Source organism: Xenopus laevis, chromosome 1L (assembly GCF_017654675.1).
Source record: "Xenopus laevis strain J_2021 chromosome 1L, Xenopus_laevis_v10.1, whole genome shotgun sequence".
Classification (NCBI taxonomy): Eukaryota; Metazoa; Chordata; class Amphibia; order Anura; family Pipidae; genus Xenopus; species Xenopus laevis.
This window is the reverse complement of record NC_054371.1, coordinates 121,481,604-121,625,782: the sequence shown is the minus strand read 5'-3', so window position 1 is coordinate 121,625,782 and position 144,179 is coordinate 121,481,604. Positions and strand designations below refer to the sequence as shown.

The 144,179-nt window shown below is 38.1% G+C and overlaps 3 protein-coding genes across 6 annotated transcripts; 2 read left to right on the top strand and 1 right to left on the bottom strand.

Moving 5' to 3' along the window:
• The first annotated feature begins 30,705 nt into the window (after positions 1-30,705).
• insr.L (insulin receptor L homeolog) lies at positions 30,706-96,752 on the top strand. Of its 2 annotated transcripts, XM_041568984.1 has the most exons (22): positions 30,888-31,022; positions 50,735-50,889; positions 67,155-67,706; positions 76,642-76,963; positions 77,918-78,066; positions 80,067-80,211; positions 80,591-80,805; positions 83,013-83,139; positions 84,446-84,693; positions 84,822-84,989; positions 85,378-85,576; positions 85,986-86,260; positions 86,590-86,732; positions 86,824-86,983; positions 87,691-87,784; positions 88,488-88,555; positions 89,666-89,895; positions 90,335-90,445; positions 90,711-90,870; positions 91,157-91,286; positions 91,529-91,663; positions 93,755-96,752. In XM_041568984.1, the coding sequence occupies exons 3-22, from the start codon at positions 67,166-67,168 to the stop codon at positions 94,080-94,082; spliced, it is 3,948 nt and encodes a 1,315-aa protein (XP_041424918.1). In that variant the 5' UTR covers positions 30,888-31,022; positions 50,735-50,889; positions 67,155-67,165; the 3' UTR covers positions 94,083-96,752.
• An 11,318-nt stretch (positions 96,753-108,070) lies between these two features.
• On the top strand, positions 108,071-116,743 carry LOC108696815 (speedy protein 1-B-like). 2 transcript variants are annotated; one of them, XM_041562967.1, is made up of 8 exons: positions 108,071-108,842; positions 109,564-109,650; positions 110,768-111,435; positions 111,560-111,618; positions 112,304-112,389; positions 114,240-114,408; positions 115,951-116,133; positions 116,620-116,743. In XM_041562967.1, the coding sequence occupies exons 3-8, from the start codon at positions 111,333-111,335 to the stop codon at positions 116,662-116,664; spliced, it is 645 nt and encodes a 214-aa protein (XP_041418901.1). In that variant the 5' UTR covers positions 108,071-108,842; positions 109,564-109,650; positions 110,768-111,332; the 3' UTR covers positions 116,665-116,743. The 2 variants fall into 2 exon arrangements, with proteins under 2 accessions (XP_041418901.1, XP_041418905.1); XM_041562971.1 differs by lacking the exon at positions 108,071-108,842 and having other exon boundaries at positions 109,264-109,650.
• Positions 116,744-121,309: 4,566 nt separating this feature from the next.
• On the bottom strand, positions 121,310-134,248 carry babam1.L (BRISC and BRCA1 A complex member 1 L homeolog). 2 transcript variants are annotated; one of them, XM_018245845.2, is made up of 9 exons: positions 134,066-134,248; positions 130,777-131,104; positions 129,800-129,858; positions 128,100-128,220; positions 127,228-127,306; positions 126,292-126,316; positions 122,878-123,007; positions 122,560-122,640; positions 121,310-121,635 (listed from the first exon to the last, which is right to left on the bottom strand). In XM_018245845.2, the coding sequence occupies exons 2-9, from the start codon at positions 131,062-131,064 to the stop codon at positions 121,432-121,434; spliced, it is 987 nt and encodes a 328-aa protein (XP_018101334.1). In that variant the 5' UTR covers positions 131,065-131,104; positions 134,066-134,248; the 3' UTR covers positions 121,310-121,431. The 2 variants fall into 2 exon arrangements, with proteins under 2 accessions (XP_018101334.1, NP_001086385.1); NM_001092916.1 differs by having other exon boundaries at positions 130,777-131,149; positions 134,066-134,157.
• Positions 134,249-144,179: the final 9,931 nt, after the last annotated feature.

The window sequence follows — 144,179 nt, the reverse complement described above, 5'->3', positions numbered from 1 at the left end:
TGTTGTAGTACAGGCAAGTTAATAATCTGTAGGATAATTAGACAGGAACAAGGCTTATCTATGGATGTCATAGATGTCTTTGTGATGTCAAAGGTGTAAACAGAAACCACAAGCATTGAACATGATTGAAATTAACCTATACCATTGTCTGTTGTAAAATCTATATATAAATATTTTTTAAATTCTGTAGTTATTTAATGTCGTATTAAATATAATTTCCGAACAGAGAACGCTTTGCAATTTACCAAGAAGTGAACTGTAGAATTCACAATTGACGAATCATTTGAAACAGAAAAGGCGTGACTTTTAATGAGCAGCCCTAACATGGTGTAAACAAGAGATTATATTGTACTTGCCCGCATATTCATCGGCAGGCTTAAAATGACAATAACTAAATATGTCTGAGATGTTTTTCTCCCCAAATAAGATTTAAATTGATGCGCCCTCTATTTGGTGTTCTAGCAGTGTTATGTCGTCAATAACGTGGCCTCGCTAATGAATGGGAATAAAATGTACGTGTGTAAAATGATAATAATGCCTCATAGCTGGTACTTGTATAAGATCAACAGGTCCCACTTCCCCCACTCGTTTGCCACTAGCATCACAACCCATATTTTTTTTAGTAATTTTCCACACAATTAGACAAGGACACTGTCTTTTTTTCCTTTTCTCTCTTTTTCTATACTCAGCTGCTTCTCCTCCCACCCCCACTCTCCCCCTATGCCTCTTGCTTTGTTTCTGAGTAGGCCGAAGATTTCTATCAGTGAGGGAGATGGCAGTTTGCGTCACTAATGCAGGAGACGTGTGATACATGTCCAAGGGATGCAAAAACAGGCCGGCTGGAAAACAATCTGCTTAGAACAGATCAGTGGATATTAATTGTGCATTCAGAAGAAACTACAGAAGGCATCTGAGGTGAATAAGAGAATATCTGAGGTCCCTTCTGCAGGCATGGCTGACTTTACTTAGTGGGGCCAGGAACAAACAGACTTTGGAGGCCACATTTTCTGTACAATGTAGATGGGGCATCACCAGTTGTTAAAATAGAACTGGAACATAAATTGAAAAATAATCTCCCATCATGTTATGCAATATTTGGGCAATTCTGTTTACATACAGTGTGGGATCTCTTATCTGGAAACTTGTTCCTGAATGTCCAGAATGCTCCAAATTACAGAACGGCCATCTCCCATAGACTCCATTTCAAGAAAATAATTGGTAAAAAAAAAATGGTAGTAACACAATCCTATTGGGTTTATTTACTGTTTAAATGTTTTTTTTTAAGGTACGGTATTCCAAATTACAGAAAGACCCCATTCAAAGAGCCCTAGGTTCAAAGGATTACAGATATTAGAATATCTATATACTTGTGTGTATATATATATCTATATCTATATATATATATATATATATATATATATATATATATATATATATATATATATATATATATATATACAGTATATATATAGGTATATTTAGTCTAATAAATAACAAAAAGCACAGCACTCACAGGTCTTCTAATAGAAAGTAAACTCTGTGGAATACATCAGTGCACTGAGACCTTTGTTAAGGTATGAGCAGCAGAACAAGAAAGAGTAGCAGAACAAGAAAAATCCGCACAGGAATGCCAGACTAAAGGGTAGAACTTAGCTTTATTCCTGAAGCCAGTATCCACCAGTATGACCGATACAGGTAGAGAATTCCACAACTTCATAGCTCTCACTGTAAAAATCCTTTCCGAACATTTAGATGAATCCTTCTTTTTTTCTAATCGGAATGGATGCCCTTGTGTCTGCTGGAAGGACATACGGCTGAATAGCATTAAAGAAATTATGATATGATCCCCTTATATATTTATATATAGTTATCATATCCCCCTTTAACAGACAACGAAAGCTCCAGTCAATGGGGGTCCCAAATGTTAGTGCACCCCCAAGGATTGTAATGACTTTCCTGATACCCCGGCCGGTACTCCTATTACCAGAAAACTGCAGCAGCCCACGGCGCTTGTGAACGACCTTCTTCCAATCTTCTTCTTTCTTTAGAATCCAGTGGCCCACACATGAGCAGAAGAGGGAAAAAGCCTGATTTTTTGTTAAAGTCTGGCTTTTAACTCTACTGCTCATGTGTGCCCATGCAAAGAAAGACGGGAAGAAGAGGATCACTTGCTCTCTAGTGGCTCAGGCTGGTGTTTTCTTCTAACGGGAGCACCGGCCTGGGGGTGCAGAAAGACCAGCTTGGCTAGTCCCAAATGTTGGGGCACCGCCAAGGATTGTAATGACTTACCCGATACCCCGGCCTGTGCTCCTATTACCAGAAAACTGCACCAGCGCAGGGTGCTTGCGAATGATCTTCTTCCACTCCTCTTCTTTCTTTAGAATCCAGCGGCCCTCACATGTGCAGAAGAGTGAAAAGGCAAGATTTTTTGTTAAATCTACTGCTCATGTGTGCCCACGCAAAGTAAATAACCATAATGGTGGGAAATGAGACCCCAATGATCTTTTCCGCTGTCCTCACCACCCGCTGCAGGATCTTGTGATCCGATACAGAACAGTTTCCCTACCAGGTAGTGATGCAGCTGCATAAAATGCTTTCAATAGATCCTCTGTAAAAGATAGTGAGGATAGATGGTGGAAGATGGCCTTTTTTCAGCTTTTTCAGAAAGTAGAAACGTTGCTGTGCCTTCTACTCTAGCACACAGGGCTCCCAGGACTCTTAGCCATTGTTAAATATTATAATTACAAATATGAGGGATCATTTGTGATTGGAACTCCCAGTGCTAGGCAGAAATACCAGAGCAGAACTGTAAAAATGGTGTTCAGTAACTTGCCCCTATTTCTGAGAAGACACAGATGGTGGCAGCAGAAGTGACAGATATTTGTGATTACATTAGCTACAACATATAAGAACAACAAATAGGGTCAGTAAGCAGCAGAGAAGAGCTGGGTAAAGTCTGGTGGAAACAATAAGTGGTTGTTGCATCACTGTCTCAGAGCCATGTGGGTCTCGGTAAATATGCTTTGTTTGCACAAATCCTTTCCTAGTCTGTAATTTAGCATCTTCCATAGCCTTCTGCAGAAATTTCCATATCATAAAACATGATGAACATCAGTAATCTGAATGAATAAAACTGGCACGGCCACCAGGCCTTTATGTTGACTCTTCTAAAATGTAATGTAATGTGTAATTTGTGTGGGGCAGTGGGGAAGCCCTAAGCCGTCATTTCCTGTTCAATGGTTCCGGGGGGAGTTTATATTGTCTGATCCTTTTCCTTGACCCATGCCTGTCCCTGAGTTTGCTAATATGCTGCCTCTACTAACCACTGCCTTTTACTGACCATTCTTCGGATCCTGATTTTGTACCACGCCACTGTTTGGTGTTGACTACAGCCTGTGACCTTTATTGTGCTTCTGCTTCCTGATTTGGTACTGCATTGCCTGTTTGGTATTGATCCGGACTGTTCCACGACTACGCTGCCTGCTCCTCTATTCCCTTCTGTACACATTCGGTTCCTGCTCCTCACAAAGTGAAAGGTGGCTGTTATAGGCAGAAGAGTGAGCCGTGACCGGAACCTTGGTGTTAATTCTGGGTTTGGGATACCATAGTAACAATGTGTTCCTATTGTTTTGGGGACACATATTCCATAGTGCTATATTTAATGAAAAGTGGCACCAAAACTATTGGCTGGGATTTTCATACTGCAGTTTGCCTATCAAAGGTGATAGAGCTGAGTGGATGGCTATTACTTTCCTGTAACACTGCACAAATAAACATCAGGTTCTGCTAATGAACATGCATGGTATTGATGGTTTTGCGGGGTATGAGTATGGTAATTTTAGAGACTGGTACACATACACAAAAACAAAACTTGGTCTGTTTTTGGGGTATCATATACAGAATAAAGAACTACTTCTTCACATACAGGTTTTTCAACAGAAGCCTAGTGGCACCCTTCTACTGATTTTTTTAGTCCCTTAAGGTGGCCATACACGTAGAGATCCGTTCGTTTGCCAGTTTCGCCAAACGAGTGGATCTCTCCTCAATATGCCCACATTGAGGTGGGTGATATGAGGCTGATCCGATCGTAGGCCCGTGTACGGCCAGCTTTAGTCTGTATAAAAGTCTTGTTCATGACATAATCGTATTTATTAGAATCCACATGCCTGTAAATCAATTGTGTTTGCACAATAAAATGAAAAAATATATTATAAAGGTTAAAACATTGCAAAATAGGGGCACTATGTACTAACAAAGCTTTTGAAAAGAAAAACATCTGCTCTATGTTTGCCAATTCACTGTACATTCCTCCCTTTGGCTATTATTAAATAGAGTGACATCTATACAGGTTTCTAGATGTGTATATAGGTAGAGAGCAAAATAGACAATCTGCCTGAGAATATCTCAAGAATGCAAATGACTGTTTCTGTTATTATGAGAGTTGCTAACAGGAAAACCTGCAGGGGCCAGTTTAACAGGCACTACCGGAGCTCCCCTATTGGTGTGTGCTAAAGGTCATCACAATACGAAATTACTGTTTCCTCTTGTCCTGGGAATATTGTGGAATTTACTTATGTGATGCCATCAGGTCACTTTTATATAGAAGTGAAAGCATAATTGAATATTAATTCTATGAAAGGTGGAAATAATTTTACACTGCATAATAAATAAGACCCATAGTATTCTGTTGTAGACCACATTCCTTTGTACACCAGATGGCTTGCTTAAGTGATAGATGGGCCCCCTGCCATAAAAACCCAAACCTCCATGTCCCAGATGACTACTGATGCATAAGGGATTGTGATTTTGCCTCTTCCCAGTACAGATTTTTTAAGAAATACCTAATTTATTGTGCCAATAGGGCTCCGATTGGTCCTAGGTACATCTGTAGCAACATCCCTGTGGACTATTAACATTTATACAGTTGGTGCATCAGCAAAAGTTAATCTTCAATATGATTGTAAATATATCTGTGCACAAAATGCTTCCTTATGGCTACTCCATGTCCATGGTCCCTCAGCAAGTAGAATTGACAGGTTACATATTTGTAAGCAAACATCTGGTTTGTATGGGTTGCTGAATCTGTGACTATTATATTACCCCCATACCAGTGGCATTTCTAGATGCTACTGGGCCCCACAGGAAATTCAATTTAGGGCCCCAAAACATTGGTAAGCTGAAATATTCTATTAAGATATATTCAAATTGCCTTGGCTTCCTACACTCATTTGCCGTCTTTGCATTTAACCATTCTTTTGCAGCAAGGATATGTGCTTTTTTTACCTAACAACACAACTTTCATGACTAATACATAATACAGTCTCTATGTACAATCGCATTCCAACCCATAAAGAGGACAAATGAACCAGTTTAACCTAAACATAATTGTACCTGCATTATATTAGGTTGCACCTTAGTGTGTCATCAGCTTTTTGTTTTCAGCTACAACTATAATTTGCCTTGAAGGTCCGGAAATGTTTCTCAAATCAAAGTATGTAGCAAATATGTAGGCTGTTTCTTGAAGAATTCTACCACGATGGTGAAGCTTCTTCTAGTTGGCATAAAAGGAAATTAAAGCATTGCATAGCATTGAATTTAATAAGACATTCATCTCATAATGGTGGAACAAAATAGCCTATGTTCATTTTGACTTTTCTATAAAATCTTTGCACATTGTCCTGACATTTGTTCTTCCAATAAGTAAGAGCAAGATGCTACTTTATGTAGTGGCAGCAATAAGGAACCTTCAGTCATTCGTTGTCCAATGAATATGATCAGAATGGAGCCATTAAGGGAACCTTGTAAAGACTGAGTTTCTGGTCATAAGACATTTAAGCAGGAACTGAGGCACAGTTGTGATGAAAGCATTAATCAGCCCCCAAAAAGTATAAGCTGTCATTAGGGCAACTATGCTGCATTTTCTTTTTTTTCTTGCTCAAAAATCTGCACCCATGTGGTGGTACATGCAAAATGTTCACATATGGAGATCTACAGTGCCCTCCATAATATTTGGGACAAAGACACCTTTACTTTAATTTACCCCTCTGCTTCTCAGTGTAAAATTTTAAATCAAACAATTCAGATGTGATCAAAGTGCACATTCCAGACTTTAAAGATTTCAGTTTCACCATGTAGAAATCACAACACTTTTTATACACAGTCCCTCTCATTTCAGGGCACCATAATGTTTGGGACAAAGTAATGGTAGGTATATTAAAGCAGTCATGTTTAGTACTTTATTGCATATCGCTTGCATGAAATGACTGTTTGAAGTCTGTGATTCATAGACATCACCAGTTGCTGAGTATCTTCTCTGGTGTTGCTCTGCCAAGCCTCTACTGCAGTCATCTTCATCTCCTGCTTGTTCCGGGGGCTTGTCCCTTTAAGTTTCCGCTTCAGCTTATAGAAGGCATGCCTAATCTATTTTAAATCAGATGACTGGCTTGGCCATTCAAGAATTTACAATTTTTTAAATCTTTTTAGCAACACCTGTGATGCTTTAGCAGAATGTTTGGGATCATTATCTTCTTGCATTATGAATCGCCGTCCAATGACTTTGGAGGCATTTACTGGAATTTGAGCAGATAAGATGTTTCTATACACCTCAGCAGCTGCATCATCAATAGTGATGAGTGAATCTGCCCTATTTAATTTTGCCAAAAAATTTGCAAATCCACCCAAAAAAATTGCAAAATGTATTTGTTTCGTGACAAATGGAGCAAACTACATTAGAGTCTATGGGTGTTTTTTTGTGGCACCTTACTACATTAGGCTATAACTCCCATGTTTCCATTTCTTAAAAACATGTCTGTGATGTTTTACATAACCTCAGGTCGACTGATAATGGTCATCTACTATTACACTGTGTAAATTACCATCTATAGTTTATATATTACTACTAGCTTACTAACACAGACACAACTAATAATAAATCTGGCCACCAACCAACAGATAATATCTGGGTGCTTTGTATCCCACATTAAAATGAATAAAACACATATATATATATATATATATATATATATATATATATATATATATATATATATATATATATATATATATATATGTGTGTGTGTGTGTGTGTATGTCCTTATATACACAGTGGAATGGCTCGGATCCCTTTGGTTGATGTGGAAGGAGATAAAATGACATTTGTCATGCATCTACTTTTTTTGCCACACAAAGCAAAACAAGCCATGTGTCGAATTTTCCAACAGTTTTGCAAACATTTTTGCAGGGAAACCTGGAAGTTAGCGGCGAATCTGTACGTGCCGAATCTGTACATTCCAAAATAACTGTGCCAATACATGTGGCAGCCATAACACTCCCAAGTCATAACACCCACACCACCGTGTTTAACAGATGAGCTGGTATACTATGGATCTTGGGCAGTTTCTTTTCGTCTCCACACTTTCCTCTTGCCATCACTCTGATACAGCTTAATCTTGGACCCGTCTGTCCATAACACCTTTCTCCAGAATTCTGCAGGCTCTTTTAAGTACTTTTTTACAAACTGTAATCTGGCCATCCTGTTTTTATGGCTAACTAGAGGTTTGCATCTTGTTCATGAAGTCTTCTGTGGATAGTAATCTGTGACAAAGACACACCTGCCTCCATAGTAAGGATTCTTTTCCATAGTGAGGATTCTTCCAGGGCTGGATTTGAGGAAGTGGAGCCCAAGGCCTGCATCAGACTCACATGCACCCCCTCCCGTGGCGGCATGGTCCTAGCGCCAGCACCTTAAACACTGAACCCCCTGTGCGTACACGAGCACGCTCTCAAGAACTGGAGCACCCAGTATTCCTTAGGATGCGGCTGGGCTACACCTATAATTTTGCTGTCCTAGACCCGGCCTCCAGTCGTCAGCAGTGGAGGTCTTACCAGTCCCTTTACAATTACAGAGCTCACCAGTGAATTCTTTCTTCTTAATGATATTCCAGACAATTGATTTTGGTAATCCTAATGTTTGACGATGTGTCTAATTTTGTTTTATTTTTCAGCTTCATAATACAGTAACCTCCTTGAGTGTTATTGCCACAGCTTTTCACCACATGTTTAACAATAGCAACAAACTCCAATGGTATAAGCAAGCCTAGGGGGCAAATTCACTAACTTGTGGAAATTCACCAGCGCCGGCTTCACTCACATCGCAACACTTCGCCAGTTGTAGATTCTCCAGGACAACGCTAATTCACTTAAATCCGAAATTGCGTCCAGGGTGCCGAACTCTGGCGAAGTTGTGCTAGCATTACTGTGCCAAGCAAAACGAAGTTGCGCTAGCGTTGGCTAATTTGCATATGGTGGGAAGTTAAAATTCAATGGACGTATATGTTGCAGCAAATACATTACACTACACAAGCCTGGAAAACCTTAATAAAATAAAATTTTGCCCTACACATGATCCCAGTGTATAGTTTATGTGCCATATGTTAGGAAATGTATGGGGTAGCCCGGGTACGCAAAAAAAAATTATGTGGGCTTTTGCAGCCTATCACCCTGAAAACGTAAAAGACGCCTGCGTTTTTTGGCACTTCGCCTGGTCTGAGCTGGCGAAGGCAAGTCTGGCGGAACAGGTAACGTTGAGTAGAAGGCGCATCTTAGTGAATTTGCAAAGTAACGCCGCCTGGTGTAAGAGTGCAAAGTAGCGCTAGAGTCTCTCCTTCGCTATTGAAGTTATGCCTGCGTCCATTAGTAAATCGGTGAAGTCCCAAAATGACGTCACGCTGGCGAATTTTTGCTAACGTTAGTCACTTCTCCCTTTAGTGAATTTCCCCTAGGTAACTTATCCCTGCACTAATGAAGCAATCCAACACACCTGAGTAATCACAAACAATGTGAAGCCAATTGACCTAAACATTATGGTGCCGTCAAATGAGAAGGCCTGTGCATAAAAAGTGTTGTAATTTCTACATGGTGAAACTGAAATGTATGTAAAATAACGTTAAATTGAAGTCTGGAATGTGCACTTTGATCACATTGATTAAAAAATTTACATTGAGGGGCAGACGGACAATTTAAAGAAAAATGTGTCTTTGTCAACAACTATATGGAGGGCACTAACATAGTAACATAGTAAGATTGTTACTAGGTTGAAAAAAGACACACATCCATCAAGTTCAACCTTTCAACTATTTTAACCTGCCTAACTGCCAGTTGATCCAGAGGAAGGCAAAAAAAAAAACCATTTGATGCCTCTACAATTTGCCTCAGAGGGGGAAAAAATTCCTTCCTGACAAAATGGCATTCGGACCAGTCCCTGGACCAACTTGTACTATGAGCTATCTCCCATAACCCTGTATTCCCTCACTTGCTAAAAAGCCATCCAACCCCTTCTTAAAGCTATCTAATGTATCAGCCTGTACCACTGATTCAGGGAGAGAATTCCACATCTTCACAGTTCTCACTGCAAACCCCCCCTCCGAACCTCCTTTTTTCTAATCAGAATGGGTTAGAGAGATTATTATATGATCCCCTAAACCTTATATATTTATACATAGTTATCTATCACCCATTAAGCGCCTCTTCTCCAGTGTGAACATCCCCAATGTGGCCAGTCTTTCCTCATAGGTAAGATTTTCAATACCTTTCACCAGCTTAGTTGCCCTTCTCTGTACCCTCTCTAATACAATAATGTCCTGTTTGAGTGATGGAGACCAGAACTGTCCGTCATATTCTAGATGGGGCCTTACAAGTGCTCTATACAGTGGAAGAATGACCCCCTCCTCCTGTGACTCTATGCCCCTTTTAATACAGCTCAAGACCTTATTTGCCCTTGATGCTGCTGACTGGCATTGCTTGCTACAGCAAAGTTTATCATCTACAAGGACTCCAAGGTCCTTTTCCATTATGGATTTGCCTAGTGCAGTCCCATTAAGGGTATAAGTGACTTGGATATTTTTACATCCCAGATGCATGACTTTACATTTATTAGCATTGAATCTCATTTGCCAATTAGCTGCCCAGTTTGCCAGTTTGTCAAGATCCTGTTGCAAGGATGCCACATCCTGGATTGAATTAATTGGGCTGAATAGTTTTGTGTCATTTGCAAACACTGATACACTACATTACCCTTCCCTAGTGGCCCCCATAGATGCAAAGATTTTTCTTTGATGAACGACCGATTTTAGTGCAATCCAACAATCCATCAAATAATCGTGAGGTTAGTGGGAATCGATGCATCTAACGATTTTTCATCCGACATCGGTCAGAAAATTGATTGGCCAGGTTAGAAATTTCACAGTGAAATCTATTTATTGTCCAATTGTTTGCAGCGCCAAGCAGGCAGCTACCCTCAGTTTTTCTGGCTTCAACTAGACAACATAGCTTGAAATGGTCTTTTTAGTTGATGGACAAATCGTACATTTAAACAATCGTTTCAAGATAAGCTTGATCTAATAATGAAAATATCTTTGAAAAATCCTTACATCTATGGCCAGCTAGCTTAAATCGTTAATGAACAAGTTAAATAAAAGTGGACCCAATACCAAGCCCTGAGGGACCCCACTAAGAACCTTACTCCAAGTAGAGAATGTACAATTAACAACCACCCTCTGTACCCGATCCTGTAGTCAGTTTCCCAACCATGTGCAAACGCCTTCATTAAGCCCAACTGACCTTTGTTTAGAAAGCAGTCATTTGTTGGGGCACGGTATAAATGCTTTGGCAAAATCCAAATAGATCACATCTACTGCTCCCCCACTGTCCAGCATCTTACTTACCTCATCATAAAAAGCAATCAAATTTGTCTGACATGACCTATCCTTCATAAATTTTAAGCATAAAGCAAATTCAAACTTGTGAAGTCACTCACCAAGATAGAAACATGGCCCAGGTGCTCCAGCCCCAGGCCCTCAGCTCAGGGGAGCGGACAATCCATATACAAAGCGTAAATGTTGGTGCAGGGCACACTGGTAACTCACGTATTGATCGGACTAAAATTTGTAGATAAAAAATGAATACTTTATTTATATAATCATCTCTCGCCTGACACGTTTCGTGTCACTTGGACATTTAATCATAGGCTTCATAAAAGCCATGCTGATTGCTGCTTATAATGTCATTCACTAGGACAAAATTTTGAATGTGATCCATTAACAAGCTTTCAAATAATTTGCCCACCACAGATGTCAAGCTTACTGGCCTATAATTGCCAGGCTGAGATCGTAATCCCTTTTTAAATATTAGAATGACATCAGCTTTCCTCCAATCCATAGGTACTATACCAATTGAAAGTGAATCTGAGGAAATCAGAAATAGGGGCTGCTCTAAAACTGAACTAAGCTCTCTTAGAACCTGGGGGTATATGCCATCTGGCCCTGGCACCTTGTTTACATTAATTTTTTATTAAAGCTTTATGAATCATATTCTGAGTCAGCCACTGACTAGATTGAGCTGAGCCAACAGTGCAGCTATTTTGTATACGCTGAAGAAAAGAACGTTTTTAGCACATTTGCCTTTTCTGTATCTGTTACAACCATACTGGTACCATTATTTTAAGGAACAACACTCTCAACCTGCATCTTTTTACTATTAATATACTTACTTTTGGGGTTAGACTTAACCTCAGCCACAATACAGTCTTCATTTCCCATCTTTGCCTTCCAGATTGATGTTTTACATTTATTATAGTGTTTATATTAATTAAATGCAGCTTCTGACCTCTTCATTCATATTGACTTCTTTACTTCTATATTAAGCCACATAGGGTGATTCTTAATGCTTCACTTTTACTCCTTAAGGGAATAAATTGAGAACAGTAACAATTTAATATAATTTTAAATGACAACCATTTCTGTTATGTGTTTTTAGCTGAAAACATAATGCCCCAATCATGTTTTTTTTTGTCTCAGTGTATAATTGTTTTTTGCACCAGGAAGTAAATGACAGTCACACCTGGGTCACTATTACCCAGGGGTTCAATGACTTGCACATTTGCTATAAGTTCTGGGTCATTAGAGAACACTAGATCCAGTAGTGCATTTTTCTGATTGGCTCCTCAACAACTTGTGCCATAAGATTGTCATGCAACAAGTTTATAAACTTGTTCCCATTAACTGACCTGGCAGTACTGTTGCTCCAGTCAATATCTGGGTAATTAAAATCCCTTATTATCATTACTTTGCCCAAACTAGCAGGCTTTTCCATTTGCATCAGGAGCTTAGCCCCTCCTCCTCACTTACATTAGGGCAGTGATCCCCAACCAGTAGCTCGTGAGCAACATGTTGCTCTCCAACCCCTTGGATGTTGCTCTCAGTGTCCTCAAAGCAGGAGCTTATTTTTGAATTCCAGGCTTGGAAGCAAGTTTTAATTGCATAAAAACTAAGTATAGTACCAAGTAGAGCCTTCTGTAGGCTGCCATTCCACATAGGTGCTACCAAATAGCCAAGCACAGCACTTATTTAGCACCCAAGGGACTTGTTCATGCTTGTGTTGCTCCTCAACTCTTTTTACATTTGAATGTGGCTCATGGGTAAAAAAGGTTGGGGACCCCTGCATTAGGGGGTCTATATCACACTCCTACAATTTGCTGGACTCTTTACAATCAATGAAGAACTTCACCCATAAGACTTCCGCCCCCTCATTTTCTAACATCACCTCCTCCTTTGTATTAGCTAACTGATGTACCTGAACACACATGCAAGCCTCCTTGCATTCTACTACATCAAAGTCAGCATCTGGCACTAGATCTATTAAGATGACAATTTCCAATTTGTCCATGAGAATCTACATGGACACCATGCATTTGGGGGGCATGTAGCAGAATTTGCTAACTGCCCCAAATCATTTTCTGATGAAAGTATATTTTTGGCACACTCAGCTACAGAGAAGATCCCAGAAAGAGGAGTAGAAAAGCAGCCAACTATGTAAAGTAAATGACACCTTGTGCAACTTAAAAAACTTAGTTTGCATTTATGCACAGTGTGGAATGTAGTAAAAGAGAAGTTACAAATGGTCAAATATTCACTTTTGTGCTTAAATAGGGAAGTGTAATCAAATGGTTAATTCCCCTTCCATCCCCTTAACAACAGGAATAATTTGCATAGATACAGAGATAAAGCTTAGCAAGGTAAAAAAAACCACAACACCACTGAATTTGTTAATTTAGGAACAATTCATATTTAGCAAAGGAATTCTGCCCAACACTAGTTCAGAGCCGCCATTATATACTTTTCAGGGGACCAGAAAAAAATTGTGTAAAATCTGGAAAATGCATTATGCTTTATATATTGGTGAAACTACAAAAAACAATGGTGCAAAATGAGGGAAAACTTAAAATTGTATGTAAAATTGAGGTTTTACTTTACTTGAAAGGGTGAAACTTTGGCATGAATAAAGAAACTGATGTACTTCATTGAAAATTTGGTGCACAGAATAGTGCAGAAAAAAGTGCAAGGTAGCCTGTTACATAATGAGTGACCTGGCTCCCTTGAACTTTGCGTCTCCTGACATTGCTTTTTTTTGTTTTATGAATGATCCCAGGGGACCCTCAAATATTGGAAATGTAGTTTCAAGGGGCTGTTCCAGATACACTTGTGTGACTACAATTGGTTGTTAATGCATTTTGCAAACACATTTGAAATGGCCTAGATGTTCCACCAGATTAATAAAATCTGAATCTGGCTTTACTTGTAAAAATGCTGTGTGAAGGTGATTATGAGATTTGAAACCTTTAGAAATAACGCAAGAAAGTACCATCTAAAATAGGGGCATTGGATACTAAAAATACCTGGCCCACAAGTGTATTATTTAGCATATGTATACTGTATGTATGGAGCATACTTTTTTCTTTTGTTAGTGAATCTGTCCCATTTCGCTTCACCAAAAAATTAGCGTCACTTTTTTTGAGGATCATATTTTGTTGCACGACCAAAATTTTGGTTGCTCGTAATTTTTGTAGCAATCTACATTAGAGTCTATGGGTGTTTTTCAGTCGCCACTGCTCTTTACTTCATTTTAATCAAAGCCAGCACCCCAACGCTACCAGGCAGCGGCACTTAGCGGCACTGAGCCACTTTACTTACAGAATTGAAGTTGCATGAACAATTAGCTATGACTGTTCAGTTGTATTGACTATACACTCGGGAGTACAATATATTAAAAAAGGTACAATTTCACCCTGGGACGCAATGCTGTATATAAGGAGACACTTATTATTACATGGCGTAATATATACGGAGACGAATACAAAGTAATAATTGACACTGCATTTTGTTAAGCAAGTTTATTTGTTTATTGATATGACTATTTCATTATGTTTATTTACATGTCAATGTGGCATTGTAGCTTTCTGTAATATGTTTTCATGTACTGTAATAATTCTCCTCTGTGTAGGAGAACACACGCATTTTATAAAGAAAAATTGTAATGTCTTGTCAATATTGATTGATAATAAAAAAAAGTTTTGAAAAAAAAAAAAAAAGGTACAATTTCCCTCAAAAATCCTTCTGTTTTTGCAGAATACCAGAATATCAGTTAGGGGTAATAGTAAAGTGAAATAGCTATCACAAAGGGTCTTTCAAATCATTTCAGAACCAAGTAACTACTAAAATAGTGCTATATTAAATTATACATATTAAATTATATTAATAACATAAATCTGCATGTATGCATTCATATTCCCCATATATATTACTACATATATAAGCAAAACAAAAATTATAGTGATTGTGCTTGCATGGATTGGTCAGGGAAAACTGAAATAAATGATGGTGTAAAGGACAGGTTAGAACCGTTCAGTTAAAAACAAGCTGAAACGTATTCTGTATAATCTATCACCCGCTGCTGAATTGCAAAGGTAATTCATTTCAAGTTTCTCAGATGAGTAACTATCAAAAGCCCAAAGGCATGGTATAAAGATGCCAAGTGATCAAAGAATTCTGTATATTTCTCTTTTAGCTATGTGTTTGCCTCATGATTTCCCAACAAACAAATTAATCAACAGTTTGCAATGTATGAAGTCCCAGAGCAACTGTATGTGTGAATGTGTATATATACAGTACATATATATAAATATATATATTTATATATATATATAGATATATATATTTTTATTAACATACATAGAAGAGGCACGCTATTAATATGAGGTGCTCGAAAACCGTTATAATTACAAGCCTGGCACGCTGCAGGACATTTTTTGAAGACGCAATAGCCAATATTTCAGTCCTGATGCTGTTTAAGTCCTACAGTGTGAGAAGCCTTTTGTTCTATGCATGTGCCAGAGAAAGAGTCAAACACAAACATGCTTGATCAAATGCCTGGCAGTCTTCTCAATGAAGCCGTCCCTCACCCCCCCCCCCGCGTCTTTAATGTCCTGTGATGGGGGAGATTGGGGGGGAGCTGCATCTCTAGTGCAGAGAATGCAATTGCACTCACTGCACTTGAGATTAATTCTTTGTCTTAAAAAATGGAATTTAAGCTCTTACCATTACCAGGGGTGCCATTTTGCTGCTCCTAGTGAAATGATAGGATTTCAGTAACATTTTACTTCTTTAATTTATGTTCCATTACAATAGACAACGATTTTCATATCACTTCACACTTATTTAACCAATAGGTTGGTAAAGAGGCACAGTAAACAAGATAATTGGGGACTCAATGCATTACAAGTAATTCTCCTTTTGGGTGATAATATTTTCCCCAACAAAATATGTGGGCTACACTCCGGTTGGGGGTAACAGTAGTTGTTTTTTTTTTTATTGTCCCCCATGTGCCAGGGCCATGTTGTGCAGAGCACATGCACATAATGAGTTTCTGAAATCATGCGCATGAGCATAATGAACAAGTTGCGGCAATCACTCATTATGCGCATGCGTGTGCCCCAAAATGGCCACTCAAACCGGGAGCTCCCTCCCGGTGCAAGTGTCCAATCGCTGGCGGGGAGCAATTTATAAAAAAAAAAAAAAAGAACCCTATTGTTACTCCCAACTGGAGTACGGGCTCTATTTGCCCGCACCTTTGGTTGGGGAATATATGTTCGCCTAACAGGTGCCCTTTAAACCTCAGCTATATAAATCAACAGCTATCCCCTAATTCAGCACTTGCCGCTTAGATTCCAGTAATTGGTTGGCTACAGATCATATTAACCTTTCAACCTAAGCTAATTTTATTATGGTTATACTGCTATATCCCTATAATGGAAATAGTTCTCAATAATCCTAATGGATGGGTATGGGCCACTTTAAATATGACAAAAATTTAGAGATCCCTGCGTAGTTTTTTACCAAGCTGGTGTTGATAATTTTGTGAGCCCCTTATATGCTTAGCATCCACAAACATGCTACTTATAGAGTGAATAATGTACCTTCTATTGTAAAATATAAGAAGTTCCATGACTATATATTATAATTATCTTATTTAACTACTAGATGGCAAAAGAAAGCATTGAGTTTCTATTTGCATACTCAGCTGGAGATATCATAGTCCAGAAGGATGTAGTTTACAGCTCTTGGAATGTATTCTTTGGCTGTATTGATGCAGGAAATAATCCATCTAGCAACGGATGCCTTTGATTCTTATTGCCCTTTGTTTGTCCTTGTTTGAGAAAGAATAGGTTGTCAGATTTTCTGAAATCTTTTGACTTCTTTAGGTAAAAAGAGAGTTCTTTTTACCCCCATGCTAGGAATTTTTACATTTACACTTTTTACATAACTTGAGTTTTAGAAAAAGTGATGGGAAAATAATAACTTCTTGCTTTTTTGTTTCAGTGTCTGGTACTTGTCAAACCATTGTCCTATCTGGGGAAAAACATTGAAGGTGGGGTTGCTTAATGGACAGATTTTGATTAAATTTAATTCATCTTATGGTGGTAAAAAAAAACCCCCTGTAACGTAACTAGAGGGGGGCGGGCCCTGGAAAGGGATGTGCAGCCGGGCCCCCCGCCCCCCTCCGTATGCTTTTTTTCTGCCTGCAATTCCGCAGGAGTCAGTGGCGAGTGAGCTGCCGGGGGGGCCTGAGGGGGTGTGGGCCCTGGCTCAATCGCACCCCCTGCTCACCCGGTAGTTATGCCACTGCAGAAACCTAATTGTTCATGAAAGAAGCATTAAAAAACTAGAATTCATGATAGCCAGCCAGACGTAAATGGATATACAGGTATGGACCCCATTATCCAGTAACCCTTTATTCAGAAAGCTCCGTATTATGGGAAGGCTATCTCCAGTAGAGTCCATTTTAATCAAATCATTCAAATTTTTAAAAATGTTTCCTTTATATCTGTAATAATAATACAGTAGCTGGTACTTGATCCTAAGATTTAATTAATCCTTATCGGATACAAAATATTCCTATTGGGTTTAATTAATGTTTAAATGATTTTTAGTAGACTTAAGGTATGGAGATCCAAATTATGGAAAGATCCCTTATTAGGATGATAGGTCCCATACAAAATCAATAATAGTTTTACAAAAGCTAAAGTCATCATATAATTGCCCAATTTTATGTTATTCTTTATTTATTAACACAGGATGTAATAGTTTTGTGTTAATTTCTTTTTGTGGTAATTAATGTTTTATTGGATTTTAACAAGTAAAAGATAGAGGCATACAACATAGTATGGGATAGAATAATAATAAAGTAGGTAGAGAAATCAAAGCTGTTATCAAAAGTTTTATTACAATATCTCAAAATATAACAGAAAGCAAATTGTTTCTTAACATTATACAATTTGGTAAAAGAACATCAAGCCTATGATAACAATGGCATAGATATACAACTAAGTTAGTTTTGTGATAACTATAGGTTTATATAGTATATATATATATATATATATATGTGTAAATGCCACTCATCCCATGGCTCACTGAAACTTGTTTGCTAGAACAAATAAAGTGCCTCCGTTGCCACGTAATTTTTTTAATCACTTTCTCTGCCACTGTTAAATAAGGCAATATATCAACAGACACATATTAAATTTTAATAATCCTTTCAATAATTAATCGTTTCCTCCCAGACAGACATTCTGTTTATAAGCTACTGGTAAACTGTTCCTGTTCGTGAATGTATTAGGAAGCTCCATTGTGGCAAGGGCTCTTATGAATGATGAACATTTTTTTTAAGACAGCTGCTTAAGCATGTTGGCATACTATATAAAAGATTATGAATAAATAAGTGGCTTATACTAACTGTGTTCTATTGCTAGTAGCTAGATGTATATAGCAAGGAATTGCCCTGCCACAGAATCATTAGATGTACAGCCTGTGTGAGATTGAGATCTAGAGGTTCATTCAGAGCCATTTCTTCCCCCAATTAATATTGCTGAATAGATGCCTTATCGTTCATCAACAGCATTTATTAAAAAACTGTTCTGTAAGTTCAGTTTCCATTAGTTATTACAATTTCTTTAAATAAAAATGTTATTCGTTGGCTATTGAGTAAATTTTAAATCCTACACAATTCTCACAATCAACATTTCCTGAATGATATTAGCTTTTGCAACTAGGGTGGCCCCATACAGTTTCAGGTTGACCAAATGACCCCATAAATCTGTTTGATAGGTCATTACCCAAACCTGTTTTGAGCTTTCAATTGTGATGCAATCATTCAAAACATTCAAGTAGCGGGGCCCACATGCAGATGCTCATACAATTCAATCAGAAACTGCCAAATTGTAAAGGTGGCCATATACATAACAATTATGATCTTTCTTGGAAAAGATATTTCCAAGAAAGATAGTTTGTTTCAATACACATGTGTAGAGCTGATATACAGTAACAGTGGCCGATGTTTTCCATCCAGCCCGATCGACGAGCCGACCGATATCAAAGTCTTCTGCCGATATCGGTCGGCTCTTTTCCCACCATACACACACCAAATATCTTAAGAAAAATACCACATTGTCTGTGCATCTATGGTGCCTTAATTCCAGATCAACTATATACTATAAGATGTGGAATATGTTTCTGTTTAACAAGCTCAAAGTTATCTGTTATTAAACCACTAATCCTGGTAGAGATAGGGTCTACCTTTAGATTTTCTTTTTCAAAAAAACTTGAGCTACACAGCTTCAGAAAATCTTTTTAAAATGGGAAGTTGTTTTCAATATGTCTATTATATAGAAGGCATTTTCTTGTTTTGGTTCCAGGTATAAGGTACCCCTTTTGTAATTTTATGGCTTGGTCTCAGTTAAAATTTTCTTCTGGTTGATTATGGTTTTACTTATGAAACCTTTTTTTTCTTGTGGAAGGAAATGACTCTTACCACATGATATGTGATAAAGTGATAGATCTTCCCCAAATTATTTAGGCTGAAAGGGAACAAGAGTACTTTACTAGTTTATAAGCTTAAGTTCCACATTTTTAGATCTTAAATACAAATATTATTTATCTGCAACTGGACATGCCATAGTAGAAACTTTAAAGGAGAAAGGCTGGATTCCCCTTGTTTAACTTTTAAGTACCTGTATCCAACAACACAGGAGAGGGTATCCAGTAGACTGAATCAGTGTCGGACTGGCCCACCGGGATACCAGGAAAAATCCCGGTGGGCCCAGGTGTCAGGGGGCCCTTGTGCTGCTAAAGATTTGGTCAATTTCATGGTCATTTCCTATTTCTTTGAGAACAAAGGTGCTAAATAGATGGAATAATAGATTATAGTATGTAAAGAATAGAGACTAGGGGGTCAATTTATCAAAGAGTGAAGTTCCGCCACTAGAGTGAAATTCCGCAGCTCTCCATTCATTTCTATGGGATTTTGAAAGGCGTATTTATCAATGGGTGAAAGTAATATTTCACCCTTTGATAAATACGCCTTTAAAAACACCATAGAAATGAATGGGAAGTAGCGGAATTTCACTCTAGTGGCGGAACTTCACTATTAACTTCACTCTTTGATAAATATACCCCTAGGAGAATAGAGGTTGAGCGAGGAGAAGAATAATAATAGTACTGAGAGTGCGCCCTGGACTATGGTTCTTTGGTGGGCCCCTGGTCTAAGATTTTTGGGTGGGCCCCTGGTGTCCCAGTCCGACACTGGACTGATTGGACATCTACAGCAACTGTTGACTCTGACACTCATTATTTAAATGAATGTCAGAATAAAATATATCATTTATTTCTTTTGTATTGTGATTGACATTAGAGTATGTAAATACAGTTGAACCCCATTTTATGTTTTTCAGGGGACCAGGAATAAATTATGTAAAATCTGGGAAAATTTAAAATCGTGGAAATGTGTTAAAGTAAATTTTTTTTCAAGTAGTGAAAGGATATAAGCACAGAAGTCTGCTTTACTTTCAGATACAATATTTACTTTGTTAATAACAAGGTTTAATCATTGCAGTGTTAATGTTATACTATGGGGGGCATGTGCACATACACAACCTAAAGAAATATGTGATTGGTGCAGGACTGTATAAGGGGCAGACTAATAGGAATTGACCATTTACAGGCAGAACAATGGCAAAATATACATCTGGTTACTATTTTGAACCCCTTTATTTCACAAATAATAACATTCACAAATTTTGATGTAAAATCCGGGAAAACATTACTGAAAATCAGGGAAATGCACCCTTTGAAATGCATTATAAATTGGTGGGACCACAAATAAAAAATGTAAATCTTAATGTACCTAAAAAAAAAGAAACCAATAACATTTAGGGGCAGATTTATTAAGCATTGAGTTCTGTTTTCCACAAAAAATTGAGTTTTCGTGGTTATATTTTGGTCAAAAAATATTATATCTGATTAAAAAAAACCTCAAGATTAAAAAAAAAATGAGATGTATTTTACCACGACCCTGGAAATAGCTTGAATCTAAAATACACCATCTAGAACATGTCAAGGTCATGTAGAAGCCAATGGCAGAGGTCCCTTGAACAATTTGAAAGGTTAATAGTCTTCATGATGTTTGAGTTTTTTTGCAGAGGGTTTTGCCGAAAACTCCATCAATTCGAGAACTCATTCTCAAACTCAATTTGATTTTTTGGGTTGTTAACCCGAACTCACTGATTCAAGTTTTTTCCATTCAAATTTTTTCTTAAATAAGAAATCATTTGAGTTGTGGGTTTAAGGTATAAAGAATTCGACCTTGGATAAATAAATACTGTTTGTTAGTTTATAAAAAGTTATAACCAGTTTTGGCTGAAACTACAGCATTACAGCTGGCTTCTTCTACAGCGTTACAGAAGTCAGAACCAGCAGAGCAGAGAATATAAACAGCCAAACAGACTCTGCAGTGAACTACAAATCATTTAAAAATTATTTTCCAAACCATTTAAAAATTATTTTCCAAACCATTGGAATTTTTAAATAAATATAATGTACTGTATGCTTGGAAGTTGCACAAAATTAGATTTTTCTCCCATTATGCATTTTTAGGTGGAGAACGTCTTTATTATTGTATACACCTTTAGATGATGATTTGAGGCTTTATGTAATGCAAATCAATCTGTTTTTATATACTGTATGTATATGAATAGCTCTATGGATTAGATTTTTCTGGTTTTATCCTGCCTTTATTTATGTTATCTTCTCTGTTTGTCTTGTGAAATTAAACACCTCACTCCAGTGTTTTTATATGACACAACTGATAAATCAATATTTCCCAGGAAAAATTTGTAAAAAGTATTTATAACTGAAATTATATTATATTTCTGCTACGCTATTTCTATTCACAATTTTTTACACGTTGTTTTCAGACAGACCTTTATTTTGAGTCCCTTTATAGTAAATTGCAAAAGTGTTTTCTTTTGTCTGGAGGAAATATGAAGACATTAATGGAGAAAACTATCAACCTGTATATAGTGCAACATGTATCTGGTGATATAAACTCAATATCTCTAACTGTCCAAATTTCCACCTTGCACATATGCAGTAATCCTATTCTTTTTTCATGGTAAAAAAAAAGAAAATCACTATTGACAAAGGAAGATTTCCAAAACAAAACAAAATTTCCAAAGAATTAAATTTTGATTGTTTGTGGTGTGTATTATTGAGAGACAGAATGGCACAGATATCTCAAATTGACTTCAATATTACACCCAGTTTGCCTTCCACGTGACATGCATTAGTAGCTCATTTTGCTTGAATAATTTGTTTAATTTGTTTTCATTTGTTTTAGACTCTCCAAGGCAATTTTATTCACTGTGTATATTTAATTTTGATCAATTCATTATTTTATTTTTTGAGTTAAAATTTTTTTTTTTTAGTTCCCCTCTTTGCCCTGTTTAAATAAAGAAATGACAAAAAAACAATAAACAAAAAGCATGTTTCTCACAAGCCCTATTAATTGCACTCATGTTTAACATGGGGGTATAATACTCTAATAGGATACACAACGCTTTTCAATTTTACAATGTAAAAATGTGCACTTAGGAAGGACAATCATTATAACATACATATGTTCATGTAAATATAAAGAGATTATGTGAGATTATATGCAATGTTGTAAGACAATATAGGAAGTCTTATATAGGATAATTCTGTTCTGGCCCTCTTATAGTGTACTATGTTAACCACTGACTGCTTGCTGGATTAAATAGGTCTTGCAAACAGATAATAAACAAGAGAGTTGTATATCAAAAAGTAATGTAATTCAAAAACCACAGGGGCTAAAAATGGAAGACCAACTGCAAGTTATCTTAGAAAAGCATTGCCTACTTCATACCAAATGTAATAATAAGCTAAAATACCCCTTTAAATATGATGTTATTGTGTTTAAAAAGTAGTGGTTGCCAGATGGAACTTTAGCTGGACATGCACTAAGAAATATAGGTGGTTAATTCAGTTAAAACTGTTATGCCTGGATTTAAAATTCATTCTCATTCATTATGGAGCAAAAGTCTGCTGATCTCTATGAAGGTAATGGAACAAGGGGACATCACTTGGTTCAGACTAACTGGCACAAGAAAAAGATAATACTTTCCTCAATGATTTCAGTAATAAAAAATGAAATGGTTTTTGAGGTAACAAAAATGTCACACCTTAGATTGTTTAGTGATAGTCAGGTGAACCTACCTTCTGGTACCTCAAGATATGGCATTGTATCCTCCGCAGTGTGTTGCCACATTGTACTTGGTAAAAATGGATACACAGCTCTGCAGAAACCTACTGTAGCATATTAATGGTGCAAAAATTCAGATGTTTCCACAGGAGGGGGTTTCAGTGCGTAATACTTTGGATAATAAGAAGTGGTAGACCTTCAGCTGAGTCTCTCAGATATCACTATTGATACACTAGGCTTTTTTATTGTGACTGGTTTGCACACCGATCTGTCACTTCACATTACAATCTGGTTTGCTTGGTCACTAGGCTCTAGCTTCCTAACAGGGGAAAAAGCCCAGGAATCTAAGTTCAAAAAAAGTTCAGCCATGTACATTTGTGCCTTGCTGCATATGGAGCAAATTGACCCATGCCCGACTGATACTTTACCAAACAACTACTTCTTGGTTTGAAAAACAAGCATTCTGTCTTTTTTGCCGCTGGAGGGCTCTAGTTTAAAGACGTCTATAGATTTAACTTTAGTTAAATTTGTAAAAGCAAGAACTATGGTAGTTCCCTCATTTATAAATAAAGACAAATATGCAGATAGCCTTTATCATTAGTAGAATAACCTATGCCCATATGTCAAAGTGAAAGCACAAAAAAAGAAGTGTTCATTTTCAGTAACCACCGAAACACACTTGTTTCAGTGGTTGAATTTACGCCATGATCACTTAATTTCCCCAATTTTTTTATGGTCACCAATCGTAATATTTGTTTTTAGAATGGAAATTCGTTACTTTTCTACGTAAACAGTTGAGTTCTGTCCTTGATTTTATCTCCAGAGTGAGACTAAGTTCATGTTGTTTTCTCTGTGTGTTCTAGTTTCACGGGCACTCTTGGCGGCAGTGTTTTTTTTTGCCACGGCCAGTACTGGAACCTGCTCTATCAGTGTCTTGTTCCTTAGGGAACCTTCGTAGATATCCTCTGGACCAACGTCAAATGACTGGAAAATAAAGATATTTCTTTTGAACCAGGCTGAATTCAGAGATAAGCAAATGATGTGCCAGAAACATTAAAAAACAAACAATCAAAGCCTTTATGTATATTAAAATATCTTTAACTGTTATCAAGTTTTTCTAAAAAATAATCCTGTGGGGGCAGAGTTACTATTTTATTGCAATGTTTTTCATTCCCTAGGTGTGTATTCTGCAGTGTACACAAACCTTGATATCTCTTTGAGAGAACAAAAGCAAAAGAAAGCCTTCCGAATGTTTGAATGGAAAAAGCTTATGCCCTGAAGCTTGTTTGTCACTGCGATTTTTTTGTATTGTTTTATTTACCTCTTTTCCTTTCTGCAGACAGCCTTTACATGTTTTATTGCTGTAGTTCAGGTATGGGACCTATTATCAAGACCCCCGTTATCCACACAGCTCAGCAAAACAGCAATATTACTTGTCATAGTGTTCTATTTAAATACACAAAGGCTATTTTCTTTATTGATTTTTCATCTCTGTATTAATAAAACAGTACTTTGTACCTAATAATAACTAGGCTAGCATAAATTCATGTTAACGGGAAACAATTCTACTGGGTTTATAATGTTCTAATGTTTTTAAGAACCTAAAAGAATGGTGCTCCAATTTATAGAAATACTACTTATCCAGAAAAACCCAGGTCCTAAGCATTCAGGGTAACAGATACCATATCTGTAGGAGTCTGTTAGAGTATATAAAGAGCTTTTTTGTTTTGTGTTATGCTAATATTCAGGATATTCAAAAAAAAAAATTTGTTTTACAAGACCATATCAGGATAAATGAAAGCATTATGGTGGCAGCCCTGGCTTGAAGTCAACATTTTTAAAATGCTTGAAGTCTCATGAGCTAAAGTTAGATTTATGTGTACATGTGTGCGAATATATAGATAAAAGATTTGCTGGGATATCATTTTAGGGATTGAACTTGATGGATAGTTGTCTTTTTTCAAACAAAAGTAACTATTTAAGTTGAATGAATGAACTTTGTTTCATACAGAGCAGTATTTTATACATACAATATGATGCTGCTTATATTGAACTTATATTGCAGTTAACAGCTGGTTCTTCTGTTGTGAACAATAACATCTCCTAATGAACTAAATGTTCTAGTCCTTCCCATGTCAAACCCGATTACACACACACACACACACACGTGCATAAGATTAAAGCAATTGCATTAGGCATTAATGCCCCAGTACAATGCACCGTAAAATATGGCAATTTAAAATAAGATGCAGTTATCATTGCAGTATTGCACTCACCTTACTTGTTGTAAGGTGCTTGTGTTATATTGTATGTGGTGTGTATGTCTACCTCATCTCCGAGTATTAAACTGCAGTGTGGGCATGCTTTCTGTTTTGGTCAAACTTTCAGCCCACACACACTGTAAAGATTTCTGTGTATAAGATACCGAGTAACCACATCACAGATTTTTGAAGAATTTCAAGGCAGTTTTGTAAATTAAAAATGTACGCTATGTGCACTATAATTCCAGATCTATTAGATATGCTAGTGTAGGATATTGTGTGTAGTATCAAATAGATTATCATTCATATGAGGGATATATGATGAGGGGTTAGTTGTGAGAACTGATGTGTTTTAGTATGACAATGCGCTTCAGTTGAAACGGCAGCACCTGTTGGAGAGGAAGGAAGGAAAAAAAACAAAGAAAGAAAGAAATACAGAAGGTCTCTCTATATTATATACTGAGCAATGCTATATTCCCCACAGCAGACTTATAGGGGCCGATTCACTAAGGGTCGAATTTCGAAGTTAAAAATACTTCGAAATTCGACCCTCGGATTGAAATCCTTCGACTTCGAATATCGAAGTCGAAGGATTTAGCGCTGATCCTGCGATCGATCGATCGAAGGATTTTTCGTTCGATCGAACGATTAAATCCTTCGAATCGAACGATTCGAAGGATTTTAATCCAACGATCGAAGGAAAATCCTTCGATCAAAAAATCACAGGCAAGCCTATGGGGACCTTCCCCATAGGCTAACATTGACTTCGGTAGCTTTTAGCTGCCGAAGTAGGGGGTCGAAGTTTTTTTTAAAGGGGAAGTACTTCGACTATCGAATGGTCGAATAGTCGAACGATTTTTTGTTCGATTCGTTCGATTTCGTTCGACTTCGAACGAATTTAACCAATTCGATGGTCGAAGTACCCAAAAAATACTTCGAAATTCGAAGTATTTTTACTTCGAATCCTTCACTCGAGCTTAGTGAGTCAGCCCCATAGTGTATACAAACCTCTACTTTATTCCTAATTTATTTTATATAGAGCAGCTGTATCACCATTGTACAGTCTCTGCTTTGGCATCTTGAAATATTTACTGTCCCTGCTACTTCCACTGCATTCAACTTATTGCATAAAGCTTTTCCAGCACCTTACAGCTCCTGTCTCTCATTATAGCCACTAGGAAAGAGAACATTTCAATATATTTTTCAGATAAATTTGTATTTCCTCTTCCCTTTGTTTTCTGCTTTCCTTTAGCGTATGTTGTCTCAATCATAGAAAATTGATAATAAAATATTATTCATAACAAAGTTATGTTATGTGTCTTATATATTGAAATGGTAATAATCACTTATAGGAATCAGCCCTAGTACAACAACGAACGGTTCGTTTATGTGCATTGCTGGTACGATATTGTTATATAGAGCAGCTGTATCACCATTGTACAGTCTCTGCTTTGGCATCTTGAAATATTTACTGTCCCTGCTACTTCCACTGCATTCAACTTATTGCATAAAGCTTTTCCAGCACCTTACAGCTCCTGTCTCTCATTATAGCCACTAGGAAAGAGAACATTTCAATATATTTTTCAGATAAATTTGTATTTCCTCTTCCCTTTGTTTTCTGCTTTCCTTTAGCGTATGTTGTCTCAATCATAGAAAATTGATAATAAAATATTATTCATAACAAAGTTATGTTATGTGTCTTATATATTGAAATGGTAATAATCACTTATAGGAATCAGCCCTAGTACAACAACGAACGGTTCGTTTATGTGCATTGCTGGTACGATATTGTTTGTCCAGTGTTACAGACTTTGTTTTCTTTTAAAAATGAATATTATAATATAGCAAATAGGGTTTGAGAATACCCACCAATTTTCTTGCGTCCAATACAACCTGTAATTAAATTTCAGTTAAACATATATTTTAGAAATCTAGGTTTGCTATGATTACATATAAAATTTCCTTTTTTTAGAAGTCTGCTGCCGTTAGATAAAAACGTGTCTTTTTGTACAGAAGTGGGATACAAGTTGTTCCATGTGTTCTTACATGAACAATCAGGTATTATTATTATGAACTTTTTCTGTATGATGATATGAAGTTTATACAGCACTGTACACTGATTATTAAGGTACAGTATGCCCCTATGTCATAAAGCCTTACCTCTAAGTGGCACCTGAATGACTGAATGACCAAGGCTGACAGATTAGTCATCACCAGGATGGAGCTACATCCTACCTGAGCCCAAGTCCAGATACTAAACCCAACTTAGTTTCTGCTTTGTCTGCTCTGAAGGATGCTTGCATATGACTTATTTCCAAGGTAGATACAAGGCCTCAATGTTACACTGTAACTACTACACATAAGGGGAGAACATAAAAAGAACACAATGTATTTAACTGTATTGGACCCCTGTACCAATATTCATCCTGAGTCTACTTAGTGTGTGTAGATAGATAGTAGATAGATAGATACACACAAACGCCACATAGAAATGTAGATACAATCTTTATTCTCAGCATGCCAGTTTCTCAATCTTGGCAGCTAAAGAATTTTGAATTAACATGGCAGGATCCAGCAGGAAGTGATACAGTAGTACAATAACCTATCCTCAGAACTCAATTTGTTGCAAAATTAGAGCCCCGGTATCCTCTTTGCAGACTTCTGAAGATGCTGGGAGTTGCAGTTCCCAAAAAAGCTTAAACTCTGAAAGAATCTTCTGTGATAAAGCAAAAAAGTACAGGTCACCATTACATGACAGAAAATAGCAGACTCTGTACTGCATTCTTATATATTTAGATAAACATAGTGTCCTATTTTTTTGCTGTTTTTTTTCCATGTATGTTAGATAACCATTAAACAGCAGGAAACAACGCATACTTTGATGGGTAAAAAGAGATTCTCTTGTGTATATGACCTTGGTTTCAACCCACATGTGTAAGTTTTTAAGAAATAATGTTGCAGAACATGTGTATATATATATATATATATATATATATATATATATATATATATATCTAGCTTTCACATAGAGCCGCACACCATTTTTTCTAGTGAATCAGATAATATTTATTTGCATAAGTCTGTGTTTCAACATTTCGGCCCTCCTTCGGTGCAGTGATAACTTGAGAAAGGCCCTAAAGAGGGCCGAAAGTTGGAAAACAGACTTACGCAAATAAATATCTGATTCACTAGAAAAAATGGTGTACGGCTCTATGTGAAAGCTATACATAATATTTGAACCAGCACCCACATCTAAGAAATCCGGATCTGAGTATTAAAAAGTTAGTACATCACATGCCAAATGAACGCTATGTGATGTACTAACTTTTTAATACACACACACATATATATATATATATATATATATATATATATATATATATATATATATATATATATATATAGTGCACAAAAGAACCGCACACACAGGTCTTTGTAGTGAAGAAAATAGTTTGCTTTATTGCGACGTTTCGGCTCCTAAACTCGAGCCGTCATCAGGAAGCTCGAGTTTAGGAGCCGAAACGTCGCAATAAAGCAAACTATTTTCTTCACTACAAAGACCTGTGTGTGCGGTTCTTTTGTGCACTACAGATGATTGTTTCTAACCAGCACCCAGGCATTACCTTTGTGTAACGAGTGCACCAGCTTCGGACTGTATATATATATATATATATATATACACACATACAAAAATAGAAATGAATGAAGCAGCACTCTAATTAAAAAGTTAGTACATCACATGCCAAATGAACGCTATCCGATGTACTAACTTTTTAATACACTTTTTTGCATTATTCGAGTGCTGCTTCATTCATTTCTGTTTTTGTATATTATGTGTCTTGGGAAAGGTCCAAAGTGGGACCAAAATGTTGACAAATTTTTCTTTACTTTCACCCCATTATTAAGCCATGGAGTATGTCTGTTGCTGAGAAACATATACATATATATATTCTCAATCACTATAGACTAAGACATATATTCTAAAACACAGCACTATAGACTTGTAGACTAAAAAAACAGTAACAATGTCATGTGACCAGGTCTGGACTGAGAGTCAAAATAGGCCCTGGCATTTCAGGTAAACAAAGGCCCAATCAGCCCATAAAGAGGCCCAAACAGCCCCAACCAGCCCACTAAATACCGACTTTCTATGGCACCTTATAGCAGCATTTGCCAGAACAGACAGATTGCCAGTCCAGACCTGCATGTGACTTCCAAAGTACTTGCCCCCTTAAATGACTTGTTGGTCTGTGCTGTGGCTGTTTTGCTAATACAATTATATTTTAGCGCAGCAAAACAAATAAAACACATTAAATCACCTGTAAGCTCTTGGGTTTAGACCATCCCTATAGCTGTTTTGTCTGTGTTAGAATACATATACATATTTCTAAGCTGTGTTTTCCGTCAGCCAATGATCCTCTATGTATAAACTAACAATAATAACCTGTAAAACAACTTCAACTTCATCCACTTTTCACAAAGTATAAGCAATTTATTTAAAACACAAAAAAAAACAGTTAAGAATAAACTAACATGCCCCAGGCTTGTTTTGCTTCCAATTCACCCAGTTTTCTCCTAACTATGTCCTTGGGAATTGTTATGGTTGTGCTTTGAAGTGTTTGTGAATCAATCCAGTAGAAATAGGAGGAAGGGAATCCATTCTGTTAGCCGTGCTCCGGGCCAGGTTTTTACACAAGCCAGTTCTTCTCTCCCAGCTGACTAACAGCTCTTGTTTACTGGTTGGATACTGGCTGGGAAAGGGTGGGGGGAGAGACTTTGCAAAGAACTAGTAACATATATGTTCATGGTTATTTTTTAGCACTAATCTCTCGTTTGTTTTTACACACTTTTCCCCGTCTATAATTCCCTGGGCGGAGGGAAAACGGAAGAAGGAACACGGTGCCAGGATTCCAGATCAGGGAGCTACAGATCAACGAGATTCTTGCGGCAGTGTCTCGGGGGCTGAAGACACACGGAGCGATCAAGTGTTTGAGGATCATGCGCTGGGCCCCATAGAAGAATCCACACATGCACGACCCCAGCAGCACAGCTTGGCATTGTCCATATTGCGGATACAGCCCGAATTAATCATCAGGAAATATTCTCTTCTCACCCCCTCCTCCTCCTCCTTTTGCTTATTTTGGGGTGGAAACACAGTTTATGAGAACACAGGAAAGGAAAAAGATTTGTTTCCCTTTTTTTTTTTAAACCGATTTCCTTGGGAGAAAGTTTTTTTTTTTCCATAAATATTTTTTTACAGGATTTGAATATTTTTTTTTTTTTTTTTTTTAAAAAAAAGCTCAGTGGCGGCTTGGGGAAAAAACAAAACAATACAAGTATTTCTAAAGAGAATCCCCAGCTGACAAGAGAGGGGATTTCCAAAATAAGAATATCTGGAGGGATTCCAAACCTAATCACGTTGTATTTGGAGCGGAAATCTGTATTTACATATATGTAGATTCCTTTCTAGAAGCTGCTTTTATAAACCATGCTGCCTCAGTATCTGAGCTGTCACAATCACAGCATTAAATAAAGACCTTACTTAGGGACATTGTTTTTTGTTCTTAATTGGATTTTTAATTATTTTTTTTTTTACCTTTTGTCCTTGCCAATTTTAGTAAGCCAGACTCCCCCCCTATAGCTGCTGCTGGGGAAATACTACTACAAGGTGGGGGAGCTGAGCTATAGGCATGGGACAGGGTGTATTGAGGGGTGAGGGGCACCCCAATAATAACCCCAATAGCAAGGTGGGCTGGAAGTCACTTGTGGGAATAATCACCATTTTTATGCTTATTCTGTGCGACCAAAGCGACGGCAAAAGTGAGTATGATATTTGGTGTATAAATATTCCATGTGTAACCATACTAGGGAGCGGTATGGAGTTCTCTGCTTACACTTAAATAGCAACCTAGTGATGAGTTCTTTCTCTTAGTTACACACGTTATTCTATGGGAGTCCAACCTACTACAACTCCCAGAGCGCCCCTTGTCAAAAGGCGGGTCTGGTAGTTGTTTAATAACGCTTAGTGATCAGCATGTTTGATTTCCAGACTTCTGTGTAGAAATGTAGCCGCTTTTGCTTATAGTTTTTATTTGGTAGGGGTGTTGTTTGCATTTGACGTTTCAGGCCTCTGTGAGGGCAGACGCACACTGCTAAAATGGAGGCGGCCGGCTCGGTGCGGTGAGCTAGGCCTCTTCATTTGAGATTGTAAACATGTTGGGGGTGGGGTTGGGGCCTGCTACTGGGGCCACCGCCTACTTGGCCCTCTTGAGCAGCTGAAAATCGAATTAATAGTGACGTTAGATTCATATCATTCGACTCTATACTTTATGGGAAGCGTATATTGTGTTGTTTACACGTGAAGTGAATTTTACTACGTGGAACCGTTTAGTGTTGCCAGCTCATCCCTCCTCCTAATCCGGACATACGCACAGAGACAATCCACATGGCATTGAATGTGCGTGTGGCATATGCTTTCCACGCAATGGTGTGTGTGTGTGTACCTGCAGATTGAAACCCTTCATCATAGGGATTGTATGTGTGTCAGGGCTTGGTAGCAGGAGCCATGCACACTGACAACCTTACTAAGGAGAACGTGTACTAGGAATAATGCCATGAGTAGGGTTGCACTTCAGAAACTGGTTGTGCAACTGGTTATGGTGAAAATATTGAAATGCCGACAGAAAATGTACTGGATGGAAGGGCAAATTTTGGTCTCCTTCTCTGCGTAAAAGACACAGATGGGAGGTTGTTGGTATTCTACAAAAAACAGAAGGTTTCACAGCTGGAGATTGGAATTGGTTCTGTGTCAATTGAGGGAAATGATACCTTTTTTAAATATATTGTACTCCAATATAGTCAGTACAACTGAACAGTGACAGCCCGAGCTAGGGTTGCCACCTTTTCTGGGAAACAATGCCGGCATTCCTATATATTTATCATCTTTCCCTATTAATAACATAGGGATCAGCCATCATTTTTACCGACCAGGCCGGTAAGATACCGGCCAGATGGCAACCTAGGAGACCCCACACGTTGCTCCACTAACGTCTGCCAATGTATGTTTGTAGAGTTTTCAGAGACAAAATCACTTATGTGAGCACTTCCTTTGGCTAGAGAGCAAGCGTTAATGCTGGGTAAATTATAATGTCTGTTCAGAAATGGCGAGTACAGTCTACTGTTGCTCCCTTTTACTGCATATCCTATTTGAGGCAGCTGCAAAGTGTTCCTGGCAATCGTTTTTCAGATGTTGGCAGCTATGTATGGTGTGAGCCATATGTCTTCCTTTATTACAAGGTTATGATGTATCCGGAAAGTGCTCACTCGGTTTGCTCTTTTTATGCCGTAAGTGTGGGTAGGTCAAATACTAGCAGACTGATAACCATGATTCCCCTGGCTCTAAAATTATTAGGTTATTCAATATATGTTTATATCATGTTGCTCTGAGCAACATGGGCTGCAAAAAAAGCTTTTCTCTCTCCCAAAGTAGCCACGCTGGCTTTATATAAAATTGGCTACCTTACTACATAAACTTTTGTGTTCCACTGCTGGAATTAGTGTAACGTTTCGGTTGTACTGCAAATGATTACATAATATAAAATATGTTTCATAGCTGATCATAACATTGTTACACGTGGCAGCAACTCATGAGCTGTTACAACACAGCTGGTTACTTGGTGTTTTACATCATGTCGGTTTCTGCACTAAATTCATCTTTTTGCAATTTACATTGTGTTCTGCAGCAATAAACTGCATTCTTACAACTAATATAAAAAGTCATTGGTACAAAAAAAGCTCCTGTAATGCCTTATTTATTATTTTAATTTGAAACTAAATACCTAGCATTCCAGTGAATTGAAAAAGTGTTATTTTAGATTAATAATAGCATCAACAACCTGTGTAACTGCCATGAATGTCCTGAAATCTGAACATAGAGCTGGCTGTTCAAATTTGATACAGTGATTTCCCTTTATTCACCTAGTTCCTATTGACTTCTATTACTAAACCCATAAATATCTCATTTTGCTCTTTTAATGCCTCTCTATAAATTATGCTGCTCAATATGCCTCTCTATAAATTCTTTAGTGTGTCTATAAATCCACCATTAATCCCATTAAATATCTCCCAGTAATGCAGCCTATTACACCTTCTCTGCACATTTTAGTTTTACTGAAACTGCCCTTCCTGTACCAACATCAAATGTTTTACATAACACCCTTCCAAAAGTGCCTTTTTATACTCAATGTTATATAACCCTGTATCTCTGCATAATGCTTTATATATCCTTTGTTTGTTACACCTCACATTACTAAAGCTGGCCATAGATGTAAAGATTTTTAAAAGATCCAATTGTTATTGTGAGACCACAAATATTTCGAAACGATCGTTTAAATGTACGATGTGTCCATCAACTAAAAAGACCATTTCAGGCGATATTGCCAACAAAACTGAAGGGGAGCTCCCTGCTTGGCCCTGCAAACATAGATAGATTGCACTTGGACCGATAAAGATTTTTTAACCTGGCCAATCAATTTTGTGACAGATGTCAGTAGAAAAATCGTACGATGTACGACCGTTCGAATCCCACTAACCGCACGATAATTCGATGAATTGGTCGGACTTCGCTAAAAGTCGTTCGGCAACGAAAGATCTTTGCGTTTATGGGGACCTTAAGTTGTACGGACCCAATCAATTGACAAACAGGTTGCTCAGATTACTATAAAAAAAATATTGATTCTTTCAGCACAGGTTTGCCCAGTGACCTAAAATAGTTGCTTGTGGGGTCATCAGCCAAACAAGTTCTGCTTAGTGGACAACTGGGGTTATAAGGCAGAACTTTTGCCTTGCAGCACTTGGGGTTCTTAGTTTGATTCCAACCTTAGAACTTTTTTTTTTTTTTTTGTATGTTAAAATGATGAATTATTTTATAAATTGCATGAGAGAATTTGAAGGTGTGGTCATTTTTAATATAAATATCAAAGGGCTATAATCCCTTGAGGGTTTTTGGTTGACTAATTACAGTATTTGAAAATACAAATGCTGTTCAGTGGGCACTTTATTTTTTTGGGAGTCTCATTTACCCTGTTATGTTTTTTGTAAATGTTATTGAATGTGAATGTGCTAGAGGCAATAGTTATATACCCAGTATATAGTTCAACTGTGCAAGCTACAATTATTAACTTTGATTCCAACCTGGAAACTACATACAAGAAGTTTATATGTGTGGTTTTCTTCTGGGTTCTTTGGTTTCGTACCATACACCAAAAACATGCATGCAGGTTAATTGACTACTGATGAAATTGATCACAGGTAGTGTGTAATATGTGAATAGGTTATTGATTTTAGTTTGTAAGTTCCACTGGGGCTGATGTGAATGATAAACAATCACTTAGCTGTATGAATGTGATGGTGTTTTGTAAATGATACTAATAAATTGACCAGAATGTGATGTTCAGGGTCCCCATACAAACAGATGGTCATTCAGTTTGTTCTAAATTAGTAATTTAGATAAACTATGTATGTGTCCAGGCTAAGGCAAATCTGTACCCTTAGGGGCTATGTTGCTTAAAACATTGGAGAAAAACATCACCAATGCCTGTGGCAGATCAGATCTTTTCTTTTGTTTTTTGTAACTGTTGAAATTTAATTGCTGATTGGTTGCTATGGGGAACTTCACCGGTGATGTTATTCAATGTTTTAACTGTTATGGCTGTGGAAAACTGAATGAGGCAGATATTTTTTCTCGGGTGATACCATTTTACATCTCGTGATCAGCATGTATACAAATTAGAGTTTGGATTTGGTATTCTGAATTCAAGGTTTTTAGATATGGGACACCTTTAGTCAGCCCTAACACCCTGATGAAATCAGAAATTCCTTAAAGGACAAGTGCTGACTGGGTGATCCCTTTTTTATAGGACAGCACTTGATATCCTCCTTCTTTGCTTATTTGGAAATATAAATAAAATAAATCAAATTCTATGAACCTTTGTTAACCCATCCTGCAAGTGTTATATTCAGGAACGGAGGCTGCGCTACACAAGAAATAATTGCTACTTGTGCTTCTGCCATGATTTTTATGGTGTAGTTTTTATTTGTAAATTACACTGTTTTCACTGCATATAATTCACGCAACAATATAAAAGTACAATCAACAAGTGTATTTTTTTATTTGTAATATTGGTTTGTAGGCATCCATCTCCGGTCATTTTGCCTGGTAACTTGCTTTCAGAAAGAGCCAGCACTTTAGGATGGAACTTGCATTTTGGCAGTCTGTTAATTTTCCTACACAATGTAACTGAATGTGTCTCAATGGGACTTGGATTTTTTCAATTGAGTGCTGTTCTTAGATCTACCAGGGATCTGTTATCTTATGTTAGGGAGCTGCTATCTGGTTACCTTCCCATTGTTCCCTTGTTAAGGTGGCCATAGATGTAGAGATCCACTCATTTGGCGATGTCACCAAACGAGCGTCTCTCTCTCCCCGATATGCCCACAAAGAAGTGGGCGATATCGGGCTGATCTGATCGTGGGACCTCATAGACGCAGAGATGCGGCCGCAATCCGATGGGATTTTTTTATCCTGCCCGATCGAGATAGATATAAATCGGGGAAGCCCGTCGGGTGGCCCCACACTCGGTCTGTCTGCAGCTTTTATCGCCTGAGTATGGGGGCCTTTAGGCTGCTGGGGAAGGGGTTGATATACTCCAACTTGCAGTAAACAGTGACTGAAGTTTATCAGAGCACAAGTCACATGACTGGGGGTAGCTGGGAAACTGACAATATGTCTAGCCCTATGTTGGATTTCAAAATTAAATATAAAAATATCTGTTTGCTCTTTTGAGAAACGGATTTCAGTGTAGAATTCTGCTGGAAAAGCAATATTAACTGATACGTTTTGAAAAAAAAAAAAAAAGATGTTTTCCCCTGACTGTATCCCAGTCTAAGGAATCACGTGGCACCAAAACTTGCAGTATATACATATCACTCAATGTTTTATGAAAAGCATGATTGTAATAAAATGTTTTAAGACATTTTGAGTGTTCTTTTAAACTAATCATTTACATTTGATTGAAAACAATAGTACCTTCCTCACATTACAGATTTTAGTCTGATTGTAGGTAGACTGTCAAACTGTGCTGTAAATTGTACTAAACTGCTTGCATTTGGTGTAGGGTCAGGGTTTTTCAATGACTTTTGTGGAAGCTGAACTATCTGTGACAGCCAGTTATGAAGTTATAATTGCAGATTTGTCCCTTACAGTTTTAGTCAGATCACATAGTGGGAAATCTCATATAACAGGTATTGAATGCATTTTTTATGAGCACAATCTGAGCTGTTGGATTTTATTGATGGCAAACAATTTCTTGTCAGCTGAATCCACATCCTAAACTGTGCAGGACAAACAAGTTCTCCGTTCCATGGGCACATGTGACATTTGTCTGATCTTTGAGAGTTCTAAGAGCAAAAAGCTTTACTTTTAAATCCTTCGAAGGTTATTTAAAAAACACCTTATTATGAACTTAACCATCCATAGACACATATAAACAGAGCAAAATGATGGATGATAGAATATAATATTCACAAACAGTTAGTCTTTTGTGTTTTCCTGTTCCTCTAGGAATGTGCTAGCATTGTTCTATGCTTATTCTTTTGTGCTGGTAGTATTCACCTGTTAATCTGAAGTATGCTAGCATTTGGGCCCTTTGCAGGATTTCAAAAATGGCGAGATGAGAATGAGATTTCAGTTTTATGCTTTAGACTCCCCACAGCCCCACAGTTGATGACCTTGTCTTGTGAAATGTTATTTTCCTTGACAAATATTTTTCAGCTGTGTCATTCTTTCAAGTTCAAATGTAAATAACCCGCGAAAATATATTTATGCAGGTTTCCGACAAAGTACCTGCACTGGAATGTTTTTTTCCTCTCCCCTTCTTACTCCTCTATTGTATTGCTTTTAGAGCAAATATGATTCTAAACACCTCTTTATACACCACTGCCTCCTGTTGATAAAGTGTTTGACTATCGCAGACTTAACGCAAAAAATGGGAAACAAACAAAAGGTAGTCAGAAAGGCTAGCCGGCTAAATAGCAAGTTGCTGAAAGAAATGAATACCCATTCAAACATATTTATGTTTTCACATGACTTTTACTATGCTGGTCCAACAAAAAATATATAATGTTCTTTCTGACCATTTAAGCATTAACCCAACAAGATTATTTTGGTTCCAATAAGGATTAATTATATATTAGCTGGGATCAAAAAGGTACGGTTGTATAAAAAATATTTTAAAAAAATTTGAATTATTTAATGGGAAATGGCTTTCCCGTAATTTGAAGCTTTCTGGATGGCAGGTTTCCAGATAATTAGCTTTATCTGACAAAAGTAATGTTTGAAGCCAATGTTCCTTATAGGGAAGGTAGATAAAAAAAAAAAAAAAAAAAAAAAAGTAGAAAGGCCTGTATTTTTTGCCAGAAAATGTGGCAATCCTACAGATAACGGATCTCATACCTGCACCAAATTTTCAAATATACTTCTTAACACTTACTGCTTTGTGTACCAACATTTTTTCTAATATAATATGAATTCAAGTTATATTTGCATACAAAAATGTCTTTTTGCACCATAGTGTATTCCACATAATTTTGCTTTTCAGAATGGCTATTAAGATTATTTCCTAAATTTTCATCAGCGTTTCTCTTTTTAATTCAAAATAAGACTGAAGGTCTGATTTAGTAACATTAGGGGAAAAAAAGCACGTGATCGGGGTTTCTGATTTAACAGATTATTATTATTCTGAAATGAAAATATTTGTCCAGAAATTTTTTTATTAACTTGACACTTGTATCAGGTTTGATAAATGTTTAAATTTGTTGAAGTAGTTTCCTTTTATGAAAAGTGAGCAGGCAGATTGTCCTTTCATTTTAGTGCACATTCTAGTTCATAGCTTAGTAAACACAACTTTACATCTGTTAATATAATTGCTAATGTGCACCTTGGACACAAGTCATAGAGTTCTCTGGGGCACAAAAGTTAATATTTATTGTAAACAGATTGGAAAGAGCCACCTTCTTCTTTCTGTGTCATTAACCCTTAAGTCGCATAAAATACTTGTAAGCAACCTATGTAGGACATGTAAGCGCTTGAGGTCCTGATGAACTTGTATTCAACATGCAGCAAATGAAAATGTTTGGTAACCCCTCTTAATTCTTTGGAGTTTGGAGCTTTCAAAATAGCAAATTCCTTTTAATATATAACATGACTTATGGAAGCAGTAGTATTTCAGCAGTGACATCGTTTATTGGATTAACAGAAAATATGCAATATGCATCATAACTAAATTAGACAAGTGCATAAATTTGGCCACCCCAACAGAGATATTACATCAATTCTTAGTTGAGCCTCCTTTTGCAAATGTAACAGCCTCTAGACGCCTCCTATAGCCTTTGATGAGTGTCTGGATTCTGGATGGTGGTAGTTTTGACCATTCGTCCATACAGAATCTCTCCAGTTCAGTTAAATTTGCTGGCTGCCGAGCATGGACATCCTGCTTCAAATTATCCCATAGATTTTTCAATGATATTCAAGTCAGGGGATTGTGACAGCCATTCCAGAATATTGTACTTCTCCCTCTGCATAAATGCCTTTGTAGATTTTGAAGTGTGTTTAGGGTCATTGTCTTGTTGGAATATCCAAACCCTGTATAACTTCAACTTTGTGACTGATGCTTGAACATTATCCTGAAGAATTTGTTGATATTGGGTTGAATTCACCTGACCCTCAACTTTAACAAGGGTCACAGTCCCTGAACTAGCCACACAGCCCCATAGGATGATGGAACCTCCACTAAATTTGACAGTAGGTAGCAGGTGTTTTTCTTGGAATGCGGTGTTCTTCTTCCACCATGCAAAGTTCTTTTTTGTTATGACCAAATAACTAAAATTTTTGTCCCCTCAGTTCAAAGTACTTTGTTCCAAAATGACTGAGGCTTGTCTAAATGAGCTTTTGCATACAACAAGCGACTCTGTTTGTGGCGTGAATGCAGAAAGTTCTTCTTTCTCATCACCCTGCCATACAGATGTTCTTTGCAAATTACGCTGAATTGTAGAACGATGTAGAACAATGACACATCTGGAGCAAAGATGTTCTTGCAGGTCTTTGGAGGTGATCTTTGGGTTGTTTGTAACCATTTTCACAATCTTCCACATATGCCGCTCCTGTATTTTTCTTGGCCCGCCATACCTGGGTTTTACAGCAACTGTTCCTGTGGCCTTCCATTTCCTGATTACATTCCTTACAGTTGAATCTGACAGTTTAAACCTTCAGTTTTTTGTAGCCTTCCCCTAAACCATGATACTGAACAAACTTTGTTTTCAGATCTTTTGAGAGTTGCTTTGAGGATCCCCATGCTGTCAGTCTTCAGAGGAGAGTCAAACAGAAGCACAACTTCCTGCCTATGAAGTTCAAGGCTTAACGCGCTAATCCAACCAATTTGATGTTGCCATTTATCAGTATTAAGCCGTTACATGCATTAAAATTAGCAAAATTACAAGGGTACCTACAGTGAAACCAGTTTTTCACATTTAATTTCATACAACTGAATATTGCTTCACTAAAAATCTTTGTTCAGAAAACACCCCATTACTCGGATGTATATAACTCCTAGATCTGAAGTTAGAGCTGCGGCCTTCTGTGGTTTTTACCTGCCCTTATTGTTATGGGAATCATGCAAAGGCATATCAAATCCTACACTGACATTTGTTCTGTAAGATTTCTCCAAACAAGCAAAAATTAAGATATATATTTTTGTAATAATTGTGTTTTGCAGCCCTCCCAATCAGTGTCAAAGTTATGCAGAACTCTTGATGTACTGACAGTGAAAGCTGGTGGTGGAAGTCGCATGCTGTGAAGTTCTTTTTATCAGCATGGCCGGTTGGGGTGATAGCAAATAGGGTAGTTTTGTTTAATTTTGCCTGTGCTACTGATGGGTGACAACCCAAAATACCTTTGCACCTGGAACAGTGAAGATCACTGTGAGTAAAACAGTAATAGGGTAATTGTGCAAACTGTCTGAGGGTACCGTTATTATCCCATTATGCCATTACCTTTAACGTATAAGGCAGGAATTATAGTGTATAACACACAAAAGCTGCACGCGAACTTGTTTCAGTTAACCTTCAAGCCCTTGAACTCAGTCCAATTCAGAATCTGTGGCCCTATTTGAAAATTAGGGTGTACAAGAGTTGTTCAAATAACTTGAGAACATGGAGCAAATCCACTACGGTATAAACAGATATAGGTTCCCTTATCTGGAAACCCGATATCCAGAAAACTCCGAATTACGGAATGGCTGTCTCCCATAGACTCTATTTTATACAAATAATCCAAATTTTTAAAAATGATTGCCTTTTTTTTCTCTGTAATAATAAAACCGTAGCTTGTTCTTGATCCCAACTAAAATATAATTAATCCTTATTGGAAGCAAAACCAGCCTATTGGGTTTATTTAATGTTTAAATTAATTTCTAGTAGACAGAAGGCATGAAGACCCAAATTACGGAAAGATCCGTTATTCGGAAAACCCCAGGTCCCGAGCATTCTGCATAACAGGTCCCATACCTGTACCTGCAAAAGCTGTTATTAATGCAAAGGCAAAATATGACTGCGTGGAATTCAAATATTTATGCAAACAGAATATTTGACTTTTTTTTTTTCTTACATTTTTTTCTAAGCAACTATTTTTTAACGTGACTTTTTTTTTGTGTTTTGGTGCCTTGAAGCAATAGTATCACAGAGGAAAATTTCAGTGTAGGATCTATTATCAATGGGTCTAGGCATTGTAATTATATGCTCATGTTATCAGATACTGACCTGGCCCTTCACTGTAAGCTACATGTGGCATTTCTGATAGGATCATATGTTATTTTATATGCCTAATGACCCACACTGCTTATTTTATCTGTGTGAACTCAGCATACCCATCTGACTTCATGCAGCGGGGATGTAATATACTCTAGTCTAGGTAAATGGATGTGATTCCCACAAAATGATTGTCTCAATTGAGAAAACTAATAGCACCAGATGGGAAAGCAAGCTCAGTGAAAAAGTGTCCATACTTTATTAACACTTACAATGTATACATTTTTATCTCTCATAAAATCAAGATGTTTGATTTCATGTTAGGCAAGCAGACAAAACTTGGCTGTTGGTAGAAAAGTGCACAGTGAAAAGGAATGCAGCAGTATTTGTAAATCTAGATCTTTAGGTTTTTCTATGTTTTATTTGGTCTTGCCTCTGGCACCCTGCAATTTGTGCTCATTTGTACCTGTGTAATCTTTGTCATATTTACGCTCTGGTACTGTCTGGCCAGGGGCGTAACTACAGAGGAAGCAGACCCTGCGGCTGTAGGGGGGCCCAGGAGGTAAAGAGGCCCATGAGATCCTAATTCATATTCAATCTCAACAAATATTGGTAAAACGAGTCAACCTCTAGACATTTTGGGGCCTGAAAAATGCTTTTTTCTGTGGGGCCCAGTAATATCTAGTTATGCCACTGCGTACTGCAATGCATTTGTCTGCTTTATTTAAATTCTGTGGCCTTTTTTGAATGTATCGGCGGCTGTGTGGTCTAACCTGATCTTGCTGTGAATTGTCATTTTATCGCTTGTCTTTAAAGACTTTAATATTCGGAAGGGGTTTTTTACAGTGAGAGCTGTGAAGATGTGGAATTCTCCCCCTAAATCAGTCGTACAGGCTGATACATTAGATAGCTTTAAGAAGGGGTTGGATTGCTTTTTAGCAAGTGAGGGAATACAGGGTTATGGGAGATAGCTCATAGTACCAGTTAATCCAGGGACTAGTCCCCTCTGAGGCAAATTGGAGAGGCTTCAGATGTTTTTTTTTGCCTTCCTCTGGATCAACTAGCAGTTAGGCAGATTTAAAAAACAAAAAACAAACAAAAACTGAAAGGTTGAACTTGATGGACGTGTGTCTTTTTTCAACCTTACTTGCTATGTGACTTGTGCTTCCTATTTCCCTAAACTACAAAGGGCTATGTATGCTACTGGAGGTGTTCTTTATCTGAACTTTTTTTTTTTTTTTTAGTCATGCCTGTTATTTGGATTTTAGGGGGGAGAGCTACCCGAAAAAAACAAGTAAAGTTCAGTACACAGTTTGCAGTCCAAAGTTCTTCTGCACCCAGCTGTCAGCAAACAGCCAGGGAATGCAGATTCACTGTACTGTATAGAAGAGGAGACAAAACTAAGCGTTGTTTATTAAAAAAAAAAAAAAAAAAAGATTAACTGCAAATCTGGAGTTTGGGCTCACGCTGTGTTTTGGCATTAACGGATTAAGGAGAAGTATCAATTAACACCTTTTGATTTATGACCTCTTGCGGTTTAATGTTTTAGTTCAGGTTGTTAGGAAGTTGGATGCATTGAAAGGTCGATGAGTTTTATTTTCCCCCAACCCCTTGCAAATATTCAAATTAGAAATATTTATAGCAATGAAGGGTGTGTGTAAATGCAAAGACAATCAAGGAAAAAACATAGAGGAAATTAATTTCCCTGTATAATAGAATGCTTCTGTTTCCAAACCGGTAACTGACCTCTTTGTTTCACTGATAAGTACACTCTGTTGCTAGGAGGGGCCGACTCTTTAAACAGTTGTTTACTCTTTGGTCCAAAGGAAAGATTCCTTAAACATGCCAGTGTCATTTGGAAGGGCAGACATCTGAAGTATTTCACAGAAGAGGTCAAGCCCTGATGGATTTTAAATATTTAGAGGCATGTTTATCATAGGATGAAAAGGCAATTATTCTCTATATAGATGTCCAAAAATACTCCCATACCCCCATATAAATTAGTGGATTCTTTTTTCAGCCTCAGAGCAGTATGTTTCTTAATATTGTTAATGGGCCAAAATTACATATTTTTTATTTTTCTGTTGTCCAATGTAAATGACTTACATAATTCAATTCCTATAATTTCTTTCAAGAAATTACTCACTTTGCAGTTTTAGTGCTGAGATTCTTCATCGATCATCCTGTTCATCTTACAGGAGGCTAACTCGGGTTGTTGAGAGCATGGTCTGGCATTGCTTGGGCAAAGTGACTCTAAAGAGAAGGTTTTGGTACATTTGTATAATGGTGGAGGATATATAAAGTATATTTTTGTTAGTTGCTATACTTCCTCTCATGAATGTTTTAGTGGCACAAAATGCATCAGCAGGGACTAGCCAGTGAAGTTTCTGAAGGATCTGCCTGTGGTATGCAATATCGTAAAGTATTTATAATGTTACCTTACTCTAAATAAACCATTCATTGGATGATCTACATTGTTTTTATTTGTACTATTTTAGTTTTTTGGTTTCTTATGTAGAAAACAGTTAATTTTGTGTAGCTCACAATATAGAAAACTAAGGATTTGTTTTTTCAGACCACTGAATTAAATTAATTTCACTGGTGCTGGTTCTAGATATTGAAGAAAGTTTGAATTCCAGCATCGCTCTCATTCTGCTACACAAATACAATCTTCAGCACAGTATTTTCTGCAAAGGCAATTAACATGGAAAAGAAAATAATTTAACTTTTATGGTCTAATGCACAAGCTTTGGAATACAAAACAGATGTTTGTAAGAAGCAAAATGTTAGAGTTGCTGGATAGGAGTATAAGGGCTGGATGTCTCCTCTTCTACCCTCCCCGCTGAAAGCAGGCCAGTAAGAGGATCCATTAGAGGTTATGTGTACATGAGTCTCGTGTTTGATGTGTGATGAGGTCACAAATCATTGCAACAGGGAATCTGATATTCACAGGCGAAATTAATAGGGCGACTACTTCTCAGAGCCTTTTTAGGTCTGCGAGTGTCTGTGTGTGTTTGCAGATCAGTTTAATATTTTTACTTATCTGTTGGTGCTCAAGAAGAGTGGCTTATTTTATTCAGTTAGATATAATGCCTGTGCATGATCTAGCTTCATTCAGGTCTTGACTGGACATATGCATTTCATATAATCATTATGTGAGTGGACATTTATCATTTAAAGGGGTTGTTCACCTTCCAACACTTTTTTTCAGTTCAGTTGGTAACATAGTAAGTTTGGTTGAAAAAAGACACGCATCCATCAAGTTCAACCTTTTAACTTTTTAACCTGTCTAACTGCCAGTTGATCCAGAGGAAGGAAAAAAAACCCATCTGAAGCCTCTTCAATTTGCCTCAGAGGGGGAAAAAATTGGACTAGTCCCTGGATCAACTTGTACTATGAGCTATCTCCCATAACCCTGTATTGCCTCGCTTTTCAAAAAGCCACCCAAGCCCTTCTTAAAGCTATCTAATGTATCAGACTGTACGACTGATTCAGGGAGGGAATTCCACATCTTCACAGCTCTCACTGTAAAAAAACCCCTTCCGAATATTTAGGCGGAACCTTTTCTTATAAACGGAATGGGTCACCTTGTGTCAGCTGGAGAAGACCTACTGGTAAAGAAAGCAGGTTTCAGATAGTTCACCAGCAAAAAAAACTTTTTCCCAATTACTATCTATTAGTGACTGTTTGTTTATCTAATATTGAAGCGTAAAGTGTAATTTTTCACCTTCTAAGGGTGGTGGCACACATAGTGTTCCAGGGAGATTAGTTGCCCAGCGACAAATCGCCTCTTCTTTGGGCAACTAATCTCCCAGAAATGACTTCCCGTCGGCTAGAATGTAAATCGCCGGAGGGATGGCATTTGGATCATTGCGGTTTTCCAAAGTCGCCCGAAGTTTCCCTGTAAGGCAACTTCGGACGACTTCGGAAAACAAAGCAATCCGAGTGCCATCACACCGACCCTAAAGCAGCTCTGGGAGGGGGGTGCGGTTGCTAATCCTGTAACCTTTTCTAAATTGATACATTTCTTCTTTGTCCCTGCTGAGCAGAATCCCTGAGTTCCATTAAAGGCTGCTGTTAGAATTGATACAATAGTTGCTAATATTCCAGAGATGCTGCTGAAAAATGTATCAACTAAATGTTGCAAAATTGTAACAGTTTAGAGTCTGTACCTGAATTACTGAGCTGCCAGACTGAAACACCAGAGACCGGGACATTGAACTTTAAACTTGGATTTTGGAAAAACTGTAAAAAATAAAAAATGGCAAGCAATTGAAAAAAGGATTTATTTCAGTGGAACAATCTGAAAACAATTGATCTTAAAGTGTTTGGAAGGTGAATATCCCCTTTAACCTCTGTCTCTGAATAAAGTTAAAGATGGCCTATGTCATTGCCCTTGAGTGACTTATGAAGTGTTATTCAGTGTCCTAATGATATTTGTTGCTGATTCTAAAACTGTCTTTAGACTTTGGAACATGAAACTCAATGGTATGTTAAATAAGTTGTTTTGCAAGTTTTACCAAAATCTAGCACCAAAATTACCACCTCCCATTGCCAACATTTGTGATAATTCTACCACATGAATGCTGATAGTAGCTTGTCCATTTGCCTTATTAATGCTGCTTTTGCAAGAGAAATGGGCACAGTGTTGATTTTGGTGCCAAATAATTTGGCAGACTGAATGGGCAGTAAATTACAGGTAAATGTAACGCTCTTTGGTAAACAGAAGCCCAAGTCAGATCTGCAACATGAATAAAAATGTTTGAAAACTCTGCTATAACCTTTAACTGCATATCTGGAGCTGGGTTGATAACCCTGTCGTATGAGTAAAGGTGGCCATACACGGGCCGATAAAAGCTGCCGACAGACCGTGTCGGCAGCTTATTGGCCCGTGTATGGGGCCCCGCGACGGGCTTCACCGATCGAGATCTGGCCGAAAGTCGGCCAGATCTCGATCGGATGGGACAGAAAATCCCGTCGGATCGCGGCCGCATCTATTCGTTGATGCGGTCCCGCGATCCGACCGCCCGTTTGGGCATCGTTAGGATCCGATCGTTGGGCCCTAGGGCCCACGATCGGATCAGCCCGATATTGCCCACCTCAAGGTGGGCATATCGGAGGGAGATCCGCTCGTTTGGCGACATCGCCAAACGAGCGGATCTCTCCATGTATGGCCACCTTAAGTGTGTCCTTTATGCTACTGAAAGTAGTGTTTAAAATCAGTTATGACCTGTACCATGCTTCCTTTTTTCTTCCATGGAATGTCTGCACTGTTGTCTGAAAGATTAAATAGACAACACTGCCAAGAAGAAGCAACATATCATGTAGAAACTAGCTCAAGGGACAAGAGCCTGGAGGTGTTTTGGATAGGGTGGAGAGTAGTATATATGAGGAAGGAAACTTAAAACTTTAATAGAATTCCAAAAATGTGGGTTTTTTTTTTTAAACACAAGCACTTAACTCTTATATTGTCACAATATTCTGCACTTCTGAAACATGAAGCTAAACAATCAAGCATCAAGTTTAAAAATACAGAAGCCAAAGATGGTAAGCAAGCGCCATTTTACAGAAGCAGCTAAGGTAGCAGATGAAACACGATATTCCAATGTCAACTCTCTCTTGCACTGACAAAAGTAGATTACTCTATTAGTACTTGCTGTCTATTTAATAGATCTCTCTTGTACAGGAAAGCACTGCTTTGAAGGTGTGAAGAGAGTTGCCAATAGGCATCTTAACTTTATTTACTTATTCGTGAAATGTTTAGTGTATAACCGTATACAGTGGTTTTAGTTCTACATTTTTCTAATGGTAATAGTGGCCGTTAATGTTCACAATGTTCACTCTGATGTAGGACTAAAAGAGTTTTCAGTCCAGTCTCCCTGAACGCCTTCCCTCTGTCTTGCGCCAGCTAAAATGAAAAACCGCCTGCGCTAAAGCACACGTGGCACTTATTTTTCTGAAATCGCCCGAAGTTGCCTCATGAGGAAAGTTCGGGTGACTTCGGAATACGAAGTGCCACGTGTACTTTAGCACAGGCGATTTTTTTATTTTAGCCGGTGCAAGACAGAGTGAAGGCGTTCAGGGAGATTGGTCGCCGCAAAGATGAGGCGATTATTCGCCAGGTGACTACATCTCCCCGAATCGCCCAGTGTGCCCCTACCCTAAGGCTCCAAATGTATTTGTTATTGCTACTTTTTATTACGCCTCTTTCTGTTCAGTTCCTTTCCAATTTATATTGGTTACTAGGGTATTTTGCAAACTGGAGAGCTACTGAATAAAAAGCTATAATAACTCAAAAACCACAAAGAATAGAAAATGAAAACCAATTGCAAATTGTCTCAGAATATTGCTCTCGACATCATACTAAAAGTTAACTCAAAGGTGAACAACACCACAACCCTTACCTCCTTATCAGTATACACAAGGACAACAAAATGGTCCTGTAATCAGTAAATCAAATGTTTTGTCCATATTATAAATTCAATGTCCATATAATATAGACAAAAGCATTTATGGACTAGAGGACCATTTAAAGCTAAAAAATGACCAGCTGGACCACCAATGAGGCTTTTGTCTGTGGACAAAGAAATAGCAAAAATACAAATGTATGTGTAGAATTTTATGTCTGTGTTATCACAAAGAAATATATCTAGACAAATGTTACATTTGCAGAAAACACATTTTTGTAGCATTTTGAATGCCAGAATTAAGTTAACCTTTCACCTAGAGTAAAAGAAGGGTTAACTTTTGCTTCATTACCAAGTAGCAAACATACTTCTTGTACTTCCTCCACCACTCCTGCTTTCCACCCACGCACTATATTTCCTCCCAACACTACCCTTATATGTACACATATACACAGAATGTTCTTACTATCCTTTCTTTGTTTTCTTACCCCTGCAATTATGCTTGGATTTCTCTGTCTTGTCACATTGTTTTCTCTTTCATTCTTCTGCTTTTCACTCCTTCCTCTTGTCAGATGCTTAGATTTCAGTGGGTAATAGTTTGTTATTTAAGTGTGGTGGATAGAACACTTGTTGGAGAATGAATTTCTAAATTATAGAGATTTATTTCAGTAATTAGAGTTTCATAGATCAAAACAAAGAACACTTTGTAGATGGTGAGCAGTGGGTATGTGTAGTAGTTTCAGAGGGAACTGATAGCATTTGTATAAAGAGGTGGGATTTAGAATTTGTAGAGAGTAAAGCTGGCCATAGATGCAAAGATCCGATCGTACGAATCATCGTACGATCGGACTTTCCCATCTCCCGACCCGCCACTAACCATTCAGATCAAAGTCTTACCAGTCAGATTAGTTAAAGAACAGATCAGCAATGTTCTGCCCCTGACAGCAATCGTACGATAGTTATGTCCAACCAAAGCTAGTGACAGTCTCCCACTGAAAATCATACGATCGGCAATACACGCAGAGATATTATCGGCAGCCGACAGAAATTTTCTAACCTGTCCGATCAACCAAACGACGATCTTCGCCGGACGAAAAATGTCGGGACTCTCCACACACGTTCCGAAAATCATACGAATCCTCGATTCGTACTATTAGATCTTTGCGTCTATGGCCAGCTTAAGTTGTGTATGTAAGATTTTATCTTATAATGGAGCTGAAAATAAATGAATGAGTTAGAACTTTGATTAAGGAGAAAGAAGGACTGCACATAGAGAAGCAAATGTAGGAGTTAGGTGTTATGTCAATACCTAAGGAATTAACCATTGCCACTTTGTGAAAGAGCAAAGGAAATAGTTATAAGAATTTAATGAGAGATTTAAGTGATTTGACAGCAGTTGATCAAGGGCAGAAGTGAGCATTCTATAGTCAGTATAATGCAGTACAACTACGTTGGCAACCAATATATTTGGTATTTTTACTGTATGTATTGAGCCACATGCCCTATTTCCAAACATGTAATGCATTTTCACTGTGGTTGTTACTGAAAAATTCAATATGTACTGCCACAAACAACACATAAGGGACAGGAGAAGAAAATTTGTAAATTCCTATGAGGGAAGGTTGTAAGTGCATGGCTCTTGTACCACCACCTAAAACCTTTTCTTTTAAACAGTATCTTATACACATTGTGGTGGGGGGATTTTTTTTAAAAAAAATTGCCCTGCCAGTATTAGACTGCCCGTACCGTGCTGAGGGCTGCCATCTTGCATAGCGTACATGCGCATAATAAGCAAGCTTTACACACTGACATTATGCACATATTGATCGAGTTGCAGCACTTGCTCATTGTGCCCATGCGTGTGTACCAACATGGTCACCTGCACTGATGGAACTGTCTGGGGAAAAGAGATCTTGCCTTCAAATTCCCATATGTCTTCCCAGTGGCCCAGTCCAAAATTAATTGGGAGGTCAAGTTGGAAACTGCATCCTTTCTGGTGAACCCATGAAAAGGGTTGAAATATACCCTTTGAGAAATGGCTGATCTTACCAAAACCTACCTGATTCCATCTGTCTATATCTCAGCCATGTATGCATTTTGTCAGAATGTTTCCATGTTAAGATCAAAGGTCTCTTCATCCAACTGTTATGGGAGAATAAGATAAACCTCATCAAAAGGAATGTTACCTACCTACAAAGGAAGGAGGGGGTGTCTGTATGGTGAACCCCTTGTGTTCTTTATCAAAACATTTTGGATCTTCAGACTTTGGGTCCTTGCTTATCTTGTGTGTTGCAAGAAAGGATGAATTGGTAAAGGGCATATGTGCTTCTCATGGCGCTCTCCCACCATATGTCCCAGAAGGACATTAAATTATTAAAAACCCTTTGAAGACTGCAATTGCCCTTGAGAGGTATGTTCTGGGGAAGTGGAAACAATGGACCACTTCTTGCCTCAGTGCCCCATTAACATAGATGTTTATAAATGAGTCTCTGCTGCCTTGGGCATTTTCTTGCCTCTCTAATTGTAACTGCCATGAGTGGGCCTATGTGGCATTCAAGCGACATAGGGGTTATGATTTGGGTTATGTTCCTTAGTCAACTCTATTGTCCACTTTTACACCTGGAATGCAGGGTGCAAGGTTTCTCTCAGACAAGCCCACCCCAGTCCAATGGTGGTGGATATGATACTGGGGAAGCTCATGAAGCAAGGTGGAAGGGTCTATGGAGGGACATTCAGTTTAACCCACAATGAGTCTCTTGCTAATACTGATGTTTCTTTGGTGAGTGGGATAATACTTTTTTATGATGGGCCCTTAATACAAGTACTTAATAACTTGTACAGAGAAATACCGTAAACTGTGGAAGCAAAGATATTCTGCTGTATTAAGCACAATTCAGCAAGAACAGCCCCCTAATACATAGCCTCATAGCCTGTACAGAGAGATACAATAGAACAATATCAGCATAGATATTCCCATGGACTATTTACAATAGCAGGAATGTTTGAGGTTTGTTCTCTTTAGTTGTCATTTAAAGGATTAAAATACTGCTGTCTTGGTATGTTGTTTCTCTACATTGTAGAAATAGACATTTTTATGGTGCTCCTTACAATGCAAATATGTAACTTCATGTTTTTGTAACATGGATGAAAGAAATATATTTGAAATTCAAGAACGGGGTAAACTGTTGTACTCTTACACTATATAGAATAACAATATATGTTTGTTTTTAATAGGACATTAATTTATTTTTATATTTTAAACAATAGGTCGTAAACCAGCATTCTTCATTGATGTACAGTCATAAAAAACACCTTGTATTCTTGCATAAGATGGAGTTCAAGCTCAAGCTATACCAATGTTTATGGAATATTATCCCCCGGTTACTAAGGAAAATCTACAAGGGCTACCTGCAGATGACTTGGTTTGTGTTTGAAAGAAAGCAGTCTGGACTACCATATAGTAACTTTCATGATTTAGAGTATGCATATAAAGTGCTTTATTGTTTGGTCCTACCTTCTTTATTAGTTTTCCAAAACATCAAATATGGGAGAAAAGATATTTTAATGCATGTTGTAAGGAGATAAGAATGCTCACCATGACTGCCAGGGAGGCCTATTTTTAAGACATAAGGATATGCAAGTCACAATATATACACACAAGGCTGCAGGGCAAGTGCTTTATAATACACAAGAGCCATGAATATCTTGTAAATTATATCCTTATTAATGGTGCTTAGTGACGTCATTGGTTATAATTTGAACTTAGTGATGTCATTTCTGTCACATGCCTCGCTGAAACTTGTGTATTATAAAAAAGTACTTCTTGTTGCAAAATATGAGGATATTAGAAGTCACCTCGGAGTTCCATGACCTGTATAAAATCAGTTGGCCTTAGGCCTCATGCCGATGGTCATGGAACTCCTTGGTAACTTATAATATCCTTATATTTTACAATAGGGGATACTTTATTCACTATACAGTATATAGGGGTCATTATTTATTATGATATACAACTTTTAATGAATCATATGACAGAAATTACGTCACAAAGCACCAATTATAACTGATATCACTAACCGCTGTTTATAAGGATATAATTTACAGAATATTTATGGCTCTTAATTATTATTACAGGTATGGGACCTATTATCCAGAATGCGCGGGACCTGGGGCTTTCCGGATAACGGGTCTTTCCGTAATTTGGATCTTCCCACCTTAAGTCTACTAGAAAATCATGTAAACATTAAATAAACCCAACAGGCTGTTTCTGCTTCCAATAAGGATTTATTATATCTTAGTTGAGATCGTGTACAAGGTACTGTTTTATTATTACAGAGAAAAAGGGAATAATTTTTTAAAAATTTGGATTATTTGATTATAATGGAGTCTATGGGAGACGGACTTTCCATAATTCGGAACTTTCTGGATAATGGGTTTCCGGATAACGGATCCCATACATGTATTTAAAAAGTTTTATAAAGCACCAACATTTTCTACAGCACTGACTAAAATGACTAGAGAAACAAATGCATTTCAAAGGGGTAAATGAAAAGTGATAGAGATTTATAGACATTTATTATGGAAAGCTTTACAGAGTTGAGTGTTTGTTGAAAACAATAGGTAGGAAAAAAGTGATGTGGGAAAGTATGATGTATTTCCCGTAGGTATACAAAGCCTTGTCCATATTGCCTAAACCTTTAAAAGCGAACAATAACAGAAAGTTTATATATCTTAAAGAAGATCTAGAAAGTGCATAAAAAGTGTTTAGGCAGTTAGAGCCACTGCAACTCTTCAAATAGAACATAAAGCATGGTTTTAGCAGTTTAACACTGCTAATATCTCAGAAGCCACAAGATATAGCATATTAATGTAAATAATTAAAAGCTTAGCAGTGGTACCCCTTACAACTTCATAACGGTTTTCTAAAAAATCTGGCCCTTTAAGAACTCAAATTCAACTATTCGCCACCAAAAACCTGCCGAATTGCTGTTTTAGTCAATGGAAGACGTCCTGGAATCAATTTGGAATTGTTTGCATCGTTCTTGACATTCAAGTTTTTTCGGAGAAAAAACTTGCATCGAATTTGATTCAACAAATTCAAATTTTTGGTTCAATTTAATTAATTCGCGTTTTAAAAATTTGATTTTCTTATTAAATTTCGATTGGTCGCATATAGAGTTTATGGGAGTTTTTAAAAACTCACATGAATTTGAAATTTGACCTTTGATAAATGTGCCTCATCGTGGTGGTACACAATTGCAGCATCCTGAACAGTGTTTTGAATACTGCAGCCCTACTTGTTGCAGTCAGTGTCCTATTCCATCAGTTCATTAATTAGTTAATTTGTTTCCATTAATCCAGGTAGCTTTGACTGATTCCGCCACAGGAATGAATAGATTATTAGTAGGCAGAGAATAAACGTAATCATATGTATCCGCATACTGGATGTACATCCCCATTCTAGACTAGTTGCAATATACAAAACTTTGTATTCTTAATGGAGCTCACTGAATTAGAATGTACTGCAGAGACATGAAGGCCCGAAGTCACAGAAGCATTTGATTGCTTTAGGTACTCCTGCCCAGTAGCAAGTAAGTCACCCTGCATTTTTTAAAATGTTGGCAGCAATATTGACATAGGACTTGATGTAAAGCCAAATTAGAGATCTCAGAAGGCGAGAAGATATTTGTGTGCAGAAGTAGAGACTCAGCCTGCTGTATTACAGAGTGGTTTGAAGATGAGAGATTTGGGGTATGCAGAGAGACATATGATGAAAGCCTGGAGAGATTCTAAAGCTGGAGTCACGCCTAAGCACATCTTTTTTAAGTTGTGTGTTTGCAATCCCTTTCAGCCTGACCTGCTCTGGAATCCAGCTGATTGAATCACATATCTAATAATGGCTTATACGAATCATACAGCTGAACCAGAGCAGTAGCATACCATAACTTTAGAACAGTGATCCCCAGCCAGTAGCTCATGAGCATCATGTTGCTCTTTGACCCCTTGGATTTTGCTCCCAGTGGCCTCCAAGCAGATGCTTCCTTTTGAATTCCTGACTTAAAGGCAAGTTTTAGTTGCATAAAAACCATGTATTTTGCCAAACAGAGCCTCCTGTTGGCTGCAAGTTCAAATAGGGGCTACCAATACCCAATCACAGCCCTTATTAGGAAGCCCCAGGAACTTTTTGCATGCTTGTGTTGCTCTCCAACATTATTTTATACTTGTGTGTGGCTCATGGGTAAAAAAGGTTGGGGACCCCTGCTTTAGAACATTAGACCGGAACAAACAAGGATGTGCTGAATTGCATAGTGGAATTAAAAACAAATGACAAATACGCAATCACAGTATAAAAACAAGGATACTGCTTTGTACAGCGGCACTTCTGTCAAGCTGCCCTAAAGTGCACCCAAATCATATAAGTTGTCTTGACTTTCTGTCACTTCTCTTCTAGTATTTTGCAGTTAATTATTGAAAGTCAAAAGCTCAGTCAGCTTAACAAAGACATTGTCTGGCATCTTCGTATTTCACATATGAATGCTATTTGGCTTTGGGCAATATCACATGGGTCTGCTGTGTTTTAAAGGAGAAGGATAGGGTAATGCACTGAGGGGTGCTGATATGAGAGAGAAAATGCATCAGTCTGGGTATCCTTGGCACCTAGATGGAAATTCATGATCCCTAACACTTTAGCCATTTCAGTGTTAGGGGTCATCGCCTTACTGAAAGATCAATTCAATGCCCCCATGTTTCCTGTATTTTACACCTTTCGTTTTTTTTATGCTATTTTAACTTTTATCCCAGCTCTGATGATTAAAGACAGCAGGTATGGTGCCATATTGCTTTGAACCATAAAGCACTGTCTTCGTCTCATCTAAGTGCAAAGGATAAGTTTCAGTATCCCAAATGAGTCACTAGCACACAGAATCTATTTTGGCATGTTATTGGAATTGAGAAAGATGGGCGAATCAGGGAGGACAGGATGTTTGTTCAAATTAATTAATGGGTAAGTAGAGTGCTTTGTTGGCCACAAGCACTTAACATTATGTTTACTTCAGTATCATTCACGTTTAGGGTAAAGTTGGCAATAGATGTAAAGATTTTTAAAAGATCCGATCGTCATTGTGAGACCACGATTATCTCGAAATGATCGTACGAATTGTCCATCAACTAAAAAGACCATTTCAGGCGATATTGCCAGGAAAACAAAGGGTAGCTGCCTGCTTGTCCCTGCAAACATAAATAGATTGCACTGGGACCGATAAAGATTTTTTAACCTGGTCGATCAATTTTCTGACAGATGTCGGCCGAAAAATCGTAAGATTTGCGATCGTTCGAATCCCACTAACCACACGATAATTTCGAAGGATTGGTTGAACTTTCGCTAAAATCGGACGTTCGGCAAGAAAAATCTTTGCGTCTATGGGGACCTTAAGGGCACACGGATAGTTGGGCCTTCTGCTCTAAAGGCCCCCATACACAGGCAGATAAAAGCTGCTGACAGACCGTGTTGACAGCTTATTTGCCCGTGTGTGGGGCCATGCGACGGACTTTCCCGATCAATATCTGGCCAAAATTTGGCCTAGATATCAAGCCTATGAGTAAGTGCCCCTATAGGCACGAAACGCGTTAGGTCTTCATGTCCTAATAAATTTTTCTACTTTTTACATTTGTTTCTTTATTTTTGGAGACCCTCACATTCTTTGGATACAGTGTTTTTGGTTTTTGCACCTTGGGACTGAGGTGAACTGTGAGTGTTTTTCTCCTTATTATTTCTTCTATTATACATTTTTGTATCTTTACTCATTTAATATTTATCTGTTGAGTGGTACCATAGATACTTTTTTGTGGCAGTAGCACAAACCAAAGTACTTTCTAGATATCAATTGGCAGGTTAAAAAATCCCGTCCGAGCGCAGCCGCATCTCTGTGTGTATGCAGTCCCGCAATCCGATCTGTTTGGGAAGTGTATGTAATATTTGTTCTAAAACTTAAAAAATTGTAGCAAAAAAATTTTAATCATCATTGCCCTTAGGAATGGCTCCAATTTAGTTAATTGTGTGCCCATTAGTTTTGTCTCTATGTTTTGGTTGTTGCTTACAAAATTGTCATTGGCATGTTTTTTTGCCACTGTGTAATCTCTCAAGTGTGTTGCTTCATCTTTGGATGTCTTTCACAGACCATGTACTGGGCAGAGATTAAATTGTTGTTCAATGCAGTAACAATGCAATGCAATGTGGGATAGTCCCGCCTTTGACAGCTCGACCCGCAGTCCCGCATTTGTACTGAAATGTCCCTGACTTTCTCTTTGATCTCCTGCACTGAACAGCCAGTAAAAGATACAAAGATTCTAACTTAATTGGCTTTTGGCAGAGAGCCCAGAATAGATACCTAAGATTTTGTAACAGCTTTAGATAAGGCGGTCTCTTGGGGAAACTGATTTGCAGCTTTAAGGGATTTAAGGGAAATTCACCTTCATTATCAAAACTGTAATAACACATAAAAAACACAGAAATGTGTTTAAACTTTAATAACCTGGCACATTTTGTAAAATGGACACCGTAATTAGGGGGTGTGGTCAAAAAATGTTGTTGATCGGGGTGCTGCAACGACATATTGTGCAGTGATGGTCTATATTTTATCATTGGAATAGATTTAATAGACACCAGTGTGATATTTTATGTTTTGCTGCTGCTGGGGGAGACATGCCTGGATAACCCTTGCACTGTAGAATACATACCTGTCACCCCCCCCCCCAACTCCCATCATTATTTACCATTCCCTGTTTTTTTCAATGTCCCTCTCAGAGTAAGATGCGCATGCACATCTTAAGCATTTAAGAAGCAAATTGTTTCCTTCCCCATCTGTTTCAAAGGCAACTTCAAATTTAAGTTGTATTTACAATTTCCTTTACTATCAGCCATCACTAATACAGATAAATTGGTGTTCTGTATTGCCTTCTTCTAAAAAGATACTTATCCATATCGATCAGGGGTGCCCAAACTTTTTGCAACAAGGGCCAGATTTGGTGAGATGAAAATGTGTGGGGGCCGACCATTCAGCCCGACATTCTTTGAACCATTAACATTAAATTATTGGCACCTAAGTACAGAATGCGAAAACATTGCATCTCTATGTGCCAGTACTTGTCTATTGCTAACACCTTCAGCACACAGGCAGCAGTATAGACCAAGTGGCACATCATTTCACTAATGTGCCTAAATATTACTGCTATGGGATTCCTGATTGCACTGTGCTGGGGCCTCATTATTATTAATTTCATGATGGAGGCTGAGAGTCGTGTTGGACATGACTGATATAGATGTACGTATGTTTTTTTCTAAATTGCTATGTTGCCACTCGTAGTGAGCAGACATAGTTACAAGTAATATAACCTCGGGATTTGCAGATAAAGGTTTGCTCTAAAAATAGCATTGTGCAAACAAAGTTTGAGCAAAATAGGGAGTTGTTCGCCAATTAGTAACCATTTGTCCTAAAGGAGATCACAGCAGACCTCAGAAATGCATTCCCAGCCAGAATTTGTTTCTCCTATAATCTGCTTTGCCTTCACATGTTCTGCCTGTTTTCAGAATCCAGCTATTTTTTTGGCATACTTATGTGCCCCTTTATGCGTTTTATCCAAACCATAAATATAAGATTTGTCCATGGGACATTTTCTGTTTAATTAACTCTAATAATATCATACAGTATGTTTTTTGTTTTTTTTTACTGTTGGATTTACATTGGTTTTGATACACGGGAGGGATACACACACACATAATTATTTTATGTTAAACTTTGATATTTATCACTGTGCATTTTTCCAGACCTGGATTTGTACCAGACGAAGGCTGCGAGAATTTGAAATCAGCAACTAGTTTCTCTATCTAATTTCATTATTTTTATATTTTATTATTTTTTGATTTAAAAAAAGCAATCGGTTCTTAAAATTGCTTTATGCATTACTTTTTGTAATGGGTCCCAGGCTTGCTGGTTAAAAGTTTCAAGAACAAATCTGTACATGTAGCCTAGACTTTAGGAAAAGTGTAGCTATGCAGAAAGTTTTAGGCTCTTAGGGCAGTGTCACACTAGTCTGATCTGCTCCTGTCTGGATTTTGGTATGCATTTTCATGTTGAAATGTGCCCTGTTTGTGTGTATGATGTGCTGATCCCATGCCTATGAGTGCATACTCAAGAAAGGGCAGTCAGGAGCAAATTGGCATTTTGTCTGCTGCATAATACACTGTTCATTGGCACATGTAGTATTTGTTTTTGGTGGCATATTTTAGGCCACATAGAAACATTTGGTATCCCTCTGTGCGGATTGTCATCAACATGTATTAAAACTGCCTGAAATCACAGGTGGTTTTCAGGCAAAAAAAAAAACACATGCATGGTGTTTACCATTCATGTGAAGGAAAAGATGGAATGGATCGCTATCAGGTGGCATACATATCGTTTCCAGGCATTTCACCGTTGGTGGGATGACTAGCAGGCATTGGTGCACAGAAACATGGCTGCCGAATTTCAGAGTGGCAGTTGCCTGATATTTGGGAGCATTCAGGGGATTTCTATTCATATAAATAGGATGCCTGTAAGCACTATATGCTCCTTTGTCCTTAAGGCACATCATTGTAATAACTATTCTGTGCTGCATAACTCCCAACATTTGAGAAATGGAAAGCAGGACAAAAAGATCTGGTGCGAAAATATTTTGATCAAGCCCAATTTATAGCCACACCCCCTAAATACCATGTCCATTATACAAAACTTGGCAGGTAATGGAACTTTTGAACACCTTTCTGGGAGTTTTAGGATGAATTGCCCTTTAAACTGAAAGTCTCAGTTCTCCCAAGAGACCTGCTTAATTTAAATTGCTACAATTGTATATTTGCTCATAAATTGTTACATATATAACTGTAGGTGCTGATTGTTCTTGGCTCTCTGCCAAGAGCCTCTTATTTTATTACATTTCCAAAACTTTGTATCTTTTTTTTAGCTGTTCAGTGCAGGAGATCAAACAGGAACTCTGGAAATTTCCCCAACAATCCAGGACTGTGGGCAGGGCTGTCAAAATTGGGACTGTCCCGCTAAAAACTGGACAGTTGGAAGCTATGTAGGTGCAGGAGGATTTGCAAGCCAATAGGCCAAAACCAGAAAAAATGTCCTGCTCCAGAGATTGGGCACAGCAATGCAGAATGAATGGTAATGAAGAGTTATGTAGGAAACAAGGAAACAAGTTGTAGACATCATATTTCAGATTATTTAAAAATGAGCAAACAATGTAGTAAAGCAGTGGGAAAAGCAAATAGAATGGTAGGTTTCACTGGAATAGTTTTTAATAGTAGCCAGTATAACATTGGTGTGACTTCTGCTTAAAGGGGCAGTACTCCCACTTTTTCAATTGTGCTTGGGCTGAACATACTTTTTTTCACTATTATTTTAATTTAAAAACAAACAAAGTTTTTTGTTCTTTTTTGATCTAAACGTGGCTAATAGGGATGTTGAAGTTACTCCATGTTTGGTTCTTGTGAGGTAGATAATTACATTTACAGAACACAGATATTCCCTGCATAATGGACATCTGTTTATCTGTGATCTGGAAATCTGTTTTGCATTTCATTCAGCACGTGCTTTGTGTGCTTAGGCTAGTGTCACATGGGGCTGTTTCTCAGCCTGCATTTATATCATAGAGCCAGATTTGGTGAGGTGAAAATGTGTGGGGGCCGACCATTCAGCCCAACATTCTTTGAACCATTAACATTAGATTACAGGAATCGAGTAATCGTAGCAGTAATATTTGGGCACATTAATGAAATGATGTGCCACTTGGTCTATACTGCTGCTTGTGTTCTTTAGGTGTTAGCAATAGACACTTACTGGAACGTAGTGACGCCATACATCTTTAGTTTACTGTACTGGCACGTCCGTACGTCTATTGACACCTTCAGCCCTAAAGAACTATGCGAAAACAACTCGTCACTACGTGGCAGTATGTGTCTATTGCTAAAACCTTCAGCACTCAGGCAGCAGTATAGACCAAGTGGCAGATCATTTTACTAATGTGCCTTAATATTACTGCCATGGGATTCCTGATCGACTGTGCAGGGGGGCCTCATTATTATTAATTTCATGATGGAGGCTGAGGGCTAGTGTAAATTTGAAAAAGGGCCGCAATTGGCCCCCAGGCCGCACTTTGGACATGCCTGGTTTATATCAACAGATCTACTGGCCCCTGCCGGATCCTGTGCCTGCAATCAATGTGTGCTGACTCACAGAGCGGTGTCCTGCGGGGCCTGGGTTGAGACACGGAGTGGATTTTGGTGCCAAAGCAACTGCATCTTCACAAATCTGCTTTGTGAGTCTGCACCCTAGTCTGCATCTAGGTGCCACAGCTTTCATTCATTATGCACATGCACTCACATGCACATACTGTAAGCATGTTGGGAGAAACGTCCTAAAACCTGGCTGCCTACACCGTGAGCTTCCTCCTACTGTGTGCAACATTCATTACATGAAAACAAAGCTGGAATGACTTTTTACCGCTGCCTGAAGGTCCTTAAGTGCGTCTGTGCAAAATTTACTGATGGCCCTTAACACTCTTGCGCTCAGGACAGTAGGATACCTAATATTATTATTATACTATTTGTCACTTGAAATTACCATAGGTGACCATTTGCTGCCACCTGAGGAGTAAACTATTTTATTCATAACCAAAAAATGTTTCTGTGCCCCCAGATCTTGTTTGAGGGGTTTGTGTACTGACAGTGGTTACACCCCATCAAACAGGCTGTCAGTTCAGCCCAGAGCAAACTGCTTTATCTGCTCCTGCTTGAAGCTGACTGTGTTTGTGGACATTAGTATGACTGTATTTTATTAATTGAAAACAGAGCTGGTCTTAGAAGAACAAAACAAAAAATCATATGTAAACAGGACATTGATTGCATCAGTCTTTGTACACAGATGGACAACAAAGTGTGGGGAAAAATAGCCTCTATGAAAGCTGTCCCACTTTTTTTGGGCAGTGGGCACTTCCTTTAATACTCTTATATTTGAGGGTCAGATTGCACTTTAATGCTTTGACACAGTAAAGCACATAGGAATCTTGTAGGTCAGTACTGGTGTAGGTATGGGGATGGCGAGCGATTTTCTTCTTCAAAGAAAACTGGATACCTGAAGAACTTTTTTTTTTTTTTTGCTCAATTCTATTACTTAAAATATTTCTTCTTATTTATGGTTATAACATCAGCCCAATAATATTAATATCACAGTCTTTGTGGCACAGTAAATTGTTCTTCAATCCTATGGTTACCATCATGCTATTAGAATGTTTAAGCTAAGGGACGGACAAAAACCATCTACCATGCATTCTATTTTTAATAAGTCAAAAACGGTTTCCTTGTTACAGGCAAATTAGTTTGCCCACAGAATGGAAAAGTTGGCTGGTGTCCCCTGTTAGTGCTTCCAAGCTCTGCAGTCATTTATCTGTAGTTCAAGCCTTGTCGCAAACAATCAGTGCGTAAATTCATACTTGTCATTTTGTCTGTTGATCACATGGAAGTCTTGTGAGCAATTTTATCGGTCCTCTTCCTTGTTAATTGCAATATATGTAATTCATCCTATTCTTTAGCAAGACTGGCAAGATCAATTGTTTGGTTCCTTTTGGACTATGGCTTAGGGCAGTGCCACAAGCAAGTTTCTTTACTGCACATTCCAAAGACTGTGATTTGTTTTCTTTTGTTTATAAGCTGTGTCTGAGGTCAAATTCCCTGTTCTTGTTGACTCTTGCAGTTATTGACTGCACTACAGTTCAGGCTTCTTGCTTAACAGAATGCATGACGGATTGGCATAGGCAATGTGGTAGGTGTTCCTAAGACATCCTGATTATCTTTTCCATCAAATTAATAGAAGTCCTTTAGTCAGAAGTCCAATTTATCAGCCCAACCCTTGTGTTTCACGATGGAAGCTTATACTTTCATCTGAACCATTATCTTGTATCTAAGTTGATGATAAGAAAGGTATGTGGGATAGATGTGGCCCTCCAATGGACATATATAGCACCTACACCCCTGGTATGACATTGTTTTACCAAAATCTTTTCCACATTAATTTGGCATTTTAGATAATTGCCAAACTATATGGATCAAGCCAAGCAACACTGTTTTCATAATACAATTCCTTTATTTGCCATCTTGTAAATTTGGAGTCCACTTTTCATTCAGCAGCACTGATGATTGTTGTTTTGATGATTATATAGGGCATGCAGAGATAAGTAGTTGAGGGTGCACTTGCGTTGTGGTGTGCTTGAACAGGTCTTTAATACTGATATTCTACAGGCATCATGATGTAGGTTGTCACATCTTATTTTCTCATGCACCTACCAGCATAGTCCTCGTATTTGATAATTGTTCAATTGCACTGACCCTATAGTCTGTGCATGGCCTCAGGGCAGTGACCAATGAGATTTGTCACACGTGATTATTTATGTGCGACTGTAGGCGACAAAACTCCCAAGAAATGTGTCTCATTGGAAATAACTGAAATTGCTGGCGGTAAAACAAACATATCCAGAGGCAATTTCAGGACATATATGTTGGTTTTACTGCCAGCGATTTCAGTTATTTCCAATGGAGATATTTTGTTTTTGGGAGATTTGTCGCTGCTCGCAGGCGCACATAAATAATCCTGGGTGACAAATCTCTGTCGGCCACTGCCCTTAGTGTGAACATACCACAGATCCTCCTTTAAATAAGAAGAAATGAAAGGAAATATTAAAAGAATTTAAAATAGTCCTCCTTATTTGATTATTACCTGTTTGTGTGAAACACAAAACCTATGAATAACCTGTAATGCTTTCCTTATAGCTCATGCTCCGTGATATTACAAGAAAGAACGTCATCCTACAGTAAAATAAAAGATTAAAACAATGGGTCAACTCAAAAGTTTTATGATGTGTGAAAGCAGCCTTTAAATGGTCATAGAATTAATTCCTTAGTAACTTATATCCTTGTTTTACAATACAGGGTATATTATTTCCTACATAAAGATTACCCGTCTAAAACAATTTAGCAATGTAATAAAATAATTATATTTAACTGTAGCTATCAATTTAAACGCGTTAGCAACATTTACGTACAAGACACTACAAAAAAAGCACATATCCACAAACAACATTTTGCCCCAAGACTAAAATGAGATTGTTTCTCTCTCTGCTACATAGTATGCATTTGGTTTTTTTATGCCTGTTAAATTTTTTTTATAAGAATGGCTTATGCTGGAGTGTTAATGTCCCTTTAATGCTGTAAGGACAGCTAAACCTAATTAACCTTCTGTCCCATGAAATGGAAAATTGGTGTGTGTGATAATTAAAGACAAATGACACGATTGCCTTAAGCTTGTCAACCTCTGAGAATGAAGTTTATAGATAAAGAGGTTATGTTGAACTGAGAGGTTACACAGCAATAGAAGGGATCTGTATAAGGCCCAATTTGATGAGCTATTAGATTATATAGGAGAGGTTATATTAAACTGTTATAGGTTTTGTGAGGAATCTTTTGGTTAACTGCTTGCTTGCTGGCAGAAAATTGTCCTACGCATCCCAGCTACTGTGGGGGCTTTTCACACAAACAGAGATGCAGAGGTAACAAACCCAGAAAAACTACTGAGGATACGTGGCAGATCTCTGAATAACAGACGTTCCCCCAGCTGTGGGAAGGAAACCCAAGATTTCTCTGTTCTAACCGTCTGTTCCTTTATTCTTGGAAAAGAGCTTGTGAACCACTCAAGTTAACACTGTCCCTGCCAAAAGACCCCTTGTTGTAAGATGTTATGCACTTTGGCGTTTGCTAATAATTCACAGTTGAAGGATGATGTACTTACATGAACTGTGTTAAAAATAATAAAAGGAACAGTATAACTGATAAGATGTTAATATGTGGAATATGAGAACAGGTATGGGACCTATTTTCTAGAACGCTCGATACCTGGGGTTTTTTAAATACACATGTATGGGACCTATTATACAGAATGCTTGGGGCCTGGGGCTTTCTGGATAACGGGTCTTTCCTTAATTTGGCACCTGATGAAGGATACCTGTATCTGAAACATGTTGTGTGAGAAATAAAAACACACTGAATTTGCTGTGGGTCTCCAGAGTTTATGTTAAAGCTGATTTTGTGGCTGAATGGGGCCGTTACTCTGTTGAGGACACCCTAAACATAGAGTGAAGGACCACCAAAAATCTAAAAAGGACTTTCTGTAATTTGGATGTTCACACCTTAAGACTACTAGAAAATCATGTAAACATTAAATAAACCCAATAGGCTAGTTTTGCTTTCAATAAGGATTAATTATATCTAAGTTTGGATCAAGTACAAGCTACTGTTTCATTATTACAGAGAAAAAAGAAATTATTGTTTAAAAATTTGGATTATTTGATTATAAAGGAGTTGGCCTTTCAGTAATTCTGAACTTTCTGGAAAACGGGTTTCTGGATAATGGATCCCATACCTGTATAAACGGATTGCTTGCAAAACATCCCACATCACCAGCTGCCCCCTCCAGAGTGCTTGTTACTTAAACTGGAACATCACAGTGTCTTGTCATGAAATGCTTGGAGTCCAAAGTTGGTCATGAAAGCTTGGGGGGCAGGCTTTTGCCATGAAATGCCAGGGGCAAAAATATGTCTTTAAGGGGTTATTTATTAAAGTCCAAATGCTACAAACCTAAAAAGTTCGAGCTTTTTTTAATATAAAATCCGAAATTTTAGTGGAAAAAAAACCTACATTTTTTTCGAGATTTATTATATCTCGATTTTGCAAATAGTCTGAATCCGAAAATCAACCATCTCAGACCTGCCGAGGTTGTATATAAGTCAATGGCGGAGGTCCCTATCCTATTTGGAAGTTTCTGTGGCCTGCGCTGGAATTAGCCCGACTAGTCCAACAATTTCAAGCTTTCCTGGCAAGAATCCGAAAAATTCTGGCTTTTTTGGGGGAAAAACACTCTACGATTCGGGGGAAACAATAGAAAAAATAGTACGAGTTGGGTTTTTGCTCGATTTCATCAAGTTTTCCCCCGATCGGATTAAATCGTGCTTTGTAAATAATAAATAAGTTCTAATCGTGGATTCTAGCTTGGTTGGGCTTTTTCATTTTAAAAAATCTGAAACATTTGGATTTTGATAAATGTGGACACCATAGTAAATCTGTTATAAAATGGTTGCACACCTACTGCTTCCTTCTTTTTATTTAAGTTGAAAAAAGGCTGCTTTGAGCCTGCAATATTTTTTCGTCTGAGAGCAGAGCTATGATTAAAGGCTTTTTCATTTATATACATGGATGGTGCTGTGACTTCAATTATCATTATATAAGCCAGTTGGAGCGGACACCTTTGCACGAGCACCTATTTTCTAAAGTCTTAAAAAATTTGGATGAGTGCTGATCAATTGTACTATTCTTTTTTTTTTTTTTTTTTGGGCTAGTTCCTTAGCATGATGGCATGTAGTAAAGCTACAGGTATGTTGTTGTGTATTAGTTTTAGCTTTGGAGAGGGGTCTAATTTTTAAATAATGGAGCAAGAACAGTATTCGTGTTTCGCTGTATCAAAGCATTCTAAAAGGATGCAGGGTTTCAGTACAGTAACCATGTAAGAGAGGCAGGATCCTGCAGTACCATTGTTCCGACTCAGCAAAGCTCACAGCAGATGGTGGCACCGCTAATCCAGTCAATTGCCAGCCTGTTTTACAGTCAGTATTAAGCATAAGGGCTGTGTATATTGCCATATGCAGAGTTCCTTGGCAGGTGTTTTAGTTGACATCTGTCCCTTTGGCTGCATCCATAGAGGGACGATGCAGGATACCTCTGGAGACATTAATGTGGTGCAATCAGAGGCAGCATTTCTGGTTCAGGCTGCCTAAGAGGAGGTATAAGTAGGGTTGCCATCTGGAATGTAAAAATGAAGCTCGATACCAATCTTATTAATAGAAAAGGAAGATTAAAAATATAGGAAGACTGGTGGTGTTTTTTTCCAGTAAAGGCTGTAATGTTTCATACAGTTCTTCTATACTGCAAAGGTTCAGTTAAAATGATCGTTAAATGTTGGCAGCTAATTTAGTCATAGTCCATACTTATTTACTTTCTCAATTATTGCATACTTATGTGTCCTTACTGCATGTTTATCAAGTGGCAACTTTTACTGAATAGTCGTGAGAATATAATATATGTTATTAATAATTAAAGGGGTGGTTCACCTTTAAGTTCACTCATTAGTATGTTCTAGAATGACCAATTCTAAGCAACTTTTCAATTGGTTTTCATTATTTATTTTGTATAGTTTTGACTTCTTTTCCTCATTCTTCTGACTCAAATGTTTTCAAATGGGGGTCACTGATCCCATGTAAAAAAAAAATGCTCTGTACGGCTACAAATGTATTATAATGGATACTTTTCTATTCAGACCTCTCCTATTCATATTCCAGTCTCCTGTTCAAATCAGTGCATGGCTGCTAGGAGAATTTGGACCCTAGCAACCAGACTGCTGAAATTGCAAACTGGAGAGTAACTGAATAAAAAGCTAAATAACTCAAATACCAAAAAATAAAAAATGAAAAACAATTGCAAATTATCTCAGAATATCACTCTACAATATACTAAAAGTTAATTTAAGTTAATTTAAAGGTGAACAACTCCTTTAAGCAGAAGAACAAAATAAAATAATAAACAAGGCCCCTCATGTTGAATTATCCATCTATGATACAATGATTGGTAGGGCATAAATGTACATCTCAGTCACTGCTTTGGACCACTGCATCGATTTCAGAACCGATGCTGTATAGTGTGACTGCTAATACTTATGGTTAATCTAATGAAAAAAGAAATCAAATGACTAAACTAGCCTTTGGAATCTGAATTATTAGGGCAAGAAGAGCCTTGTTGGCTTGAAACATAACTCTGTTCCATATACTGTGAATAAAGGCATTTTATCTGCTTCCTATTGGAGTGCTGCCCAGCTCAGTTCCTTTAGGCTAACTTTTGGAGCCATGATGTTGTTTAAAGATATGCGTATCATTTAGTTGCTGTTCATCCATAAACTAATAAAGGTGAAAAATCTGTACCATAATGTTATATTACTGTGCTTGTATTTCCTATCTTAGAAATGTGCTTGGGTGCAGTGACTAAACTAGGTGATACTTGGCCCCACATCAAATCAATTTTAGGGCCCCCAACATATCCAGAGGTTGATCTGTTTTACAAATATGTTGAAATTGCTCATTAATTAGGGCCTTATGGGGCCCTCTGTACCTCCTGGGCCCCCCTGCAGCCGCAAGGTCTCCTTCATCTGTAGTTACGCGCCTGCATGGTTGGCTAACATGCATATTCCAACATTCTCAGATAAAAAAAGTGGTTACTCTGCTTGACCATCCTTGTTTCTTAAATCTGTATCCCCCTTTATTGATGTATACTGGTACTGTTGAGGTGTACTGCTAACTGTAGAATTACTAATTATTCTCTGGTGGAAGCAACCAGATAACTATTTTTTTTGTCATAAAACAGAAATTGTTTATATTTAAGGAAAGTGAAACACTGGCAGTTAAAATGCTGCATGCTATTTAAATGTTACAATCACAAACCTTTTAAGTGTTTAATATATATCTTTCTCTGTTTTCTCTCGCTTTTTTCTCACCTGAACAGTTTGCTACAGTATGGATATCCGAAATAATATAAGTCAGTTCAGTATGCTTGAGGACTGTACAGTAATTGAGGGTCACCTTCAGATCTTGCTTATGTTCACCAGCAAACCAGAGAACTTCCGAGGGTTGAGATTTCCCAAGCTCACGACGATCACAGATTACCTCCTGCTCTTTCGGGTCTACGGCTTAGAAAGTCTAAAGGACCTTTTCCCCAACCTTACAGTTATCCGTGGTACTCGCCTCTTTTTCAACTATGCCTTAGTGATTTTTGAGATGGTCCACCTAAAGGAGATTGGGCTCTACAACCTAATGAACATTACTAGAGGGTCTGTTCGAATTGAGAAAAATAATGAGCTTTGTTATCTATCTACGATTGATTGGTCCATAATTCTTGACTCTGTGGAGGATAATTACATTGAGCTCAACAGAGACAATAAAGAGGAGTGTGGAGATGTTTGTCCTGGCACAGTAAAAGGCAAGAGTAAGTGCAAACATACGTTAGTCAACGGAGCATTGGTTGAGCGCTGCTGGACACAGGACCACTGTCAAAAAGGTAAGCAATAATCGCAGGATTGCATAAAGGGTTTAAAATTAAAATTAAACATTTTACTCTTTAAAGCTTATTCTGTAGGGCAACTTCCATTTGACACTTTAAACTAGGGATGGCCACATTTTATCAGTATGAAGTTACAATCACAAGTATTGTACTGCCAGAGAAATTTCTACATAATGAAAAAAAACACAAAGACACATTTAACTTTAAATTCGCAAAGTCTTTATTAAGGAATAATTTACAGATACTCCGCTTGCGCTCCTCTTCAGAATAGGAGACAGGGCGACAATCCATCGTGCAGTGCTTGATTTCTCCTCCCTGCTTTTTTTGAGGAGATAGCCAGGGAGGAGAAATCAAGCGCTGCACGATAGATCATCACCCTGTCGCCTTTTCTGAAAAGGATCGCAAGCGGAGTATCTGTAAATGATTTCTTAATTTTCATTATGTAGAAACAAATTTTTAAAAATTTTTATATCACTGGTCCTTTAAACAGCTTTACACTCAGAGAGTGCACTGGCTAGTGGATCTTTTGCTTTAAGCCCCAAATTTTCAGGTCCAATATTTGGTCAGGGCCACCTTTAGAATTTAACTATTTATTTTCCATTTCATTAAATAATTGCCTGAATCCTTTTGCCCCAAATGCAGATTGCATTGTATCTCAGCTATTGGTCAAACCAGTTGAATACATTCAGAGAAATTGGCATATTTATCTGCTTTGCCTTCTGGATTCCCCAGTTGCATCTCTAGTACATTTCTTCCTATTTATTTAAAGAAAAATGGTTCTTTAAACGTCTTTCCAAGGGCCAAATTATACATGTCATGTTTAGTTTGATATGTCCAATATACACCTAGAGCAGAATAATAATAATAATGCCATAAAGGCGTTTACGACACAAGTATAATAACAAGAGTAACATGTTAAGGACTTCATGTTCCTGAGTCTCATAACAATAAGACTTCAGCTTCTGTATTCCTATTATTGCATTACTGGCTTGTGTCTAATATTGGTTGTGCAATTCAGCATGTTTTATCCCATGCTATTTTGTTTTCAAAACTCTGTCTTTAAATATATATATATATATATAATATATATATATATATATATATATATATATATATATATATATATATATATATATATATTTTTTAAAAGAGAGTTTTGAAAACAAAATAGCAAGGATATATATATATATATATATATATATATATATATATATATATATATATATATATATATATGTTGTACCTACTTTCCACAGAGCAAACTAGTAACAAGTAGGTTACACAGGTATTGTATCCTAATGTCAAAGGGCAGTAAGGGAAGTAGTTATGATAGGAATTGTGTTCCAGGAAATAGCAGTCTTAAAATAAACAGTATGTTTCTGAATCAGTGAGGTGTGGATAAGGTCAATTTCCTGCTTAACTTTAGTGATGTAGTATTAATGACTTCCTGTTTAGGCCACACATCTTTGGGAAAGGAATTCACATTGTCAGGATGAAGATAAATTCAGGAGACCGCTAACTGAAGCAGATGGAAAGTGATTAATTGTGGTTTTCTAGAGACCTCTTATTTTTTTTAAGTAGTAAGATGCCTTTTTTAATTTAAAATAATTTAAATGATAACATCTAGGTCAAAATGGATGTCAATCGCTGAAAAGGCATTTCCTGAGATATAGGATAGGTAGGATAAAGAGTTAATCTTAATGAATTGTAAAATCTCAGTCTTTAAAGGTTATTTTTTAAGCAATGTTTGTTATACAAAGGTCATAATGTTATATTACTGTTAGCTTGTATTTCCTATCTTAGAAATGTGCTTGGGTGCAGTGACTAAACTAGGTGATACTTGGCCCCGCAGCAAATCAATTTTAGGTCCCGCAACATGTCAATTAACATGATTGACATGATTGGAGATGGTAAGGTAAAGCTGAGAGAAATATCCAACTGCTCATTAAAAACCTATTTGTGCTTCCTGATTAACAAACTGATATCTGGATTTCACTATATTTGTTGTTGTTGTTGTTCCTTTCATTATGAATATTCACATCTCAAGTCTGCTAGTGGGAACAGCAGGTTTTGTGAAATAACAAAGACTGGTCTTTGTAATGCACCGCATAAATGTGTCAGTGCTGTTTAAATAAAGGATAATAAATAAAAATGCTGATTACGAAAGGACAGAAACCCATACTTCCATGCTTTTGACGTCTGTGTGTGCGTGTATAAAGGGAGAAAAAGCCTGTGCTTCCACAGTTCTGACGTGTGTATCCACTTCTTTAAGCATAAGACTGAGAAAAGTTTGAATGTCAACTGAAGGGAAGATCATCTATGGTGAAGTGCCTCTCAGTTTAACTATTTGAGCAAGTCATTTGGAATTGAAATGCTGCCTTGGGCTAACTTCTCAAACCATTTTTACTCCTCTCCTCATTCTGAAAATATATAGTCTTGCACCTTGAGCCTTTTTTGGAATGACATGCCATAACTGTGATCATTTTCACATCTATAAATCCTGTGAAATGATTTTAATACAATACTGGCATAACTAGCCTGACTCTAGGTATACTGTTCACTTCATGCTTAGAATAAACCATTGTCTGTGCCTAGTATTTTTAAATTCATTGAAAGTAATAAGGGTCATTTACTTAACAGCACACAAAAAACAGCTGCATGTGCCCATTTTTGTTGTACTTTGCACACTGCCTTCCCATACCCCCCAACATTTTGGAAATAGAAAAAAGGAGAAAAAGATTTGCCACATGGAGCGCAGCAAATTTTGACCATGCCCATTTTTGTGGCCACACCCCTAATAACCATTTCATATTTGTCAGGTTATGAAAGTTTGAACACATTTCTGTGTTTTTTTTTATTTGTTATTAGTTTTGCTAATGAAGGTGAATTGCCCTTAAAGCTGCAAGTCACAGTTTTCCCAACGAGATCTGCTTATCTTAAATTGTTACAATTGATTCTTTGCTTATCTTGTTACAAAATATCCAAGTGCACCTGCCACATATTCTGGGTCCTACGCCAAAAGCCAATTACGTTTTGGAAGCTTTGGAAGCCAAGGTGTCAGCCCAGATGCAGGCACGTGGAGTGGATTTCGGTAGTGAAATTCGTCCATGTTGTCTGCACCTGGGCTGATGCAATGATTCTGGGTGCAGACAACAGAGGACCACTGAGTCAAGTGTAGGGGCTGATGCATTAACCGCAGGCTGAGAATCAGCCCAATTTGACTATAGTGTATAATGATGCACTAGCCCCTTTTTTTCTTTATTTTTTTCTTTAAAAACCAGGTTATTGCATTCTCATTTACACCTTTTGGCGTGCATTGTCTTACTTCTGGTGTGTGTGCTGTAAAGTGGGATAAAAGTATCCCTTTGGCTGATCCCACACGGGGGCTCATCGTGGCTTGCAGAAAAGCACAAGCCAAAAATCAGCCCCAACACTGACCACTTTCTTCTTTGCTTGCACCCAGAACCATTGATTCGGCCCGGGTGCAGGCACATGTGCTGGAGTTTGGTGCCCAAATGCTAGAATTTGCATTTTGCACCCAGGACAATGCAATGGTTCCAGGTGAAGGCAAAGAAGAAAGTAAATGTCAGCATTGCAGCCCCCTGTGTGGCATTAGCCTTTGATCTATGTTTGAGGAATGCGTTGCCTAACTTCCACTGCCTTTTCCTCTAACCCCCATCAACCCCCCAGTCCTCGGGCAGTTAAGAAGATAAAAATGCAGGCGTGACTCACAATTTACGACTTAATGGGTAGGTGTGCTCCACCCTCTGAACCTCTTCCCACGCCCTCCACGTTCCATCAGGACCTGGGTTTCACCTGCAGTTCAGACCTTAGCTATATACTAAAGTTATTGTTCCCAATACAACCAATTTATTATCTTCACATTTAGGTTATTACCCCTCTAGCTTAGTGTATATATATATATGGTAATTTAAAAGAAAATAAGAAGTCTTACAAGGGGTTGAGGTCAGCTGAAGAAATCATTCTTTTAACGAAACGAACATATTGTGCAGCTCCTTACAGAAATTGTACTTTATTATAATCAATTCTTGCACACTATGGTCAGGTTTATTAGCATTCAATGAACACATAGACGTGAGGAATAACATATTAGACAGTAACCTGTCTGCCTTTAAACATGCAGTCTGAACTTTTAGACTCTGATAATACTTATAAAAATAAAAGATTCCTTTTTTCAAAAAGAAGACCTAAATCCTTGGTAGTCCAAGAAAACATAGCAGACTGTTCATGCAGCACTAGACCCCATCTGAACAGGAGATGAAGCAGTTAATCACCAAGCTATTTAGCCTCAGGAATTTTGAGGCCCTGCTTTGCTGCCTGTCTTCCTCTCTCCCACCCCTTCCCTCGGACTCCTGATATGGGTTTGTGGTGATGTCATGAGGGTCAGCTCGCTGCTAGATCAAGAGAGGGGGAAATCGCCTCCGTGCACGTACCATGGGGAGGATGAATTGGGGGGCAGAACAGGGCGATGATACAGACACGTTACAGACCGGATGAAGATTGTGTAAAAATAAAGTAATAGAGTAAAAGACTAGTTGTGTCCAAAGAACACAATGACAGGAAAGCGAAATCTCACTGTTCATTTTTGTTGTTATGCTTTCTGCCAGTGAGTGGGTTAATGACCTTTAAACAGAACATGTTGGTTGTAAGCATGGAATGTCAGCAGCAGAGATTACTAATCCCAGTGCCCCCCTCCCTCCCCAATACTGCACCTTGCAGCGTGTACCTTTGATGTTACATTTGCTCTGACTGTTAGCCACACTAACTACAATCTGCTTTCTTCTACTTCTGATACCTCTGTGTACATCTCTATCCACTTTCTATCAGAGCTTCGACCAGTTCCTGTTACACCACCCATACCACTTTTCCCCGTGTTGATTGTTGCTTCATTTGCTAAAACCTTATTTTCTGCAGCCGTGTTTGCAGTTTAACGAAGAATACCACATGAGCCCTGCATCCATTCATTAGGTTTAGGATTCCTGTAATAGTACAGTGAATCCAAGTCCAAGACCCTTATTTCACATCTTTTTAAACCAGTGAAATATACCGAAACAGAAAAAAACAAGGATTTTACAAGGCTTTAACCTTAAACGTATTTTATAAGGAGAATAGGAGTTGAAGTGTTTTTACTTATTTTGTATCCCCTCTCTAGTTTTGTATTTTTAATTGATCCTCTGATTAATTACAAAGGTATAATTTCTCGATTTCGCTGGCAAGACCTTGATCTTTAAAAGTCATGGTCAGGGTATGGACTTCTTCTTGAGAAATGAGTATCCTAGGAGCTCTGGCTGGAGGACTAGTATGGCAGCCCTGTGTAAAAACACAAGCACAGAGTCGTTTTGTTAAATAATTGTAATTATTGGGGATGCACCGAATCCAGGATTCGGTTCGGGATTCTGCCTTTTCAGCTGTATTTGGATTCAGCCTTTTTCAGCTGTATTCAGATTCGGCCGAATCCTTCTGCCCGGCTGAACGGAATCCTAATTTGCATATGCAAATTAGTTGGGGGGGAATCGCAGGACTTTTTGTCACAAAACAAGGAAGTAAAAAAATGTTTTTCCCTTCCCACCCCCAATTTGCATATGCAAATTAGGATTCCGTTCGGTATTCGGCCGAATCCAAAATAGTGGATTCGGTGCATCCTTAGTAATATATATAATGATTCCATTATATATTCTGCCTGTTGTACTCTCCAGTATATTCATAATACAATCCATTCTATATTACAATATGATAGAGACCTGCAGGTTGGCCTCACAAAAACTCACTTGGTTGCATTTAAAAAGGTATACAAACACAATATTTGCATTTGATGAGCTCAACATGCATTTTTAGGAGCCAGTGTGTAAGAGCCCTTAAGGGTATTTATGTACCAGTTGACACATAACAGGAAGCATATAAGTAAAAGAATGTCAAAAATCAGACCATGCAATAATGGACATACAACGCTCTGTGAAGGCACTGGAAGCATTAACAGATGCTGCCTGTGAATATTACTGTTCTACCCTGTCTCATAAATTCATCAAAATATTTTGTTTCTGTATATTTATTAAATACCTCCTTATTTTTGTGTTTCTATAAGGGCTCCATTTTGACGCTTCAGACGCTCCTGCCTTTGGTATGCAGCATGGCTGGAATTACCAGCCTGTCTAAAGGCCCTGGATTGGGTTACTGGGAAAAAAAGGGGTTTTACTATTTATTCTTTGTAATCTTTTGAAGAAATAACTGCTTTAAGCTGCGGCAAAAAATGTTCAGTTATTGAGTATACTGTGAGGTCTGGGTAACTTTTAAATGTTTATCACTGCAACCTACATTTGCAGGTTTTGGCATATTTTATGGTGGTAGCAGGATTTGGGGGAGATCTCTGTCCTGTGAATCCCAGGTGTTTCTTATTTATAAGAGGATTTGTGGCTGCCAGAGCACTGTGGTAGTTGTAGTTAGATGCAGACATGTATGTATTTACCACACAGGTCACAGTGACCCAAGCCTAGGGGAACAGTCTTTAAAAATAATTTATACATTTATAATACACAAAAGCCATGAATATCCTGTAAATTATATCCTTATAAACAGTGAGTTCTGATGTCATCAGTTATAAACGGTGAGTTCTGATGTCATTTCTGTCACATGACTCACTGAAACTTGTGTATTATAATAAATAAAGTACCCCCTGTTGTAAAATATGAGGATATTATAAGTTACCTCGGAGTTCCATGACCTGTATAAAAACACTCGGCCTACGGCCTCGTGTTTTTATATGGTCATGAAACTCCTTGGTAACTTATAATATCCTTATATTTTACAACAGGGGGTACTTTATTCACTATATATTTCCTGCAGATTTTATTATAATTTAATCATCATGTAAGGTTCCAGATTCAGGTTAGGGTTAGAATAAGGAGGTTTGTAGTAGCTAAGTAATGTAGATAGTAAATTTTTTTTCTAGGAACATATCAAAATGACGAAGTACGTTTGCTCAAACTTCCATAATGAAATTTCTACCTAGACTTATCCAGGGGGTCATTACAATTTTTTATTGGAGTCTGACCATAGAGATATTGTCAAATAATTTGGTCTGCTCTAAGGACAGCTGATCTATGACTAAGATGTCATTTTGCAGCATTGTCTCTATTACACGTAGAATTTTCATTCAGATGGTGGCATGAAGAGGATGCTGGGATGTGTAGTTCATAGGCTCACAGCAGCTGGAGCTCTGGGAGGTGTTGCTACTTTCTCAGTCAGTTCCAAAACAGCTTTAATCCTTGTTCCTCAATCTAAGTAAACAGGACAGGCAGTAAAGCAGCACATCCGCTTATGATGAGAGAGTGTGCCTCACCATGTATGTGATATCGGTAGTCACTTTGCCTTTCCTAGGAATCCTTTTAGGCAGCTCCGCGGGCTGAACTGCATGTCACTTTGTGCAAATATTTGTTGCTATGTGTGTGTGTTCCGCAGCAGTAGCAAGATTAATCCCTCCCTGTGTGAGTCATTTAATTTAAAAGTGTTTAGTGCTATGTTGAATGGATGTTTACCTTCATTGGATGAGCTGATTCTATCTAAACCTTGCGCTGGCATTAAAGGGGTTAATCGCGTAGTTTCTTTTCTGTACATCCAGTATTTGGTGGAGGGGGAGCAGCTGAGGAGAGCTGGGATGAGGGAGGGAGGAGGGCAGATCCCAGGTTGGTCTGTTTCCAGCTGCCATGGGATTGGCTAAGGGTGAGGGCGGCGCTTGGGCAACAGCAAAGTTCTGGATTGGAATAAGCCTGGAGCTGGAAGATAATAGTATGTGGTTTTGTAATCATTGCGTATTTGTGTGTGTGTGTATATATATATATATATATCTATCTATATCTATATCTATATCCGTGTGTGTTTTGTGGAGCGTGTGTGTGTTTGTGCCTGCAAGTAGCTGCCAGATAGCAATACCTATATATCTCTTCAGCATCTCTACCTGCCTTGATAAATATAAAGAATAACCGCTGTTCCTACTAAAGCTGCACCTGTGATACATTGGAAACCCGTTACTAACATTTCCTTCAGTGAGCTCAGTGAGGCAAGCTGCCTTCTCACCCCATGTATGCCATTTGCAGAATGACAGGTTCTGAGTTCACCCAAATCAGGATTTCTCATTTAAAAAACCCACTGTTTTTTTGTTTTACCAGATATTTCATCATTGCAGATTTGTTTTAATAACCGTTAACATCCTAGTACTGTTCAGAATTACTGTAGGGGCCATTGGTTCAAGAATATTGCATTAAGCACACACATCAACAACTGAGATTGAATGTATATTTTTTACAGAGGTTGGAAAGAGTATACTCTGGTCCAGTACCCTGCATGTTGTTGAACTACAACTATCAGCATCCCTTGATAGCATGCAGCTATCAGTGTGCTGTGCGCAGTTGTACTACAGCATTTTGGCCGACTGTGGGTGATAACATAGAAATCTGCTATCCTACTATCACTGTGTTTTCTAATCTCTGTTACTCCCTGATTAAGGGTAACTGTAGGTTGCTCAGTCTTTGTACTAGACATCTTTTTTTCATATAGTGGCCCAGTTACCCTTATACACCCTTGTGTAAAGGTCTGTGGAAATTGTGGGGATCCTGGAACGAGTTTTTACCTTCAATGTCAACTTTCATTTGTGTATATAGTTGACAACATAATCAATAACACTTTTGTACTTTAGTAATGTGTGCATACAGACCAATTGCTTTGTCGCTTGCTAAGTAGCTAACAACAGTGTTGGCACGAGAGGCAGATCTGAAAAGGGACGACTACTGCTACTATCCATTCTATTGTGTAGGGAAAAACCAGCCATTGACTAGAAAAAAAATGACAATTTGTACAAACTGAAAGTACTGGTTCTATGTGCTCACTTTCTTACAAACTTTCTCTGTTCTGTGCACAGTGTGCCCTTCAGATTGCAAGGGGAGTGGTTGTTTGCCAGATGGACAGTGCTGCCACCCAGAGTGCCTAGGAAGCTGCCGCAAGCCTAATGATCCATCTGAGTGTACCGCCTGCCGGCATTTCCAGAATGAGGGTGTATGTGTCACTGCATGTCCCAAAGGGTCTTACCAGTTCCAGGGTTGGCGCTGCATTGACTTCAATACCTGTCAAGAATTGAACAGCAGGTGCCAAAATTCACGGGATAACTCCTGTCCTCCATACGTCATCCACAAGGGAGAGTGCATGCCAGATTGCCCATCAGGCTATATTGCCAACTCAACCACGTAAGTAGTGGCTTCTTTGTGCCAAGTGTCGATTACCATCATTAATATGCTTAGAGGTGCACAAGGTGTTCTAAATAGCTCCAATATTTTCTACTATTCTGAATTTTAATATTGTAGTTTAGTTTAGAGGGGGTCTTTTTCCATACAAGTGTACAGCATTATGTGAGCTTATAATACTAAGAAGTGTTGTTTTGGGAATGTTTAGATGGCTTTTTAAAGAATAATAATAATTATACCTATGGGTGTTAAATACTGTTATACCATGTATGTAAAAAATATATATAATAATAGAGTAGAACCCCAATTTTATGTTTCCTAAGGGACAGCGTCCAAATGGCATTAATTCCAGGAAAACAACAAATCTAGGGGGGAAATGGCACTTGTCTGTATGGGGAAAGAAACGTGTATATTCAGGGAAACCGAAAAATCAGGGTTCTACTGTATGTGTGTGTAAAATATATATATATATATATATATATATATATATATATATATATATATATATATATATATATATATATATATATATATATATATAATCTTTATAGGATAAATATACTGTGTATATACAGTACCAAGATGAACTCACACTCCAATTATTGTGCAATTTCTATCTTTTATTGTGCATCACAGTGGGACTTCTCTCTCTTTTTCTCTCTCTCTATATAAAATCTCTATAGGATAGTTATGATATGTGAACAGTTGTACTGGCCCTTGCCATTCCAATTGCCCTAAAGAAATTGTAAAATGAGAAAATGCAGCTCTATATCCTGCTGCCATGATTGTTATGCAAAAATCTCCTTGTACCTATGGAATAAACATCTGTGGCAGCTGAACTGCAGTTTAAGGTGCATTGAAAACTGAAATTTTAATGCAATAATTAAAACCCACCATAATATGTTATTTTTTGGAAGTATGATATTTCTAATTTCTTAATGTACCTTCTCTCTACAGCCGTACTTGTACACCATGCGCAGGACCTTGCCCCAAAGTTTGCACCATCTTCCAGAATGTCAAGACCATTGACTCTGTGACATCTGCTCAAGAATTAAGAGGGTGCACAGTAATCAACGGTAGTCTTATCATCAACCTCCGTGGAGGCAGTGAGTATAACCCAGTGTTAGATTGTGCTTTGAAGAAAATCATTTACATGCTCGATTACTGCCAAAACCTCAATTGTAAAAATGCCCACAGTTGTTGCAGGAATCAATATTTATTAAAGGTACACACTCTCAGTACTTCAAATGAATAGTGTTGAAGTGCAACTATTGTTGCAGTGGCTGCATCAGTACACACGGCAGACTTAAGCCTAAAAGACTCAGATGTAATTTTGATGGCAAGTGCCAGAAATGACCCAACTTGAAAAATGTTCGTTCAATTTGACAAACTACACATGTACATGCCCATACATGGGCAGATATAAGCTGCCGACAGATTGTCAGCATCTTATTGCTTATTGGTTTGCTGATGCGGTCCTCTATCTGATTGCCTGTATGCTCAATGTTGGGATTTGATTGTTGGGCCCTAGGTATCAGCCTAATATCTCCCACATCAAGGTGGGCATATTGGGTAGAGATCCATTTGTTTGGAGAGGTCGCCAAACGGGCAGATCTCTACATGTATGGCCGCCTTTATTTTTGCTGAGAGCAAGTCCTACTGAATCTGCAATTACACTGTAATTTTGGGGGGAAAAAGTGCATCCTGGGGAAAAACATAGCTATGTATGTCTAAAATTGCACTTTGCAAACTGCACTTGCATTTGTACATAAATCTTTATGCCACTGTTCCTAAATTTTACATGGAAGGGTATTTTTTTCAAAAATATAAATGGAATAAATATAGCTGTTTTTAATTTGTTTTTATGCACTCATTTTTAACTAAATGTATTTTGCCTATTTGATTACTTTTTTTAAAATACATTTTTAATACACACATCATCCTTCTTCCTACTGACAACACTTAAGTTACTTAATATTTGCCTTTTTCTGTTGCCTGATCTAACGTACTACCTGTTCGTGGACTGGAATATTTGAAATAATATCAATAATAATATTTATATAACTATGTGGGCAATAAATAAATAATGTATATTCAAATAATATTCATATTGTCTAGGAAACTTTGGGAGGCTTTGGAAAAACCAAGTGCCACATATGTTTTCCCACTGATAATTTACGTTATTTCTACAGAGAAAGTATTTGGAGGAGATTAGACGCCCGCAAAAGAGGGGATTTATTGTGGGTGACTAATCTCCATGCCATGTCATTACCTTTGAGATCCTTGCATATAACTTTAAAAGCTCTGTCCTTCGAGAGTCATAAACTTATTGGCCCATGTCTGGGGCCCTCCAATGGACATGCACAACCATTATCTGCTATCAATCAGGCAGCTTTGAAAATCCCATCAGACAAGGACAAGGCATGAATGTGGTCCTTGTCTGATGGGCCCCGCAGATCCCAGTGTATAGTGGGCCAGCTTTCAGATCCCTGTGTGGATGGCCAAATCGGGGCAGATGTCTGGCAGTGTATGGCCACCTTAAAACAAATCACAATTGGTCTTTAAAGCTTTACAAATTTTTGTGCAGCTGTAAGTGTTTGAAACCGTCTGGTAGCAAAGATCACAACTGAAAATAAATAGTAGAGTGCCTAAAAAGAAAAATAAACAAAAAATAATTAATAAATAACAATCCATTTAGGAAAGCCTGAATAGGAAGGGCAACCAAAAACCACAAAATAAATTGAAAAGTTACTTACTTACAGTATGGATTAATTACCCTAGCAACAGCAGTGTTAAGAAGAAGGTCTGAAGGCAGAGAAATGGAGAAAGAGTCTGTATTTGAATTGTGACTCCTACAACCAGATAGAATTTGTGTTGCCAGAAACAGTGTTCCTAACAACTAGATAGAATTTATAAACTGGAAAGAATCAGAATGTGAAGTCTAATTATTCAAGAGGCATAAAAAATAAACAAGGACCAACTGAAAATGTGTGTATGTCATTGAATAACATATTAGAACTTCCCCTCACCTTATTCTCGTAGAGTTCAGTTTTAATTTTGTTCTGGAGAAAGATCTGTTCATTAACATTCGGTTTTCTTATGCCAGATAATATCGCAACAGAATTAGAAGCCAACCTGGGACTCATAGAAGAGATTTCTGGATATCTTAAGATCAGAAGATCATATGCATTGGTGTCATTGTCATTCTTCCGCAAGTTGCGTTTAATTAGGGGAGAAGTGTTGGAAGCAGGGTGAGTGGATTGGAAGGGGGTTTAGACAATATTTTACAAGTTTGTAAAGATCTCCATTTTTTATTGGACTCCCACAATATAGTACTATGTAACTTATTTCTAGCCTTCTGGAGGAAACAACTACTAATTTCCCTGTTTGCTGTTAGTCTAAATGTCCCTTACGCGTAGTAAGATATGATGCCATAACGTTATAGTATACGTATTGTACACATCATTGAAATACCTGTTATCTAATAATGGTCCGGCCTCAAGCATTTTATAATGCAATCATATTTTTATGTTGTTACCTGTTCCATTTAACAACACGTTTTGGGCATGTTGTGGAAATATACACTGGAAAATGAACTGTTTGCTTACATATATAATTTTTATTTTTCAGCAACTATTCTTTCTATGCTTTGGATAATCCCAGCCTACGCCAGCTGTGGGACTGGCATAAGCACAACCTGACCATCATACATGGCAAGCTCTTCTTTCATCACAATCCACGACTATGTCTATCGCAAATTCACCAAATGGAGGAGGTTACAGGAACAAAGGGCCGGCAGGACAAAAATGACATTGCCACAAAGACCAATGGAGACCAGGCATCCTGTGAGTGCTTTTCAAAGCAACAGACATTCTGTAGCAGTACGGGTTGTAAGGATATAACAGGATCCAATTAGTTCATTGTGGCATAATTTGCAGCATTGTTTATTACTTTTTGAGGCATCATTGCTGAGCTTTATAAATATAGATAACAAACACAGACTTTACAGAAAAATATTGGGACATAGGGTGCAACCATATTCCCACAGACACTTCTTGTATTCTGCTCAATAACTCTTCACTTCAAGAAATTCTTCCTCTTAATAGTCCTACCAGCTGTTTTTTTTATAACTTATTCTGTAGGGTAGCTATTGATCTTACCCCGGTCCACTCTAGTAATATGACACTAAAGAAAAAATCTGCAGTTGGCCAAATGTCACGATATCTGTGAAGCATATGCAGATGTCCATTGTCATCCGATGATGTGATCATCAGCCATTCTCTTTGAACAGATTTTAGCCTGATAATTTACAGCTGATGCAGGGTTCTTAACAGGGTTGTTCACCTTTGAGTAAACCTTTAATATGATGTAGAGATTGATATTCTTAGACAAGTTGCAACAGGTTTTCATTTTTTATTACTAGTGGTTTTTGAGTTATTTAGCTTTTTATTCAGCAGCTGTCCAGTTTGCAATTTCAGCAATCTAATTGCTAGGGTTCAAATTACCCTAGCAACCGTGCACTGATTGGAATAGGAGAATCCTGAATAGGAAGATGAGCAATAAAAAGTAGCAATAACAATACATTTGTAGACTTGCAGATCATTTATTTTTTAGATGGGAGTCACTGATCCCCCATTTGAAAGTTGGAAAAAATCAGAAGAAGAAGAAGGCAAATTATTAAGAATTATAAAAAAAAATAAACAATAAAGACCAATTAAAAGACTGCTTAGAATTGGCCATTCTATAACATACTAAAAGTTAACTGAAAGGTTAACCACCCTTAAAGCTCCAGAAATCAACTTTTGCTCACGGGATTGGGACCTGTTATCCAGAATGCTCGGGACCTGGGGTTTTCAGGATAACAGATCTTTCCCTAATTTGGATCTTCATACCTTAAGTCTACTAGAAAATCATGTACCCTGTATCCTAGAGTGCTAAAGGGGGGGGGGGAGCAAGTGTGTGCATCTTAGTGCTCACTTAAAGGGGTGGTTCACCTTTCTTTTAGTATGATGTATAGAGTGATATTCTGATACAATGTTTCAATTGGTTTTCAGCAGCTATTCAATTGCCATTTTAAGCAATCTGGTTGCTAGGGTGCAAATTCCCCGATCAACCATGCATTGATTTGAATAAGAGACTGGAATATCCTTGGATATCATATACCAGGTTATAATTAAAATATCTGGCAGGAGCTTTATGGTTAATTTTTTATATAATTGAAAAAATATTACAAGGGGTAAGTTAGATAGAGTTGAAACCTACGCGATGGAACTTTGCGTGGTCATAAGCACTGAGCTAGAAACAATACTGTATCTTTACAATAAACACAGAAACAGTTGTTTAGGTTTGTTGGTTTAATTTTTATTGATATGCAATTTCCAAGGTCAGAATGTTTTGAGTTATGCTGTAAAGCTGTGAGAAATGATGGAAACTAAAGGTTTTTCTTTACCCGTTTGGGTACTTGAATATGATGACATTGTCCTCCTCTGCGTAGGAGAATATACATTTTCTGAAAGTAGAAATATATATAAAAATCAGCTATGACGAAAGTAAATGCTGTATTGTTATCTAATAAAAAAGTTTTAAAAGAGACTGGAATATGAATAGGAGAGGGGCTGAATAGAAAGATGAGGAATACCAAGTAGCAATAACAATACATTTGTAGCCTAACAGAACATTTGCTTTGTAGAAGGGATCAGCGATGCCCATTTGAAAGCTGCAAAGAGTCAGAAGAAAAAGGCAAATAACTATAAAACTATAAATAATGAAAATCATTTGAAATGTTGCACTAGTCATTCTACAACATACTAAAGTTACCTTGTTTAAGAAGCACTTGCTAACCTGGGGGCTCTTTGCTCCTAGCTCCAGATTTTTAGAGTGCAGCATTAGGAGGCACAGCTAGCCCTGTCCTTGTTGCCTACCTTTGCCCCCTTACACTCCCTAACTTGGTAATTGCAGCTACTGGGAGATGAATTAAATAAGGTGTAGTATTGAATGAATAATGGTGTATGATTGATTGTGGCCTTTGATAATTTAAATTATTACCTTACAGGCGAGGACAATTTGCTGACCTTTAACTTTATAAAGACATCACATGATATGGTGCTGTTAAGGTGGGATGCATACTGGCCCCCTGATTACAGAGACCTCTTGGGCTTCATGGTACATTATAAGGAAGCGTAAGTATAGCTTTCTAAAGGATACATAAGGCCAATAGCTGCATTGAAGGGTTTTTCTCTACTTATTTATTCCAACATACTTTTATGATGCATTTTACTATTAATGTGAGTGAGGTTCCAAATCGTATCTCTCTTAACTAAATAAATCTGGGTTAACACCCACAAAACACTCATCAGCGGTTTTTCTTTTTTTAATGAGTACGGCAGGTTGCATTATCTCAACTAAAATATCCACATTTGTGACCTCAATTCAAAATCTAATATCCAGTGCCAAGTTATATCAACCAGCAAATGTCAATGTCGTTGGAACACCCCAATTCTGCCCCTCTGATATATGATCACATGTATTTATCACAAATAATTTTATACATTATTAGACTAAAGGGCAATGGTAGACAAGGCTATTAGTTGCCCATGACAAAACTCATCTTCTGCAGGCAACTAATCTCCTCCATACACTTCCCACGGGGAATAAAGTGAATTGCTGGTGGTAAATATACACAACGCTTTGGCTTTCTGACGATGTCTGAAGTTGCCTCGCAGGGAAACTTTGGGCAACTTCGGAAAGCCGAAGTATAATTAACCACCGGCAATTTATCACCAGTGGAAAAGCATATGGAGGAGATTTGTCTCAGGTGATTAATCTCCTCATCTACCATTGCCCTAAAGGGGTCCTCCATCCAAAAACAGTTTTGTTTTTTTTGCATAATAAAAGAAAACAGAATTCTAAGCAACTTTCTGATATACATCAATTACAAACTGTTTAACATTTTAAAGAAATTCATTAATGTTATTACCATTAAAAACAGTAAAGCTGCACATACATAGATTCACTTGTTTTATGCACTATGGCCACCAATGTTCCAATGCTGTTCTCGCCTAAAGAGCTGCTCAATCGAAAAAAGTTCCACCAAATATGAATCATGTGAGGGCCACAAATACAGACAGCTGAGTACTATTTTCCATGGCAATCACATTTGCTATTAAAAATGTATGCTATGTGTCCTGCAGACATTAGAATTAAGTTGTCACTGCATTTATACAGCTCTAGGTATGATTTGTGAAGGGTGACATCAAAGGGTGTGGCCAAAGTGGGATCAAGGCCTAACAAAAATTTGTCTTCGTCCCCAAAACATATTGAGAAGTGCTCACCTACCATGGTGCAGATGCAAAAGTTTTCATATGATTTTACAACGTATGTCTCTTTCTAATGCTTATTTTTAATATAAGTCAGTGTGGGTTATTTGTTTACTTCTCAGATTTATTTCAGAGCCTACATACTAAAATGTTTTTTTCCTTATTCCAGCCCCTTCCAGAATGTGACAGAATTTGATGGTCAGGATGCTTGTGGTTCCAATAGTTGGACAGTGGTAGATATGGATGCCCCAGAACGAAGTGCTGATGGCAAGACTCAGTCTCCAGGATGTTTGCTCCGTAGCCTGAAACCATGGACTCAGTATGCAGTATTTGTTAAAACACTGGTGTCTGGATCAGATGAAGGGAGAACTTATGGCGCAAAAAGCAAAATTATCTACATTCGTACTAATGAAACCAGTGAGTATTTTAAGAGAAACTTAAAGAAAAATTAATGAGAATTTTATATGAGGCAGAGAATAGGATACTAGTGTTTGTGTAATGCTTCTGTATATCTGCCATAACTATATTATTATTTCCTTACACAGTCCCCTCAGTCCCTTTGGATCCTTTCTCTGTGTCCAACTCAACCTCTCAGATTATCCTGAAATGGAAACCACCTTCTGAGCCCAATGGAAATGTCACCCACTACCTTGTGTACTGGCAAGAGCAGCCTGAGGACAGTGATCTTTATGAGGTGGATTACTGCAATAAAGGTAAATCATTTGCACCAATGCAAATATATTGTCCTATAGTAGTGGTAGTGGTAGTGGTAGTAGTAGTAGTAGTAGTAGTAGTAGTAGTAGTAGTAGTAGTAGTAGTAGTAGTAGTAGTAAACATTTTACTCATGACAGCATGTATTAAAAGTATACTTTCTGCTGAGGATGCATAAGCTCAACAGTAACAGAATGGGCTTGATACCAGTATAATCATCAGAACTGTAAGGATGTTTAGTGGGAATGGCTTACAAGTAAATGATCTGCTAACTGAGCCACAAGTCTGCAATGAGGATCTGTCTTTTAATAGGGCTGTGGCTACAATCTCTGGTTACTGATTCTGTTCATGGATTGCCTAAGTGGCTAATTCCCTTATCTCTTTCTGTAGGCCTTAAGTTGCCTTCTAGAACATGGACTCCTCCCACAGAGATTGATGAAAATGGAAATGAAAATCAGACAGAACATACTTCAGTCAACAAGTGCTGTCCCTGTCCCAAAACTGAGTTCCAGATCCAGAAAGAACAGGATGAGTCAGCATTCAGAAAAACATTTGAAAATTATCTACACAATGAAGTATTTATTCCTAGGTGAGAAAAATGAATGGTGTATATTTAAGAAACAATTAGAGATGATAGACACCAGTAAAGGAACATAGTAATAAGGCCTATGGCACACTATGCAATCTCTCCACTGGCGGAGAAAAGGCATATTTTTTCATCAAGTTCCACTTTTCCTAAAAACTCTGTATATTGATTCAGAGGAAGGAAGACAACATTTTTGGCTGACCAAGTCATCCTTAGGGGTGAAGTGTGGAGGATTATTTCTTCCCTAAAATTATACTCTTCAAGAAAGAGCCTCATCAGGCTCTGTATCAGATGGGTACAATTTAAGGCAGAAATGTAATGTATAGGAAATCAAGACCAGAAATGTTACTGTCATGTGTCTGTATCCCTCTTTCATTTGCATTTGTAACTCAGGTCACCATGTGTTTTGCAGACCTGTTAGGAAACGGCGTGACCTCTTTGGAGTAGCCAATGGAACTTTGCCAGACCCAGTGACAGCCCCTCCTCTGTTCAATGTCTCTTCCACCCGTGCTCCTGATGAACCAGAGCCCAAGATATACTCACAGAAAGTTTGGTTCAAGGAGTCTGTATTAATCTCTGGCTTAAAGCATTTCACTGGTTACCGCATTGAAATCCATGCATGCAATCACGAACTCTCCATGGGATGCAGCGTGGCAGCATATGTTAATGCAAGGACTATGCCAGAGGGTAAGCCTTTTCTGTGTTCACTTTACAATTATATCTACTTTTGCAGTTTCTAAAACTGTATTTATTGTAAATAAGTTTCTAAACATTTATCAAACTTCCTGGTGCTGTTCCTGTTGGAATGCCATTCACTGCATTCCTTTCTCACCTTATCTGACATGCTGTGGTAAGATCTGTTAAAAACATTAGCTAGATGAACCTGGCTTAAATTATGGTCTCATACAAAAAAAAGTGAGGGCAATTATGCCATCATCCAGTTTCTGCCTCTGTATATTAATGTATGTAAATAGATAGCGATGTCGGAACTCTTCTAAATAAGTTTCTTTCTACAGCCACGGCTGACAAAGTTGTTGGACCCATCACCTATGAGTATGTTGAACCTAATATAATTCACTTAAAATGGCAAGAACCAAAAGATCCAAATGGGCTGATAGTCTTGTATGAGGTGCATTACTCCAGAGTTGGGGGCATAGAGGTAAGATTTTTGCGCCTCTTGTAGAATGATTTCTTTTCTTGCACTATGCCCAGTAGTCAGACTGCAATTTCTTTTGCATTCACCATTGCAGGAAGTGATCACCTGTGTGTCACAGAAGCAGTATAACACAGACAAAGGGGCAAAACTCAGGGTATTAACACCAGGGAATTACAGTGTTAAGATCCGTGCAACCTCCTTGGCAGGCAATGGATCATGGACAGAACAGGCCTACTTCCAAGTGCCAGACCACCGTAAGTAAAATTAGTTTTCATGATTGTGGACAATTTGCTTATGTTTGTGACTTTACCAGTTTATTCTTGTTTTATTTCCCTTGTTATTCTTTAGTATTCTTTTGCTCTTAAAGAGGTAGAGAAAAAATATTTGTCAGATTTTACTAGTCACAATCAAACCTGCAATATGGTGTAGTAGCCATGACTGCAATAACAGAGAAACTGAAAAGGTGTCCTCCAATAGCCAAATTATTATGCAAATATACTTGCAATAGTCTTTGGTGTGAGCATCTTTCTAACATGGGGGTACTTTTGTTCTTGGAATAAATATCTGGGCAATATATTGCCCCCTTTAAAAGAAAACTAAAGCTAAATAGCTATAGTTAAAGCATGTGCTACTTGTATGTGTATCTTTTTCAGAACTTGTGGTACCTAAAATATCTTTGTTTTTAACTCTTAGAGCTCAAGCTTCCTTTTCATCCATAACTATGCATTCTCTTGCAGTAATGCTGTTCACATGGAACAGCATCATCATTTATTTAAACTGGGCCAGCAAGTTATGCAGCCCTTTACATTAGTTCATAAGAAACAGGGGTCTGGACCCCCAGCCTCCCTAACCTGTTGGGTCTGCTGTATGGTATTTACTCCACTGCATATAATTAGTGTTTGATGTGAGTGTACGTTTTGATGAATAGTAATATATCTGTGATATTCTATGTCTTTCTTAGCTCACAGCAACATAGTAAAGATCATCACTGGTCCAATAATTGCAGTCTTTCTTCTCCTTATTGTCCTGGTGTACTGCGTTGTTCAGAAGAAAAAGTAAGTTGCCTTCTGTACTGTAATTGATTATGTGTGTTCAGTTTACATTGCAGTACTGTCAACTTCCCCATAGCAATCCTAGTTTTCAGGTTTTCAATGATTTATTCAAAAGTATTCTCTTTTAAAAGAAAATAAAATTTTAAATGGTTGTTCTTTTGCATAGTGGGTTCTGACAACTAAAACAAAATTCATCTATGCTACACTCAAGACTCCAGTTCCCACTTTGCATCCTCCCACACAGCTGATTTTTGTGTTTGGATTTCATTTTCTTTCATTATGTACAAAAAAAAGTTATAATTATGAAAAAAGCCATGGACCTTCACCATTTCTAAGATGACCTGTTGAGGACAATAGGGTTTTGCTTTGCTTAGTGGAGTGATTTAATGCAGAAAGGAGACCATATTTTAAGACACAAATGTTTGCTTATTTTTAACCTACACCTGTGTGTAGCTGTATAAAAGAACCAGATATCACCAGAAAAGAAAAATATTTTTTTTTAGTTTCATAAAGAGACAGTGCTGATGTAAAAAGATGGAAAATTCAAATATATTTGAATACTTTGCACGCAATAGAGATTAGTCTGAATTTAGTAAATCCAAGTGGTCTTTATGACGTTTGTTATTTGGAGGTTAATTTTAATTGAAAAATATTTGCATGAAACAAGTACTTATCTGTCAATAATGAGTTTGTATTCCTTCTACAGAGATGCAGAAGGTCCAGCTGGACCACTGTACACCTCCTCTAACCCTGAATATCTGAGTGCAAGTGAAGGTGAATACACAGATTTTTTGCTTTTTTTGAAGTGTTAGCATAACAAGTCAATACCCTGTCAACACCCAAGAAACGTTAAAACAATCTGCTGGTACAAATCCTGAAAAACACGTTTTTAGAGAGCCAAGTTTCTTATAACAATAGCCAAATATTTTGTTTCTAATAAGACTTTGATGTTTGAAATTGGATAAATCATCTTGCAGAAGTGGCAAAATGACAGTCAGGAAGAGTTTTGGGGCATATTATTCTTCCCATTCAACTGATAAATGAGCAACTGTAGATTTGAAAATGTATATATGTCATAGCACCTATAATAGCAGAGCCAGGCCAAGATGTTTTGGCACCCAAAGAAAGGGTAACAATCTCTACACCTGTCTTGGTACTACCACACCAATACCCAATGTTTGACGCGTTTAGCAGCACTGAGCCAAACTTTGAGGTTGCCTAAGGCAAGCCACCTTGGATTCTAGCCCCCTACCTAGGCACACACAGTGAGGGGGCATGTAGTGACTAGCCGTTGTGCTGCAAACATTTCAGGGGCTGTCTTACTCTCATCTAGGGCCTGGTATGGGGTAGGCTGGAAATAGCAGTAGGCAGCTCGGCAGCTAGCGCTCATCCTCACCCACCACCACTGAGGTACATGCCTCTTCTGCCTACTGCTAGTTCCGACCCTCGGATATAGTGGCAGACAGAGTCTGATAACAAAGGTAGAGGACAGACAAGGCCCTGTATTATTAAGCCTTCCTTCTCCCAGAATGGTTGTACCCTAGATAAGTAGTCTGGGTGCACTATACATGCAGTCAGTTGACTTTGCCATGATGATGCCAGTAAGCATTACAAACCAAATGGAATTATAGGAATGTAACTTAAAAATAATAGCTAATCTCTGTGTTGTTTACATAAAGGGTGGATCAATCTAGTACCCTCATTAGGCTTCCCTTCCCTCCCTACATCTTCATAAGTGAAGTGCACAAAGCTGGGAACTGATGGTGTTATAGCACATTGTTTCTGCTGTAACAATAGTGGATGTACTGTTGTGGGACTTGTGCATGTAAAATAATACTTTAAGTACATCAATTTATGTAAACTCACTGAGAACTCTTACTACAGTCTACATCCCTGATGAATGGGAGGTACCACGTGATAAGATCAATTTGCTTCGAGAATTGGGCCAGGGCTCATTTGGAATGGTGTATGAGGGAATCGCCAAAGATATTATCAAGGGAGAGCCGGAAGTTCGTGTAGCTGTGAAAACTGTGAATGAATCTGCAAGCCTCCGAGAGAGGATAGAATTCCTAAATGAGGCTTCTGTCATGAAGGCATTCAACTGCCACCATGTGGTAAGGAATCATTAAAAGTACAGACGTCGTTTTTTTTTAAACTATTTAATATCTAGCAGGATTCCACCTCAGACCTGCCATTACCCATTCAAATCAATGGGAAAACTTAAGGCAATATTAAAAATCCATTCTGAGCATCTTTGCAAAGAACTCCAGTAGGGATACAGGTTTTTATACAGTATTTTTAAAGCAAGCCTTTTTTATGCTAGGATTTTATACTGGACTTTGCAGTTGCCTAAAATACATAGCTCTTTAAATATATTATGCTGTTTTTACACAGCTTGATAAATAGACCCCAATATGTTATAAATTATGAATTTTCCTTTAAGTGTGTGTATCAAATTTCAGTGTATAAGGAAAGACACTTGTGTAAACCCAGTTATCCTTTTCACAGCATTAGATACCACTATGAAGACTTTACTGTTGTGCCTCTTTGCAGGTCCGTCTGCTTGGTGTGGTGTCCAAGGGTCAGCCAACACTCGTCATCATGGAGTTAATGGCGCATGGGGATCTCAAGAGTTACCTGCGCTCACTGCGACCTGATGCAGAGGTGAGCAGTTTTACTAAGCATTATAATTGATTGCGGTGGTGTAAGAAGGAGATGCACATTAAAAGGATTATCAGATATATATAAAGAGACGCAGGCATACAGAAAGGCCATGCAACGGTCTATATCACTTTTTTATTAGCTTGTGTGGCCCTGGGACTTACATTGGCAGTCATTGGCATACAACTAGTAGACAAGTATTAAAACAACGAAGTACTGTAGGTACTGCTACTAACTAGCAGTTCTCCTCTCACCCCAAAATCTTCAGAATAACCCAGGACGTCTTGCTCCTACCCTTAAAGAAATTATCCAGATGGCAGCAGAGATTTCAGACGGCATGGCATATCTTAATGCTAAAAAGTTTGTGCACAGGGATCTGGCTGCTAGGAACTGCATGGTTGCTGACGATTATGCTGTGAAAATTGGTGGTAAGTAAAATGTATTCTTTATGAAATAAAACCCCAAACAATTGGTGCGGGTGGGGGGGGGGTGCATGGCTATAGGGCCCTAAAGCCACAATGTTCTTAAAAAAACTAATAGTGAGCTTTGTTCTACATAGTTACAGAAGAACCTTAAATCCTAATTAAGACCAACAACTTTGTGCAGATTAAAACTGGGCCAATTAATTTAATTATAAACAAAATTCCTTGGATTTGGAAGATATTTTTCATGCTTTTAATTCCCAGCTTCATAATTCCAATTACTTCCTTTCAGATTTTGGAATGACACGAGATATCTATGAGACAGATTATTACCGGAAAGGGGGAAAAGGACTCCTGCCTGTAAGGTGGATGTCCCCGGAATCCCTAAAAGATGGGGTTTTCACGGCTTTCTCAGATGTCTGGTATGTTCTCAAGATAATCCGTTAAAATCATTTAAGAAAAAAAACCATATGAAAAACTATTTTTTGACCACTTTCCTATTTTTTGATCAACCTGTGTCTAAGCATTTTGCATATTTGTATATATTTAACAGTGGATGCAACTCCTATATTATCTGGTGTATAATACTTATTTTCTTACATTTGCATTTTTGACCCCCCCCCTCTCTCTCTCTCTCTCTCTCTCTCTCTCTCTCTCATTTTAGGTCCTTTGGAGTTGTATTATGGGAGATAACAAGTTTGGCGGAACAGCCCTATCAGGGACTTTCTAATGAGCAGGTCCTAAAATTTGTCATGGATGGAGGTTCACTTGACCATCCAGAGAATTGCCCCCCAAGGCTGTAAGTATAAATGAAAGCAGGAGAAACATTATAAAATTAAATTCAAATGTATTCTGTCATGGGAAAAACATGGTTTTAACAAAATGCATCAATTAATAGCATTTCTCCAGCAGAATCCTGCATTGAAAACAGTTTTTCAAAATAGCAAATAGATATTTTTATATTTAATTTTGAAATTAGACATGGAGCTAGATATGTTAGTTTCCTGGGTGCCCTCAGCCATGTGACTTGTGCTCTGATAAACTTCAGGTACTCTTTAGGGCAGAGACACACTGGCAGATTCGGGGAGATTAGTCGCCTGGCGACAAATCTCCTCTTCTTCGGGGCGACTAATCTCGCCAAACTGCCTTCTCGAAACTCGAAGCGTTTCGTTTTCCGAAGTTGCCTCACAAGGAAACTTCAGGCGACTTCTAAAAACAAATCGCTTAGAGTGCCTTCCCGCCAGCGATTTTCATTATAGCAGGAGGAAGGCAGTTCGGGGAGATATGTCGCCCTGAAGAAGAAGAAGATTTTTCGCTGGGCGACAAATCTCCCTGAATCTGCCAGTGTGTCTCTGCCCTTACTGCTGCACTGCAAACTGGAGTGATATCACCCATCAGCAGGACAATGGGAAGGTAACAAATAACAACTCCCTAAAACCTACATTGCTTGAAATGCTGCCATTTCCCACCTAGTGGTACATAGGAGAATAGCACTCAATAGTAAAACGCCTAAGCCCATTATGACTTCTCCAGTCACATTAAGTAGAAGAAACAATATCTTATCTGATTGCAGTTCCATCATGTAGTGCTGTCTTTTTCTGAAAGCACAGGATCAGGCACACTGATCTGAGATGAAACAATATTACAACTAAAAAAAATACATTAAGAATAAAAGAATACAATTTTAGATAGTAGAATGAAGTATTTGCAATGTATACAGTGTAATTTAGTAATTAAAAAACAAAACAGTAGAAATCATGACAGAGTTTCTTTACCATTAAAGTTGCAGCCCAAGCTTTAGAGGATTGCCAGTACCTAATTTGCTTCTTTTATTCTTAACGCTTTATGGACTTGCTTTTCAAGACTGCTGATACAAGACTGTTGGCCCCATTTAACTGCTTACAAAATCCTTAGGATATTTAGAAAATACTAACAAGACAGTACACAACATCTATGTACTTTGTAGGGGAGAAATGAAAGCGAAAGATTTAGTGGCTGCTGGGGACTTATTCGTATAGAATGCGCAAGTTAATCCTAACAGAAGAACAATTTCACTATATCTGTGCAAAACAAATTATTATATTTTATATTATTATATACGTTAAAACATTTTGTACTGGGTCCAGCAACCAGTACTTTATAGAAATATATACATTCAAACTAAGGTGTTAAAAGCAAATTACATCCTATGAATTTATCTTCCATTGATAACCAATTACTTGCCAGTAAATATAAGGATATTTGTGTAAATAGATGCATTCTGTCTCTGCATATTTCACTGTGTAAATATTGTTGACAGTTGTCTCACAGATTCCTCTTTTCTGGGGTAGCATAAAAATAATTTGTGTGAAATAACTTCCCTATTGAAAGTCGATGTTAAGAGAAAACAGTACTCAAATAGAAAATTAAGCATAACTTGGCCTGTCTCAGAGATGCTGTCATAGTGGCCTAAAGGTTTATTGAATGTGAAGGTGGTGTCTCTAGTGTGATGCTACTCTGCATACTGCTCTTTGTTACCTGGAAATTTTAGAGCTGTACTTAAAGCCACAGTGCAAGGGCAGTTCCTTTCAGGCAAATACAGTCCTTCACTTATTAACTGACCTTCGGGTTGTAAGCATTAGCAAAAAAAAACACTTTTAAAAACTTAAAATATAAAAAAAAGGAAAGTACATTACAAAGTGCTCAAAAGAGTGTATAATGATCTTTATAAGTAAAGGCTATTTTGCATCATGCAGTGAATCAGACACATCGGACACATTTTATTTCTCTTCACACTCTTTTACCTCATTCTTTTTCTATCGTTCTACATATATAAATATGTCTTTGTTACTTTTAGCTTACTTTTGCTAGGTCTAAATTGAACATCACAGCATTGATTTGTGTTTTGCAGGCATAGTCTGATGCAGATGTGCTGGCAGTATAACCCCAAGATGCGCCCGACCTTCTTGGAGATTATCGACATGCTAAAAGATGACCTACGTCCTAGTTTTCAGGATGTCTCCTTCTACTATAGTGACGAAAACAAGCCACCTGAAACAGATGATTTGGAGATTGATTTTGAGAATATGGAGAGCACACCCCTGGACCCTTCTTCCTGTTCATTACGGGATCAGTCGAGTCGGACGAACATCTATGAAGAACACATCCCCTACACCCACATGAATGGTGGCAGAAAAAATGGACGAATACTGTCTTTGCCACGATCCAGCCCATCCTAACATATAATGTTCTAAGATTCTAAGCATCTTAACCCTCCGTCAATTCTCAGGACAGAACAATGCCCATGGCTAGAACATCAAACCAACAACACCCTCTTCAGGTTTTGAATTGTCTCATTGTCTAACTGGGTTCATGAATTTATTGTCATGTTTATTTGTTTTGTTTTCTGACAGTTTTGACAGGCTGAATATAGGGCAAAACTGTGAATGGACAAACAGGAGGATGGTCTCCAATCTACACTAGAATGCCTATTTATTTTCAGTGGCTGTTAACCAGCAGTTTCTCAGTGTGGCATGGATATGAGAGGAAGAAGAGGCGTTGAATCCATATCCAATTTACCATAAAGCACATGTGCGCACACCAAAAGAGAAGAAAAAGTCCCTGCTGGTTCAACATGATATTTTTTAATCTGTGGCGGATTAGCTTTTGATGGATCTTGGTCTCCTGCTATGGGTTGGCCAAGCCAAAGTGAAGTTTGGATGTTCATTGACCTCAGAGTATTTTAATCCTGCTGCTTTCTCCGAGAATGGATGGAAACATTTTAAGACTAGACTTGGGCAATAAGAGAGTCTGGGAATCTAGGACAAGCCAGATGTACCTCACAGGGGGAATATCTTAACTCGGTGATAATCAGAAGCCCTTTCTGTCCAATTCACCTCTTCATTAACATAACCTGCTGAGAAGCTTTACCTACAGTAAAGAAGCCTCTGCTACACTTAGGGTGCAAAAACCGGGCTTCTGATTTCGACCCCCCCCCCTTCCACTCCACTGATGGGTGTGGCTTTCCAACTTTGTTGGCATGGACACTGTAAAGGACAGGAAAACTAGCTGTCCTGAAGGCCAACACACATTTGGGGTCGGTTTTATGTTTGTTTGTCAGGTATGTTATTGATCAGACCAAAAATGGAGGAATTTCTCAACATCCTTTTCCTCCTCCCACCTATTCAATCTCAAGATCATTGTGTATGATTTTAACTTGTTTTCCTTCCATATGGAGTCACTGGGTTGATTTAGGTTAACTGCATTGAGTCATCGTGCAATTAGTTAATAGTCTCTTTTACAAACGCCCACCAAACAATGGACCTCTGCAGTATGTGGAGGGTTATGTAGGTAAGCTAAATCCTTCAGTAACAGAAAGACCATGCTGCAAGTTTCTCTGGCAGAAATAGGGGTAACCTGTTGCTAATAGCATCTGTGGTTAATACAAATACAAAAGCTTGTTTCTGAGATCAGGATTCCTGCCTGGTGTGCATAATATTACAACTAAATATATAGCAGATGCTTCTTTGCTATATACAAATATATATGTATGTATGTTTTGTTTTTTACTGTTTTAGGTTTTGTCTTAAGATATAGTATTGGTCAGAATTCCTCTTATGAAAAGTCTAGATTTATACACAGCTCTGTCAGGTTAACCCCCCCCCCCAAACAATATTTTAATATTCAGAATCTTGGTAAGGTCATTCAAGGAAAAAAAGTATGTTGGGCCTTGCTTTGCTTGTTGTCAATCTGCTGCATAACTGGTATCGGCCGGATTAGACTCTTACCGGGTGCATGCTAGCAGTTATAGTTCAGTAACTAGTTGTTTTGCTTTCTTGTCATACTCTTTATGATCACAGTAGAAGGAGGGAGGAAAGTTTGCGCCAATGCTTTTCTATAGATGTGACTACACAAAAGCACAGAAATATATATTGTATAGAACTTTTGACCAACTCTAAATAATTTTGTCTTAGTGTTCTTTTTATCCCATCTGTTTGTTGTGCTCTGTTTCCCAGCATCCTTAGCCATCTGATAGATAAAGGTAATGGGGAGTTGCAGTTCCAGCTGGAGGGCAACAAGCTCAGTATGCAAACTTTGGAACATAACTACAATGTGCCACGTTTTGAAAACCTACAGTAACCGTTTCTCTTTGTGCCAGACTATCAAATCCACTTTAACCCATTTTGATAAACTGGGACTTTTTACTAGGCAATTTGTTTTTAAACTGAGATTTGCATAATTACAGCATTGGAATACCTGACTGAACCAGTGAATCAGTTTATGGTAGAAATGTGATGGGTGGAATTAATGTGTAGTTTATGATAACTTCTAAGCTGTCCCTCCAAATCATTTTGTCTCTGTAATTTTGCCTGAGGTGCATCTTTGTGTATGCACACAGACTTTTAACTGTGAAAGGAAGCAGGACTGCAGGCTGGTATGTCCGAAATGATCTATATTTATAAATATATATATATGTGTGTGTGTGTTTGTATTTATTTGTTTGTCTTTTTTTTCCTAGCATCTAGATGCCCAGAAATGAATAACCTTACTGCCATTCACTTTTTAGTAGAGCTGTTTTCATTATTTAAGTAAGTCTCTGTTGCTTTTTATAAGCCATCTTTATATCCCACATACTAGCCGTAATAACTTTCTATAATGTAATTTTAACCCATCCCTATAACACCACAGAGCTCCCTACAACATTCAATTTCACTTCTTTATAAACCTTTTTTTGCAGCACCTTTGCTTTTGGTGCCTTCTATAATATCCCCTGCTATTCTGTACTGCTTGGCACTCACATCTTTGCTGAAACTAATTAAGGAGCACCTTTTTGTTTTTCCTATACCTTAATTTTAGTACCATGAAGGTCAGTATACACCCGTTTTAAATACAAGCCAAATAAATAGGGGTCTCATAAAAAAAAGCCATTTATATATATATATATATATATATATATATATATATATATATATATATATATATATATATATATATATATATATATATATATATATATATATATATATATATATATATATATATATATATATATATATATATATATATATATATGTGTATTGCAGCTTTAATACTGACCTCATGCTGTAAGGTTGATGGGATTCAGCTAAGATGCACAGTCTACACCATGGAACATTGCAGATGACTAATCAAGCATTAACCTGTGGCAATAAGAACAAGGGTAATAAAAAGGTGCGAATGGGCTGCTATTTCAAGCTTCCTCATAGTATTATGTCTTGTTTTCAAACCATTTGTCGTTTTTACAACGTGTGCAATTCAATTTAAGGCAATTTGCCTGCTGCAAGTTCTCTCGACCAGATGAAAGACTTGACAGATAATATGATTCCATCGCTGCCCAAGGGGCTAGCTGAAACCTTGTTTTTTTTTCATTTTGGTGCAAAGGTTACAACTGTACTGCTCTAAATGTGGCTTCTGCAAGAGAAACCCAATAAACAAACGCGACAACCCCCTATTGAATTTCCCACCTTGTTAATAGTGGCAGAAGTGCATAAGCCAAGCAATACATTGAGAATGGCCCCAAATGACATGGTTTCCATTTTTGTTTCGTCAAAAAATACTGAAATCGTTTTACCTTAATGTTAACCCATTGAATTTAAGGACCAGTAACATGAAAAAAAGAAAGTTTTTAAAGTAATAAAAATATAATGCAGTGTTGCACTGCACTAGTAAAACTGCTGTGTCTGCTTCAGAAACACTACTATAGTTTATATAAATAAGCAGCTATGTTGCAATGGGGGGCAGCCATTCAAAGGAGAAAAGGCTCAGGTTACACAGCAGATAAGCTCTGTAGAACATAATGGTGTTATCTGTTATCAACTATTTCATCTGTACCATATAGCCTTTTTTTCAATTTCCAACATTGCTACACAGCAGCTTGTTTATATGAACTATAGTAGTGTTTCTGAAGCAAACAGATCTGTTTAACCAGTGCAGGGCAATGATATTTTCATTACTTTAAAACACTTTTTTTTTGGTGTTACTGTTGCTTTAACAAGCAGTTCCATTTTAGCTCTTTCTTGTCATCCCTACAAACCTGTCCCAAATAATTACTTCACTTACCCTGTTCCGCAGTGCCTATAACAAGGGGTATCCAACCTGCATCCCTGGAGCTTTTCCTATTGCTCCACTTCCTTCCGCATTCACAGCTTGCTGGGAGTGGATGGAATCATGTTGGATACCCCTTGATCTAAAGTTTATATTGTGAATATTCTAGTCTGACCATTTAGCCAATTCCTTTGCTGTAGGCGAATTAAAAAAAAAAGTAAAAAAAAAAAAATGCATATATATATATATATATATATATATATATATATATATATATATATATATATATATATATATATATATATATATATATATATATATACGTACACTACATGTGTAGAGACAAAACAATTTGAAAGGAGTAGTTCATATTTTTGTTCCTTTTTTGTTTTTTTGTAATTCAACAAATATTTCTTAAGGGGAAATTGTATTTATTTTAATATAATGAAGATCACTGTACAGACAGTTAATTAGCTTTCATAGTAACAAATAAAATCTCTCTCCCTATATATAATTAATTATATATATATATATATATACACACACATACATACATACATACATACATACACATGTATATGTGTGTATATATATATATATCTATATATATATATATATATATATATATATATATATATATATATATATATATATATATATATATATATATATATAGTGAGAGAGATGTATGATAATGGCATGTACATTTTTTATGATTAATGAAATATAGGAGCAGGAGGTGTGATTTTAATTTTATTTTTTAATAGTCGTTGTGTTTGTGTTAGCACACTATCTACCTCATTATATTGCATAAGGATAGGGTGAAACCCTGCTGGGCTGGGGGACTGAAGGGCAAATTAACTCACCTCTGGTTTCTCGCAATACTGCCCTGTGGGGGCAAAATAAAGAATTGCGCTCTTATTGAAAAGTGTTGTAGTGACAAGCTGTCTGCTATCTGTGGCTTTTTGTTTGATGCTAAATCCATCTTCTCAATTTGGTTAGTATAGGGAGGGCTACATATCTGACCTGGCTGGATGGGGTGTCTTATCTGACCTGGTGGGATGGGGTGTCAGACATATAGTCTGTGGTAACATGATCATTCAATCCTAAACTGTAGTCACCACTAGAAATGAATAGGTTCATAACTTATGCCACCCCCCCCCCCCCACCACCAACATATCTCTTTATTGCCCCTGCAGGCCTTACAGTTAAAATTCATTATTCTGAAGGGGGCTGGGCCTAAAATAAAGTAGGCAGGGTTTGTGGTGGAACACGTGTGGGGTTGGACATAACCAACTATGGTTGGTTGTAACCAGTTGTAGCCAGGGTGGTATAGTAGATTGGCATATAAAGTCAAGACATTTTTTTATTAGTGACATCAGGAGGTATGTCTGTGGGTCATGTGACGGCTTTCTTGACCAGTGGAGATGGTTTTCTAGAAATGGCTCTTTTGTGCTAAATTCATTGGCTGATATATATGAACCCTCTTTAAAAAAAAAAAGGATATATATATATATATATATATATATATATATATATATATATATATATATATATATATATATATATATATATAGTATGTAGATTTCAATATGGACCAGCACTCCAAAAGTTTTTATCAAGAATTTCTTTATTCAAACATCACTCTTGTGTCCAACGTTTCGGCCCACATTGGACACGAAACTTTGGGCACGAGTGATGTTTGAATAAAGAGATTCTTGAAAGTTTTGGAGTGCTGGTCCATATTGAAATATATATATATATATATATATATATATATATAAACAAAAAACCCTATTTCACATTTATTTGAATCTGGAATGTGGGCAATTGATAGCCCCAGATGCCAGAGAAAAATTATTTTGCTAATAATATATGTTTTGGGCCTTTAATCGCTAAAATGTCTTCATAAGTCAATGCAATGTTAGTTCTCAAACTTCAACAGCAGTTAGGTGGTTAAACCTGGCCAGAAGAGGACCCAGGAAGATATGGGAGACATAAAATGACAATATTGCTATTGCATGTGATAACCGCGTAAGGTTTATACTGTAGTTCTTGCAAGTCTTTTGTTTCCCACGTTTAATCTCCTCCAATGAGGATGATAAAACATCTGAAGTTACCTGCCTACCTACTGGGGGTAAAACATATACAGAGCAAAGATGTGTTGTGAGGTAACTTTGTGCTAATATAAGATGTATAAACGTGGAGGAGATTAACCGTGGGCGACAAAATACCCTGTCTGCCAGAGCCCTAACCATGTGTGGAGCTTGGAAAAATGCAGCACCATGATGTGCTTCAAAGAACAAATAGTACCTGGTGTCTGCTGTGATGACTCCTACACTAAGTTTTGGATATTGATACTAAATAATTCTTCTCTCCCTCCCCATCATGCCATTCTGTGACTTACCCTTACTGTGCTCTAAGCTTCCTTTATTACTAAATAAAACAGGGCTGCACTTTACCCCGCAGAGGTTCCTGCTAATATGCAAATAACCCAAAGCACTTGTGCAGGACTCTCAAGGGTATAGCCCTCTCATTTCCTTACACACTCTGCATTAAATGCTGTTAATTTCATGGTCTCTCCATTCCCAAAATTGTGAATCTTTAGATGTCTGTCAGTGTTGCGTTGGCCAGTCTGGTAACTGGTTTACTTAACAAGTCCACAGTTATTTATGTTTAACTGTGAATGAAGATTTCCACTAAGTTAATAGTCATCATATATACAGCACCCAGAAAAAGGTCTTCTCATTCATTCTTGTTACTTGGACTTAGCTAGAACATACTGTGTGTTCTTATGAGCTGTACCCACTAAATCTGAAAATATGCTTGGGGGGGGGGTTGGTGGAGTGGATTCCCTGGCATCGCAACTTGGCAGTATTTGCTTCAACATTAAATAGAAAGGGGAAAGGCAAATTGTATCAGGTAAAATATCTGACTTTCAGAGGGATGGTGGAGGTATAAATGGGAATGGCTACATGAAAATAGAAGAGGCTTGGGGCAGAGATACAGATGTAGACATGGCCTTGGCCATACCCAAATGTTTCTGAATGTGTGTCAAACAAAAGTGGCCATCTTCTTGCCCAGTACTAATCCATCTATTTATTGGGATCTCACACTCTCATTGCGTTGCGTTAATGTCCCTTATTTTACTGTGATACTGGTTGCACATGGTGTGTGCCCCCCCCCATTACAGCTGCTTTGTCTTTTCACAATGATTGTGTAGTTTATTTTTTTAGAACCCCAAAGTGTCTAGCAGAGATCTTTTATATGCTTGTTTTGTTCTGGTATAATGTGAATGTATTTTTTATTTTATTTTGCGCCGGTTGATATTAGCTTATTAGAATATAGAGGAGAGAAAAAAAACGGATTACCTCTTGGATCTTTAATCAGAACTACAAGCTACTTGTATATATTGTGCTGTTCAATGGAGGTCATCTGCAATTTTGGTCCTATGGAAATAAAAGCACTTATACTGATACAAAGCTGCTCACTCCTCTGATAATATCTGTCAGCAAGGTGGCTCCATCCCCTCATCTCTGCTGGTGCCTATAGCTCAGGGGTAATGCGCCCAATGCTCTCTGGATGTTGCGTGGCATCTCGGAGCATCCAGCTGACAGCACAATTGGGGGGACGGGAAGCTTGGCAGCATCTGGAGAGCCTCTGGTTGCCCATCCATGCTTTACCCCCTCCAGTTATAGCCTTACATGCTGACGTGAGCCCCTTCCCTACTATGAATGTATGTATTTGAACATGCACCTTATTGCTTTCTCTTTTCTATCTGCTTTCTCAAAGAAGCTGTAGTGTGATATCTGCTTTCCGAATAAATGGCTTCTCACCAGATATTTCCTGTTGGAGGTGACATCTAAAATCATCCTGAAAAATGAACTTGTTTTAATGTAGCACGAGTTCCCTTGAGGGCAGAACAGACTATAGCAGTGCTTCTAAGCCATGGAAAGACTTGTTCCAGTCTGTATTGGCATGGACGTTGGGAAGCAGAAAATATCAGTTTTGCAAGGTAGCCTGAAGCTTCCTCGTTCACTTGGAAGATTTTTAGCTGCTACCTGTCTAAAATAGGTTTTATTGTTTCCTGTGGGGCAAGCCACAAAGGAATACTAGATGTAGCATAGGTCCACCTTTAAAACAGATACATGTAGAAGCTGCACATTTCCTTGTGTAATCCGCTTAATTTGTGGTTGAGTGGCTCACCTCAAAAATGTAATCAATAGTATATTCTTGTGCCCCACTAATACATCCCTGTATTCCTTACTGCTCTTACCCTCCAGCCCTCTTTGTGTCCTCTGCCTAAAGAGCAAACCAGGCCATAGCTGGGACTTTCATTTTAATGCAGGACATATAGTGCAAATTGAAGAAGCCGCTAATCAAAACCAACTAGCGTCTTGAAGGGAAGGTATACCCACCTTTCAATTATTCATGTACAACAGTTTGCTTGGATATATTTCAACGAATGTTTGTTCTTTAATCAAGAATATCAGAGAATGAGCCAAGTCTGTTGATGTTGTATCAATGTTGCTCTTGTACGTTCAATACACCACACTCGCCTGTTCACACTCATCTGCAGGCGAAAATTGACTCCAGAAACAAACTACTTTTCTACTTATGGCTACATTCATAGACTTGCTGTATATGCTAGCAATCGGAGTGTCGCAATATCCACTTATAATACACAAGAGCTGTGAATATCCTGTAAATTATATCCTTATGAACGGTGCTTAGTGATGTTATCGGTTATAATGGGAGCTTAGTGATGTCATTTCTGTCACATGACTCGCTGAAACTTGTGTATTATAATAAATAAAGTACCCCCTGTTGCAAAATATGAGGATATTAAAAGTCACCTTGCAGTTCCATGACCTGTATAAAAACATATTTTAACATAATATGGTCATGGAACTCCTTGGTAACTTATAATATCCTTGTATTTTAAAAGAGGGTGTATGTTATACACTATATAATAACACCAAGCAGAAGAAATATCCCTTTTTTGCTTTATTTAGAAGCAGCAGCTTTGCTTCAGGGGATAACATTGTCCATCTAACGTGATGCATGGTATTATTGTAAAGCTTTGCATCATTTGTTGGCCCTATATACAAATGATGATGCCTCCAGCCCACAAGAATGACACTTGAATCTGTTTTCAGTAGTCCTTGTTTGCTAGTATGCTCTACTGCCTCTAAGCTGCTGTAGATATTGTGGCTATTGACAATATTGTGGACCTTCTTCCCTCTATGAAGCCTGTAGGCCATACACGGGCTGATACTTATCGTAGGCGCTACGACTCCTTTTCACTTTCTCATGTGCCAATTCACCATCCAGCATTCTCAGATACCATTTCTTAATATCAGAGTGACGAACTGACCAACATCCATAGTACAAAGAGATTAGTTGGGATGATCTACCCACTGCAGTCTCTACACTAGAAGAGGCTAAATGTCGGTTAAAAGTTACCAATGAAAAGTCTTTTTGGTAGAGTGCCTCCTAAAGTAGAGTTCTCACCTTCTCCTTCCTGTTCTCCACTGAGTAGCCCTCAGAGCTACTTCCTATTTCACTGCTGATGGGGGAAGGGAAGGAACGTCAGTGGACTGCTGATTTGCTTTGGCTGTGCTCGTACGAACAAGGAAGTAGAATGTGACTTTATCTTCAGTTTCTCTGTTTAGGGGGGAAAAAAAACATAATTGCTAATTTAAAGGAGTGGTTCACCTTTACTTAGCTTTCAGTATGTTATAGAACGGCCAATTCTGAGCAACTTTTAAATTGGTCTATTTTTTTTTTCATAGTTTTTTTTAAATTATTTGCCTTTATCCTCTAACTCTTTCCAGCTTTCAAATAGGTATCACTGACCACATCTTAATCTTAAAAATCAACACATATACTGTTATTGCTACTTTTTAATACTCCTGTTCAGGTCCTCTCCTATTCATATTCCAGCCCCTTATTCAAAGCAATGTATGGTTACTAGGGTAATTTGGAGCCTAGCAACCGGATTTCTGAAAACTGCAGACTGGAGAGCTGCTGAATAAAAAGTGAAATTACAACTCAAAAACCACAAATAATAAAACATGAAAACCAATATCCCTCTCTACAACATGCTAACAGTTAATTTAAAGGTGAACAACCCCTTTAAACTAATCGGTTCTGTCCATATGTGTTATGGTAGAAGAAGCTTAGTACTGTTATTTCTGAACGTTTTTATTTTTTTGTTTACTTTCTACAAAGGCTTCAAAGTTCGCCACTGCCCCTATATCTGTCCTATTAAATGAACAGGGCCAGAGGTCTAGCTCACTACATCACTACATCCATAGTGCTCACGCGTAACATCTTCTTAGGAAAGGGTTCCACTTCATCAGAGGAGACAGCCTGGCCTATGTGCCAGGGAACTGAAACATTCATTTGCTTCTGCAATGTTCCATCCATGCTAATGTCACTTAAACTTTTTATCTGGCAATTAAGAGGTTACGTTCGTTTGCTGCTTTTTATTTTTTTCCTACTTGTTAATAATATGATTTACCCACCCCCCTTTATTTCCCCAGCCCCCCCATCAAATACCTCATTTTAACCCTCATCACACTGCCAGAAAGGGTGTCCGCTTTTCTTTGACTTAGCCCCTCTTTCTGGCAGGGAAGGTGTTAAAATTAAAAAATTAAGGATCAAATATATAAATATCTATATATATCCTATGTGCCATGGTTTATGAAAAATTCTATGGAAAAAAAAAATCCTAGAAATTCTAAAAAAAAAAAAAATGTTAAAAGCAAAAAAGAAAAAGGAAAAAAAAAAAGAAAAAAAAGCTCGGTTTATTTTTTCAATGTTTTCATATTAGAGCTAAAACCGTAATGTACAGAAAAAAAATATCTTTGACTATTAAAAAAAAAAACTTGCTGTGTGTAAATTATTCAACAATTAACTGTTTATATAAAAATTATGAAATAAATTTATCCAAGAGTATTCTGCCTAGAGGGTTTCATTTGTCTGACGTGTTGTAATTGCCACTATACATGTCTGATACGTACAATATACTTACCCGTTGTGTAATGCAATTGCAATGTAAGAATCTCTTTCACTCTGTACAGTACAGGATCTGCTCACAACCTGTAGTGAATTGATCTGTATCAACACACACTGAATACTAAACGGTCTCCTAACCACTCACACTGCAATACATGATTTTACCCCCCTTTTATATAGGGTCTGATTGCCCCCCAAATAGGGACAGTAAGCAATGCTACCATGCAAACCAGGGCATGACACTAATGTATATTACACAAATGGGAATACTGCTGGTTATTATGCTTAAAACGAATCTATGGATGGGGCCCTGGTAAGCCAAAGTGTTAGTTGATTGGTCAGTAACATAGTAAATTAGGTTGAAAAAAGACACACATCCATCAAGTTCAACCTTTTTAACTGAAGCCTCTCCAATTTGCCCCAGATGGGGAAAAAATTCCTTCCTGACTCCAAAATGGCAATGGGAATAGTCCCTGGATCAACTTGTACTATGATCTATCTCCCATAACCCTGTATTCCCTTACTTGTTTAAAAAGCCATCCAACCCCTTCTTAAAGCTATCTAATGTATCAGCCTGTACAACTGATTCAGGGAGAGAAAATATTTTCCGAATATTTAGGCGGAACCTCTTTTCTTATAATCGGAATGGGTGACCTTGTGTCAGCTGGAAAGACCTACTGGTAAATAAAGCATTAGAGAGATTATTATATGATCCCCTTATATATTTATACATAGTTATCATATACCCCCTTAAGGGTCTCTTCAGCATGAACATCCTCAATTTGGCCAGTCTTTCCTCGTAGTAAGATTTTCAATACCTTTTACCAGCTTAGTTGCCCTTCTCTGATACAATAATGTCCTGTTTGAGTGATAGAGACCAAAACTGTACGGCATATTCTAGATGGGGCCTTACAAGTGCTCTATACAGTGGAAGAATGACCCCCTCCTCCTGTGACTCTATGCCCCTTTTAATACAGCTCAAGACCTTATTTGCCCTTGATGCTGCTGACTGGCATTGCTTGCTACAGCCAAGTTTATCATCTACAAGGACTCCAAGGTCCTTTTCCATTATGGATTTGCCTAGTGCAGTCCCATTAAGGGTGTAAGCGGCTTGGATATTTTTACATCCCAGATGCATGACTTTACATTTATCAACATTGAATCTCATTTGCCACTTAGCTGCCCAGATTGCCACATTGCCGGCTACCAACCCCTGAATTTATAAACTTGCGCCTGTCATGCCCCCTTTTGTGACATCGGCGTGGCTCTATAAATAGAGGGGATGCAGCAGAGTTCGGATTGGGAGGGGGTGGGTTAGGTCAGGTGCTAGTCAAGTGAAACTATCCTTGACAATGTTGTGGATTTAATGAACTCTAATAAAGCAGCACCCCCCCAAGGCATGGGGAGGACAGGGGGCCTGGACTGCAGTTTGCTGTATGGTAGTCCCACTCTCCAGTCCATAAATGTTCGTTGCCAGCGTCAGACTGGGGGTCCCGGGTCCCACCGGTGCTGCTGTCTCAGGGCCCCTCCTACAGACCCCTGCCCTCCACTGCAAGGTTTTTTTGTGACGCATGTGCATGTTTTTACGCGCATGCATGATTTTTATGACGCATCTTTTTTTTTTGGCCAATGGTCCAGGGAGCAGATTTGGGCCAGTGGGGCCCACCGGATTTTTTCCCAGTGTCCCGCCGACCCTGCTCGTCACCCATTCCATCTGACCGGGGCTGGTTAGGATGTGGCATATTGCATTGAGGGTGCAGCTAAAGATATTTTGGGGGGGGAGTCATTTGTAGTTATGCCACTGTAATGGACTGTACAAACAGGATCTAATCTGTCCCCCCAATTTGGTCACACCTAAACAGACATAAAATACAGGGTCTGACCTGCCAACACACACAATGTACAACAAAGGTCTGCTTTCACCAGAAATGCTACTGAGCACAGGGTTTAACTGGCCAAACCAACTAGTACAAATTGAAATCAAGCCGCACTCGCACAATCATTGTCACAACCAGCAGACCAGAAACCAGCTACTAACCTAACAGGTCATTCTGTACAAAATGATCTTTAAACTATCTGATAACACTTCCCAATACAAGCACAACAAATTGAGCTTTTTGACACTTTACAAAGGTACTTGTGCCCAGGCAATCTCTAGGTTCTGGCAAATGCTGTTGTAAGATGTCATAGATAGTCACTACTTAGTGGGCTGGTGGGGGCTGTTTGGGCATCTGTACTTTAATTGCCAGGGCCTATTTTGACTCCCAGTCTGGACCTGCTTGTGCCTACAGATGGCTCCTTAGCTTGCGGTAGGGACAATGGGTTTGTTAACTCTACTCTGATTAAATTTGAACAAGTGCATAAGCAAATGGTGCTAAAGAGTATTTGCAAAGAAACGTACTAACCAGCGATCACTCACAGCAGCCAACCAATGACACAGCAACACTGATGAAGCTTCTGGGACAAGAATGGCCACAAATATTTGATGTTAGCACTCTGCATTGCATTACATAATGTGTCTGCTTCATTTAGAACAAAGTTGAAACAAGTATGCTGGCTTCACAAAAGGGTTGCAGGAGTTACTTAGTTAAGTTGGGTTGAAGTGCACATATATACACACACTCCCTCCTCAATACACTCACATAAACTATATATACCAATATCTATACTAATTGTAGATTTTTATTATCACAATAGCCTTTGATATTATGTCTGTCCAAGAAATCATCACAACATCACACGGCAGTGCATTCCACAACCTCTCTGTCCTGACTGTGAAGAACCCCCTACGTTGCTTCAAATGAAAGTTCTTTTCTTCTAGTCTAAAGGGGTGGCCTCTGGTACGGTGATCCACTTTATGGGTAAAAAGGTCCCCTGCTATTTGTCTATAATGTCCTCTAATGTACTTGTAAAGTGTAATCATGTCCCCTCGCAAGCGCTTTTTTTACAGAGAAAACAACCCCAACCTTGACAGTCTCCCCTCATAATTTAAGTCTTCTGTCCCTCTAACCAATTTAGTTGCACTTAGTCTCTGCACTCTCTCCAGCTCATTTATATCCCTCTTAAGGACCAAAACTGCACTGCATACTCCAGATGAGGCCTCACCAGGGACCTATAAAGAGGCATAAGTATGTTTTTATCCCTTGAGTTAATGCCCTTTTTTATGCAATACAGAACTTTATTTGCTTTAGTGGCTACGAAATGGCACTACCCGGAATTATACAATTTGTTATCTACAAAAACCTAGAATATAATACATGATTGTCATGCCATTTGTAAAGTCTGGCTATGTTTACTGATGCAAGGTTTCACTGAGAATAACATACTGGACATAGAGGACTATATATTAAAGGTCAAATTTTAGTGTTTTTTGAAACCATGACTAAACTCACATTCTATAAAACAATGGATCTCATGGACTTTATTAAAAGATCTGAATATAAAAAGTAGAAGTGGACACTAAAACCTTGTCCTGCCCTGTGCAAAGTCTGCATGCCACTGGCACGAGGGAGGCTACAGTGTATAGGCAGCTCCTCTTGTTCACCCAGAGCAGAGGGCAGCACAGTGGCATCATCAGGAAAGTGGCCATAATGTTGCCAGAAAGCATTATAGCTACAGTTGTTTTCAGAAATGCAACAAGTTACAGGTGTCACTTGCACATGGTTATTATTTTGTAGGACACCATCTTATTTCTTTCACTACTGAATATATTTCTAGTGGAAGGGAACGTGCTGCTATTGGAGAGATCCAGCAGCCCCTGGCTTCCCTGTGCTGATCAACCAATAAGAGCTCTTGAGCATGTGACCAGAGCCAGTTAAAAACCGTTGGGATGATGCTGATGTCACTCTAACGGTTTATCCCTTTGGAGATTGATGTGAGCTGGTGAATCTCAGGTAATTTTTAATCTTTTTATATATATAAATCTTCTTATGCACCTTACACTAGTGGATTTTGTTTTTATTTTGTTTCAAGCATCACTTTGAGGTGTAAATTTCAGTCAGTGCTCCCCTTAAGTCATACATTTAGAAATGCACAACACACTGCTGTATCACTCACTTGGCCATAGTTTCAAGAATATTCATTATGGTAACAAGCAAGGTTTTGCCCCAAGCTCATCCTAGCTGATCCCCAGGCAGGGCCTGCAGGTGTATCTAAGAGATCAATTAGGCTTTCTATCCAAATCTCCCCCCAGCCACTGCTTCAGCCTCACACACACACATGGATATAGCAGCTGACATGTATTAAAATACAAGGACAGATAAAATCACCAGTTTGTTGGCTCTTAATAAAGATCTTATTCAGTTTAGAACATGTTGTAGGATTAAAGGCACTTTTGCAGCCTGTGAATCTTCATATTTTTCCCTAACAATATTTATTTACTTAACTGCTGTGGGTGCAAGCAAGGGAATGGATAACTCATTAGTTCAGCAATGAGAACTGGGGACCAGCTAAACGGTTTTCCCCCAATGACTTTAATTGTATACCTTATACCCTGGGCCATTAATCCACTTCTTTTAAAATTGCACCAGCCAAAAAAGCACAATACTGAATACTAATACATCTGCCCCATAGTAAATCTTGTTTTTTATTACTAAATCATCCTCTCTCTTTCAGATTTCATACAGTGAGCGAGGATTACAGATTGAGCGAGGATTTCACAGGACTTCAAAGACCAACTAGACAAGAAGAAATGGCAAGAATGTAAGTGAGGCACCAGATTAGTCACTATCAGGCCCAAGAATAAAATTGGTGTGAAACTGAATAGAAACTGAATAGAAATCACTGTGCATGTGCCAAACAGCCTGCACTATACAATATGTAGCAATATGTCGTTAGTTGCATATACAGAATTCACACTAATGTAAAGTGAGCAAAATCCCTCACTTGCACTGTAATGCTGCATGTTTTACTCATTCCTGGATCCCAACAACTACTCAAAACTCATGGCACGCAGGTTCTCAGACAAAGTGGTTATACAACTAAATATTAGTTTTCCAACATAACATTGTCTCATCTGCCATTCACCTTTTCAGACTTAGGCAATATATTCCAGCCTAGCGGTGGCCATTTCAGCACAAAACATAAATCATAAAACAAACTCCTGCCCACTCGGCGCTACCTTCTCACATTTGAAGAAGTCCCTTACTAAACTGGGCCCCTTGTGGACTACCAGCAGAACTAAGCATGTTTGGCTCACCCTTGTACTCACAGTACTCCTTTTGCAAAGTGCTCAGCCTCCTGGCTTCCCTCACTTTCTTAGCGAGACTCTTGGTCAGAGTTAGAGTCACGTCACAGTCTCCCTCTGCTCTGGGCAATTGCAGGTATCACTCCCAGCTCCTCTATGATTAACTCACACAGCCATGTCTCAACATTCTAATTAAATTCAAATACCCGTTCCACAGAACAGCCTTCCTATGGAACGTGAGCTCCAATAACCGGACTGGATATAGGAAATGGAGTGTCTAGCTACTGCAATCTTTAAACAGAAAAAACAATCTCTGTTTATTAACTCCTTTCCTGGAGCATATCTCCATTACAGAGGAGAACTTAAAGGTTAAAGCCACAGTTTCCAGCTTTTCTATGTCATTTTACCACAAAATCAATTTCTCTCTGCAGCTCTGCCCTTAGTTTCACCAGACAATTATATTAGTGCACAGTATTAGGCCTAGTGATTTAACTGGGATCAACAGCAACCGACTTGGCCTGGACTGTCCAACCTGTACCAAAATATCTTCTCTGCTAAATGAAGACTGTAATATACAGTACTTAGACTGCATTGACAATACAGTTGATTAAAAGAGGTTATTTTTTATTCCAGCCAACAGTGGATAACGCTCTCTTCTCAGCCTGCCCGGACAGGGAAGAGAAAGCGCAACGAGGAAGACGACGAGCGACCTTCTGTGAGTGTGAAGAGGTAAGTAGAAAACATTTTACATTCAGTGAGCAGGAAATTGACTGTAAATAGGCAAATTGGTTTAGTTGCTAGGGCACACAAGCAACCATTCTTTCGTATACACATTTATATCTTTCTTATTCCCCACTCAAAACGATCTCAGGTGATCTCTGAGGCAGCACAGAGAATATCATAAAATGGGGGTTCAAGGGAAAAGATCTAAAAAGGCAAAATTCACTTGAATATATTTTCCAGTTTGGTAAGATTATTTAATATGCCTCTGATTATGGTGTAAACGATCTGTCTCAAGAATTAATTTTGGGTGTATAGTTTTCCTTTAAAGGGGCTGAATCCTCTTTAATAAGTACATTTGCAGCTTATTAAAGGAAGAGCTCTATGATTTTTGTCACTTAATTCAAGAAGAATTCCATACATATGCAATTTGAAAATAAAATAAACACTTTAAAGACTGTTTTGTTATGGGAATGTAATGTACATGTCTCAAATGTTTGGAAAACTCTCACTTCTCTTTCTTGCCATCTCTAGGCCTGCAAGAGCTTCACCTTCCAACGAGAAGTTCTACCAACTGCTGGGTAAGATTTTCCCCTTGCATTGCCACTATGGAAGCCAGAGCACTTCAGTAAAATCTGTAATAGGAAAACTATGCATCTGCCTAAAATATAATTTCTCATTTCCTTTCCGGTATTATTTTTTTAGAGGACAATTGGATCAGAAGAGCGTTGGAGATGGACTCCTGTTTTAAGCTCTCTGACAAGGTATGTACACTGGGCATGGTGTTGGGTATGGGATGATGGTTTTGTGTTTAAGACTGTGATACAATTAGTCTTTCGTGTGTAGGAAGAAAACCAGAGCTATAAGCTCAGGGATAGACAACAAAAAAATAGTAATATAGTAATGTAGTGTAGTAATTTTTTGATAGCGTTACACCTCTTTGTGCAATTACTAGGGGGTGTGTTCTTTTTCTTCCACCAGAGGGTTTAGTGCTCTTCAACTGTTTGTGTTTTTTTTAGAAATATATGTGACCACCTCCTATGTGTAAGTAATGGATACTCACAAAAGTTTAATTGCATCACTAGCATAAAAGTGCAGTTGCTCCTCCAATGTAAGAACACACCCCCTAGTAATTGCACAAAGAGGTGTAACTCTATCAAAAAATTACTACACTATATATTACTATTTTTTTGTTGTCTATCCCTGAGCTTATAGCGCTGGTTTTCTTCCTACAAACGAAAGACTATTTGCTATTCATCTGAAGGAGAACAGATTTTATTCCCGGCCAAGGGAGTGAACTGCAGAGTCTCTGGACTTTATTTTGCGAGACTGTGATGCAATATCAGAAGTCTGCCTGTGTGGGTGACAGTATGTATAAAATTCCAGACTTCGATAAGTTGGTTTATCTTTTTTATCCCCTACTTACTGTACTTTGTTCCTTCTTTCTAGTACCTCCTAGCCATGGTCCGGATCTATTTCCAGCGTGCCGGATTACAGGAGCAGGACTACACTACAATCAATTTTTTTGCAGCATTGTAAGTATTTTCTCTTTCAACCCTTAAAATATTTGCAAAACCATACCTGCAGTTAGAATGTATATTTATCTGAGGGTTGTGCAGATCTATATAGAATTTGCTGTGAACATACACTATAAACACAACAGACAAAAGAAATCAAAACAAACCATGTCCATAAACAGAAAACAAATATATATTGAATTTATTTATTTATTATTGAATCTATTTTTGATAGAATTGAATATGTATCTTTTGGTATTACACAATGAGAATATAATTACATGTGGTGTATAAAGTAACAAAAAATAACACACAAACAGGAGAATCACACGCTAGAAAATACAAAGAGCTTATCTCATTTATTAACCAGGACAACCAGGATGACATTTATGGGTAAAAAAACCCTTCATCATATTCCCTAAAATGTTATCTTGTTTGTACATCTAGTTGGCCAGTACATGGGCTTAAAATACTTTGGTTTGTGCTACTGCCACATAACAAAAAGTGTCTATGGTACCACTCAAAAAATAAATATTAGATAAGTGAAAATACAAAAATGTATAGTAGAAGAAATAATAGGGAGAAAACACTCACAGTTCACCTCAGTCCCAAGGTGCAAAAACCAAAAACACTGTATCCAAGGGTGTGAGGGTCTCCAAAAATAAAGAGGCAAATATAAAAAGTAGAAAAATTGGTGTCCATGTCCTAATAAATTTTTCTACTTTTTATATTTGCCTCTTTATTTTTGGAGACCCTCACACCCTTGGATACAGTGTTTTCAGTACATGGGCTTACCAAGAACTGGGGGAGAAGCAGCACCATCTGTTAATTGTTAAATAATCGGTGCTAAAACTACTTTCTTTACTGATACTAGCCCCTACATGTAAAGGTGGCCATACACGGATAGATCCGCTCGTTTGGCGATGTCGCCAAACGAGCGGATCTCCCTCCGATATGCCCACCTTGAGGTGGGCAATATCGGGCTGATCCGATCGTGGGCCCTAGGGCCCAACGATCGGATCCTAGCGTTCGCCAAACGGGCGGTCGGATCGAGGGACCGCATCAACGAACAGATGCGGCCGCGATCCGACGGGATTTTTAACCCCATCCGATCGAGATCTGGCCGACTTTCGGCCAGATCTCGATCGGGGAAGCCCGTCGGGGGCCCCCATACACGGGCCAATAAGCTGCCGACTTGGTCTGTCGGCAGCTTTTATCGGCCCGTGTATGGCCACCTTAAGAGGAACACAATCTGCCCAGGTGCAGTAACCCATAGCAACCAATTAAAAGTTTGATTCTAAACAGGTAACAAGTAAATGCCTCAGGTTATTGGTAATTAGACCAGTAACTTGGCATCATTTGTTAATGGGGTGGTTCACCTTTAGGTTAACTTTTAGTATGTTATAGAATGGCTAATTCTAAGAAACTTTATAATTGGTCCTTATTATTTATTTTGTATACTTTTTCAATTATTTGCCTTTTTCTTCTGACTCTGACTAGCTTTCCAATGGGGGGATGTCACTGACCCATCTAAAACAAATGCTCTGTAAAGCTATAAATGTTTTGTATTTTTCTCTTTATATTCAGTCCCTCTCTTATTCACATTCCAGTTTTTTATTCAAACCAATGCATGGTTGCTAGAGTAATTTGAACTCTAGAAACCAGATTGCTGAAATTGGGAATTGGAGAGTTGCTGAATAAAAGGCTAAATAACGGAAAACCCACAAATAATAAAAAATGAGAACAAATTGAAAATTATATTAGAAGATAACTTGCTACATCATACTAAAATTTAACACAAAGGTGAACAACCCCTTTAATAACCCAACAGCCCAAGTGTTACTTATAAATGTTGACTTGGATTTTAGGCTACTTGCAAATGAGATGGAGGACGAAACAGACTTTTGGAGGCTGATTTACACCTGGGCCCTTGGGAAAACTTGGCGTGAACAATCTGCCATGTTCAGGAGTCTGCGCAATGAGCTGTGGTCCAGGATGAACTTCCAAGCCTGGGTTAGCAGAGAATCCTGTGAGGAGGTGTGTAATACTATATATTCTTTGTGCTATTGCTTCTATTTTCCTTGTGTAGTGTATTGTGTGTAAATATATATACTGTATGTGTACTGTATAGAGAGAGAGAGAGAGAGAGATTCGAGTACTGGCACTCACAGGATTTGCACAAAAAGAGAAAAAGTTTGCTATCTGGTGAAGAAATTGAAGGTTTATTAAGCCGACGTTTCGGTTCCACACAGGAACCTTTCTCCTTGAGAAACGTCGGCTTAATAAACCTTCAATTTCTCCACCAGATAACAATCTTTTTCTCTTTTTGTGCAAATCCTGTGAGTGCCAGTACTCAAATCTCTATATTTATAATTTTTACTTGAGCACCCAGGTCTTCTGATTAACTCTTGAGGTGTGCAACTTGTACCCATGGTTTATATATAAAAAGTTTAATATGGGCACAAAAAACTGACGTTTTGGCTGGAACACCAGCCCTATAATATCAGCACTCACAATTAGAAGCCTCACTTTGCCTGGGTGCACGCCACCATATTTCCATGAAGAGGCTGCACTCTCAAGTCTTACGAAAATTCAGGATCTTTATTGTAAAAATACACTAACGTTTCAGCTGTGTCCCAGCCTTTCTCAAAGTTACAAAATACAATCAAATCCACCCTTACATCGAAAGCAGTTGGCACGAATCTCTCAAACCACCCCTCCGTGACGTCTCCCTACTCTCCATTCAGCCTGCGCTAATGACATGATTTACATCTGCATATTTCGGGGCACATTCCCATGTGAAATTATACTAAATAGGAGCCTTCCGGAAACTGTATAACACATAACATTGTTGCAAAAACTATCATTTCATCACTCATTGAAGCTACCAAATCCCTACTGTGTCCTTATCAGCCCATTACACTAAGTACCGCTAATAATATACTCCCAGCTCCTATATATAGACTCATGGGTCTTGTATTGCGTATGAAAAAACTTTTTAGTGTTTATTCAACATTTCGTCTCTCTAACTGGGGCCGTCTTCCCTATTTTACTCCACTGTGTCTTCTCTCCTGAGAAACGTCGAAACGTGTGTGTGTGTATATATATATGAATCGTCCATTGGGATAGCATCACTGATGACATAATCACTCCTCACGCCAACTAATTTACGTCACCTTAATGTGTTTGGCGCGCTTTCCCCACTCTGTTTATAAATATGTTTGTTTTATTTGGCCTTCACTTCCTGAGGACGGCTCACGGTTTAGAGCCCAAACATTGAATAAACACCAAAGTCTTTTTTTCAGCACAAGACCTATGAGTGTGGTCTGTTTGTTTATTTGATACTTTGTGTATATGTACCAGCACCTAGGCATTACCTATTGATTTGAGTGCACCAGACCAGTGTTTGTGTGTGTGTGTGTATATATATATATATATATATATAGATATATATATAGATATATATATATAGGCTGGGGGAGAGACACCCTGAGCATAACTGTGATCATCATTATTACAATGCTGTTTGATATGCCTTTTGATATATGCTTAAAAATAATATACTTTTTTTTTCCATAGGCAATGACTGATAACCCGACCCACTGGGCCTGGAGAAGAGAACGACAGCCACACCATGGATTGGCTTGGAAATGGCACAGAGAACCACTTGACTACTTCTACTTTAAGGTTCCAGACAGCCCATCAGTTTGCTCATTGTGCCAGCAGAGGGCAGCTGTCTCCCAAGAGGCTGAGCAACCAAAGGTAATAACTAGTGGTGGACGAAACTGACCTGTTTCGCCCAGAAGCAGTTGCACTGACATATACCAGGGCCGGAACTAGGGGTAGGCAGAGTAGGCACGTGCATAGGGCGCAAAGCTGGGGGGGGCACCAGGCACGTACCTGCCTGGCTGGGTTGGCCCGGCTTTGACACATACATTATATTGTTTCAAAAGGATGCCTTTTTAGCAAGTGAGAAAATACAAAGTATTTAGTATAAAGTTGATCCATGAACTGCTCCCACTGCTGTCTTGAAGTGTGAAAGGATTTTTAACCCTCATAGGCAAATTCAACCTGCCTACCCGCAAATTGAAGATGGCTCCAAATGAAGTTTTTCACCTTCAACTTGCATGTAGGCAGGTTTCATTTGAATAAAGAGTTTAACTTAATGGATGTATCTTTATCTACTATAGTGTGCAGCATCTGATTTTAGGAATTTGCATAAAGTAATGATGCTCTCATTATTTCTAGATGCCTCTAAAGATCAGAATGAAGAAGGCCTGGAAAAAGGAATAAGTATTTCCCAAGTTTTTTGGGTTTTTTTGCAGCACCTCCTTGGTTATATATAATATAGTTACTTATTATTACTCTATAGTTGTATATTATCATTAGTTTAATAATAGTTTAATGATAGTTATATATTATAGAATCATTATATAACTTGCTATTGTATTGTATATTGTATAATTTTTAGATATAAATTATGTATATATTGATATGTTAGATCATTTAATATTTTGAGTCAGGAATTATAGTTCTTATATGGTTATATATTATTATATATTATCATTAGTAATATTAGTATTATGGTTATTATTATTATTACTATAGTAAAATTATACACTTATTTTTATTTAGCATAGTAAATGTTTAATTATACAGTGTATATATATATATATATATAGTATTATTATTATAGTGATTGATTCAGGTTCAATCACCATATTTGTGGTCAGATATAGTTATATACTATTGTTATTATTGGTAATATAGTATTATTATATAGTTAACTATTACTCTATAGTTATATATTAATGATTTAATATTTTGAAATATGAATGAAAATTATATAGTATATAATCATTATAATTTACTATTGTATACTTATGTTATTATATTATTATTATATAGGTATTTATGAATATATTATTGGATAGATAGTAATTTTTATCATATAACTAATATATGGTTATATATTAATTTATAGTTATTAGTAATAATAGTAATATTATAGTTATTATGGTTATTAACATTACACACATTTTTATTATTATTATATTGACTTAGTTAATAGTAAATGTGTGTTTAATTATACAGGTATTGTTATAATATTATTATTATAGTGATTGATCCAGGGACTTGTCTGATCGCCATATTTGGGGTCAGGAAGGAATTTTTTCCCACAGTAAGATGCAATTAGCCATTATCTTGCTGGGGTTTTTCAACTTCCTCTGGATCAACAGAAAGGACTATAGCAAAGGTTAAAACACACTGCAATATTTTAACAAATGTCCACAATTCTGTATTAAACATCTACAGTAGAGTATAATCAGACGGTGGCACCAATGCAACTAGAATACAGAAATCACACAAGAAGTACAATTGCAGGTAAATGCATAAAAAGTTAGGTACCATAGAAACCCTATTTAAAGAGGGGTTTGGGATTTCTAGGAAGCCCTCCTATCTGTGGCCTCAGTGGATCATACACTTGTTCTCCCTTCTACCACCCTGTGTCAGTTTGGCATGGGGTATAAGGAACAACAAACCCAACTGGATGCTAGGTGTGGGTAGAGTCAAGGGCTTGACCCTCTGATTAGGTGGGTGACCATGTACATCACATTTATTTATATTTCATTTTTTTGACATGGTGCCGCATATTAACAAACAGCTCAGTCCCACTTCAAGAATGGAACATTAAGCAAAAATATGAATCTTCTTTAAATTCAATTACATTTTTATACTGATAAATATATATTTATCCTTTCATTCTACAAGAAAAACTACTTATTATAATCTATTATTATTTTAAAGGTATTTAATTATAGATAGAAATGGAAAATTACTATTTGCATCATCATCCCCATATCAATTTATTCATATATAGTGCTTAGAAATTAGCAATGTCTAAATTGGGGGCCTACGATAAAGTACCAAACAAAGGTTTCAAAATACAGGTTTTAAAGTAAATATATTTCATATTAATAAAACGTATTGTTAAACTTACATATGTGTGTGCCTTTTTATTGACCAGATGTGGGAGATGGTTCTAAAATGTGATATAGTTAAAGTACCACCAATACATTTCTTTCTATTTCATTTCTATTTGAATTTGTTAAATGGAAACACTAAAAGGTCAATGTATTTATATTTTCTCTTGTTCTCTTTTATATTCTATGAAGGTTTTACAGACTTTAATGTTTACTGACAAACCATCACCCATATCCCTTTTTGCCTCTCATAGCCGATGTGAAGTCTAACCAAATACCAGCAGGGATGTGACCTTGCATCTTGGGTACTTGGTTGAATGAGGGCATGTGCTGAAAAATGACCACTAAAGAACTATACTTTAATCTGACAACATTGTTCTGACTAAATGGAGCAGGAGAAAGAATAATTAGGGCTTTGTACTGGTATATGTGGGAATTCACAAAAGTGGAGGAAGAATTTTTTTTAAGTGGTGTTAATACTGGTGTAAATACAATCTCCATATTCACAGACAGAAAGCCGCCAAAATACAGACTCCACTTGTCATATTCTGGCGAAAGAAAGACCAGTTTACACTTTTGTGAATATGGCATTAAAACAACAAAAACTGAGAAGAAAACGACATTTCTAATGACATTTTCTCGCAACATTTTTAAGATGGAGTAAAGTTCAGTGTAACACTTCCACCTGTCCTCCACTCTGCATTGATTCCTTCAGTCTCCATTCTTCCCACTTTTAGGGTCAGTATGGGGGTAATCAGAACATGAATAACAATAGGTTTATAAAAAGAAAAACAATGTTAGCATTTTGAGTAAATATATTGTAGATCTTTATTTAACAGTTGAAGTAAAGTCACACTGGCAATTGGCAAATTTTAGTATTTGTACCAGTACATAACCTACCCTCCATCATGCCCACAACTACAGAGTGTTGGCCCCAATTTAAGCTGTGTCACTTCTGTTGCCAGCATACATCTTGCTAATCAGCCCATACACACCGGAAAGCTAAACTGATATATTGGGCTATTGCACATGTCCCTAGGTGAGATAAATAATGGGAATGGATATGTTATAAAGCATGTGTTCTGCCATATTGGGCTTTCAAAGTGGCAGGGAATCTCTTCTCTGAAGGGCACAATCATTAGTACGAGGCAAATGTAGAGCTGAGAGTCACCTGAGAGCTGACAGGTTTAGGAAAATATCAGAAAAATGTTGTTTGAAATGTGGTGTGAAAAATAAAATCTGGAAACTGTTCTGTTTAAAATACAAATTCACAGAAGTCGAGATAGAGGTTTGTGAATATGGCGGGAATTCCAACAATATTGTCTCCACTTTTATTTTGCCTCAATATCACCACTTCTATGAATTTCCCTCATAGGATTATTATTTGCAATGAAGTCCAGTACCTTATCCCTTAAAAAAATCTTTCCTACCACTGACGTCACACTAACCGGCCTGTAATTTTGAGGCTGAGAACAGAACGGGATCCCTTTTTGAATAGTGGCACCACATTAGCAATTTACCAGTCTCTCTGCACCTTGTTCTGTGTTTAACCCTGTGAAAAGCATTTCCCACTTAATATGTTGCAGAGATGCCGTTATACTGTCAAAGTTTGCACGTCTGAAATTTAGTGTTTTAGTTACTCCCTTATAGAATTGCTTCTGCAACAGAATCTCAAAGGAGACCATGTTATGATCACTATTCCCTAAATGCTCACCCACACAAATGTTAGAGATGAGTTCAGTATTATTAGTTATTAAAAGGTCCAAAAGAGAGTTATTCCTAGTAGGTTCTTGAACGAGCTGGAATAAAAAGTTGTCATTCAGCATATTTACAAACCTGCTATATTTTTCTGTTTTGGCAACTCCATTACCCCAGTCAATGTCTGGATAATTGAAGTCACCCATAATAAAAACTTGACCTAGGAGGAGGGAATGAAAGAAGGCACTTTTTGACACGCTACAGGCATAGTTTATGATATATTTAAGCCGTTGTTCATGTTCAATTGATAAAAGGCCATTTGAGGCCTGAAACGTCGCTGTGATGCCCAGAAGGCTGCAATAAAGGTATTTTAAGTCTACAAAAATTGAGTGGTGCTGTTCAATTACTATCTCATGCCAATTGGTAAGCCAGCCCAATGACTGAAAATTTGCAGGCCAGGATCATACAGACAGATATATATATAGAACCTCCCCTTTTCTCGTTTTGTGTGTATATATATATATATATATATAAAAGCATGTGAAGCCGGCACTCACCTTCGCCAATAGTCACTGAGGCCGGGTGCTAGCCAGGTAAAGCATACAATCCAAAAAATAAAGGAAGCACTCACGGCAACTTTTTCTTGAAAAAACTTTTTACTGGATCATGCAAACATCAACGCGTTTCAGTACCTCAAGGGACCGTCACCACATCCTGATGACGGTCCCTTGAGGTACCGAAACGCGTTGATGTTTGCATGATCCAGTAAAAAGTTTTTTCAAGAAAAAGTTGCCGCGAGTGCTTCCTTTATTTTTGGATTATATATATATATATATATATATATATATATATGGAATATTAGTTACCATATACTGTAAGGATGGATTAAAATGGTGGTGAAGAATATATTCATGGGTATAGAAAGGGTCAATTCTGTTTACAGCGTGTTAGCAGCTGGCCCCCTGACTGCGATCACTGTACTGCCAGTATATTCAGAGCTGCCCGAACACAGTAACATCTTCCAGCAAATTTACAACAAAGCACAATATGTGCTGCTGTAAATCCTACAGATATTTTTCTGTAATGTAAGGTGAATGGAGAGAGCAGCTGCAGCTCAACTGTACATACCAACTGGGCCAGCAAAGCAGTTTGAGGTATACACAGATCCTGCACCCTTCTAACTGCACTTAAAACTATACCCCCCCAAGTACCCCTCCATAATGAAGCATTGTGGGGGCAATGAAATGCTATGCAAATCATTTTCAATTTTTCTTTTATTTAACAAAATCATAAGCACACTTCTACAACTACTATATACACATGAGGAGTTTGAGGGATGAAACATTCAGCTCTTTTTTGTTAATGGATAATGCTTCATTTAAACAGTCACTTCACTCTCGGGACTCTCCTCCTCCTCTTCCAGTAGGCTGTAGGCTGCATGACTCTGGAATGGTCTCTGGAGTGGGTGAGCGAGGAGTCGGGCCATACAGTTATGGAGTTCCAGAGCTGGACCTGTTATTGACACTTCATATTTATAGCTGGTCCCTTTGGAATCCAGGCTGCTGAAGAAACCAAAAATATCCTGCAAAAGAACAAATTATATAATGGATATCAGTGGTTTGCCTGCCATATAATACAATGTATTGTTGTGTAAAGAAAAAAAAAAAAAGACCATGTATGGGAAGGCTACATTTGCACTTTAGCTGCTGCAGAATTAAAAAGCAAAGCAACAACCCCCACCTCAACCAAACCTACATAGTCATTACTATTTCTCTTAGACTATTAGATTATTTGATTCAAATGTTGGAAATCTGAGATACACTGGGATTTAGAACCTCCCCTTTTCTGCATTTATTATGGTGTGATTGTGGCCAGGTCTAGACTGGGATTCAAAATAGACCATGGCATTCCAAGTACCTGGAGGCCCAAACAGCCTCCCACCAGCCCACTAAATAGTGTTGACTGTTAATGGCATCTTACAACAGCCCCTCTGGCATTTGCAAGAACTCACAGATCTCCAGTCTGGGTCTGAATGCTGCACAGAGAATACAGTAGTAGTACAGGTATGGAACCTGTTATCCAGAATGCTCGGGACCTGGGGTTTTCTGGATAACAGATCTTTCCATAAATTGGATCTTCATACCTTAAGTCTACTAGTAAAATCATGTAAACATTAAACAAACCCAATAGAATGTTTTTGCTTCCAATATAATTAATACTTATTGGTTTTTGCTTCCAATAAGGATTAATTATATCAAGTACAAGCTACTGCTTTATTATTACAGAGAAAAAGGATATCATTTTTAAACGTTTGGATTATTTGGATAAAATGGAGTCTATGAGTGACCGTCTTTCCGTAATTTGGAGCTTTCTGGATAATGGGTTTACAGATAACGGATCCCATACCTGTACTGTGCTTTTGTGAGGGCTCCGGAGTATAATTTTATCTGAAACATTTCCAGACTTTATTGAAAGATGAATTCAAAAACATTTTATCTCATGTTACCTTCCAACATAGCTCCTCCTCCTCAGATCCATTGTGGATATAAATAACGTCAAAGAAAAAATAGGGGCACTGCAGCATTTTCTGACAAAAGAAATATAGATGGTGATTATACAGGCAGCCAAAACAAAAAAAATGTGCAAGTGCTGCTTCCCTCTTTCTGACTCTCATTGGAATCCAGTATAGGAACATCCAAGAGCAGAAAAACTGCACTTTTTTTATTAATTAAAAACCTCCTCTATTTTCTATACTGGATTCTCATCGTTATTGCTCATTACTTTCATACTAGTCTCTTGGAGTGAGGTGGTGTTCTCGATTTACCTTCATATTGTCTGTAAGGGCAAGTGCAGGCTGAGAGGCTGGGCGGCTGTAAATCAGGATAATTCTCACCACATAGGGAGGCGGAATGGTCTGAACATTATCTGTGACCGGAAATTCTGTTCTCTGTTGTCTTTACCATTGGGAAAAAAAGAAAGAATTGTGAAGTAAAGAGCATAAAGGACAGTAACACCACCTTCATATAACACAATGCACCCAATGTATAATCAGTGCAAAATCTACTTTCTTGACCAGTGAGTCATTTTGCTCTGCAGTTTAAAGGGAAACTCTACCCCCATTTTTTGACATGAGCTCATTCAGTTAAAGGTGCATAAGTAGGGTTACCACCTCACCCCTTTAAAACTGAAAACATTTGGAATCCACAGCCTGCATGGTTAATTAGCAATTCATTTAGATGCATGATGCATGGCTGCACATAAATCAGTTCAGTCTTCAGCATGCACCTAAATGAATTCTTATTAGCCTTGTGAGCTGTGGATTACATACGTGTTCGGTTTTAATGTATAAATATAGAAATAAATATAAATGCATTTTTTTAAATATCTGATTCCACCTGTTGAAAGGAAACCGTCTGTGTGCTCACTGGGACACATTCCCCATCCAGGCAATGACAAATTACAAATTTGCTTTATTGCCTGCAGGAAATCTCCATTCCCACAGACTATAAGGTGTCCAAAAATAACTGCCACTGGGGGTCATTTATCAACACGGGGCAAATTTGCAGTAATGAGCAGTAACCCGTCGCAACCAATCAAATTGCTGCATTCATTGTTCTACTTGTAGCTGGCTTTAAAAAGCTAATCACCGATTGGTTGCTATAGGTAACTGCCCATGGGGAAATTTGAACTGTGTTGATAAATGAGCCCCACTGTGCATTAATTGTAATAGTTAGGGATGCACCAAATCCACCATTTTATAAAAGATTCAGCCGAATACCGAACAGAATCCAAATACTAATTTGCATATGCAAATTAAGAGTTGGGAATGGGAAAAAACATGTTTTACTTCCTTGTTTTGTGACAAAAAGTGATGTGGTTTCCCTCTCTGCCGCTAATTTGCAAATGCAAATTAGGATTCGGTTCAGCCGGGCAGAAGAATTTGGCCGAACCCTGCTGAAAAAGGCTGAATCCTTGCCGAATCCCGAACCGAATCCTGGATTCGGTGCATCACTAGTTACATGTAATCTCTCAAAAAAGCGGAAGGAGCAATTACATGGGATTGCAGCATGTAAAGTGTTTTACATGCAAGTAACCTGTTATTTCTGAGCACCATCCATGCGAGAGGAGATTTCCTGAGTGTGATAAAGTGTCCTGTCTGTCATTACCCTTAAAGGGGTTGTTCACCTTCAATGTACAAATCTTATGAAACCACTAACAATGCTCTCAATGTGTTAGAAAAACCATTTTCCATAACAAAAAGTAAAAATGCCATTGTAAAAGTTAATTTTTATACCTATTAACTCAGTCCTTCTCCTGTCTCTCTGACCAGTTTTCTGAAGTGATGGGAGTGGCCTATTTTGAACCTGACACACCAAGAACTTCCTATATGATGACATCATCATGCCCAGGCTTTGCCCTTACTTGTTTCCTATTGGATGTTGATACTGCCCTCCTCCTAGTAATTTATTGGGTGCGTGTGAACTGTAACCGGTCACATAATTTGAATGGTCATTGGTTGATTACTCAATTGTAATGGCAGAGGTTAACAGACGCAGCATATAAACAAACCTGCTTTGTAACAAACAATCACACAGCCATGCAGACAAATACTGCAGAAAAGGAAGGAGCAACATTGTTCTCCCAATTCTGGCACTCTCCTGCCTAGACTAAAACTGAATGGCGTGCCAAAGGGCTGCAACCTTTTCTGGGAATAAATACTGGCTTTTCTATATTTTTATCTTTTAATACCTTTGGCATTAAGCATAATGTCAGTTATTTACAAAATTGCAACAAAACCAGCACTGACTTGCTTAGAAACGTATGTAACTTACACATCTAGCAGGGACAGTAGGGTTGCCACCTCACCCTTTTAAAACCAAACACATATGAAATCCACAGCCTGCATGGCTAATTATCAACTCATTTAGATGCTGCAGACTGAACTGATTTCTGTGCAGCCATGTATCATGCATCTAAATTAATTGATAATTAGCCATGCAGGCTGTGGATTTCATATGTGTTTGGTTTTAAAAGGGTGAGGTGGAAACCCTAAGTGATTTTGTGCGCTCATCCGGGGGGGGGGGGGGGGGGGGGGGGGGGGGGCGGTAATTTACCTAAGAAAACTATACCATTTTTAAGCGTTTAAGTGTTCCACTTCTGGAACAAGATTTAGAGCTGTAAAAATTAAAAAGTTATATTTTTCATGATATAGGGATCTATACCAGAAAAATATTTTACTTTATGCACAAAAATTCAACTCATTTGGAAAGCCTCAAGCTCATACAAATAGTCAGCTGCTGAATAATGATTTTTTTATGAGGTAAATAAACAAAATAATACATGCCCGCCCCCCCCCAAATAATATATTTCTGGAAAGTACAAGTGTCATCTCCCATAGTATCCATTTTAAAAATGATTTATTTTCTCTCTGTAATAATAAAATAGTCGCTTGTACTTGAGCCCAACGAAGATATAATTAATCCTTATTGGAAGCAAAACCAGCCTATTGGCTTTATTTAATGTTTACATGATTTTCTAGTAGACTTAAGGTATGGAGATCCAAATTATGGAAAGATCCATTATCCGGAAAACTCCAGGTCCCAAGCACCTCGATCCCCCCCATCTGCACAGTTGAAGTCTCTGCAGTACACAGCCCACACTCCCCCTCCCTCTCACAAACTTCTAACAGTTTCTCTTCAGTACCTGAATGCTGCTCAAATTCCCCAGCACAGGAAGCAGTGGCAGATTGACAGCAGACATAGCCAATAGGAGTTAAGTTAGCTGCCAGTACAATGTGTGATGTCATATAAGGAAGAGGAAGTGAACACTGTAGTGTTTTTGGGGGTCAGTGACCCCCTCCCAGCACAGGGTCTGTGTGGAACTGAAGGATTAGTACAGGGACACTTCTGTGGTGAATATCTCTTGAACTGTACTTTTTCTGTTAACTATTTCTATGGAAAAGTTTGTTCTATTCATGTGAACTGTTAGATTTGTCATTTTGTTACAAAGGTGAACAACCCCTTTAAGACTCACAATGTTGGATTCTAGAACTTGAAGTCCCTCTGCTTTTCATAGTGGGTAGTGAACATAATCTCTGGAAAGCAGAAGGACTACAAGTCCCAGAATGTATCACTTTGCTGCATCACAACTGTGTTCTACTAAGCACACTGTTCAAATCCCCCCCCCCAACTGTGGCCAGAATTGAATGCAGTGTCACAATACAGTTTTAGTTACTTACATAAGGTTGAAAAGTCCTTCTAAATCTGAAAACTATTGTTAAGGGAATATTACAGAGACTCCATGTTTATATGTAGTAAACAACAATGCTAGAAGATGGCGGGATTCAACTGGGTGTGCTGAGGTCACAACTGGAATATTCTAGATTTTCATCAATAATGCATTTTGCGCACTATTCAAGGGGAAATAGTGCACAAAACCCTGTTTACTGCATTCTGAAAATACATAAACAACTTTATGTGGCCGTGCAATATCTCTGTGCTTAAGAAATGGCCAGTGATTTGGTTAATCAGTACACATGAAGATTCTGTCCTGTCTGTTCTGATAGATGCACAATAGCCTGCTAATCATCCAATATTATAAAAGACTTATCATATTTGTAATCTTTTGCTCTGTGTGTGTATCATCAGTTTGGTAATAGTCTGAAAGTTCAATATTGTAAAAATTTCCCTTTAAAATGATCCAATCTCATTTCAAATTGCTACTTTCAGCCACAAAAATATAGCAATGGGCTGTGTGGTCAGCTTAACTATTCTTTTAGATAAGCAATGTTCTTTTCAAATATGATGATCACAATTCAAATTGGAACAGCACTACTGAATTTCTTTAAGTTACAAATACCTTTATTGCATTATCTTCTGGCCATTACAGCAATGTTTCGGGCACTCCTTGGCCCTTTATCCAGCTTGATAAAGGGCCAAGGAGTGCCCGAAACATTGCTGTAATGGCCAGAAGATAATGCAATAAAGGTATTTTTAACTTAAAGAAATTTAGCGGTGCTGTTCCAATTTGAATCTGCATATTCCAGTGAAAGTGGCTACTGGGGAAAGTTGCTCTACGTCAGAAGTTGGAAATCTGCAGAAAATAAACAAAAAAAAAATACAGGTGACAAGTGCATGCAGATTCTGATAAAGAGTATTCTTAGCCATAAGGATACTGAAGGATTCACAGACATTAGTCTCCAGGTCATACAGACAGCTGCAAACTTCTCGAGGGTCTGAAGTAAATCCAGACAGCTGAAAGAAAGATCACATCTAGACAATATGGAAGGCACACAGACAAAACAAGTATTTTTTTCCTGGGATTATAGCTGTAACATGCTTCCATTTAAACCTACTTTAAGCAAATATATCCAAATAAATAGACTACAAATGTTTGCAAACTTTGGCTGGGCATATCTCTCCCCCCCATATATAATCTTTCCAGCCACCTTATTTCCACTAAAAAGTTTTGTAGTGTATTCGTTGATGTCAATGTTGTTTCCCTCACATCCAGAGGAACCCCTCCTCCAAGAGTCTTTAGTAAGTGAATAATAATTATGCATCAACCTATATCATTGCCCATACATTTCTCCCAATCTCATGGAGAATGGAAATAACTACAGGACAGGTTAGGAGTTGGACTGGTTGGAACTGAATATAATAGACATTGCTGGCCAGTTAAATACATCATGCCCTTACTAAAACATTGGGAGAAGGCTCAGGACAAGAGTGTGGACAAAGCACAGTTCAACCAGTGTTAAGAAAAAGTAGATTTGGGGATTAAAGGCAAAACACATACAAAAGCCAGTTTTACCCTTTTGCTATCTTTCTCACAATAGAAAAATTAGTATCTGCTGGTATTTTTTTTCGGGAGAAAAAAAAGTATCTTTTTCAAACTTAGCTCCATAAACCACTAAAAGTAAGCAATATAAATAAAGAATAAGGGATATCTGTTCTTTGCTTTTGCAGTCGGCCTCATATGGTCAGTCCATCAACTGTAGAAGATCTGTTATTTATCAGCACCTATACTGCTCTTCCCTCTACTTACCCACATGGCCTCATTGTTTGCAACCACAAGAGCAAACTCATGTCTCTTGTCAATCTTGTGCTTGGTTCGGACAAACATCTCAATCATTTTTTGGGAAGAATTCAAGGCATTTGCTTTAGATCTGGAAGTCAATGAAAACAAATAATTACTGTCAACCAAAAAAATGATTTTATCCCCCAAATTCATTCCAGTCTAAAATTAGTGACCATAATGTATCCATGCACCGTAATACTAGCAGAACTTAAACGATAAGGACGGTGATGGTCTTCTACAGCTGTAATAACAACATCTTGAGTTGAACCAATAAAATCCAAACTACACAATTTTTTGCTCTTAATTAGCACAGGGATAGTAGTAACCTGAAACACAACACTGTTACAGCTACATAATCTCTCATTTATTAAACATGTTTTTAATAATCTTGCCATCTCCAACTGTCTGCCTACACTGAGTAGTACAGAAGAATGCAGCAAATCATCATTTAAGATGTTGTTCTGAAATCCCTATGCTATGTATCTACAGAATCAGTAACTTTAAAAAGTGAAAATATTTTATTTACATTTTAAGTCTGTATATTTTGATCCAGCACCTAAAATTAAACTATTTCTTGCCAATAAATGTCCCGCTTTATAGGTGAAAGGTGTTCATTCTCCAGCTCTAAGAAAAGCCATGAATACCATTTGACCCTTGTTTATCTTCCTGTTTCAATTTCTTTTTTTGATGTTACTGTTCCTTTAATTATAAGATATAAATGAAGTACACTTCATTTGCATGATATTTTCTGGCATAAAAAAACCCTAATTAAAAACATTAGGTAAAAGTGAATGTAGTGAGGGATTATCAGATCTCTACAACAGTCGAAACATAGAAATAATGCATGACTGATTACTAATTAGCCACTATGCAAATAAATGATTGCACAGAAACAGGTTCAGTTGGCAGGATGTAATCGACTTTGTTGCTAATAAGACACACAGCATGTCTGTTTTACAATTATCTCTAGGAAAGTTATAATCTGGATATGTTTTTTAGAGATAAAGGCATATTAAAGAAACATGAACTAGGCTTCCTTTGGAGTGAATTTGTAATCATTTTAGCCTAGCTAAGCACCAGCTTCCATAGAAACACCCCAATATAATCAGTTCTATAATTACAGATGCACCAGTGTTTATTGTATGCATGCGTTAGCACATAATTGGTGAGCCTGCTGCTTATATTATAATGCTCATATTAAAGGGGTTGTTAACCGTTAAATTCATTTTTAGTTTGATGTAGAGAGTGATATTCTGAGACAATTTGCACTTGGTTTTCATTTTTTATTATTTGTGGTTTTTGAGTTATTTAGCTTTTTACTCAGCAGCTCTCCAGTTTGCAATTTACTAGAATCCAAATTTCCCTAGCAACCATGCATTGATTTGAGTAAGAGACATGAATAGAGAGAGAGATAATGAATAGGAGAGGGCCTGAGTAGAAAGGTAAGTAATGAAAAGTAGCAATTACAATCAATTTGTAGCCTTACAGAGCATTTGTTTTTAGATGGGGTCAGTGACCCCCATTTGAAAGCTGGAAAGATTAAGAAGAAGGCAAATAATTAAAAAACTATAAAAAAAAGAATAAATTAAGCCCAATTTTCTCAGGAGCCCTATACATGCGCTGGATGCCCCTTTCGGCAAATTTATCTTTATAAAAAACAGACTTACCCATTAAAAGATTCCAACTTCTGTGTGGACATTTCTTCTGATAAATCCAAGCAAATAATCTGAATTAGAATAAATTAAAGAGCAAAAATATTGAAAACCAAATGCTTTATCCTTGACTGGAATATAATATATTATATTCACTCATTTGTCTATGTTATATTTTCTGTGTTATACAGGTATGGGATCTGTTATCCAGAAATCCATTATCAAGAAAGCTCCAAATGAAAGGAAGGCTAGCTCCCAAAGACTCCATTTTAACTATATAACTCACATTTTTAAACAAAATGTCCTTTTTATCTGTAATAATAAAACAGTACCTTGTACTTGATCCCAGCCAAGATATAATTCATCCTTCAGGTAAAATAATTCTATTTGGCTTTCCCTTTAAAGCAGTAGTTCACCATAAATACTATTAGAGCTTTTTTAACCTAGCAAACAGGCAGCATTATAGAATTCGGAATGGAAAATAAATGGGAGGGGTCCTGAAGAAAAGCTATCAATAATATATACAACTGGACCCTCAAAGTTAAAGTGGTCATACAGTGGCCAATCTAGTACACACATCAACCAATTGGCCTATTAGCCGTACTGATGGAGCACATACAAGGGGCCACAGACAGCATGGCTACCTTTCTATTGTTCCAATCGTTAGTAGTATATGAATTTTTTAAATGTGCCCAATCCCTGAAACAACCAATATCCACAGTACATGTATCTCAGTCAGGATTAAGAATTAACGACTCAGATTGGGATATAGAATTTACTTTAGTGGCTCACAGTGCAGGCTTCTGTTTGACAGCAGGTGTCAGGATGCAAATTTGATTGGCACTACAGGGATGTCTAACCTGCACATTTATCTCTCAAGGGAGAGGTAAAGGGTAGGTAGGTAAAGTTTTACAGCTTGTTTATCAACACACATATTCTTGTTTTTTAGGTGGACTAATATGAAACAAAAAGAAAGGAAAGAATTCACTTACCACTTTTTCTGGGCAGTTCACTCTGGGGGTCTTGAGCTGGAATTCCAGGGTTGGAGGTGGGGTACTGTTTGTGGGTACAGTGGTGGTGGTAGGCAATGGATCCTCTACCTGGGCCGCCTCACCCTCTCCCTCACTTCGACTACCAACTCCTGCTTGGTGGACAACACCTCTGTCCTCTGCCCCTTCTGGATTGGAACGGGTGTGAGGTCTCTGCTCATGTGTTTGCTCCCCTTCCTCTAGGGGCTCTGAAGTATCCATACTGAAAGTCTCTTCTGTTGAATTATCCATCTTTGTGGTGTGATTTTTTCCAAACAGAGATTATTTTGTTCTAAGGATAGCAGAGTATTGACAAAGCTATTGGCTCCAGCAGGAACTAAAAAGCATACAAACAAAAGTGATTTTTGGATTGTATCTTACTTAAAAAAAACACAAAGATCATGTTCAAAGGCATTTGTGATTATTATCAAAACCACCTCAATTAGCCAGCACTTTCAAGTTCAGTTCCACATGCCCCCTTTTTGTATGCATAAACTGGTTTTAACACTCAATAATGGTCAGGCCACACAAGCAGATTCGGGGAGATTAGTCGCCCCAGCGACAAATCTCCTCTTCTTCGGGGCGACAATCTCCCCAAACTGCCTTCCCCCTGCCCTCCGCTGGCTAAAATGAAAATCGCCTGGGGGAAGGCACACAATGTTTTCCGAAGCGCCCTGAAATTGCCTCACATTTTAGCTGGCGGTGGGCAGGAGGAAGGCAGTTTGGGGAGATTGTCAACTCGAAGAAGAGGAGATTTGTCACTGGGGCGACTAATCTCCCCGAATCTGCTTGTGTGGCCAGACCCTTAGACTGACTTTATTCAGAAAGTTTTTAACAGGTCCCTCTTTATCTCCTAAATCAGATGGCAATGTGCCAGCTGCAGAGAAAACCTCCCACACTATGAGAATTGATATTATATTTATACGCGGCAATCCTGAATGCATTCTTTCTATTGTAGATGGGGATCGGATGTATGATTTAGGAGGAAATGCTTCATCATTATGCCACAGTCCTGTTATTCATGTCCAGATTCAGTACATGCAGTAGGATCTAGGGAACTCCTATAACTTCTCTGTACTTATGGCACCAGCACACAAAATATTAGCAGAGGGTGTGCAGTGAGGTTATATGACTGGGTGCAGGAGTCAGGATAATGTAAAACCGAATTTACAGGTCTTTATTAAGAAGAAAATAAATATGTTTGTGGAACCAACGTTTCAGTCTTGATAGACCTTGATAAAGGTCAACAGGCAGTGCTGTCAATCAATGGAGAGACTGATTTAGAACTTTATGGTAAGTGATATTCAGACAATAAAACATCCCTTCTCCTAACAGAAAAAATTCAGATGAGCTCAGACAGGGATTAGGTGGGTTCTCTTGGTGTAACACCAGCAGGTAGGCAAACTCCCCAACAGTAAAGTAACACACACAAAGTAACATGCATCACACTGTAACTGCTACCATGAGACTACAAGATTGTATTGATGCAATGCCCTGCACGCTACTAGTAGTGGCAAAAATACACTCCTGGTAACTTTAAAAGCTAAATTCACTAGGTAACATCTTCCCCTGCTGTGTTAAATTCTCCACTATTTGTGGGAGTGTCCTTTCATTTTTAAACTATGGGAAAAACGTAAGCATTGTCTCAATGAATAACTGCATATTGGCCTTTGGTATCTCCTGAATTAGCTTTGCTTGACTTTCAAATTAAATTTACAACTAATCTTATCCCCAAGGGTCAGGGCACACGCTCATATTCGGGGAGATAAGTCGCCTGGCGACAAATCTCCTATTCTTTGGGGCAACTAATATCCCTGAACTCCCTCTCCTGCCTTCCTGGCGGGATGGCACTTGGCGCAGTTTGCTTTCCGAAGTCGCCTGAAGTTAATACTTTGTGCATGACGCATGTGCATGTTTTTACGTAAATTCTTTTTTTTTTGCCAATGGTCCAGGTCGCGGATCTGGGCCAGTGGGGCCCATTGGATTTTTTCCCAGTGTCGTGCCGGCCCAGTCTGACCCTGTTCGTCCCCCATTCCAACTTACTGGGGCTGGTTAGGATGTGGTGTATTACATTGAGGGTGCACCTAAAGATATGAATAGGTATGAATTGGTAATTTGGTTCTTCAACTACAGACAGTGCAAATATACTCTCTGCACTAGTGATGCACCCCTGTTTGCAGGGTTGGACTGGGGGGCTTGGGGCCCACGGGGCTACTGGCCCCAGCCCCCCCTGCCGCTCCAGCGCGGGGTATGTGTGTATGCGCGTCAGTGCACATGCGCGCATCGCCACGTCAGCGCGCATGCGCGTAGCGGATCGCTAGTGCACATGTGCGCAACTTTGATTTTACTGCGACCCCTGACAAAGAGGGGTTGTGCCACGAAGAAGCGGATCTGGGCCAGCGGGGCCCACCGGGTTTTTTACCTGTGTCCCTCTGGCCCAGTCCGGCACTACCTGTTTGCAGGCTTGGATTTGTGGAAAGGCAACAAAGGGCCGGGCCTACGGCAGCAGAATTTTATGGGAGTGGCAAGCTGCCCAACCACCAGGAGGGGAAGGGGGAGATGAACGGCAGTGGGCTTATGGGCGTCTACTAAATAAATCCGGCCCTGCCCATTTTACTAACTCTAACACTAAATAGTTGAGCCTTGGGGGGTGTGTGTGATGCCATCGGAGGCCACCTTAGGGCAGTCCGCTGCCTAGAAATGCCCCTGCATGTAGGAGAAAGCCTGCAGTGTAAACAAAGGGAGCATTTATTGTGATAATGTATTCATTAAAAAAAAAAAAAAACATTATAAGGCCCTTGCTAGTGCCCTCCTTGAGTTAAAAATCCAGGGAGATGGGACACATGAGCATGCTATCCCCATGAATGGCTATGACTGTAACTTATGTGTAAAATTGGTGCATACATTTGGGTCTTTACATGGATATGTAGCACAGGCACTGTCAGTAGGTAAATGTTCCACTGATACAGCTTGGAGGAAGCAGAGACATCAATGTCATGGGATCAAGATGTGTAAGTCATCTAGAGACATGCCTGGACAGTAACCCAGCTAAGGTGAATAAAACATATGGTGTATGAGTAGAACTGCTCTCTGTCTCAATTAGGTGCAACTAAATCCAGGACAACCGAGTGGCAGAAAAAGCATCAAGTACCTGGGCTCTGTGCAGTAGTAACAAAAAAAAAAAGAAAAAAAAACAATGATGGGACAGTAAATAAATGCAGGCAGGTTTTATACCCTGCTTGTAACTACTCACAAGAGATCCACAAAGTACAGGCACATAGATGCAATCCAGGCTGTTTAATCCGTCTCTCTGTCACTGCTACATTCCTCGGTACAGGCACTCTTGCTTCCTGGTTAGCTGGTCACATGCGCCCTCTATGGAAGCCTTACTGGGACAAACCTTTCAGACATGCACAATCCCAGTACACAAAGGTATCACGGTCTTCAGCAGGATCAGAGAAGCAGCGCAACACTGCTGCCCATAAAGAATTATTACTTCAACATATTAGTTTCAGATTTTAGATTGATACACCTAAATTAGAAGCCATTTTACCAGAGACATTCACAAGGTAACATCTTCCCCTGCGGTCTTAAATTCTCCTCTATAATTCATACAGTGGCGTAACTAGATGTTACTGGGCCCCACAGCAAAATAATTTTAGGGCTCCCAAAATATCCAGTGGTTGCCCTGTATTAACAATATATATTAAAATTCCTAATTAATTAGAGCCTTATGGGGCCCCCTATGCCTCTTGGGCCCCCCTGCAGCCGCAGGGTCTGCTTCCTCTGTAGTTACGCCCCTGAATTCATACCTTCCAACTGTCCCTTTTTCGGAGGGACAGTCCCTCTTTTGACAGCTCAACCTGCAGTCCCTCATTTGTACTGGAAAGTCCCTCTTTTCTCTGCACTGAACAGCCAGAAAAAGAAAAGAAGTTTTTAACAAAATTGGAGAGCACAGAACAGCTAACAGGTGCAAATAAGATACTTTGTAACAATTTTGAGACACAAAAACACAGTTTAGATAAGGAGAAATATTTTCAAACTTTCATAACCTGCCAAATTTTGTAAAATGAACATGGTAATTAGGGGGTGTGGCCACAGAAAGGGGTGTGGTCAAAAACATTTGCTGCGCTACGTGCGAAAACATTTTTTGTGCCTCTTTTTACTTCCAAAATGTTGGGAGGTATGTCTATTTGTGAGAGTGTCTTTCATTTTTAAACTATGGGAAAAACGTAAGCTTCTTAATGAAGAACTGCACATTGGCCTTTGTTATCTCCTGAATTAGCTTTGCTTGACTTTCAAATTAATTTTACAACTAATCTTATCCTTAAGGGTCAGGGCACACGCTCAGATTCGGGGAGATTAGTCGCCTGGCGACAAATCTCTTCTTCTTTGGGGCGACTAATCTCCCCAAACTGTAGGGTTGCCAGCTTTTAAAAAAAACTCCACCGGGCGATGGGGGAAGTGGGAATAAAAGGGCAAGCCCTGACGGCGAAGGGGGCAGGCCGTGCCGTCAAAGGTGGCAGAGCCACGGCGCGTGTTTGGCAAGAAGCCGGCAGGAAAAAGGTTCATTTTGACCAGGCTGGGGGCAGGCCACGGGCTTTTGTTAGGCGTATTACAAATATCCCGGCACCTACATTGCCGTTAAATTTGTGATACCGGCCTTGGCGACTTCGGAAAACAAAGCGTTCCGAGTGCCATCCCGACGGCGAATTAAATTCTAGCCGGCGGAAGGCAGTTAGGCGAGATTAGTCGCCCCGAAGAAGAGGAGATTTGTCGCCGGGGCGACTTATCTCCCCGAATCTAAGCGTGTGCCCTGACCCTAAGAATAAGAACGTGGAAAAAAACCCAAACATTTTATTCACCTGGCCACTGCAGTTACCTGTAAATCTCTTTTCTTGTTTTCGATTCAGGAGAACTCTCTTTTCTTGTTTTCGATTCAGGAGAACTCTCCTGATTTAGAAGTCATTCTATCATATCGTAAATCTATCCGCTGCAGTTAGTTTTAGATATGGGAACAATGGTATTAGGAAAAACTTGAAACATTGGACCCCTTACTTAAATATTCTCAGTGCCGGGCCAACGCGGGCAGGCGCCCTAGACAGCCTGGCCCGGCAAAGCGCCCAAAACGCGAGTGCGCATGCGCACTTTAGTTTTTCGCGCATGCGCACTCGCGCAAACGCGCACGTCAGCCAGAGCAGGGACCGGACTAGGGGATAGCAGAGGCAGAGAAGGTGCGTGCCTGGTGCCCCTCCAGCTTTGCGCCCTAGGCATGTCCCTACTCTGCCTACCCCTAGTTCCGGCCCTGAATATTCTGGTGATGATATGATCAAAAAGTTCATGTGTAATTCTGAGCTCTTATTCTCATACACCTCTGTTATGTTTCTTGATGAATTGATTATAATGAATCGGTTAATTAATTTGGTAATTTGTTTGTCTGTATTTTTTTATTTCTTTTTGCTCTTGTCAATGTTAGAGAAGCGAATTTATTCTTTTTGTTGAATAATTGTTTATCGTTTGTGTTTAAATTTCATCGGTACTTACAGCTAGTTCAAAAAACTTGTACTTTATTATGTTTTTTTTTTCATTGTACTGCAAAGTAAAGTAATGGTCTATTCCTCTTTCTTATGTAAGTTGACAGACCTTTGGTGCAATTTTATTGTTCTGTCATTTTTTGTCATACTGTTTTTTTTACAAAATGCCAATAAACATAATTGGAAAAGAAAGAAATTAATTAAATATTATTTTTTACAAACAAATACTAATATATCTTACTTACACATTGTAAGCAGCCTAACAGCCATTTCATGTACTTGATACACTCCCTCAGAGGCTCAAATCTGCTCCCTACTACCATCTAGTGGACTATATATATATTTTACGTTTTTCAGGGGACCAGAAAAAAATGATGTAAAATCCGGGAAAATGTAAAATCAGGGAAATGTGTTAAAGTTACTTTTTCTTTAAGTACTGAAAGGATATAAGCACAGGAGTCTGTTTACTCTGAGATACAAGATTTACTGTGTTAATAACAAGGGTTAAACATTGCAGTGTTAATGTTATACTATGTGCAAGGCCTCACTGTCAGTCACATCTGCAACCTAAAGCAATAAGTGATTGGTGCAGGACTGTATAAGTGGCAGACTAATTGGAATTGACCATTTACAGAACCATGGCAAAATATACATTTGTTAGTATTTTAAACCTCTTTATATCACAAATAATAATATTCATAGAAGAAAAAGCCGTTTTGAGTACATCAGGACAAAATTTAGAAGTAAAATCCGGGAAAACATTACTTAAAATCAGGAATGCACCCATTGAAATGTATTATAAATTGGTGGACCACAAATGAAAAATTCAAAATGTGGGAAAACTTAAAATTACGGGACTTAAAATCGAAGATTCACTGTATAGAATTGAGTAGTCATTCCCATCAACTATCCAAGTTCATTTTGATTGCCGCAAATCCTTCACTGAGTAGCCTATCTTTAAATGTATTGCCTAGACTTTACATTTCCTTGCAACTATTTTGGCAACTTCTATATATCCGTGCAAACACAGTGGTTTCAGGAAAGGTTATGTGCATGCACATGATGTAACTTCCGCTGACATCAAGACGCGGAAATTTTTCTTGTGGCATTCTGCTGAATGCCACGCGTCTCCTGGTATCTCCACTAGAAAAGTGGACAGCTCTGGGATTGTGTGAAACATTGGTGGCTCTATGAGGAGCAGATGATGTTGGAAAACAGAGATTGTTCCAGTGCATGTTACTTAATTCAGGGAGGGTCTATTGTTGCTTAGCAATGTGATGTCATGTTTGACCTGTAACCCTGTGTGTTTTTCTTCTTCCTCTTCCTGTTGTAAGATATGGCTAAATGGCACTATATTGTGTGTATTTCACCAGCATTTAGCTGGTGGAATCAGAACTCCAGGGAAAAGTGTTTTGCTGCAGCAGGTAATGCTGCTTAATTCTGTACCAGCTTGGGGAAAAACTGGATAGTGGGTCCCTGGAGTGGATGGAAGAGAGCAGGGTGGGCTTCCATCCCTTGCTCTATGTAAGGGTTCGCAGCTGCCTAAACTAGGTAGCTGGCTAAATAGTTAATTAAGGATAGTTAAAAGGAGGAGTGGAGCAACACCTCAGAGCTGCTGCTGATGCTTCCCACTAGAGACCCCTGGTGTGGAGGAGAGTGAGGGGCCACATGTGCTTGTGAGTCCCAAGGGAACAAGAGAGTGATTCTCCTGTGTTGGAGAGAGTTCCAAAGACCAGAGAAACCACTCCCAGGAGACAAGAGTATCTCAAGTGTGCCCAGAGAGGATTCTTGGATTTGTGGTCCACTGAAAGCCAGTGAGGGCTAAACTCAAATGTGAGTGAGGGTGTGATGCGGGACAGTTTATGGTATGTGATTTCCCCCATGTGAAGCCAGTGGGCTGAAGATTTGTGTTTATCTGAAAAGCCAGCAAAGTGGCAATTTGAACTCTTTAAGGTGGTCAGTCTCCATTTCTGTGCTGAAATCTGTGCCGGGGCCTTGGGTTTCGCTAGCGGAAGCGTACACTGTGTATACTCTCTATGAAAAGATCCTGTTGTCGATTTATAAATAATGATGATGTGCTGGGTCAGGTTGGGTTTGTAAGCAGACAGTGCAGAGGGCCGAGTACAAAACCCTAAGGCACCCCACATTGAACTGGATAAGAGATTTGTTAACAACAGCAACAGAGATGAATGATTAGGAAGGTTCGAAAAGAACCAGGGTGCAGCTAGATTACAGATACGATGCCAACATAAGAAAATAATACTAGTTAATACTGCTCAATACTCAATAGTATTCAGCGTCTGACTGGGGGGGGCCACGGCTGACTGCCTCACTCTTCCTGCCTCAGGGCCCCCGCACCATCGCCTGGGTCCCCCAGCCGTGGTCTTTTCTACCCTAGCTCCTCCCCCGCAGGCACGCGCATGTGCACGTATGTCGTGTTAGGGACGCGACTGGTATCAGGGAGGGAGGTGGGCAGAAGTAAACCGGTCTGGGCCCACTGAGCTTTTTCCTGGTGTCCCGCCGGCCCAGTCTGACCCTGATAGTATTCATTTTTAAAATTAGTGCAATGTGTGATCTGTCATGTTTTTACCCACAATGTAACATTATTTCTCAGAATTAAAGCCTAAAATGTAGTGAGCCTTTCACTGATGCAGGTACTTATTTTCATCAACATTGGTAAATCCCTTGCAAATTGTTTGTGTTTTGACTGTGTCCATGTAGGTTCAAATCGCATTACTGTCTCATTAGGTGCAATTCAGTTGTATGTGTGTAGTTGCAGTGTGCAAAGGGAGCCATGCAGCCTTACCCTCCTCACATCTGTACAATGTTGTAGGTGCAATGGATATTTCTTTCCACAGCCTGCAGGAAAACAACCCAAATGGACAATGGCCGTCTTCCACACAAAAAGTACAATATTAATTCTATGTAAATCTGTTGTACTTAAGAACAATTGTTTACGTTAGGTTGATTTACTTAGAGATGTAAAGTTAAGAACAGAACATGCTTTTCCAAGTGTCTGTGCTCTAGAGCACATATGAACTGCATTTGTTATAACATACAAGACGAGCAGTTTATTTCACTTGTATGTGCACTGACGATGTCAGTTTTATTGGTGGATCTGTTGAATATGTCTTTCTGTTATTCTTATTCTAATATGTATTATTTTATCAAAGAAACTGCCCTTTTGCTTCCTCTAATGACATTAAGCATATGCTTTTTTTCCATGCACATGGATCTTGTCTTGACTTTGAGAACTAATTCTCAATGCCTAATTACAAAAAACTGTATTTCTAAACAACATGCTAATATAAGTCACTCAAAAATGTTTAGTGGTTTTAATATTATTTGTTGTACATGCAATTTCTGCTGAAAGCAGTATCTGGCTATCCCCTGCTTTTCTCTGCACTGTTCGCCCTTACTATTTGTACTATTAAAACAATGTAGCAAAAGTTAGCTCCAGTAGATGTTCTCCTACCAGCCTGCAAGGTGAAGGAAGCCCTGGACATTTTTTACATATACCAAAGAGAATTATAGTAAAGTCATTATGTCTTTATAAAAACATATACAACAGTAGTTTCCATGATGGCCTATTGCAACAGCAGCTATGAATACACCCCCAGGCAAAAGGAGACATAAATGTTTTTTTTATCCTACATATAATAAAGCAGAAGTCAATTTATGGCTTTTTGCTTAGGTCCTCCCTGCTTAAAGACATATTTTATCCGTTATATAAACAAATGCTGCCAATTCTTACTTTAGTCATTAGTTTTCAACTGAATTTTTTGTACTAGGCCAGATGCCTAGTGGCAAGAATGGCAGTGGTGAATCCAAATTCCTCACAAAATTCTAAAATTTCTTGGGAGAATGTAGAGAATAACTAATTTTATCCTTTTACAAGTATGCCCCTATGTGTAAATAAAGTTGTTGGCGTCACTGCCCCTTTTCATACTAAAGGCTGCATTGTGGTTTGAATCCAGCAGGGGGACTCAAGATAGTTGTGCATCACAGCACTTTAAATATGCATATGCCATATGTATTTGTGACACTGTTATAATACAAATGGACCAGCAAGGCAAAAGTAAAACTGGAGGCATGTTATTATTAACGCTGCATAAAAACCATAAAATATAATTGTAAGCTCTATGAATGCGGCCCTCCAATCCTTTTTTGTTTTGTAAAGGTTGTCCAAAATGGGTCAGTAGACAAGGCAAAAGTAAAAAAACATTATAAATGCTCTTGGGAATGGGGTCCTACAATCCTTTTTTTTATTCTGTAAAGGTTGTTTGTTAAAATTATGTAAGAACCCTGTTTGTTTTAAAGGTGAGTTTATCTTAAAAACTGGGAGTTACTTAATGATTTAATGCAGTGGAACATTCAGAAGCTGTTGCTGGTATCACATTTTTATCTTTGCGCACAACATTTATTGGTGCTATTGTATTGGCTTCATAATAAATCTAATAATGTTTCAGATTTTTCAGATTAGTAACTTTCCCATTTCATTTGCACTCAATGCCAGCCATTTTTTGAACATTTTGTCCTCTCTCACTTTAGGGGCATTTCCTGGGGGGGAATATATTTATGAGCTCTAAATACCAAAAGTGAAAAATTGCTATTTTTCATGATATTGGGATTTATACCAGAAAAATATTTTATTTTATGCACAAAAATTCAACTGATTTCGAAAGCCGCAAGTTTCGCGATTGTGCCAATACCAGATATTTATACTTTTATGGAGATTTCTGACTTCTATAGATCAAAAACTCACAGCAGTAAATTACCACATTTTCAAAGCACTGCCCAGAATATAGCATACTTTACATTTCAAAGCCATAAAATACAAAAGTAGGTTTACCCCAGTAAAACCATATACTTTTTAAATGTACATATTCTGCCAGATCCAAAATGGATAATGTCTTTCTACTCCAATTACTAAATATTAAAGTATTTTTATAGATCAAAAACTCCCTGCAGTAAATTCTCACATTTTCAAAGCACTACCCAAAATATAGCATACTTTACACTCCAAAGAAAAAAAATCCTGGAACAGTACGTTTACCCTAGGAAACCATATATTTTTTAAATGTACACATTCTTCAGAATCTAAAAGGGCTAACATGTCTTTCTGCTCCAAAGTACCAAACATTAAAGCATTTCTGAACTTAGCAATTTCTATAAAAATTTATGAAAATTCTGAAAAATCACCTCAAAACTTTCATTTTGCAAGTGCATATCTCCCACATAGCATTAGGTATTAAGAGAAAAAATCATAAATATGAATGCCAGGGGACCAATGAACAGTTTGATGCCCATTGTGCATAGGATTTTCTGGCGTTTAGAAATCCCAAAATGAAGTAAGCACATACTGTAGATATTGTCCCAATAGTCACTTCAGCTACTAAATAATCAACACATTTGCTGCATTTTTAGATACGTTGACCCCCATAACCATGTATTTTTGGAAAGTACACATTCAGACAAATGTGAAATTGGCAACTATGTCTTTCTACTCCAAACTACAGAGTTGCAACAGTTTCCCAAAATTGTCGGTTTTTATGAAATACCTGAAAATCGCCTCAATGCTTCCACTTTCTAGCATCTTATCTCCCACACAGCTTTAGGTACTAAGAAAAAACATCCTAAATTTGAACACAAGAGGTCTACTGAACACTTCATATGCATATATTTAACAAACTATGTGGTTTACAGGGACCCCCAAATGAAAACAGTACATATGAATTTTCACAACTGACACTGTGGCTGCTGCCTAGAAAACAATATATATTCTGAAAGAACACGTTCTGATGAATCCAAAATGGGTAAATACCTTACTACAGGTATGGGAGCTGTTATCCAGAGTGCTTGGGACCTGGGGTTTTCCGGATAACGGATCTTTCCGTGATTTGGATCTTTCATTCATACTTAAAGTCTACTAGAAAATCATGTAAACATTAAATAAACCCAATAGGCTGGTTTTTCTTCCAATAAGGATACATTAGATGTCAGTTTTGTTTTGTTATTACAGAGAAAAAGGGAATCATTTGGATTATTTCGATAGAATGGAGTCCATAATTCAGACCTTTCTGGATAACAGGTGTCCGAATAATGGATCCTACTGTATACCTGTACTGCAAACTATGAAAACTGCAAAATCATGCAAGGCCATCGTCACAAACCTCGCATTTTGCCTCATTATGTGCTTCACATTTCTGTGGCACATAAAGGGATACATTATTGTAAAGTTATTGTAAGTTATATTGCCATATAAATAAACAAATGGTGATGAACTAGATCTAACTTATTTCAATGTGGTTGTAAGCCTATTAAAGGAAAACTATACCCCCCCCAAAAAAATGTAGGTCTCTATAAAAAGAAATTGCATAAAACAGCTCATCTGTAAAACCCTTCTTCATGTAAATGAACCATTTTCATAATAATATACTTTTCTAGTAGTATGTGCCATTGGGTAATCATAAATAGAAAATTGCCATTTTAAAAAAAATAAGGGCTGCCCCCTGGGATCGTATGATTCACTGTGCACACAAACATACTTGTTAGGTCACATGAGCCAATTAACAGACAGAGTTGTGTCTTTTGCTTCAACACTTCTTCCTGTTACAGTTAAAGTTATAGTATTTCTGGTCAGCTGATCTCTGAGGCAGCACACAGACCATCACAATATGGTGGCTCAAGGCAAGAGATGTAAAAGGGCAATATTTACTTAAATATATAGACCAGTTTGGTAAGATTCTTTAATATGCCACTTAATATGATGTAAACTATCTGTTGATTAATTGTTCATTTTGGGGGTATAGTTTTCCTTTAAGAAAATATTTTAACTCTTTGTGCTAGAGTCTGTAGATAAAAGTACCACAGAACGTAGATTCTATGTTCTGCAGCACTTGCGGGCAGCGGAGCGAAGGAGCAGCGTTTGAAGCCGCTCACTCCTTCTCCGCTCACTCTGATGTCCCTAGGCAGTGAGTGGAGCTGGGTGAAAAGTGGCCCCTGGTGTGCAATCGCCCAGTGGCCCCATAGGCGCAGCAGAGACGTGTGATGCTCTCGATGTGATGCTCTCCAACCCAGATCAAAAGGATGATGCCTTCTCCTCCACTCCTCCTGCGTGTTTGAGGAATCTACTGCCTGCACCCCAGGCTAGTGAAACACACACACAAAATACATAATCACACTCCTTTTACACTAATACGCACTTACATTTACACTTACAGTACACACACATATACATTTTTGGGGAATTAGGGGGCTTTCACACATTAACACATACTAACACATGTGCACACATGCCGACAACATGCATTATTACACACTTACACAATTCTAGAGTTTTTTTTCTACTGGATCCTGTGTTTTATTTGTCTGAAATTTTTTTTACTGACCACACTGCACAATACCTTTGGTATATTATTTCTGTGATTATATTCCATTTTTGGTGATCTTGGTGAATTTTTAGCTATTTGATTGCATTTTTAGCCATTTTATTGCATTTTCAGTTCTTCATAGGTGTTTTTTTTGCTTGTTTCTGGCCGTAAAACTTATTTGGCCAAGCTAAAATACTCAAACTGTGATACAATAAGCTAAAATACAAAATTTTTTAGAAATCTAACGCTATGTTAAACACGGCTTTGCAGTTATGTAGTTTGCGGTAGAAAGACATATTTACCCATTTTGGGTTTGTCAGAATGTGTACTTTCCAAAAATATATGATTTTCTAGGGTCTATTTATTGTAAGGGGGTCTTATGGCACATACCGGGTGCTCATATTGCAGCAGTCCGAGTGTCAGCTGTGTACACAACATAGCTGGTATGTTACAAAATGTG

Coding starts and splice junctions, on each gene's coding strand:
- insr.L (XM_041568984.1), top strand. CDS start 67,166: ATGGATATCCGAAATAATATAAGTCAGTTCAGTATGCTTGAGGACTGT. Junction 84,990..85,377: donor GGTGGATTACTGCAATAAAG/GTAAATCATTTG, acceptor CTCTTTCTGTAG/GCCTTAAGTTGCCTTCTAGA. Junction 91,664..93,754: donor GAGAATTGCCCCCCAAGGCT/GTAAGTATAAAT, acceptor TGTGTTTTGCAG/GCATAGTCTGATGCAGATGT.
- LOC108696815 (XM_041562967.1), top strand. CDS start 111,333: ATGTACATGTCTCAAATGTTTGGAAAACTCTCACTTCTCTTTCTTGCC. Junction 111,436..111,559: donor GAAGTTCTACCAACTGCTGG/GTAAGATTTTCC, acceptor TTATTTTTTTAG/AGGACAATTGGATCAGAAGA. Junction 114,409..115,950: donor GCAGAGAATCCTGTGAGGAG/GTGTGTAATACT, acceptor TTTTTTCCATAG/GCAATGACTGATAACCCGAC.
- babam1.L (XM_018245845.2), bottom strand. CDS start 131,064: ATGGATAATTCAACAGAAGAGACTTTCAGTATGGATACTTCAGAGCCC. Junction 128,221..129,799: donor AAGTTGGAATCTTTTAATGG/GTAAGTCTGTTT, acceptor ATTGACTTCCAG/ATCTAAAGCAAATGCCTTGA. Junction 126,317..127,227: donor TAATGTCTGTGAATCCTTCA/GTATCCTTATGG, acceptor AATAGTTTTCAG/ATTTAGAAGGACTTTTCAAC.